The following is a 132126-nucleotide window of genomic DNA, read 5'->3' as shown; positions in this document are numbered from 1 at the left end:
TGTAAACAGACGAACAAATAAATAAAGGCTGGTGATTCTGTGAAACTATCACCTCCTTGGCGGAGGTAACTTTAAGTAAACACACAAGATTTAAGCACAATTTTTTTCATATTTATTGTAACTCAGTGGTGTCAAACTCATTTTAGTTCAGGGGCCAAATAAAGTGGCCCACAGATTATAGGTGGAATAAAAGCGAAATGTCATTGTTAATGTGCCCTAGTTTGCACTTCTACGTATGAATGACATTTAAATAATAAAGTATGTGGGGCACCAATATTATTCAAACAATAAGTGACAGAATTCAGTCCTTGCAGGATGTTCTCTTTTAAACCTCATTGATTTTTCAACCAATTTGTATTTAATTTGGGGAATTTTTTTCTTTTTTTAATGGAGAGATCTTTTAACAATTAAAAAATTACAAACAACTTCCATGATGTGATGTAAGCATTGGAAAACTGTGAGTTCCAATGATTTTTTAACTTTATTTATTTATTAATAAATATTTAACTTAATTAGTGGGACATTTACAAAATGATTCATGTTTTCTATGTCAATTTTAATTCCTCCTGAGGGCCGAATTTGATGCTATAAAGGGCTGGTTTTGGCCCCCGGGCCTCGAGTTTGACATGCTACTTCCTGTTAGCAGAGGAGTAAGCCTCATCTCTGTTCACTGTGTGCAGTGTGATAATCCTTGGCCACCGAAAGAGCACACACCACAGGGTCACAAACAATAATAATTATTGGTCAGTTGTGAGAAAAATGTATGTAGCTGATTCAAAATTTGTAGCAAATTTATTAGGGACCAGTTTAAATTTAAACCAAAAATACACCACAACAAGAACATTTTAGGTCAGGGCAGCAAACACGATGGATACCAAGGGGATAGTGAGCACTGATTAAAGCAAATGGAGGATAAAAAGTTCTGATGAACTACGATTGAGATCGCAGAACGTCTCCACGCCGAATAGCACGTACCACATTACAGAGAATTCAGTCAAGTGACCCGGTTCCACCGAGTAAAACAAATGAAATTGTGCAACGTAAAATCATAATCTACGTTGAATTGCCTTTGAAACGATATATCACACAATTCCGTTCCGATACATTTAGATATTACTGGAAAAGTGGGTAGTACCCCCACTTTTAAAACAGTCTCCGAGAGGCTCTTGACATCCGCTCATAGAATAACCATGTCAAATTACAGCCCGATTGCACGAGCATTAATGGAGCAACAGTTTTTTGAAAAATGGGGCCCCCGGGGGGCCCCCGTGGCACATTGGGAGTAATGGACCCCATTTGTATATTGGTATATGCCAATGATTCGGTACCACCAACCCTCGTAATATTTTGCACGCAAATGAATGAGAAATCGACTTTTGTTTTTTTTTTTTCTTCTTTTGGGGCCCCAAATTGAAAAATGAAATTTAACTAGTGTACACAACAAGAAGAATAAGAACGAGAAGAACAAAGTGAGTGGTGTTTCGAGTCCGGTAGCCTGGCCTAAAAATGGAAAACACCACCTTTCACCTCAATTAGAATTAGAGTTGTATTATCATAATTATTTTTTTACTAGCAAAGTCCTTGCTGCTAATGAACATCCACTAAGCGATATCAGTTATAACAAAATGACTTGAAAATGCTACATTAATAGTACATTATTTATCACCTGCCCCACAACTCTTCAGATTTCAAACCCATGTCTGTGAATTTAGAGAGTAAATAACTCTTTAATGTGCAATTTAGACTTTAGTACAAATTAGACTAATTGGAAAAGGCAGTTTGATGAATTGTGTCCCCTGCTGATTTTAACAGAGGGCCTTTCTTCCTGAATTTGTATGTATCAATACCATTGAAACCAATTAGAAGTTTTAAAGAAGGATGCTCAGTGAATTTGATATCTGCTTGCAAGCTTACAAATCTGGACACAAGTTGTCAAAGGTATCATCAAAACTCTCCTGCTTCTTATGTTTTCTTAATAAAACCACATGCATTAAATTCAGGACAGCACAGCATTGCTCCAGGCCAAAGTGAATTTATTGATACCAGTCAAGGGAAAGTACAAAGACGCACACATGGAGAAGTGTATACTGCAATCTGTCCAAACCCAAAGCCTCTGATCTAGTTTAAGACTAATTGATGCTCTGTTTTACCAAGCTTTACCTTCATTAGTAACCAAAACACCACGTGCCACGTGTAATGTGTGGAAGAGCATGAGTTTGGGTGGTGCAGGACTGAGGAGACTATATTCCGAGGTCATACGGTGGCATTAAACAAAGTGATAAAATGGAGAAGCAGGCCATGGAGAGGAAAAGAGAAACAGTACAGAGGAAGTCACAGGTTGCAGTGGCTCGAGAAGACTCAGAAAGGATTTAGGCTGGAGGAAACAGGGGGATTGGGAGAAGAAAAGAGACAAGCAAAAGGGGGATTGAGCTAAGCTTGAAGGGTTTCTGTGCAGAAGTCGAAGAATCAATGAGGTGAAATTAATGAAGAGCATGGGCTGAAGAAAACAACCACCCAAATGTTGTCTCTTTTCTTCTCGGCGTGTGCCTTTCACCATGTCCACCTCTGAGCTTCTATCACTCAGTTCTTAAACTCCTCACTCACTCCATTCTACTGCCTTCCGATCTCTCACCCTGTTCTCTCCTCATGCCTTCCTCTACCTCCTCCTCATCCTCACATTTTTCCTCTCATCTCTCTCCCTCCACACCTTCTGTCTCTCTCATCACCTTTCCTCTCCTCTGCCCTCCCCTTCCCTCCTGACTCCCCCTACTCACAGCTGGTACAGTACACATCTCTCAGGGCAACTGTACGACTGATCGGCAGAGTAGGGGGGCTCTACCATGACACTGAATGCAACACTTTACAGGACGCAGCGCATGCATGCAGCAGACTGCTGCAGTGTCCATGTGCGTAAATTTTACAGGGATTGTGGGAGGGGAAAAAATGATCAACAGAGCAGAACATGTAACCTGTGGCTGAAAGAGCTGATTGAAAAAGAGATCAGGAGAGAGAGACACCAAAGCCCCCACAGGAAAGGAGAAAAGCAAATATACACTGAAATTCTATCATGTCTTCAGCAGCCACTCTATGCAAATACATGAGATATTGCCATAGTCCAAACAATGCAGCAAATCTTCCTGCTTTACCATTTTACAGGTCACCAATGAGCTCTCATCTTCTGGTGCTTTTTGAGTTATATAGAGCTTTAACATTCATCTGTTCAACTACAGAAAGCTATATATATATATTAAAAAAAAACTTCTCCAGGCACCAAAAGATTAAACTAATTCAGACAGAGGGTGTTCCAGTGTTGTGAGAGTATTTTGAGGTGAATCAACTGCACTGAGGGAAGATTTCTGGGTTGCAACATGGGGATAAACAATAAATGTGCTTCCATCTGCCCAAATGTCCAATGTAATGGGATATAGATGGATTAAGAGAGGGAAAATGATCAACAATCTTTAGATGCCTACAGAAGTGACCAGGTTACCCAAGAAAATGAGCATCAACAGATATGAATTCCATTTTAAAGCATCCATAGCAAAGTGAGGGGAAAACTGTGCACCTGCTTAAACGCAACTCTGTATTTATTAATAATGCACAAAAAACCACTGCTACACAATATCACTGCCTAGATGTTTAGTGTGTGTGTGTGTGTGTGTGTGTGTGTGTGTGTGTGTGTGTGTCTGTGTGTGTGTGTGTGTGTGTGTGTGTGTGTGTGTGTGTGTCTGTCATTGGGCCATCTATCCCATATGTGTTAGTGCAGGCTGTGAGTTTTCAGGTGCAGCAATGACAGTGGAGTCACAGCATCCAGCCCCAGTCCCCGGACATCCATCTCTCCATCACCGGTGTCCCTACAGATGCCGACACCGAGAGCCCTTATAACACCTCATCTCAATGACGCGTAACAGCCGCTCAGAGCCCGAGCCGCAATTCATCTGAGCGCCGGAGTCCGTCCGTGTTGCGTGAGTGCGCAGAGGAGTGAAGCAGCAGAAAAAGAAGAAGAAAAAAAAATGGCAAAAAGAAAAACAGAAGGGGGAACAAATCCATCTGCAAGTAGCGTTAAAGCAAAAAAAAAAAAAAAAAAAAAAATGCACTTACTGTTTTTCACCAGCCTGTCCCCCCTCTTTCCCTGCGTCCCTCCATCCTTCTCACATCCTTCCTTTTTTTTGAGGTATCCGTTTTGCGGGTGTCCCCCCACCTCTCCACCGCCACCTCCACCACCTCACAGCCGCCACCGCCGCCGCCACACACAGACACACACACGCTGTGAAAATATATATCTAAACATAGATATGTTCTGCATGTAGTCTGTATCCCGGCCTACTCTCCCTTTGCCCCCTCTCTTTCTCTCTCTCTCCCTCTCTTTCTCTCACTGCTTTTGTTAAAATTCAGTATATGCGCCCCGTCACCTAGCAACCATCAACCTCTCTCTTTCCCCTCTCTCTCTCCCTCTCTCCTCCCTCCCTCTATCACTGGCGACACGTGTTGAATGCTAAACTTAGAGGTCCGGAATAAAATTAATAAAGGGATGGACGCACTACATCCCCGCTCTCTCTGCCTCCCCCTCTCCGTCCCTTTCACTCGTATCATAATGCAATATAAATATTTACTAGATCCACTCAGCTCTCTCATTGCAAACCCCACTCCAGTGCACCCCCCCCCCCCCCCCCCCCCATCCCTCCCTTCTTCCTCTTCCCCATCCATCCATCCATCCTCTCTCTCCATCGCAGCACTGCCTTTCTCCCTCCTGCCTCTCCTCTTTTCTGCTTCTCCAAGCAAAACCGAGCCACAGTGTCTGTGGATTCCACATGTGAGAGTCACCCTGCATGCTGCGTCTTTGCATGAAGGGCTGCTGCTGCAGCGCCTGTGGTGCATGTTCCTCTGACTGCATGAGAATGAGAAGTATGGATACACCGCTGCATCCTGGGGTTCAGTATCAGGAACTCACTGTGGGAGTTTCAGTGTAAAAACTGACATATGATAAAAGCAAGAAAGAGTTATAGGTGTGACGTGTTATCATCCGCATCCTCCTCCTCTCCCCTCCTAATCTGTGTATCATGAGGGATCATCACTGATCAATGACACAATAGTGAGCCTTTGATCATTTGCAACAAAATTTAACCTTTCCAGACCTCACGCTGTTGTTTTCGACAACAAAACATAAACACTCAGAGAGAGTGGGGCGATATATCATGCAACAGTGTATTGCGTTAATAAAACATCACAAGATACTGTATATTGTGGATGGTATATGAGTGATATCACGATATTGCTGACAGAAAATGTGGACATGCTAATATTGTTGAAAAAGGACATGTTTATATCTTAAATCTGGACTGTGAAGACTGTTCTACTTTGATGTTTTAAAGGAAAACATGTTATGCTATGGAAGCAGATCAGGGCCAATTTTGGTCTAAACCGTAATTTAGTGATTAGCATGTCCGCCTAACAGCAATGAGGTTTTGGATTCAAGCCCCGGGGTAAACACTTGGGTCCTTTCTGTGTGCAGTTTGCATGTTCTCCCTGTGTTGCTACTTCGGCTTCCTCCCACAATCCAAGAACATGACATGTGTGAGAGTGATTGTTTGTCTGTATTGTCCTGTGATGGACTGGTGCCGTGTCCACAGTGTGCCCCCGCCTAACGCCCATTGAGAGCTGGAGGCCCAGCAGAGCCCCATGACCCTGAAAACAGGAACAAGCAGGTCAAAAAATGGATGGATGGTTTGCTAATGAAGTCAAATCTATGAAGGCAGACTAGGGCCAATTCACCATATACGACCACAGTCCCTATCAAAACTGGCCCTAATCTGTTTCCGTACAGCTCCTCAATAGCCACTAGTAGCAGCTGTTGGTACCGGAGCCAAAACAACAGTCTTCAGAGTCTTAAAAAGATTACAACGCTGTGTTTATGAGCCAAAAGAGAAATATTGTCTTCGTTATTAAACACAACTTTGAAGTATAATTTAACGCATTCATCGATAGACAGCATTTTGTAGATGATCTGCTGCTATGACTGTTGTTTTGGCTCCAGTACCAACAGCTGCTCCTAGTGGCTATTAAGGAGCTGTACGGAAACAGATTAGGGCCAGTTTTGATGGGGACTGTGGTCGTATATGGTGAATTGGCCCTAGTCAGCTTCTGTAGATTTGACTTCATTTGCAATCTTTTGACTTTTATCACAATATTGTATTTTGAGTTTATTTTAAAAATTTCGACTTTATTCTTGATTTGCCCAAAATGATTCTCTCAATCAAAATTGTCCCTAATCTGCTTCCCTATTATGCAAAGTTCATGCACAGATATTTGTTGAAGAACGTCATGATGATGACATGATTTGGTTTTAATTTCAGACTGGCATGAATTGACAGTCTCTTCTATTTGCAGTGTGCACTTTTTGCACTTTAAATAGAAAAAAAGGTCTAGCTTATGTTATTATTTACATTTTTTAAATTCCTATTGAGTTGAAAGGGTCATACACAGTAAGTGGTTCAGAGTTAGTTGAATAAAGGTATGATTTGTTTTAAACTGCACTTTATTTGTGTCTTTTTCCCCTTCCAAAATATAATCTTGTATCATATATTGTCCCACCTCTAAAAAACAAACAGAGCGAAAGAGTTTCAAGGCTCCCATTGTATTAATGGATTTGTGTGTTGCTGCTCCTGGACGGTTCGTAAATGATGGACACACACCTCCGTTCCGTCTAATTGACCAATCATCAATATAAAATTGACTGAGAATAAGATTGCAGTTGTGAGGATGTGTGTGGACCGGAATGTGTTGTGTGCCCTGTATCAGCTTTGAGCAGTGCGTCCTTAATAACCGGCATCACTCAGCCATTATCACTGACGGCAAAGTGTGCAAGAGCACATGTGCATGCTAATTGGCCTGAATATAATGCCAGAAGGAAGTACCGGTAGTTCTTTTTTGTTTAAAAAAAAAATGTTTTATTTTGAAAGGTTGAGTTAATAAGAGTTGTCAAAGCTTTCTTCACAGCCACAGAGACAGTTTTTGGGGCTTAAGATAAAAAATAAAATACTGGCAGTGTTTACAATATTTTAAAAATGTGACAAATACCTGTCAAATGTGTACAGAGAGTTAATGCACAGGGTAAAAACACTAATGAACAATTGGACCTCAAATATTCAGCAGAAGTAGTTCTTTGTGTCCTCATTACTGTGGTTTATATAAAAGAACTGCCAACCACATTTACTTCGAGGCTAAAACCTTTAAAAAGTAAAATAAAAACATTACCCTGGAGAGGAAAACACATTTCAAAGTTTAATCAAATACTGATAAATCACAATTTCCATAATAAAACGATTTAAAGTGAAACATCAGATAAAGATTTTAAAGGAAGGCCTTTTTTGGAGAGGTTGTGTGAAGATAACTGAGGTCCAAGTTGTCACTCATAAATTCAGTGCCACCCTAATAAAGGTAGACAGGTGTAGGCATGGCAGGGCAACTAGTAGCAATCACTCACCAGGAATCATCAACAAAACTTCACAGCTCGGGTTGCTTGGAGATGTGTTGTTTAGGAAGATTGTTGGTTTTCATTAAAGCTTTTATGTTTGGGTTTCAAGTCCTGACTTGAAATTGACCATTGAATAGAATTTTTTGCATTTCTCTTATATCTGTTCCTGTAAATGAATGCTAAGGTGCACTTTAAACCAGTCTGGAATGTATCCTGTAGCGCCCTGAAAAAACTGAATCAACTGGATGGATTGATGGTCCAAAAAACATATTTAAATAGCTTATACTTTTATGTAACAAGATTTACTTTTTGTTAAACACGGGCTATTGTTGTTAAATTGAAAATATAGAAAATGAAAAAAATGAGTGCTAATGGGTTGGACTGAAGTCAGATTAAAGGTGTAACACAGAATTGCTAAAATTCATTTAGGTGAAATGCTTTAAATAGCAGGACATGGCTGGTGTATCTGGAGTACATGACGATGGTATCATTTTGACAATTAACAATTTTCTTTAGTCAAAAAACTACAAATTAATTAATAAATAATAGAATATGAATCCACAGCTGTAAAATCACAGTTTACAAATAAAAGTTATTTTGTCACCTGTTAACCTTTGGGTTCCTCATTCCTGCCTTTTTTCTTCCTGCTCCCTGGTCTGCACTGATAACCACTTATTTATTTCCATTAAGCAAATGCAAAAGAGAAACGATTAATACCAATAATGGCTGCTCTTTCCCTTTTCATGCTGATATATGGTCAGTTTATGACTTCTTCTGTGGGCCAATAAAGGTTAGGATATAAGGTGGAGACGTTGATCTGTGCGTCCCAGGACGGTGATTAGACTCTCTGTGCCCCTGGAACGATGAGCCACTTGATTCAGCGATAAGAGAAGCGTATCTGGTTTAGTGGTGCGTTCCCTGTTGTTGCCGTGGCATTAATGGGCCTGATACACATCAGCTATTCAGATTTTCAGCTGTGCAGAAAAGGTGAACCAGCTGCTGCACTCTTCATATTCCTCCTGTTAACAGTATTTGTCACATGCATTCATCTTCATTTGCATTCATCAATCACTTCATCATTACAGCTCACTCATTCACCCCCCCTTTCTTCTCCTTCCTGTCCCCATAGTGGGCTATTCTTTTGCCCGGGGCCTTCAAAGATATTGGGATGATAACATTAGGGTTTATGAGGCATGTGATAATATGCATCATCTCTGTGTTTACTCCGCAGTGAGTGTCAGCATGCTTCTGCACCGACTGAGGACATTTGCGTGATGGGTACAGGGCTGGAGCTTGTTCCCTCTCGTGGTTAATAAAGGTCGGGGGTACATTTGCGATACATAGCTTTTGTTCGTTCTGTTTGTGTTCCCTCCTACTGTCTCTGAGAACATTGGTGTGGGGCGTTGGAGTGTGAGACACTGATTTTTTTGTTGGTTTGTTTGTTCTAATCGGATGTGACTGGACTCTCCTATCTCTATTTACACATCTGTTTAGCTCCGAGCAAACAGTACAACCATTTCTCTTAGCCCGTCTCTCACAAAACTATGGCACTCCTGAACACAACAGAGGACTTACACTTGTGACTTTTAAATATTTGGTAACACTTTATTTGAAGTTATATACATAAAGGCTGACATTACACCGTCATTATTAAGTCATGACACCTGTCGTTAGCATGAATAAGGTGTCATTCGTTACCCTAATCCTACCTAACTCAAAAAATGCCAACATAGCTCTAAAGGTGTCATAATTTAGTGAAAAACACTTAATGACAGCCTTCATGACACCTTATTCATGCTAATGACAGCATAATGTCAGCCATATGTATAAAACTTCAAGTAAAGTGTTACAGAATATTTTTTTTAATATTTTTTCCTGGTTTACATCTTCAATTACTTTTGTTTTTTATTTGGGTGACCATGGCCCAGGTGGTTGACGGGTCATCTTCTGATCGTGAAGAGATTTGATCCTAGTCTATATGTCTATGCGTCGAAGTGTCCTTGGGCAAAACACTGAACCATAAGTTGCTCCCAGTTGTTGACCAACGCCTTGCATGGCAGTTCAGTCCCATTGGTGTGTGAATGGGTGAATGAGTTGATATTGTAAAGCGCTTTGGGACTACTTCAGTGTCGGCATAAAAGCGCTATATAAATCAACTCCATTTACCATTTAAATATATATATATTGACAAAACCATTCCAATGGGAAATGTGTTATTACTATTAAACAATATTGCAACATTTAAAAAGTGTTTGTTATATGGTTTTTATGTATATCAAGGTTACTTCAATTATATCAACATTATTTCCAGGACCACTACTCCATTATGTGAAAATTCTTGGTTGATAATTATTGAAATACAAATGAGGTAATAAGCTATGTTGGGTTTTTTGTAGGGATGTAACGATTCACTCAACTCCCGATACGATTCGATTCACGATACTGGGTTCACGATACGATTCTCTCACAATTTATTTTACAAAATGGGACTGTAGACAAGTTTTTTTTGGGGGGAAAAAACTAGAAAATACGGTACTATTTTCCTTTTGTTTTTCATTGTCAAAAGAATTCCTTGATAAACAATTCAAAACAATGCAATTTAACTAAAAATAAATCTTGAATTAAATAAATAAAGGAATAATACAAATGAAAATGAAGCCAATTAATTTAAATTCTGGTTCTATAATAAACAATGCAAAACTGCATAATAGTTATTTTTCTTTTTAAAAGTGCAACTGAAAATGTATTTTGTGCCTTAACAATTGGACTTTAAAAAAAAAAAAAAAAAAAACATGATTACAATGAGTTACGTCATATTTGTTTGGACCAGCAGAGGGCGCTGGTAACACAGTGGTCGGTTGGCATGCAGATATCTTGCATTGAAGAAGAGAAGCTATGCTAGCAGACAGAGCTAATAGAAAAACGTGACTTTTACAGATATTCAAGTAATCTTACAGATATTCTTTCGGTGCTAAAGGGGCAATGAATCATTTATTAACATATTTAAGAGTAGAAGGCGGCCAGAAAGAAACTATTAGCAGACTCCGCCCGACGCCTACACTAATGGATAACCTCTGCTGGGTTAAAAAAGTACTGCGATTCAATTTTCAGAAAATCGATATCAACCGTGATACCTATGAATCGATTTTTAACTGCCTTACGATTAATCGTTACATCCCTAGTTTTTTGTTGTCGTTGTTTTTTGCTTAAGTAGTTGGTTTCACTCTGTTGTTGCGGGGCACTGAAAATCAAGTGGTGCACACAGAAAACAGTTACTTCTGGTAAATACTTTTACAACAAGAGCTAAGATACATTTAATCAACAGATAACTACTGTAATTCACTTTACTGTTATGATATTATGCTTTTTAACAAGCCAAGCCAACACTTCTATTTGCCATGTACCTTATGTAGAATGAAGGTCCTACTATTTCATCAAACAAACATTCAAACCTTAGAAACACCTAAGTCATTAATCTTGCAATCTGCCTATAAATTCCTTTTTTCCACACTCAATGACATAGTAGGGAAAACGTGGACAAACAAAGTCAGAACAAGAAATCAGATTATAGAGAGAACATGTAGACTTTTAAACCATCATGTAGGCTATTATAAACGTTAAAACCCTGGGATTAAACTTAAAAAATGAGATCACAGAGGGCAGGGGTGGCAAACTCATACAGGTGTAATTCTTTTTAAAATGAATCTATGTCATAAATGCTTTTGTAGCACATTAAAACCACAGCAAGTAGATCCACAAAGAGGCCTATATTGTTATAATGTAATCATCATCACGCTTCTATTTAAAGCTACACAAGAAATTCAGGCATTAAAAACTAACAGCCTAATGGCACAGCACCATGACTAAACGCAGTATGACTCAGCGTAACGAAACATAATGTGCATAACATGCAGTGACGTGAAAAAAACATTCCTCTATGTTAACAAACCCTTTACACCGTTATTGATTTTAAATGTGTTATAATAGCTCCTTAAGACATAACACAGCGTGACAGAACGCAGAAAATCTATGATTTGTGGTGTATAAGACAGCACCTAAATAATTTTTTTATCACCAAATAACATCACCCAAACGAGACAAACTCTAAACAAACATGTCTGGCCTAAAGCTTTCAAAAGCCAACCGTTTCACATAAGACTTTTCAACGTGTACGCACTGACAACGGTGCATGTTCATACAAGAGTTGTCCTTTATTTTGAGTGACATGAAATGTGATAATTCCAGCTCTGTTAGGCACTTAATTGTTGTTTTAGTGTTTCAGGGAGCATATTTTCCCAGGTACAGAATTTGTTTTCCCAGAGACATAACAACTGGGTGAGACAAAAAAAAAAAAAAAAAAAAAAAAGCAGGAAGCCACGCTTCTCAATATGCAAGTATTTTCTACAACGGAAAAGGTTTTGCAAACTAAAATTGATAGAAAACGTGCCAGCGTTTTCATTTTTATTAGTTTTTCTTTAATGTGTGTTGTTTTTTTAAATTATTGGCCAAGTTAAAAAAACAGTATTAAGTGCCATATTTACTTTTTTTTTGTTGGAGCTGGCTTTGAGGGTTTGTCCAATGTTCAAATATATATATTGACTTGTTTACCCAATGCATGGTATGTGTCTGATTTCTTTTTATTTTCATTTCTGCTGTTTGTTGTCTCCATGATGGAAAAATCCTCCATTTGTCATAAAGTAAACAAAGCTAGAGTGGCAGAGAGCATAGTGACATTTCCTCACAGAGTAACATTGAAAAGCTGCTCGAGAGCCCACCAAATTGTGTTCCTTGTGCAGCACTGGGAAGGCCTTAAAGCCAGCAGGACGGCTTTCTGTGCCTAGTTGGATTGTGGGGTATTAACATTAAAGGCATCGAGGATAGACTCATAGAAGTGCAGCCAATGGAGCAGAGCTGATTAGATAAGATGGAGAGAAGAGGGAAAAGTTATAGCAAAAGGAGTGTGAAGGGGTCACAGAGGAATGCCAAAAAAAATGTAAAAGCTCAGAAGACATCTGTTCAACTTCCCTCTTCTTCCCCAAGCCTTGCATATTATACTATATAATTGTCCTCTGACTTTGCATTCAGTCACTTAGTCTATCTCTTTCCTCCTGCTTTCACACAGCAGGCAGAAAGTGGGGAAAGTGGCAATTGAATTTGCTTTCAGTGACACTGTGCGCAAGAGGAAAAAAAAAGTTTAGGGCCACAGTTACAGCTTCTATCTCATGCAGACAGAGTGCAGCCTTAATATACTCTACTGCACTCCACCCCCTCCATTCCATCCCTACACACACTTGTCTCCAAATCCCTTCTATGACATTCCTGGAATAAAATATTTAATTTCTTTTCAGTCCGCAGCATTTTTATTCGTCTCTGTGGTGCTGCTCAAGTTCTGTCCCTGTGGAGAGCCCTGATGAATGTGTTGGACTCACACCCTCTGATCATCCCTGCTCCGCTCTGAACGCCTTTAGATACACACTAGCTTCTGGCTGCCTCCAAAGCACACAAGAACTCACCCACCTCCTTTCACCCTCACTCTCTCTCTAAGATACACATACACACAAAGGACTAATGCAACCCATAAAACAGATCTGGATCTTTTATCTGTTTTCTTCACAAACACACACATCTGCAGAGACAAAAACACACTTTCACTCTCTTCTGTGAATATGAGCCGCTGCTTCTTGCTCCTTGCTCAGATTAATGATAACATTTAGGAACACTGAACAACTTCAAATAACATCTATAATTCATATAGGAACATACGTTCAACATTGTAAGAGATCCAATCTGTATTGCTGAGCTCATGAATATCTAAAAAAGCTGCAAATGAATTATTCTTTTTCATCGTTAGAGACTTAGGACCATGAGGGGTGTGTGTACAGTAGAATCCTCACTAATTAGTTGTTACTTCATTAACACTTAATTAATATAGTGTAAGTCAGAGGAGCCAATGTCCGATCCTGGAAAGCCCCCATCCAGCATGTTGTAGATGCTACCCTGGTCCACCAAAGCTGATTGGAAAGGCAATTTCATTATTAGGGTTTCAAACTTGCTACAGATGCTATAGATTGATTGATTTGATATGATGTGATGTATTTAATCATTTAGATCATGTAAATGACAAATTAAAAACTGTTTAAAATCAATTAACATAAAACAACAACATGACAGTGTCTTGCATTTTCAAATTTTTACGCATCTCATTTTACATGAACAAAAAGGAGTAGGAATTAAGATAAACGCCTCTAATCCTACCCCTGAGAGAGACTGACACGGCTACATGGAAGAAGTCAAGAGCCAGAAAACAGACAGAACAGAAGAAGCAAGACAAAGCTCACATAGTCCTATTTAAGATTTATTTATACATGTTCTGTAAGTCTGTTTAAAGTCTTTGCCATGCTCAGAAATACACCCAGTTCGTAGTATAAACAGCATACGTGCCTGGGGTAACATTAGTGGCCTTGAGTATAAAATAATAGCATAACCTTTTGTTCTTTGCAGACACATTTCTGTGTAGCGATGTTACATTTGTGGGTTATGTGCCAAAAAACACCCATAAGGAAGATTTGAGATGTAAATAGTTGTTGTATAAGAAAAATATTCCATATTATAATACCTAAAGTCCCCTGTGTGTCAGTAGTAGTCCATCCATCCATCCATCTTCAAACCCGCTAATTCCCATTTATCAGGGTCGCGGGGGTCTGTTGGTGCCAATTTCCGGCTCTCATTGGGCGCTGGGCGGAGGTACATCCTGGACAGGGCACCAGTCCATCGCAGGGCGACATAGACAGACAACCACTCACTCTCTCATTCACTCCTATGGGCAATTTAGAGACTTCAATCAACCTTACAGTCATGTTTTTGGATTGTGGGAGGAAGCCGGAGTACCCGGAGGAAACTACGGTGGCTGGGAAGTGTCAGGTGAATGCATTTACAGAAACGAACACAAATGCAAAAAGGTCACAACACGAATGCAAAATGGCCACAACGAAAGTGTTTCCGCAACGGTGTTTCCGACGGACCGGTATTATGATATGATAGCCTGATATGAAAAATATAAGAGTATCCTAATCAACTTTCACTTACTTTCATACATGTTTAGATGTCTTCTTCTTGTTCTTCTCTGTTCTGACGGGTTAAAAACATCCGCCAGAAACAGGTCCGTCTGTAATACCGGTCTGTCGGAAACACTTCCGTTGCGGAAACCCGGTGGCCGTGAAGTGTCAGGTGAATACATTTAAAGAAATGAACACGAAAGCAAAATGGCCACAACGGAAGCATTTCCGATGGATCGGTATTACAGACGGACACGTTTCTGGCGGATGTTTTTAACCCGTCAGAACAGAGAAGAACAAGAAGAATACATCGGAACATGTAAGTGAAAGTTGATTAGGCTACTCTAATATTCTTAGATATTAGGCTATCATATCATAATACCGGTCCGTCGGAAACACTTCAGTTGTGGCCATTTTGCATTTGTGTTCGTTTCTGTAAATGCATTCACCAGACACTTCCCAGCCACCGTAGAAAACCCACGCAGCACGGGGAGAACATGCAAACTCCACACAGAAAGGACCCAGGTGTCCACCCCAGGGCTTGAACCCAGGACCTTCTTGCTGTGAGGCGGACGTGCTAACCATGACTTCAAAAACGCACTAAATGACAGAAAAATACACACAAAAAAGCCAACACTATACAAAAACGACAACAAAAAATAGAGATAATTACTCCAAAGACACGCGAGACGATGACAAATAAAGAACTGAAATATATACAAAACAAAAACGTAAACACGCAAAAACACAAAAAACTCAATCGGAAGCACACAAAACAACAACAGAAACCACAAAACCTGTTGTTCTTTCCTGTATGAAAGCTATTCTAAATACCGACATGAATATTAATAATATGGCCCTCAAATCACACAATCACAGTTATGTGGCCCCTACTATGATAAAAAAAAGTTGCCCATCTAATCTCTAAACAATATTTCAGTTTGAAAGTAACAGCAGTGATAGTTGAGGAGCAGGTGCCCCACAACAAAAACAACTTTAACTTATAATTTGTCAATTAAATCAAACTTTCTTCACAAAAGCAGTTACTGTATATTGTCACTAACAAAATATAGTACCTGAGATGACTGAGACTCTTCACTTAAATTGTATCATGTTTAAAGGCTGTCTTTGTGCTTTCAAGAAACATTGATCTTTAGAATTAAAATTTGTGATAATGTTTTTGCTTTCTCTCTCTGTGTCAGTCTTTAGTTAAAAAAATCCAGAATAATCTGTATTACTGAGTAACATCCAAACAACGTGCATTGTCAAAGTTAAATATTTGTTTTACCTTTACTTTCTATAAAAATACATTTTAGCACGTGTGTGCCTAAACAATGAAATAAAGAATCAAGTGCAACACAGGTGGACAACGTTCCAGGTACCCCACTCTGCCCATGACCCCCCACCACCTCACCTGGACCTCCTAGAGATGTGTGGTGGAGAGTACCATGACTGTGCGTCATGGAAGCTGCTCTGTGGGAGAGAAGAAGTCTCGCAGAAGACCACCACCATGGACATCTACCCGTCCAGATGCAGTAAGAGAGCCTCCTGCATCCTGCAGGACCCCACCCACCCTGCATACTAACTCTTTACCCCCCCTCCCCTCCAGAAGATGGCTGCAGAATATCAAAAGCAGGACCACCAGGATGAGGAACAGCTTCTTTCCTTAAGCTGTTAGACCAGTGAACTCTGGTGGAGCTCTATAACCCCCCTCAACAACCCCTGCCCATTTGCAACTACTACAAGACTTGTTTTCTACATACTGTATAGTATACATTTTTCTCTATCCTATTTATTTTATTCCTTTAAGGGCATATCAGGGGACTCGAGTATGACATTTCATTCTTTCCCTATACTCATGAACATGAATGACAACAAAAGATCCTTGAATCCCTAAATCCTTAAACGTTTCATCTAAATCTCTCTGGATTTCTAATCTCTCGTATCTCCCACACTAGAAAGCCTTTGCACATGCACCCAAATACCCCTTAGTAGGCAGTCGTCCAATGGTATCAATTAACAAACCAGTCCAATCAATGTCTTAGCAACAGCTTAATACTCAACTACAGAGAGCTTAAGACAACCACATGTCCTCACACAAAAAGAACAGCCACACACACAGTTTCTACAGAAAACAAAACCCCTGCATCCAGTGCATGAAATCCCCATTAGCCCACACACAAAACAAAACAACACACACACTGTGTAATATAGTGAAGTAACTGGCCTGCCTTTTGTCAGTTGATGCAGCTGCATCTGGCGGCATTTTTGCTTTGAGAAACTCTAGACAGAGAACAATAATGGATTGTGTACTTTTTTTTTCCCCACAGTTGTTTTCTTCTCCGGTTGCTCGCTTTGCAATGCTAAAGTCTGACCTAAATACTTAGGGTGTTTTGATGATTGAACCAAAGCAGAGATCAGAGGCCTCTAGCGAGCTTGTCGTGATAGTGAAGAGAAAGAAAAAGAGAGAGAGGGAGAAAGAAGGAAGTAGAGGACACTTCCTCAGACAGATGCTAGTACTTTGCACACTTCTTTAGCATACAACACGGAGCTTTTAAAACCGTCAAACCTTATCTTTACAGACTGCTGAACTCATCATCTTAAATCTTCTTCAAAGCTTTACCTTTCACCCTGCCATAAGATGAAAAAGCTGCAACACATCAGCTTTATGCCCTCATCCCAGCTACCACTAATCCAGGGTCTGGTGAGAGGGGTCCATCATTCACACACTCAGAGGGGACACCAGAGAACCTTTGACCTTGGTTTGTGACCACACCTTAAGATTGAAGAGCCGGTAATGCAGAGATGGCAGCTAGCCCACCGCTTAATGATCCACCTCTTCCCTTTTTCTGCTAAATACAAATTCCAAATGCACAGCGGGGCTGTCGCACTACAGCAAAACACACACACACGCACACACACATACGCACACATGCACACACCGTTTCCACCACATGGACAGAATAAGAACAGGAAGCATAGAGGTCAAAGAATGCCTCACCAGTTTTTAAGTGCTCAAATTCATTTTTCATGTCATGACGTTTGGAGATTTGATAGGTGTAAGCACAGCGATGAAGTCCCCTCCAATTTCATCAGCACCTGCTCCTCCATCCTGCATGACAGGAAATAAAGGTGGGCAGCTCTGACCAGAGGAAGCACTTAGAAACGCTTCCCTCAGGAGGAAATACAGAAGCGCTTCCTCAGTTGACTTTGACAGTGTCTAAAAGTTCAACTCATCATCCATCTAATTACTTTACATGCAGTAATTATTCAACATAATGCCCCAAAAAGGTTGATCTTAAGTTATACCGACTTTTTATCTTTCAAGTCAATGGTTATTGCGCTTTAATAATTTATGAGGAACAAGTGACGAAGATGAATGCAAGGTCACAATTATAAAAAGTGCAAAAGTGTTACCAAATGACCAGGATTATTCCTAAATACACTCAACCTAAAGATATAATGCAGTGTTTTTCAATCTTGGGGTCACGTAAAATATCTAGTAATTGATCAAATGAATTACTGACCAAAAATATATTTATTTCATTTTTTTTAATAATTATTTTTTTAAACTAAAACACAACACACAATTTCAAACAACTGTAATATACTTTCACTTTATCAAATATAAATTCCAAATAAAATGCAGTATAACGTAAAGATGAAAAGAAGAAATCATTACCACGTTATATAACAAAATAATATCTGCGCTGGCACATCTTGTCACTTTGTGCAATAATCCTGGCTACTCTGCATTTGTGGAACAGTATAACAAAAATAATCAAAAACTAGTTTAAGGAAAAGAAAAATATAGTTCTTGGGGTCGCTGGACAATTGTGATCTAAAAATGGGGTCATGAGCCAAAAATAAAGGTTGGTAACCACTGATGTAACGTGTATCTTCCACTGCATATTCTTCTCTATCAAAATCTAAAGGCAAATTATATCTCTATATATATATATAGCCTACATGTTGATGCACTTTGCAGGCATTTATTTTAGATGTTCCAGACATATCCTTAAGTTCTTTTATGTGGAACGTAGTTAAGGACAACAAGACATTTCATGTTTCATCTGAATTATTTTAAATCTATTCAACTTTTTTTAAAGTCCAAGGTAAATGTACTTATTTGTTTTGATAAAATGTGGATAGCGGCGTATAGAACAGACACAGTGAAACATTCGATCCCAACACTCGTTGAATAAGCACTAATTCAATTAAACATAGCTGAAGATCATTAAGTAATACATCGTAAACCAGTCTGGCGCAGACTTGATGGATTATCTCATAGCTCTAGTAATATTTAATCCAATGGTCCTCTATGACTGTCTCCATGAGAGCTGTCATACCCTAAAAGCAACCTGTGGGAGCCTTGGGAGTCTGTTCCAAACTCTGAATAAACACAGTGTTACTTAACTGTGTCCGATAGTGTTTGTAACTGTTGACTGCAGCCATAGTAGCTGAAGGGAATAACAGATACTGATTGCAGAGAGAGAGAGAGAAGGGTGGGGGGGCATGGGGCGTGGTATGACACAGGTGAAAAGGTACCAAAGTACAGTGGGAGGGCCATGGGAGAGAAGAAGAGAAGGTGGGTGGGAAAAATAAGATAAGGAGGTAACTAACAGAGGAATTTGTGAGGAACTGAAAGCAGTGAGCGGTAGCTGAAGGGAATGGGAGGAGCATAAAGTACACAGTAAGGTTACACATGAGGAGGACTTAAACAAAAGCACAGAAAAGGACTGGAGGGAAGGAACGGGTAAAGTTGGTTGACAGTGAATTTTTAATTGTAGCGCACACCTAATTACTGGTTTAAAAACTGTGGTATAGGAAAGTAATCAGAAACCAGAGGGGGAAAAAACCTGAAAGTGCAGCTTCGAGCAGCTGGTAGAACAAAGAAATGAGAAGTGAGGGAAAGACGGTGGCTAAAAAGTTAAGTCCAGTAGATTAAGCAAGAGAAACGAAAAGAAAAGAAAGAAGAACTCTGAGGAAGACAGAGGGAAAGAAAACACCAGAGACTCGCTGAATCAGAGGAGTTAACTTTACTCCCTGAACTACTGACTTCATCAAAACAAAACAAAGAGGAGCATCAGAAAAGGAGGTCACCCTGGTCACTGTGGTGCAACGCTTGCCTGAGCGCGTCTGCTATGCAACAGAAGTAGACCAACACAGTCATACTGCTGAAAACGAAAACACACATCTGCACCATGCTGATGAAAGAGTATAGGATATGTATGCCTCTGACTGTTGATGAGGTAAGTCATGCTCACGCACAGGCACAGCAGGCGAACACATGTCACCTTTCCACAAGCTGGTTAGAGCTCAAATGTGATTGTTGTCAGTTGATTTCAAAGTTACTGTTTTTATTGATGTATACATTGGTTTCCAGTGGCTGTGCTGTTGGCCCACTGGGTATGGTGGTATGCATAGGAACAGTCAGCCTGGGATATAAAACAGACTCTGCACAGCATCCGCACAGAAGTAACACAGCAATGCGTATCTTCCGTTTGTTTGCTTCTTTGCTCCAACTCCAGCTCTACGTTCTGCACACACAAACTAGTCCAACTGGTTACAGCTCTGAACCTGAACTCACAAACCGCCTTCAGGTCAATAAACAAACCAGATCCCGCCACAGCGTAAAGGTGTGCACACGAGGGTGTTCTGTAACAGAACGTCCTTCAAAAGCCGTGTCCTCATTGCCTCCAGCACTATCTCCCCCCAGCCCTTTTACGCCTACCTGATACCACAACAATGACAATGACAAATAGCAGTCCAGTATAGGATTTACAGTATGAGTATGTGGCACACAGAAACTTGAGCTTGCAGCAAATCCTATTTCACCAGAATGTGAGATAAGTGTAAATGCAGACTAATGCAAGAGGTAGAAACCAAATGATTCTTCACCAAATCAACCAGACCAAACCAAACCATCAGGTCCTCTCCACCCTAAAGTGAGTTGTGTTGATTTTCAGGTCAAATTGATCCACTACTACCTCTGCAACACAACACTGTGCCACTCTGTTGTGGGATGTTGAGTGTTGTGAGAATTATTGTCAGGTAAAAGAAGCACTGCTGGTGGAGAAGGATGTCAGTAGGGTTGAAAGTTCACAGTTTTCTTCATGTCCTTGAGCAGCACAGAGGACAGAGTATACAGGATTCCACTACAAAAATGCATCCAGGTCCGAAAATAATACCATCTTTTTCCCTGTCAAGTATCCACCTTTTGTTTGTCTCCATGATTAAACACAATGAAAGTGTCAAAATAATTCAGGATCGTCAGAAAATCAAACACCACTACCTTTGAGTAGCCACCTTTCGTAAATATTTACATATGCCAGGTTTCGCACGAAGTTTTGATCTGAAGAAAAATTTACCAAATTTTCCAAAAAAAACAAACAGTCTTTGTGTTATATTTGAAATGTGATTTAAACAACACAAAGTGTTCTTCCCTTTAGAGGATTTATGTCTGAAAACAACTCATAACCTTTGACTTATTAGTAATGAGATTAAACCAAACTGTCACGTGATTCATGTTCCCAGAATATAGTGGCGGGCCATTCAAATCCATTGATTCCTAGTGACATAACTGAGATTTTTGGTAATTTGTCATCAATAACTGCATTGATTGACAGTATTTATACAGTACACCGTCATATGTATGTGTATATATAATATATGTTTATGTAGTTCCAAAAATAGTTTTTTTTCCTAACGTAAATTCGTATTAAACAGCTTAACTGCTTTTTTGACATAGTTAGGGCCAACATTTATTTTGTTAAAAAAAATGTTTTAATCTGTATTGTATACAGGATGTATTGCTTTGAATTTTCTTTAAAAAAGGGTCTTTAAAAAACACCACATCCAGGCAGGACACATTGAAAACATATTTATTATGTTCATACATATATAAAAATAGACATCAGAGTTTTTACTATGCACTTATGTACCAAAATAAATTCACTAAATAAATGTGTAACCAAGTCAGAAACAATAATAACCTGTCATGCAGTTTGTTGTGCTGTATGGAGATGCTCCACTCGTTCCGAAAAAGGAGTGAAAATGTATGGCTTCCCAACCGAACCAGAAATGAGAAAGAAATGATTATCCAGACAGCAGGAGGAATCTAAAAAAATTATAACATTATTATAACAATAACAATAAAAAAATCTGTGAGGCGATCATATTCAAACACTTCATTTGCACTTTTTCCACAAATTGAAACATGATTGAAAAGCTTTTTGTTTGATTAAAAAGAAGAGTTTAATCTATGTGGGTAGATTAAACTGTGTGAAGTAAACGCTATGTATCTGCTAATGATCCCTGAATTTTCTAAGAACAATTTAGAATTTTTTTCTTTTTCTTTTGAACATGAAAACCACAGCAGTGTATCTCACAATGAAAAAAAAATTATAAAAATAATAGTAATTAAAAATTAAAATACAAAAAATGAAAATGAAAATAAAAATGTACTAATTTAGCAGGGGACAATCCGCTAACATGCCTTAATGCACACATTAATGGGTTGAGTAATAATAATAATGTCTTAGCGTTCAAAAGTGCATGACAAACCGTCTAACCCCCTCCAGCTCCATTGGCAACAAAAGTAAACTGATCACTTCCGGGAACAATTGTGAGGCTCCATGGAGTGAACGGAGTTGTCGTAACTCTCTCTATATACGGCTCTGGATAAAACCAAGAATTACAGTAGCACTGTGTTTCCTAGCTGAAGTGTTTAGACAGTGAACCTGAAGTTGTTTGACTTCAGCCCCTTGTGTTTTTAAAAGCATGTTACTGATAACAATTTATAATTTCGACCAAACAAACCTCGAGACGAGTGATTAGGAATTAGAATTATTCCCAGGATCTGTTAGAGGAGGATTCTTCCCTCACAGCCAGAGATCCCAACTCCTTTCCTGTACTTCTGTGTTCATGTTCTACCTCAACGTGCATGAAAGAAACAAACAAAAGCAAAATGCATTTGAAAAACCGAGCCAGCGGTGAAGGTGATTGATTAAGGACGTCTTTACACATTCTGGCCACTTTGTGAAAGACATTGATAATCTGGGAGAAGTTTAATCATCTGTTGCTCGTTGGACTCTTAAAATGCTGTGAAAGCACTCATCAGGAGTGATTAAGTCTCATGAATGCCCGATAAGCAAATATTGAAAGTTGCAGTAAGTGGAACAAAGAAGGAGTGTCACATGAGTACAATGACAACAGTGGTGTTCGTCCTCTCTGCCTCATCATTTTCCTTTCGATTTCTTCACACAAATGCTTTTCTGTACTGAAAGACTACTGGTATTTCAAACATTTTACAGAGGAGATTTTTCTAAATTTGTGATAAGTGCATTGGGTCACCACAGTAGGAATATTCCTAACCTTCAAGGATTGTTCCTGTGCAGCAAAGTTTTTCACCTTTTTAAATCTCTGTAGACCTTTTGCAGCGAATAAAAGCCCCTGCAACACATCGTCACACAATACTTAACTCTTTACATACTTAATTACCTCTAAACTTCCTCTTTGTGGCTTATATTTACAATCACATACTCATACTGTGCATTACTCTAACTGTATTGTAATGTACAGTACCCATTCATTTATCGAATTATTATAAGCCTGCTTTATTCAACAAGTTAAATAAAAGCAGTCCAAGTAGAACAATGATTTTTGGTTGCTGAAATGACACGCTGAAAAACAGATTACACACTCACACCTACAGCCAGGTTAGATCTCCAGTTAGGAGCTATAACGTGACATAAGTTGTCTTTGGACGGTGAGTGTGTGGCCTTTTATTCTTTTTGCAAAATATTAGACTTAAATTAAGGACAATCATTGCATTCATTGCGGCGACCACAGAAGGGAAATCCCTAAATTAAATCTCTATGCTGTAAAAACAATAAGATTATTCTAACTTTCTCATCAACTTAATTCCCTAGAAATATTTCTAAAACAGTGCACAATGAACAATAAACAAACGTTTATTTGATCCTGGAGGTTGCAATCAGTAAAGGTTAGAAATACTTCCTTATCCAGGTCACACTTTTCAGAAGCAGTTTGCTGTATCTTCCTTGACAGAATCTCAGGTGATCTCAGGACTCAAAAGTTTATACGTGTTTTAAATTTGTGGCTAGAGTCATTAAGCCTTATGTTTACTGAATTTGCTGGAATAATCAACATTCTATTACTCTGATAAGAATAATCACCCATAAATTTTGCTCTTGACAGAATCTGAATGTGTTTGGAGAAAATACCATGTCAGCTCCATGCATAAATGCTCCATTGTTCGTCATCATTTACAACACTGCCACTCCTTTAATATTTAGTGGCATTCATAAGATGAACAACGGGGGTTGGGACGACACACTTAGACGATATTTTTGGAAGGAAACACAAAAAAGTAGGAAAAGTAAGAAAAAAAACACGGTTTTATTTAACTTTAACTCTGGACATTCTTACTGGGTATATGACATTTTCAACTCAATATGAATATGAAAGATAAAAACATACCATAAATATCTGGGGTTTATTAGATTGTGTGGATTGGGACGTTTTAACAATGCAATATCTTGTTGCACAATATATCATCCCACATAAAGATTAAAAACAATCCACCGACCCTTTAATTATTATATTTACATATGATCTCTAGAGGTTCTTCAAAAAAATTAATCAAAATGTCTTTATTTTTTCTGTTTTTCCAAATACGATCGCAAATGCATCACGACCATCCTCATCCTAAACTTCTTCATGGACTCCAGTACAAGATCGGGCAGCTGTACATGATCAGTAAGCACAGCTGTGAACAGAGCGGTGGAGGAGAGGGAGTGGAGGTGGTTAAAAACGAGGCCAGCGTCCACCCTCAGCATGGACCTGGACAGCTGACAGAGAAGCGAATTTACCTCAGCAGGTAGAGATCTTTCAGATTTATAATACTGTTACTGTTTACAGCCCTCGTGTTGTCAGGTCTGTCATTATGATAAGTGATGTTGTTCGATATTTGGTTGCTTGCTGCACTGTGTAGCTTTGTCTTGTATATTCAACTCCCATGTATCAATACTGGCAGACTATAAAACATCATTTCAGCACAGTGACACACACAGTGCAAAGTAACTTCAATGCATCCAAAGTCCACTCTGTAGGAAACGTGTTGGGGCCAAAACTGGGAGGTACAAAAGACATGCTATTGTACTATGAGCCTATTATGCTGGAAATAGTTCTAGTCGTGTAATTACAGACCTACAGTTGTATGGAATCAGCTTTGTGTCAAAAAGACACAAACAAAAACATAATACTTGTAATGTTATGACATCCTGCCTTTTTGCTTGTGCTTCCTTACTTTTTGCTTGCAATTCTGACACAAGCGTCTCGCATTGGCGGAGTTTAGTAAGAGTACGTCATCATTGGCTAGTTCGTTTTTGATGGACAGCTCAGTGACCCGGACGTTGATCTGTGTCTATGGTTCTTTACGGCGGGCGGCGTGAGTATTAACCCAAACACTGCTCTCACGTGATTGCACTATGAGCCTATCATGCCGTAAATAGTTTCGGTTATGTAATTACAAAACCTACAGTTACACTGATAACATCATCATGATTCTGACACCTATAAAGACGTTGATGAGGAATGTCTCGTTGTTGTTGTTCTATTGTGATGTACAATCTGGAGCTGTCATTCAAAAGCAAGATATATCTCAATGTTCTGTCTACGAACATTTCTTTGTAATCTACTCCTATGCTCATGTCACCATGAAGTCCACAATCGCACAATAAATGTTTTCTTAGATTTAACAATTTTGCTGATGTGATACAACCTGATAATGCTCAAGCAGCCGTGTGATTACATTTGCACAATAGCCAGGTTAGAGTGATTTTGTCAACTAATTAGTTTGAACTGGACACAAAGAGCATGCAGGTTATATAACTATTTCTTATTAATAATAATAATAATAATAATAATAATAAATCAATATAGTTTCATATAGTGCTTTTTTGGAATTACGGCATTATTCTTTCACTCCACACTTTGTGGTGGTAAGCTACTATGCTGCCCTGGGGCAGACTGACGGAAGCAAGGCTGCCATAGTGCGCCATCGACCCCTCTGATCACCACCAACACTCACTCACACACTACTGTACATACATACTAGGCAATGTGGATGAAGTGCCTTGCCCAAGGACACAATGACAGATGCCACTGGAGCGACTGTCCCCAACTGTGGCACCTGGAATTCTCAGTGGTCTCCCATCCAACTACTAACCAGGCCCAGACCTGCTTAGCTTCCGAGATCCAACGAGATTGGGCAATGACAGGCTGGTATGGTAATAACATTTCCGAGCTGAGAGCGACTGCCCTAATGTGCTTAAATGAGAAAGTGCTTGTCTGGCTATTCCCAGGATAAAGAAAATAATAATTTAATTCAACATAATCTTTATGACCGCAACCCGATTTTCTCCTAATTATGAATCTAAGTGTTTGTGTCAATGTTCTCACACTTTTTTCTGTCCCGCCCACAGCTGTGGGTCGCTACACAGCACCTCGACCCCGGAGATGGGTGCGAGAAAAAAAGGGTTGTTTTGACAAGATTCCAGAATGATAATTAAATTAAAGCTGCGGTATGTAGAATTGTGAGACGCTCCATGCTCTCCCCGCCCCTTCTGAACAAAACTTTGCCCGTCTTCTTGTGAACGCTTGCACAAACGCACACACTGTGGAACTATTTGCAACTGTTTTCTCCATAGAGACTAGTAAAAAATGTAGGGACTGTATCTTGTGTTATTGGAGAGTTTTCTGTGACATGAAAGCACGTATCACTCTCTGCTGTGAGGACAGTAAGAGGCTCACAGTCACTCTTCACAGAGGCAGCCGTGCTGTAACGAGTCCAGCTGATCAGAACAGGCAGCCCACATCCACACTGCAGATGAATTGCATCTGTTCTATCCACCTGAGATGATGTTTCTCTTAGGTTTACAAGCCATCTATCCCGTTTGTTATCACTCTTTCTCTCTGACTCCGATTTGGGGCAGACTGCGCACGGACTGAAAGCGGTTTACACACCAGTTCGCCGCGCATACCGAGTCAGAAGGACCTCTATGGAGTCTGTTCCTCCCGAACAAGTTTGTGCCTTTAGACTGTTGCTTCTCCACCTCAGTCTTCCTTTTTCCTCTTGCTTTGCCGTGTAACCGCTGTGCCTAATGCCACGATGGAGACTTCTGCTGGAACGTCTGCCATTACATTTCCTACTCCCAGATCGTGAACGCGGATAGACTTTCGACGGGCAGCTCGAGCAGCCAGTAGTAACGCCCAAAACAGCTCATGGATGGCTTTGTTGGTAGAAAGTTCTCTGACTGGCGGAAGTCCGACGTCACGCTCCTGGATCTCTAAAGTTAATTTACAGGGCCAGGAGAAGGAGAAGAGATTCACTGTTCACTCAGAACACTTTGGATTACAATATGGTCAAAGATAATAATTATTTTTTTACCAAATGACACTTAAAAATAAACTTACATACTACAGCTTTAACTTCATGACGATTAAATTCTATACACCTTAACATACAAAGCAGATTTAATAAGGCCCCAATCTAACAACTATAACTATAACTTTAAAGATTTGTTGCGTTCTGGTTCTGAATACCACAACACATTTTCAGAAAACCAGTGGAGGGAATGTTGGAACATGTCAGGGCAGGTTTAGGAAGAAAAATATCACAAAATCTGACGGGTGGTGATAATGATATGACTAATCTAGTCATAAAACGTTTTGAAGTCTAAAAATGAAACCTCAGGGTTTAATATTGAAAGAAGACGTGCTTGGAAAGTTTAGGACAGTTCTTTTATTTTCACTTTCCTTTACATTGCAAAGTAGCTGGATTCTAACTAATAAAGAAGAGCACATCAAGTAATTTCCCCCCCATAGGCTTCCCCCAAAACTATTATGATTTTGTATTCATCCAATTCCCTTCAACTGCTGCTCCCCATAATTTATGACCCATTTACAAACCATGCTTAGACTAACACGCACGTGCTGCACAGCATGTTAGAAATCCTTTGGCTTTTTCATACAGCGTTAATACCTTTAACGCTTTTCTAAAAAAGTTAGTGAAAAATATGTTCATTTCCTAATCCCGAAATAACCTCACTTATTACCCTAATGTAACTCTTATTTAACCAGCCTCTGCATATTCGTAAAGCTAACTTTTGTAAAGAATAAAGCAACGTTCTCACTGTGGACAATTATCCTAATCTTTGTGTGCTAGTGAGATGTTTAGTCCTTATTAGTGAAGTAACAGAGAAACACACACACACACACACACACACACACACAGGTTTATTGAATGTAATGTGTATTCAACCACAGTCATGTGTTGACGTGATCTAGACGCTACAGTAACGATTGCTCACCACAGGTGTATTTAGGAATGAGTCACAGCCTTGGTGTAAGTAGCCTACAGGTAATGTTACTATAAATGGAACAAAAACCTCTGTAGAATCTTTCAGTCTCCCGTGTAATCTCCCTCCTGCTCCTTTGCACCACCTAACAGCGATTCTTTCTTCTTCTTTTACTTTCAGTAAACTGCCATCCTGGGCAAAAGCATTTGTCCCGCGGTTTTTTTATGTGACGGAGAAGGCCTGGAACTTCTACCCATACACCATCACAGGTGTGTTTTTAGTGTGATGTTACTTTCACCCCTATATATTATACATAGATTATTTACTTGTAACAGCTGGTTTCTCAAGTGCCATCAAATATTTATGACAATGCATGCACAGATTTCCCGATGGTAAACTGTATGTGTGCGTGTGTGGCTGCAATTTCAAGCTAATGTACGTGAGTAACTAATGCGGTTTCTCTCTTTCCATACTGAATTACCCTGATGTTGCAGAGTACGAAGTAAGTATTCAAACGCATATTTTACCGTCCATAAATGCAACTGAGCTCATCTCTTTACAATATCAGAGTATTTAATCAATACCGAAACTTTTCATTTTAATTAATTTTTTAAGTAATTATTTTTTTCCTCTTGTTACGCCACAGGTGTCTTTCCTTCCCAAGTTCAACATCCGCATTGAGACAAAATTCGAGAACAACAATGGTGATAATGACAATGTGAGTATGACTGAGAGGAAGTGAGAGGTGAGAAAGATGGAGTGATTGGAGGAGAGGAAGAGGAGAAGAACGAGGGAGAAAAAGGAATTGGAATTTTCTCTGCAGCGCTGCGAAAATGTTCATCAAATTGATGTGCCCATTACAGGGAAAACAAGCAAAGCACAAAATGCACTATTGGCAGATCTATTAACCAGACATGCAGCATGCTGATCATGGCTGCCAGGTTGAATTTTGTTGAAGGCCTTAACGCACTAACAGAACTTCACTCAAAAATTGATTCTCGGTCTGGCCCGCGTACTTACGCTTTGTAATCAGGGAAAGTCGTCAAACAACACCTCACATGCCAGAATGTGGAGGTTTCTGCCAGTGGAGACAAATAGGCTAAGGCCTGGTTTCCTATCACACAGGTTACATAAATTGATTCCAAGTGATGTCACATTCACAGAGTCACAGCATCGTGTGCCAAGATTCAGGCGCGTGAACAAACCCATAATTGGCCGAGACGTGTTCAGGGAAAGCAGAAAGCAAGAGGAACAACATGTTGACACAACATTATCATTTGTGGATGGACAGGTGGGATCCCTTTCTTTCATGAGAAGTGTCCTGAGAACCGCATTGCTCTTTGTTGCCACTAGCGTCTATGTCAAACTTGCACAAGGTCAGGAAACGTAAACTGATCACAGCTCATTGTTTGGTCCCCACCCACATGGGTAATATCTGATTTTGCTTGTTTGTGCCACTGGGATAGCACTAAAAAGCTCATTCCAAAGGCTTTACATTCAGCTCTGTTTTTTAAAGAATAGCTTTTGCATAGATGCACCCAAAGGAAAAATCTTGACTGAAACCAAAAACCGAAAATAAGGAAACTAAGCCCGAAAACGGAAACAAATGATTATGCCAATTATTAGTACCATTGCATCTATGGCTGTGACTGTTTACTTAGCTCACAAAAATCAAAACATTGCAATTGCATTAATCAATATTAATGCTTCAAATAATAAATCAATTCAAATTAAATAATGCACAATATCAAATGAAATTCAAAACAAAATTAAATGGTTAACTTGACTCCACTCAATATCAGCTCATGAGAGTAGAAATTAAGAAATTAGCATTTAGCTAAATCTGGTGTATTTACAACTTCGGCTCTACATTAATACACACTGTCACACTCAAATAAACAAAAATAAATAAATCAATGTGAGGGTGTCGGGCTGTGGCTATAGAAGAAGGCTGTTTGCCAGGATTTTCCTTTTGTGAGTTAGTCAGTGAGATCGAATAACTCGAATGAAATTTAGGACAAAAGGTAAACAAGGTCACATTCATGTACAGTTGCTTCCTGATTTCCTCTTCTCTGTTCCTCTTTCTTTGTCTTCTCTGTCATTATCCTTGTTTTTCCCTCTGGTCCTCTCCTTCTTTCTCCCTCTCTCTCTCTGCTTGGGAGTGATTTGCTCCAAGGGCCTCAAGGTGGGATCTACCACGGGGTGTTATGGTGTGTGACCTCTGTTTTCTCCACAGTTACTTATTAATCTACTCTTACTCAGCTCAATGCTGAGGGAGTGAATGTGTCTGCGTTTCTCTTCTACTGTCATTACACTGGTTGACCTCAGTCTTGTGTTTGGCTGTAGGTGTTTGGGGACATGCCCACCCCAGCAGACAGTGTGAGTTTCCTGGATATCCTGAGTGACCCCATCCCTGTAAAGCACTACAAAGAATCAGAGGTAGAACCTGCACTCATTCTATCATTTATACTGGCTCAGGACAATAGTTCAAGGACAGGTGGCGGCAAAAAAGTTAGATGGAAAAAATAACTTTTAGTTTACTTTTATTTTGAAGGGGATTTATTTAACGATCACTAGGTTGTATGTTCTTATCTCTAAGTTTTATTTTAGAGGATATTCAGTGCTGGCTGTCAGATTTAATTATGTCAGTAAAACCTAGAGCTGGGCAATATATTGAAATGAAAGATTTTACATTTTGGGGATATGCAAAATTACAATAATGCCTATAAGGATATATTATATTTTTTTATAAAATACTTGTTTCAGGAGTCGCTGTTGTCACTGCTACTCAGAACAGCCTGTGTGGCATTTTGGATCATCAAATTTAACCCAGAATTGTCTTTCTGGCCAGACTTCATTTGAAAAAAAATTATCAAGATTTATATATATATATAAAATAGAGATATGAGTTTTGGTCCATATCGCCCAGCGCTTGTAAAACCTACGTAAGAAACTACTTTTAATTATTGTAGATTGGCTAATCATCTTTCTAAAACATAGAAGAAGTAACACAATGTTTTATTTGTGTTGCTTTTTACAGTTTTTATCATTCAGGTCATCTTGGAAGACCATGTCAGCGCTAAAGTTTTAGAGTTTTAGAAAGATAATCATCCACTATACACACCCATGGGCATTCCCACAATTCTACAGTCATTTCTCAAAGTTTCCCACATGTTTATTGCTCTTGGTGACAAGGGTCAATTTACAGGTTTGTGAACACAGACACATGCAAAACAAACAGTCGCTGCCACGCCAATCTCTCAAGTGACCCAGTGAGATGATGTTACACAGTTTCCACCATTCTTGTTTTCACATTCACGCAGAGATGCACATCACTTTTTTCAGTCTGGTCCTCAGGGTAACACATAGGTTTGTTGCCTGGTGCTCACTTTTCTAAATACATGTTTTTTTTCATAACCCACATCCCAGGAAAAAAATAATTAAGTATTGTGAGGATAACGTGACATTTTACATTAAACTAAACTGAAAACACAAGCAGCAGTTTTGACTGGTTTTGTACATCTAGCCTGGAAATTGAAAAGTGCCTTGATTATGGGCGTGGCTCCTATAGTAGCTAGGATACACCCAGTCTATACTATGAAATCTCCAAAAAACAATCTATACTATGCCAACTAGCAACTTAATACTCACTATACCCTCAATTCTCTCAATCCAACCTACACACGACAGATTACAGAGTCAGCAGGTGCTAGTTTTTATAGGAGGGGAGGAGCCAACAGTGGTGGTTTGTGATGTAGGAAACCACCAAAATGTCACAAACAACCATTCTAAGCCAATAGCAAAATTTGATTATAAAAGCTGGGGATAAAACCCATAAAGGGAAGTCACTCTTACATTTTTACAACAAATACGCCAAACTAAAATACTTTGAATAAAATGAGTTGGACAAGAATCAATCAACAAAACTACTTCATATCCAAATATATTTGTTTTCTTGTATGTTTGTTGATTTGAAAAAATACATATTATTTGAAAAAAGTTAACAGATTTTATCAAGTATTTATAAATTATATGGTTTCATTTGAATAAATAACTTAAAAAAAGTGCTAAAATAAAGTTATAAAATATCAAAGGTCCAATTAATGTCACAGATAGATGGACTGCTCTCATGTGTCCGTGCAGGTGGACGGGCTGAAAAATTCAAACTAATGTATTAAAATATTTTGTTTATTTATTTCGTACGGAAGCGTAAAGCTGCCACAGGGGAAAATATATTTTGGATCACTATATTGTACAATCAATAAAATGATATTGTACAAACATATTATATTGTTCATACAATACAATATCTTGTTTTTACAATATACAAACATGATTTTATATCGTTTGTACAATTCTTTGTACAATAGAACTATATTGTTCATACAATATATCACATTTGTACAACATAATTATATTGTACAAACGTGATATTAAATCGTCTGTGCAATAAAATTATTGTACAAATAATATAACTATATTGTACAAACATGATAATATATTGTACGAACAATATAGTATATTTTACAAACAATGATATTATATTGTTCTTCTATTCATCCCCCAAATATTTGTTACGCAAATGCACATTTCAATATTTGATCTGGTTGGTGCACATTGGTCATTTCTGTCGCGCATGTGCACATACACGCCACACATGGAGCACGTTTTCACATTTTCCTCCTGTGAGCATGCGAGCACCGATCAGCTGGCACATTAAACAGGTCGTGACATGTATCCCCTCACCTCACAGCTCAAACACACTCACCTCTTACATTCTAAGCCCCTCTGGAAAAAGAAATGTCTCTCAGAGCCCCTATTTCTGCAAACTCAGCCTATAAATCCTATTGTACTCTGTAGGACCTGAGCATCTGGCAGTCAAATAAAACCGGACGGGGGCCCCTGGAGAAAGGCTGGAGGAATGAGCAGCAGCCTGTCATGTGCTCCTACAAGAGGGTACACTGCAGCTTCGAGGTCTACGGCTTCCAGACTAAAACAGAGGAGTTCATACATCGAGTGAGACCCAGATTTACCCTTTTGTAGTTAGTTTTCATTCATGCTGATGTAGAGAAGATGTTTGCTTTTATGTTTGGATGTGCTATGTGGTCACTTCTGAATAACGTCCTCAATTTACCATATTTTCAATTTGAAATTAAATTTACTGTAAACTTGGTAACATTACACTTTATTAAATCATTTTCTCATCTAAATTGTGCAACTGATGTTGTGAAGACAGTTAATGAGAAAAGCGATGAACCATGGACAGAAACCAAGGGCACTAAGAGCTAAACCAGCAAACTTTATTTAATCGCTCTGTGACTTCAACCGTGTTTGAATTGTAGCTTTTATTTTAAATGCAGCCTGGCAGTAATGGCAAAGTCAAAACCTTCATTTTTTTGATTCATTTCTTCATGCCATTGCCAAGTTAGTAACGCAAATGCATGATTGAACGTTGTTAAATGGTTTCTCTTAGTAGTGTGTTGTCTTGAAGCAGATATCTTATCTCTGCAGTGTCCGACAGCGAACCAGTTTTATCTCCTTAACTGCACTGGGATTGTTGGCTCTGAATCATATCTAAACTTGTATTGGGTGCATGTGCAACATAAGACACACCAAAGACAAATCACCTGTCCATCCCTGAGCAAACACACTTCTATAGATAACCAAACATTTTCACATTTACATGTAATTAAGAACAGGAGTCTCCACCCCCTTCCTTGAGAGTAACTGTCCTGTACGTTTTGATTTGGTAAAACTCCACTAGAAGTTTGACAGAACTGGTTGTAGGGGTTGTCTTCTTATGGAGACACTGAATCCTGCGTACCATTATGGTGAGAATTGCGCTCATAACGTAACTACATGGGCGCCATTTTTATGAAATCCAAATACCATTCAACTTTACCATTTTTTTCAATTTGATGTGTTGCCACTTGGTTTTCGTAGTAATATTGTGGTCGTGTTTTGACTCAGTTTTGTTCAGCGTCCAGAGGACAGTTGCTCTGCTGTCTGGATAGGGATGCACGATATTGGATATTTGGATGATATCTGATATGCTAGTAATTTACAACTCATTTGGCTGATAACCGATATCGATACCACTTATTTTTATCCACCGACACCTAATTGCTGAGATCATACTGGGATTAACATTCAGAATTATTTAAAAAATACCTCAACTTACATTATGTAAAACATGATGTATTTATGAAAATGTTTTTTAAACCAACCAATGAAGATACTTGCAGCCTATCCGACATAAAACATTTACTACCAACTTGCATTTCGTATTGGAGTGGAAAAAACTGCATTTTTACAAGATACTGTGTCATAGCTATTTATGAAGAGAAAATCAAACTGTTTAGGAATCTATACATTTAGTGAATTATTTTATTTTGTACGTCCGTTGATTTACAAGCATTCCTGCCGTCTGTTCCCCAAACACAAGATGGCGGAGCAAAGTCACGCCTCTCCACGGGTGATGAGGCGTCTACATATGATGTTTATGGGATGATCAAAGAAGCAAAGCCTGGTATTATATCGATTGATTATATCAGCATAATGGCCAACATCAATGCTTAATTTTAAAGTCAACATCGGCTGATAACGGGACGATAATATCATGTATCAGTATGTTTAAGTGTTCATCAGATTTGTATGCCTTTCAACACACTAAAATACACTAAAAGACATGTATCTGTTTCCTGCTTTATGACAGAACATTCGAGACATCCTGTTGGTCGGCCACCGCCAGGCAGTGGCATGGATAGATGAATGGCACGGTAGGTCAAATCTTAAATATGCATCTCACAGATATTATATTGGACTTCACAAGGAGAGATTTTCCAGTCCTTACAATTCTTTTTTTTTTTTTTTTTCGGTTTTTAATCAGTGTAACTTTAAATAACAACATAGTGTATCTGTTTTCTTTTCCAGGGCTTAGCTTGGACGATGTGAGAGAGTACGAACGAGCAATGCAAGAAAGGACCAACAGCAAAGTCAAATCCAATCAGAGCAGCACAGGTGAGGACGCAGCGCCTGACCCACACAGAGGATGGGAAAGGAGAGAGCGAGAAGGATGATACTGCTAAATGAAGCAGTCGGAGCAGAGAGAGAGGGAGAGAGGGAGAGAGAGAGAGAGAGAGGAAGGTGAAAACAGCAAATGGAATGAGCATGAGATGAAAAGAGCAGTATATTTAAAATGCATATTTCTGCAGAGAAGTAAACATTCTCTCACTCGAAGCAATTCATGAAGCAAAAATAGTGAAAGCACAATAAGACAAAACTTGTCAATTTTCAGTTAGAATACATATTAGTTGGACCACTATACAAAAAAAAAACATAACCCAGAACAGGATGAGAACAGTTTGATTTGGAAAGCACACACTCAAAAAACCCCAAAGCGCATTAGTAGCAGTGCTTTGCTGACATTCTTGAATTGATACTGGTTGCAACATCTTTGCTTTGCTGTGCCCTACATGTGCCCAGATGGCTCAAGTGCTTGAGTGGGAGACAGAGAGCAATAGGGAGACATTTCCCATCACAAGCAGTGTATGCCCACAGAAGGGCAAAGGAAAGGCAGATGTAGTGTGTGATGTAGTGTGTGTGTGTGTGTGTGTGCGCTACTGCGTTGCTCTGATAAACAATGTAATGCAGCCACCTGCTGAACTCTGAGCATCTCGAGACTCAGCAACATAAATAACCAGCCATTGCATCACTTAAGCTGGAAATGTCAGGCGTGCGTGTGCGTGAGAGAGAGAGAGAGAGAGAGAGAGAGAGAGAGAGAGAGAGAGAGAGAAAGAGAGAAAAAGAGAGAGAGAGAGAGAGAGAGAGAGGGTGTGTGGTCACTGTGCCCCCTGCTGGTAAACCCTGTGAACCTCAGCTGGATATGAGAAATATCAATAGGTAGAATTTCCAGTATACCCCCCATCCCCCCCTCAATCTCTCTCGCCCCCCCCCCCCCCCCCCTCCCTTCACTCTGCCTCCCTCGGTGTGTGATGATGAGAGGCATCAAGCTGCAACAAATCTGCAGTCATTGCTCAACCTACTGCAGCTCTCTACACCATCCTGTCATGACCTCCTGCAGGATAAAAACTGCTACTACACACAGCTCTGCATAACATGATGTGACAGAGTGGATTTATTTTTTTTTTTTTTTTTTTACTTGAATGATTTCTTTAAAAATGCTAATAAAGAATATAAGCCAGAGGTGAGAAAAGGTTGTAAACACACTATATAATCATATGAAGCCCCACACATGGCATGGTGAAGATATGTTCTTTTATTTGTGGCCACAAAATGTCACGTCTGGGGCTGCGTATGGTCACACTCCACCTCAAGCTTTCATATTTGGACTTGATTTTGATGCAGTGGTTGCTGTTGAATGTGTTGAATCTTGGTCATTCCGTATCTGCATAAAACCTGAAGTGTGAATCTATTTCTTATTACGGTTGATGGTTAATTTACTTTATTAATGAATTACTTTCAGATTTAGCTGATTGGACATTTTTTTTTTTTAACTTGAATGATTTCTTTAAAAAATGTTAATAAAGAACATAAGCCAGTGGCAACAGAATGGTTGTAAACACACTATATGATCATATGGAGCCCCAGACATGAAATGGTGATGAAAAAAATTAATTTGTGGCCACAAATGTCATGTCTGGGGCTCCTTATGATCATACTCCACCTCAAGCTTTCATATTTGGACTTGATTTTGATGCAGTGGTTGCTGTTAAAATGTGTTGAATCCTGGTCATGCTTTATCTGTTATAATTTCAAACCTATCTATCCCTCTCAGGCCCACAGGTCGCCTCTCGTCCGGTGTTCACTCGGTCCGTTTCTGTGACGGACGAGCTTTCCCTTAAGAAGATGGGAGTGACTCCTGTGGCGACGTCCGACACTCCAGCCTGCTCTGTGCCTCAGATTCCAATTCGCCTCAACTCAACCCCTGAATGATCATTCTCTCTCTTTCTCGCTCACACACACACACGCTCACACACACACACACACTGCAAACACAAAACCCAAACGCAGTGTCAACACTCAACAGTCATGTGATGTTATTCCTCAAACACCAACACAGTCCTACAGCTCTAAAAGACTTTGCTTGACATTTGGGGAGGAAAACACTCCCTTTTCTTGGAATGAGAGAGCTGAGAATATTAATGCTCCTCTGTTATTCTGGGTTGCAACGAGCAGCTGGTTTGGCTTAAAGAAAGGAAGAGAGATATCAGGTAAACCCAGTTGGCTGTAGCAAAGCAGTAAAACAATCCCTCTACAAAATGCTGCAAAGAGCACAATTTAAAAAATGACATCTCTACCTACCGTATCTGCATAAAACCTGAAGCGTGGATCTATTTCTTATTACAGTTGATGGTTATTTTACATTATTAATAAATAATTTTCAGATTCAACTGACTGGACACCTTTTTTTTTTCTAATCAACACCTTTACCCATTTCTGCTGTCTCTAAAGTTGCTTGGTCTTGGCTACAGATTTTGTTTACAGTACTGATTCAAGAGTGATATCGATCTCTTTGTCTGCCTCTCAGTCAGAGAGTGAACAAGCACCTCTCACAAAACTTGGAACACTTTTGTTTTCTTGAGTTTGTTTCCATTTACACTCAATGCTTTGTGCTGCTGACAGCAGTGCTTGTTAAAAACTTTAGGTTTTTTTTTACATAACCCTGGTTCTATGAGTGAGATGACTCACTACGGGAAGAACTTTTCTCAATCTGCCAATCCTGATTGGCTGGTGAAACATGTCTGTCGACCGAAGACACTCTCACCTCCTATAAGAGGAGGAGCCGGACGGGCACACGTCATTCAAAGTAAGCACCTCTTCTCACAGGCCAAGCAAGAAGGGTTGGCTGGTGAGACATCTCACTCATATTACTCAAAAAATCGAAGTTATGAAAATAAACTAAAGCTCTATTTCATAATATATCGTGAGATATCTCAGTATGGGATGCGGTAGCTCCTGTACTGCAGACATGCTTATCGAGCGAAGACAAGCGCGCAGGGCAGAGATCTGTACACATCAGGAGAGTAAAACCGCCCGTGCCACGCACAGAGCGGAGGCATCCAGCATGTAAAAGCAAACAAACATGAGAGGCGAGGTCCAACTCGCTACCGCACAAATGTCCTGGACAGACACTCCCCTGAACAAAGCGCAGTATATGGCAAGTGTGCGCGCAGACTATCAGGCGGTCGCAGACCCTGACTCGTATAAGCCAAAGCAATTGCCTACACAGCTCAGTGTGACAGGCGTTGCTTGGTAACAGGCTCGCCCTTGCGGGGATTAGCCCAGGAGACAAACTGCTGATCATTCCTCCTGAAAGTCCCTGTCGTGTCCATGTAAGTGCGTACCGCATGAACTGGACACAGCACATGAGGCCGCTGCTCACCTTGTAAGGCAGAAAAGGCCAACAGGTCAATGGGAGAACATGAGCCCACCACCTTTGGCACAAAGGCCAGGTTGGGCTTCAGAATCATCCTCACATTGTCCGGGAAGAGCTGAGCGCATGACTGGTGCACCGAGAGCACATGGATGTCACTGACCCACTTAGCTGACGCCAGAGCCAGTAACAAAACAGCCTTCAGAGAAGAAAACTTCAGGCCCGTTTTCCCCAGTGGTTAGAAGAGAGGACGTTTAAGTTCCTCCAGAACCACAACCAGATCCCACGGTGGCACCAGTAGTCTGGACAGAGGGAGGAGCCTGCGCGCTCCCTTCATTAGGTGTTGACTCGCCGGTTTCTCCACAAAGCCTACATGACAAGCGGCGATTGTAGCCAAATACACTTTCACAGTTGAAAAGGCTTTGCGCTTGTCAATCAGGTCCTGCAGGAATGACAAAATCACTCCCACCGGGCACTGAAAGGGGATATGTCTCCTCTGGAGACACCATCCCTCAAATACCCTCCATTTGCAATCATAAAGAGATCTAGTAGAGGGGGCTCGAGCACTCTGTATAGTGGAAATCACACTTTGTGAGAGTCCCATAGCTGACAGATTGAGCCACTCAAGGGCCAGGCCCTCAAAACCACGTGCTCCGGGTGCGGGAGGAATATCGAGCCCCTCGCCTGTGACAGCAGGACCCTGCGCAGCAGGAACAAGCTCACAGCAACTGATTAATCTCCAATGCATGACAGGCCAATGCGGAGCCACCAGGATCAGTGCATGGCCATGTTCCCTCACCCTGGACAGAGTGGGGGGTATCAGGGCCAACGGGGGATATGCGTAAAGAAGCATGTGCGGCCAATTGTGTGCTAGTGTGTCTATGCCAAGAAGAGCATCCATGCTGTGCAGGGAGTAAAACATTGCACACTGTGCGTTTTCCCCCGCGGTGAACAGGTCCACCCATTCGTAATGGGCCCACAACTGTTCCAGCACCTCTGGGTGTAACATCTATTTCCCTGCACACCGGCGCATCCCTGGACAACAGGTCTGCACCCGTGTTCAGGACCCCTGGGTTGTGCATTGCCCTCAGTGAGAGGAGACAACCACAGCTCCACAGGATCAGTTTGCATGCCAGCATATGCAACAAATGGGAGTGCAACCCGCCCTGGAGGTTGAAGTACACCACAGTTGTGGTATTGTCCGTCCTCACCAGGACCGATGTTTAATGAGAGATGGAAGGAAGCACCTCAGCGAGAGGAACACCGCTGAGAGCTCCAAATAATTTATGTGAGAGTACTGGAGGTCCACATTCCAGCAGCCCCTCACAGATCAGCCCTTGTGAACCCCACCCCAGCCCGTCAGGCTGGCATCTGTGGAGACCACCTTCCTGGGCGTGACGGTGCCCATGGGTACACCGCGCGTCAGGAAACTAGAGGCCCGCGCAGAGCCGTGCCGCACTCTGGAGTATCCAACACTCTCCATGTGCCATGACGCACAGGACTCAGCCCTTGTGAGTGAACCCACAGCTGGAATTCCTTCATGTGGAGGCGTCCAAGGTGGATCACAAGGATGACAGATGCTATCAACCCGAGTAATCGAAGATATAATCTGAACTAAACAGATTTGCCCGGTTGAAACAGCGCGAGACACGTCCTGAATGTCTTCACCCGCTTCGCCGAGACGCGCCCAGTGAAAGGCACCAAGTGCAGGGACAATCCCAGGAAAAAGATTTCCTGTGCAGGGGACAACATGCTCTTGCGTTTATCACGAAACCGGATCGGATAGGTGACATAATAGGAGCAGGTGTGCTATGACAAGTGGCTTTACTGGAGGCATCCGGAGTAGTCCGAGGCTCTCCATCGTCTCACAGTTTAGGGATGTGGCACCGGCCATCGGGCTCCTGCTACTGAAAGGGCGGTCCTGCCAGGAACGTGCTACCTCAACCAGCAGCTCAGGGAAGACGGGGAGAACTTGTCTTGGCACGCCCCTGGATGTAAGAAGTCTCTTCGCCAGCCAGGTCGAGCTGCGAGCCCCAGATGGAACTGGTCCTGCTCAGAGAGGCTAGCTTGACGCGCTAGCCTCCTGTGGAGGCTCTTGGTAGTTTAGCTACCAAAATTAGTTTAGCTTCTAAACATGACACATGCCAGCACTTTCCTCCAGTGGAACAGTCCGACCACCAGCAGAGATTAGCAATTGTTTCTGGGATCCCAACCTGCAGTCAGACTGATGCATAAGGAATTTACTGTGATAGAGTGATTCTAATAAGAGAGCACAGGAGAAGGAACTGTGCTGCTGGTGGTGAAGGGCTGTCAATGCAATGGATCGCTCCTCTCTACATCCTAGCCAATAGGTCAGATGAGGTGTATTGACAGGAGGAGGTAAGGTGTTGTATTGATTTCTTGATAGCTTAGCTGAGAACTGCAAATGGGTTATGCCGAGACTAAACTTTAAATATAAATGTCAATAGTGTAAGTATTTTGATCAATTTTCACCTAAATATAAGGGCGCCGCAAATGGCTGCTCCGGTGTATTGATGTGGTTTCTTTCGCTGCAACTACCAAGTCAAATTCCTTGTATTGTTCTAAAATGTACCTGGCCAATAAAACTGATTCTGATTCTGATTTGCCGAGTGATTTTTCAAATGTGGACTATTTTAGGCAATGCAACAGAAATAAACGTACCATGTTATTTGATTACTACTTTTACTGTAATGGAAAAGAAAATAAATATCGATAAGACTTTACTTTAAGTTTCATACATAAGGCTGTCATTACACTGTCATTATTTGTCATTAGCATGAAAAAGATGTCATGAAGGCTGCCATTAAGTGTTGTTCGCTAAATTGACACTTTTGGAGCTATGTTGGCATTTTTTGGGTTAGGTGGAGGGATCTAGTGGGGTACTGTGTTACGAAAATATCTATATAAAAACTTTAGTGTACAATCATTAAAAACTAGAAAGCAATCCAAAGCTCACCTAAATGTTAAGACAGTAGGTCGAAATGTATGGGCAGCCCCATTTTTAGATAAAATCGTGATTAAATCAGCAATTTAAATCTGATTGGATGAAACCGTCTGAATTTAATATTATCAACCTAAGTCAATGACAAAAAAAGACATGAATTGAAAGAAATATTTAAAACTAATCCAGATATGGTCCAGAACATTCCCAAAAGTTGTGTTCCTATTTTGGATATTTCCTGAAAATGTCATCAAAATTCATCCTTTAATATTTGAGTAAAACTGTTCACAAAATAAATAAATAAAATTAATAAATAAAGTGTCCCGGTGAAAATTATTTGTCTCCAGCCTGAAGAATTGTTGTCATATCAGATCAGATAAGCAGATGAAATGAATGGCTCATCAGCCATGTTTGATCAGAAGTGACCCATAAGGACAAAAGCGTCACTCAGCTCCAATGTAATCTATTTGCAAATTTCACACTGGTGGACCATGTGGAACCAGCAGCAGCTTCAGTGGAATTGACGTGAGGAAGCACTTGATCCGACAGCGTTTGAATCTTTTTTATTTCCTTCTCCGCAAGACAGCAGAAGATTATGAATGCTCAACAGATGTTGGGTTGAGAGTTAGGCGTGAATGCATGTCTGTCATCGCTGTGTCACGTCATTGTCGAAGATTTCAGGACAAAAGCCAACCTTGTCATGGAGAGATGGGGAAACTTCCCTGTGATTGACAGACGTGGCAGCTCGCTTTGAATGGCACACTAAATGGCTCACATCATGGGGCTCATTATGGTTTCTTTTATCCAGACAAATCAAAAGCCAGCATGAGGGTTTATTATTAGCTTTCCAACAAAGAGCTGCAGAAGTGCACACATACACAGACAAACACATAAACCATCCACGTAGCAGTCTTTGTCTCAATGTCTCTTTTTACAGGAGCAGCAGGAGGCTGATGTGAAAGAACGTGCTCCCCACGTTTAAATGTTCAGGTGCATCACTGACATTTCCTCTATTTTAATGAAATATTTGCCTCACCTTTTAAAGTCTGCTTCTCATTAGCATCTCTGGATTCCCTGAATCTTTCCCCATTCATTCTCTTCCTCATTCGTAGAATGTCCCTTTATGTGGAGGATGCTATTTATTTATCGGTCATCCTCTTCGCTTCACAAGTCACTGAAGAAGATGTTGTAGTGTGTTCGTTATATGCAAACGTTCCCCATGGTCCTTTAATCAAAGACCTTGACCCAGTAGTGATGAATAATCATGCTGATACACTATAGTTAGAGTTGCCAAATAGCAGCAAAGAGGAAGGACCAGACATATGCTAACAACCAGCTGCACTGGGTGGGCCGATGCCTCCGTGTGGAACCGTTAGTTGGACAATTGCGAGCTGAACGGCAGAGTGAAGGATACAGGGGGTTAAAGGAGAGTTGGCAAAAATATTTCTGTTTAGATTAGACCATAGTTTGGAGTGTGTGTGTGTGTGTGTGTGTGTGTGCCCACATCACATCTCCTACTCTAATGGTATTTTGCTCAACCACTCTGATGAATGAGCTTCTGTTCCAGATCAATACATGCTCTCCATTCATGACAGAGACAGTAATGCAACTGTCTCATTTGTTTGATGACGTGTGTGTGAGTGCACATTGCTCAGATATTATTAATAATGCTGTGGGAACCAAACACACAATGTTAGGACACGTCATTCCCGTGGGGACAAGGAGTCTATTCAATGTACATTTCCTATTAAGTTAAGAGGTCAAACTGGATTAACCAGCAGCAGTTTGGTTTTACTGTTTAGATTAGTCAACAGGAAATTCAGACAAGTTAATCTATTTTAAACATCCCAAGGGAGAACATTTGCCTGCATGGGTGTTTGCACAGACATCTTTTTATTATTTCCTGAATGGCCGTGCAGTTTTACCTCTACCATTAAAGTCAATTATTTAACATGTCTCAAACCTAATTCCTCTGACTACATAACTATAGTAATTTAATAAGGGTTTTGTGTGGCTTTCATTGAGAAGGAGAGGCGATGAACACAAACAACAAGAAGACAGTTATCAACATCCCTCGCCAGATTGGTTGTCATTATAACTAACTTTTCTAAGTTTCTATGTGATTTTTATAGTTTTTAGGTTTTTCTTTTAGGATTACTATCCCAGTGTTTCCTCGGAGGGAGACCTCTGCGCTAGGGGCTGTGAGGGGCCGTGGCTGCAGTGGTGCTGTATCGTGGCCCTCGGTGTTGTTGAATAGCTTTTGCTGTTTTGCTGGAATAGGGCCTCTGTGCCCCCCGTCTGTGTCCTGCTCCTGGTGCAGACGGCTCCTTGTGATGTCTCCTTACCTAGATCCTTTGTACCCAGCCATGGGCCATTGTCCTTATCTTAACTTGTGTGTGGTAAACAGGGTTTGTATGGGGTGGGTGTATTTTTAACTATGTAAAAGCACTTCGAGCTGCATTCTCCATGTATGAAAAGCGCTTTTTATTAATAAAGACTAGGGATGTAACGATTCACTCAAGTCCCGATACGATTCGATTCACGATACTGGGTTCACAATATGATTCTCTCACGATTTATTTTACAAAATGGGACTGTACATAAATTACTGAAAAATATTCCTTTATTTTTTTTGGGAAAATACTGTACTATTTTCCTTTTATTTTTCATTGTCAAAAGAATCCTCTTGATAAACTATTCAAAACAATGCAATTTAACTAAAAAAATAAATCCTGAATGAAATAAATAAAGGAATAATAAAAATGAAGAAGAAGCCTATTAATTTAAATTCTGGTTCTATAGTAAACAATACAAAACTGCATAATAGTTATTTTTCTTTTTAAAAGTGCAACTGAAAATGTATTTTGTGCCTTAACAATTGGACTTAAAACATTGCATTGTATTTGCATCAGATATGTGTTTGGACCAGCAGAGGGCGCTGGTAACCCAGTGGTCGGTTGGCATGCAGATATTATAGCAGTGAAGAAGAGATGCTATGCTGGCAGACAGAGCTATTAGAAAAACGTAGCTTTTACAGATATTCACGTAATATTACAGATATTCTTTCGGTGCCAAAGGGGTAAGGAATAATTTATGAACATGTTTAAGAGTAGAAGGCAGCCAGAAAGAAAGTATTGGCAGATTCCACCCGCCGCCAACACTTCTGCTCTGCTGGTTAAAAAAAGTACTGTGATTCAATTTTCACAGCATCGATGTAAACCGTGATACCAATTATTCGATTTTTAACTGCCTTACGATTAATCGTTACATCCCCAATAAAGACTGATTGATTGATTGATTGAAGTGCAGTAGATCGTGTTAAAAAAAATTACAAATCTGGTCGTGATACCACTTTTGACGAGACTTCTTGTGACGTTTTAATATTGTGATATATTATCGCACAATATATCATCCCACCTTCGAATGACTATAGCAGTGAATTAAAAAACAACTTAGCGTCTATGAGATCAGCAATATAAACCGGAAAGCGACTTATCTATCAAAACATTCTGAAAATTTTAGTGAGGGAGTATGTCGATTTTAGCGCATCCTCATTTTTCTTCCATTTTCAGCCTCCAATATCTCAGGAACTTCACCACATAGAAAAATGAAATTTGGTATAGTAATACAGCCCCACCAACTCTCTCAAATATACAAAATGATCCTATCTGAGTTTGTTGCGGTTTTGGGCTAGAACATGTTTGGACCTTCAGTAAACAACTTTGCATGTGTCTCAGCTCCGTGTGATTTTATCAGCTTTGAGTTATGTACATAGGCTGTTCAAATCACTAATGATTAGTCAGATATATGCATTGGTTCTTGGGTGACAATCTCTTGAAATCTGAAAAAAAAATGCTCTTTTTTTAACTGTTTTCATTGGCCCATAACTGCATGTGTGAATGTAAGAAACAATTCTGGTCTCCGTTTTAATTCATAGTATAAAGGTTATTCTTTCTTGTGATATAAAACAAAATTTCTTCATTTTTTTCTTAGACCCCCAACTTTGGGATATTTCACCACTCACGAATATTGAAAATATTACATTTGGCCAGTGTAGCTTGTCTCTGTGTTTTATAATCATTTATTTTTTTTATAAGACTTTCACTAGCAACATAAATATGAAAACCATTGCCTCAGAAAAACATTTATTTTTGAAAACATAATATTTATTATGAACTTCATAAAGTGCACCAAAGAGCGTGGGACAGTTGTTGAAATGACATGGAATGACCCATCTATCTATCCATCCATCCATACTCTTCAATCAAGTTTGTTCCGGCTATGTGGTTGTCTGTACCTATGATTTACGTGTGTGTGTGTGTGTGATTTGATGTGTGAGTGCCAGTTCCGTCTAAGCCTTGACATTGAGGCTTGTTCACTCATTACGGCGTCAGCAATTTAGCCCGCTCGATCACATAAAAGACTTTGAATCCTCCGTGTGTTAAGCCTCACCACTGGGAACCCAATTTGTAACCTCTGCCCAGTAATACATTAACTAGACTTTATCTAGGAATAGGCAGAGTGTAAAATTTATACAATATGTTAGAAATAATTGAACAAATTAAGAAAGTGAATATGGATTACTGTGGTACTGTGATCATACACGTTCCCCCTGGAGTAGACTTGCGGACCACTGCTCTTATGTGATAATGATTCGCCGCATGCATGCCCTGAACTACTTCTTGCTTCAGACAACAATTTTAAGTCCAGAATGTATTTTTATTTCTACAGCAGCTGATCCAAGGTCTACTAAACTGGGCAGTAATTCATTGTGGGAGGGTAAAGGAAAAGTCAAGGGTAGCTGCTAAGAATATGCTTTGCAGCATTCCGCACTAGGGCGGCCCTCATTTTTCACTCAAACACTTTTTTGTTTGAGGAAACAACAGAGAAGTGAGTATAAACACAAAAATAAGCATAAAACCCACTCAGAACTGAGAGCCTGGGGTAGTTTGTGGTTTAAATATCTGAATCAGCCAACTCATAATGCCCCCAAATTTTAATTGCAACACCATGACTATTAATTACATAACAGTCACCGCAGTCAGCGAGCCCATATGTTAGCTAATGAGAACGGATGGATTAGCATAGTACGTGGAATATTTTCTACTAATAATTTGTGTTCATTGGTCTCCAAAGGTGGAATTATATTCTTCCTTTCATCATGTACGGTCATATAACACAGTTCTTTCATAGGGGCTCTAAAGAATGAAACAAAACTAATGAGAATCTTCAATAGGGTGAGTGAACAATGCATCGTATTACTGTAACAAAGCCTCCCAGGGGAAAATGGTGGTAAAAGCCAGAAATACTTCAGAGATAGGACAGCAAACCACATTACTGTGGGAGAAAAAAAAGAAGCTTCAGAGTCAGGAAGAACAACATGTGTGACACACATGCACAGTGTGGGTAATGTGTAAATTTGTTATTTTCTTTGGTTGAACACAATTATCTTTAAAAAAAGACCTCAAATGTATTCAAAAGTACCGGTACTCTTGTTTTACAAAATATCCTCAACCAGTTTATGGAATGCTAAATAATAATAATAATAATAATAATAATAATAATAATAATAATAATAATAATAAAGGATGGATATTAGGGATGCACCAAATATTCGGTGGCCGAAAAAATTTGGCCGAATATTGCTAAAAAAGCCACATTCGGCCTTCGGTTTAGTGAGTTAAAAGCAAGGCCCAAAAGTAGTGTGTGACGTAATGATGCAATCAAACATTGTGCAGTGATTTTCAGTCGAAAAGGTGTGTGCGCGTTGCTGCAGAACCAGAGCAGCAGCAGAAGCTCCTCCTTTCCCGCACAAAAACACAGCCAGATTCTCTCCTTTCTTACTGCTCTCCGTCGTCCGTCACTGCGTAAAAGTTGGAAACCGTCCAATTCCACAACCAAGTCCGTTGTTCGTGCTGTGAGCCACAAACCCGTAAACATCCCCATCGTTTCCTCCTTACACTACACTGGGTCTCGCTGCATAGACTGGTGTAGCATTAGTACGAAGTGATAACAGCTGATGTGTGTAAACAATGGGTTCATGGCTCCAAGCAGTGACTCCCAACATGATCGGCGGCAGAAAAAGTAGTTCAGTTTGGGCTTCCAGTAGGGTAGTTTGTATTTATATTTATTTATTTATATGGCAATAAAGTACAATATATATTCTATATTAAACCGCAGTGTTGTTTTAGCTGTTAAATAGTTGGAGAGGGAGGAGCTAACATTCTAGAAGGCGTGTTAGGTGACGTCACCTGCCAACGTGGGCAAAATCCAACTCGCCCATATAAAGCTGACTTTGCTTTTACAAAATGTGGAATAACAAGGGATGAAGGAAACAGAACTTTTTTAACTTTGTCCCTCTGAATGAGGCTAAAGGGACGTATATCACTGCAGCAAAACCATTATAAAGTGATTTTTTTCATCATACCTCCCCTTTAATGCCCTTTATTTTTTATTTTTTGGAATGCATGTTTTGTTTTATGTGAAAGGATAATATAAATGAAAAACTTTGTTGTGCCTTTTTTGAAAAGCAAAGGCTACTGGAATATCTAAAAAATGTCCGAATATTCAATAAACATGTCTAAAAATGTAATCTAGGCTATTTATGCACTATTAAAAAAATTGTGAAAAACCTAACAACCGCATTCGATATTCGGTATTCGGCCAAGCGTTCATATTTTATTCGGCTTAAGCCACAAATTTTCATTTCGGTGCATCCCTAATGGTTATATATATATATATATATATATATATATGTAATGTAGAAGTGCTCACAGAGACAAATAGGGCAGCTGTGGCTGTAGTAGTAGCTTACCATCACTGTGTGTGAAGTGAATGAATAACGCAAAAATGAAAAACATGTTGAATGTCATTAAAGGCGCTATAAAAATCCACTGCATTATTATTATTATTAGACAGGCTGGTAATTAGTAAAATATACACAAAAAATGTAAAGTGAATAAAAAAGTTAGAGGGCTGAGATGCCGGAATAGCAAATTGTGGGGTCTGCTGTCATGCATGTTGCAGTTCTGCAGAATGTTTGATAACAATCTCTATTCATTCCAAGGAGGTTTGTTGAAGCAAATAGACGACAAACAGAACTGGAATTAATTTTGCCACCACTGCATTTTGCACACAAACACTTACATACAGAATGGACAGGAAAATACACAGCATTGGATGTGAAAAATAAAAGCAGCTCTGAAACATGAGCTCAAAAAAATAAATCCCAGATGCCATTCTTAATTATACGCTCCTGAAAAAGCTCACACATGTTGGTGAGCCTGTGTCAATATTAACTGGTGCACTGTGCTGTCCTGTCCACCTGCCTCTCCTGCCTATTATAGAGACATCAGGGGAGTAACAGAGGCCGACAGAGACAAACAGGTCACCCTCACCTGAGCTGCAGGATAAACGATTTCCCCTCTACCCCTCCTCTACCTCCATCATTTTCCATTCATTCTACCTTCTTTCTTTCTTTCATCCCCCCATCAGCTCTCCTGTCCTTTTTTTTCTGCTTGTCTGCCATCCAACTGATTTTTTTCCAACCTTGGCCAATTCACCTATAACCATGCATCACCCTTCTTCTTCCTGTCATCTTACTGTAACAGCATTACCGTCCCAAGCTCAACATAACGGAATAATATAAAAATAGGGTATGTATTGTGTGTCTTTGTACATGTCTGCATGTGTGTGTGCGTGTGTGTGCACAAGAAAAAGCGTGTAACAAATTGGTGCCGTGTACAGAAAACCATGTCCTTGTTACAACAGCTCCAAGCTCTACACCACAACACACACACACACACGCACACGCACTCGCACACGCACAGACTTCTTCTGCAGCATTTTCCCACAGTCCTTATCAGCTCCTAGAAATACACTGAGTTTGCAAAGTTGCTATTTATTTGACCTGCTGTGTTGCATTTAGCATAACACAGCTAGGATTGAGATTCAGTCAGTGGAAATAAGGAGGAAGGACATGATTGTCTTTAATTGTCATAAAAAAGGACAAATAATGTGAGTGTGTGTGTTGTCACGTCTTCAGAGAAGCTTGTGTTCTTTCAGTAAGCCCTGGAGCTGCAGAGTTGTCACCACGGGACAGGTGTCACCATGTATTCTGTGTCACCAGCAAGTCTTTGCTTTATTACTGTAATGTGTGCAGCAATCTCATCTGCTGATGTGTGATCACATCCATACCCTACGTGTGTATGAATGCATGGATTTGTGTGTGTGTGTGTGTGTGTGTTGCAGTGGTGGGGTGGTGTTCTGTGTTACAGTGGTATAAATCACTAGAGCTGAGCAGGGGGCTGATGCAGCTCTCTCCATCTGTCTCTGTCTGCAGGGGTAAAGTATTTTACACTAATGATAGGAGGGATGAAGGGAGGTGAAAAAAGTAAGCCATGGTAAGTCAGTGAAAATGACTAGGAAAAAAAAAAATGATGTGGTATTGAAGGGCAGCAAGCAGCGTTTGTATGTATCCCATGAATGGGAGTCATGGACAAACTAATGAGTTTACAAAATATGAATCTTTGTAGAATGTTTTAAGTGACAATCTAAGATCAGTTTTTGTAAAACAGGCTCTTGATAGTATGACTTCTGCAGCAGAAAGCTAAATCCTGCAGAATGACTTTTCATTACCAGTACACTGGGTGGGTTCATACTGTATATGGACCCGTCTGCCTCATTCTCTGTGTAAAATACTATATGGAGTAGCTACACTTCTTATTCATACAAAAAGCTCCCGGGACATTGGTTATCCTAATCATACCTTTACAACTCTTCCAAACAGGATAAATCAAAGCACATTGGCTCTTAATGATACTTCTCTCCACACCAGTGTTTCTCAAATGGGGGTACGTGATGGCACGACAGGGGGTACTTAAAAGAGAGAGAGAGAGTCGAAAATGGACAAATAAAAGCATGAAAAATATGGGTATTTTAAATTGTGTATTTTTGGTTTAAAATGATCATCATAATAATGATGATCTTGATTAGAACATGAAGTGCATAAGTTGTGTTACATTCCTCATTCCACTATTAACCTAGTTGATAGTCCTTTGATGAACTGCTGGGTTATGAGAATCATCCATTGAATGAGAAAGTGTCATGCTTGGTTAGCTTGATCGAGGGAGCAAAAAAGTATCCTGAAAGATGCCTAAAAGATCACCACAGTGTCAGATCTGCTACTGTGCTCATAGAATGTCATCACATTCATTTACACATGGGCACATTCAGCATCAGTAGACTTTTGTTTGTATGTGGCTGCAGCACATAGAGAATGAGAACAAAAACATAGTTCACACTTTTATAAATGTTGGGGGTTTGGGATGAATTTTAATAATACTCGTCACTCAAAAAATAGTGTGAGGTTTATTATGGAGGATGTTTACACTGTGTGAGATTGTAATTCTTATATAAAGTTAAACATAGTGGTAAATTACAAACTCCATCTGCACATCACAGCATTTGCTCGGGGCTGCAGGAGACATGGTTGGATGTACTGTAATTGATTAAATTAAATTAAATTAAATTCACAATTCTAATGTGCGTAGCAAAACTTTTTTTTTACAATACCAACCATTTATTCATCAATTATGATATTGTACCAGCTGTGATGAATGAATAAAGTTTTTGGTAGCAAAAGTATAAACGAAACACTGACAAAGACATTAGTTTCTGCATGTAGATTATATGTTATATGTCAGGGCAGCAGCTGTTCTCAGTGTTTGGTATCACTGTATCTTAATATAATAAATAGGATGGGTATTCAACTTTCTGACATGCTGTGCTGTAGAATATGATTATATTTGTCCTGACATGAAACAAAAAATGCATAAATGTGCTGCTAAGCATATGGGTGAGATGGGCTGATGCACCTTGAGCTCACATTTGGGTCAAAGTAGACATGTTTGCCATATAAAAAAAATAAAACACAAAAAAAAGCAGTGTGTCAAAGCCAGTCTAATCTGTGAGTACCTAAGATTGTGTTCACAGCATATGGAATAAAGATGCATGGAGTGGCTAATCCCCACAGTGTATATGACCTTGAGGACTGTTCGCTTTTTATCCTCATTTACATGGATGAGGCGTGGCCACAGGGTGAATGCACCTATCAACTCACCTTCTCTGTAAACAAACACAGAGTATCATACATGCGTGCATTCAAGCCCATACAAAAGAGTGAGCACATGGGCTCCAAACCCCCCCCATATTTCATATTATTAAAATGCTATCAGCTGAAGGCAAGGTTGAAGCATGTTGTGCTGCAGCTGTGTAGAGGCTGAGCGTGTAAGGTGGGCTGTCATTGACACTCTGCCTCAAACACAAGTCGCTACTCAAACATACAGGAAAGGCCCAGCGGGGAGTCAAAGTAGAGCAGTGCGCAGTAGTCTGCTTCTCATTCTGTGGTGGAATTCAGCGTTTGTTCATTGCTAGTACAGGCACACGCATTTAAATTAGCTTCTGGCACAAGTTTTGTTTGATCTGATTCAGCCCTAATACTGCTCCAACAAGACAGTAGCCCACAGGGGATTGATGCACGATCAGGTGCAGGTACTGAAAGTGCCCAGTGGAGGTTGCATTGTATCGTGTTGGTTCTTTAACATTTTACATCATGTTCAATTAAGTGGTGAACTTTGATAATCGGACCATGCTAGATGCTGCGTTGAATATGTCCGGCCTGTGCCATTGAGGACTTATATAGTAGATGACCTTTAGTAGCACAACGTCCTGCACCTAAACCTCCATCTCGTACAGTCAACAGCGCACATTCATCCATGCTATCCTATGTCGAACTTAAACTTCTTGTTCAGAAGGATAAAGTCATTATTTTGTTGTCAAATTTTTACATTTTTTTAAGTGACAATAACGAGACAATGACAAATTAAAAATGTGAACAAAAACTACATTAAAATATATTGATATTTTCATTAACTAATAAAAAAACTAATTTCGTCACATGGGGCAAAATCCAATCAGAACTCATTTGATCATACATCATCACATGAAATCTGCCTGTATTTACAAGCATTAATACCATCCCATATCAGGGGAATCAGTGGTAACTATTTAAAAAAAAAAATGCATAACATCTTATCCTGTATTTTTTGGTCGACTATCTGTAACAGATTTAGTCGACTAAAATTTTAACGTTATTTAGTTGACTAAAACTACACTATAACTGAAATAGTTCTGATGACTAATTTTGGACTAAAATTAAGTTGCATTTTAGTCAAAAGACGATGACTAAAACTAAAACTGAATCCAGTTTTGCTGCCAAAGTGAACACTGGTGTACAGAGCATTTATTTCTCATCTAGTGGAGCATTTGACCATCGAACTGTAAAATGGAAACTGGGACTCACTTACAATTTACCCAATGGAAACGCAGAGTTGAAAGTCTAACAGGAAAAATGTAAATGATATCAATCTAGAGTATGTTCAGTATTCCGCGCTGCATTCATAGTCCTCCTAATGTCTAAATTAAACAGAGCTATTGTGGTTTGCTGCAACAACCAAAATGGAGTGGACCAAAAAATATGTTTAATCTATTCAGGTAAAAACATTTTTTGTTGAATTTTTACAAAACTGACGCTTCTTAAATTCAATCTTTCTTGTTAGAGAGCAACTTGACAAAAGGAGCTTTATGCAGAATGAAAGGTGGTCATTGAAGGATTTCTCCCTTTTTTCAGCTGTGCTAAAAAATAAAAAAAAAAGACTCAAATCTACTTTTTTTATACAGGTATAGTGCAAATTAAAACAAAGTCAGCTCAGTGCACTTAAAGGGGACATATCATGCTAAATCCACTTTTTTTAGTCCTTAAATGCATTTTGTTGTTTATTTAGAGTGCTTAGAAGTACAGAAAAAAATCAAATTAGTCTCTTCAGGTGCTCCGTAGATATCTTTATATTCTGTTTTGCTCATATTTTTCAATCTGTTTCGATTTTTCTATTCTCTATTACGTTTTTTGAACTATTACATCACAGTATTTGCAGCGGAACTGCCAAATTAGTACATCAACTCCAGGTCCAACACTTCGAGCAATCCGCCATTTTTATTTCTCGCTTTTATTTTGTAGTCCAAGCTCAAGGATGCCGAAGGATAAGTCAAAATGTTCGGTTGTTGGATGTAGTAACCCACACGCTTCATTACACCGTCTCCCAGCATCAGAACCTTTTCGAAGTGCCTGGTTGAGTTTTATTTTTCACGGAAATGTACCCACATCTGTGGGTAAGGTCATTTTTGTGTGTGCGAAGCACTTCAAGGATGACTGCTTCTGCAACCTCCGCCAGTATAAAGAAGGATTTGCCGAAAGACTTTGTCTGATTAAGGGTTCAATTCCTTCTATCTTTGGAGACGACGAACAGAGCACTTCGGTAAGCTGTAAATAACGCTAAAAAGTGTGATAAGACGTCCCTGTCATTGTTTTGTTAGCATTAGCAGTTGCACCGTCTTCAGACTTCATATGTTAGCGCTGTGTGCTCGTTTTAGATCCTTGATGATATGGCCTACGTGATTTAATTTAAGTCTAAAGTTTTCATTAGTCTTTTCATTTTGCCATTTTGTCTTTGAAAAGACTGTATTAAAATGTATTTTGTGACGTTAGCTTGGTGCTATCGTTAGCTCGGTGCTTGTGTTAGCTCACTTGTTAGGGTTCTGCAGGTTCATCATCTTCATTTTCATCTCGCTCCACTGGGTCAGACTCTGGCTGTAACATGTAAAGCTGGATGGATAAGTCTTCTGTTGTTGACATTTTGTAAATAACCTCTGAATAAAAAGTTTATGTGCCGCTACATAGCCGTATCTCTTCTATCAAACTACAAAAATGGCCGAGCAGGGTGGAGTTGAACCGAGTGTCATCTGAAGAGGGGGCGGGGTATGGAGTGTCTCATTTGCATTTAAAGAGAATGCACCAAAACGAGTTGCTCTCAGAAGCACATCAGAAAAGGGGTAGAAAAGGGGCCTGTGGAGCTATAATAATGAGGAATTCAGACCCAACCATTGCAGTTCCGCTTTATATAGACCACAACTGTATGATTTATATGTAAAAAGGAAGGATTTAAAACCATGATATGTCCCCTTTAACAAACAAAGTCCATAGTAAGAAAAAGAACCCAACAAGATCCACATGAACAAGCGATTAGCAACAGTTAGAAGACAAAAAACGTTTTTTTATAGGAAGAAATCTCCACCGGGACCAGGTTCAGAGGTGGCAGCCATCTGCTTTGACTGGTTGGGGTTAGTGAACAGAAGGGCAAACAGAATAGGATAGAAGGATAGTCCATCCACGTGTCCCAGACTAGTTAAGCCATGAACCAATGATCAGTCCATCCGTGTGTCCTGGACTAGTTGAGTCATGAACCAATGATCAGTCCATCCGAGTGCTCCAGACTAGTGGAGCCGCGAACCAATGATCAGTCCATCTGAGTGTTCCAGACTAGTGGAGCCGCAAATCAATGATCAGTCCATCCGAGTGTCACAGACAAGTTGAGCCGCAAACCATTGATCAGTCCATCCGAATGTCCCAGACTTGTTGAGCCGCGGACCAACAATCAGTCCATCCAAGTGTCCCAGACTAGTTGAGCTGCAAACCGTCGACCAGGAACCGACAGCTCAAACATCAAGACTCGTGAAACAGAAAAAAGTGTGGAGGGTGAGGAGAAGGCAAAGGCCACAGAAAAAACATGACACACTATGATACACTCGTTCCTGGTTTCCTGGTTATTATTAACATTAAACGTCATGCAGCCTCCACCATGCTCTGAAATGCTACCATTACAGACAAGATTTTGTCTTGTAATGGGCGCACGTAGTGATCTCAGCGATCACCACAGAGAAGATGCTTTCTGCTTTAATTATTGCAATTATACAGTGTATGCTTAAGTAAATAAGTAGGTTTTGAATGTAACGGTCTTTGGCAATGGTCTGAGGTGTTGACCATTGCGTGTAATGGTCTGTGATTGTGACCAAAACAATGAGACCAAGTCCGTTTTAGGTTATTGCTATTATACAGTACGATATATGCTTTTAGCAAATAAGTAGTTTTTGAGTTTATTTTTTAAAGGTGGAGAGAGTAGCCACACAACCATGCATGTGAAAAGGTTCATTTCCTTTAAACTAAACACAATTCACAAAGAGTACGAAGCTTGCTTTGTATCTGTCAATTACTGTTCATATTCACCTTTACAAAATGTGCAATCCCTTTGTAAATATGGTGCTTCAAACTGTTTAACAATTCATAAAAGTAACAGTACTTCATATCCTTCAGCCAGTCTGTCTATTGACCTTCCTCTGTAACCAAATGAAAAGATTGGATTCAAAGGTTCCACTTCACAGACATTGAAATACAGAGACAATCTTGAGAGACTTCCACATTTACAGCCAGAGGATTTCATCCCGCAGACTTTTCCCTAAATTATACAAGGGAGCGAAGAAGGAAGCCATACCTCAAAGGGAGAATCAGCAGAAGACTGACTTGTTTTGCAAGTCAAGGTGTCATGTGATTAGATTTATAGTGACAAAAGAAAAACAGAGCTTTGCGACTCTGTGAATGCAGATTCACTAATTCTGTTTTAAACTAGCGCATATATTTATTTTTGCACTAATGTAGGTTGTGTTTTAATCTACTTAAATTAAAGCTAATCATACCAGCAAAAGGAATGGCTTTAATCAACACATCTCTACTTATGGATGTTGGATTCCCTACCACAAAGAAGTAGAAAGAATGAGAATAATAGCATGTTTATATTTTCTGCCAGTCCTTTTAACATTCATGAAAGTACCCAGAGCTCAGAGCTAGGTGGGGGGAGGGAGTTCAGTGATCTGAAGAGGCTGAAGACAGCATCACATGTGCATGCCTGAACAGCCTGTTGGCCAGGGGAGGTGTCACATGTTTGACAGAAAGACAGCAAAAGAAACGTTTTGAAATACGTTTCATGAAAAGATGGTAAGAAAAGCATTGCTGCATAATTAGGCAATTAATTAATCCTGGATTTTTTACTATATGCTCTTTATATCAATGCATGCTTGACGATCAGATAACACCTACGTATAAGATTATTATAATTATTAATTGATTGCTAAATGTTAAATCAAAATGCACACTACCTATAAACATGTGTTAATGTTCCTACAATGATTAGGGATTATTTTGGTAATATCCATATCAGTTTTACATGCATATGGGGCGGTGGCACCGATTGTAAAGTTGTGCATGCCAAAATAAACAGCAACTTTTTGCAAAATTTAGCAACAAACCACATTTAAAATATGTATGTGAATTTTTTACGTTAGTTTTGACCAGATTTACAGCAGTATTTGTGAATTTAGGGATTTTTTTCTCATAAAAAAATCATGTCAATGTTGAATCTAAATGTTACATTTAAATATAAATCTAAATGCTAAATGTTGAGTCTAAATGCTAAATGTTGATTCGAAATGCTAAATGTTAAATTTAAATGTTAAAAGTAAATCTTAACTCTAAATCTAGATGTCAAATGTTAAATCTCAATGTCACGGGTGAAACTAAATATTTAGCTAATAAACAAATTCACCGTAAGTACCAACATAAACACTTTTCACATTTATATTTAACATTTAGATTGAGATTTAGCATTTATATTTAAATGTGACATTTAAATTTTGATTTCATATTTAATATTTAGATTTAGATTTGACTTAAGATTTAACATTGACATATTTTATGAGAAAAGTAAATATTACAAATTTCACAAATATGCTGTAATTCTGGTCAAAAGTAATGAAAAAAAAATTCACATACATTTTTTAAATGTAGTTTGTTGTAAAAAGTTGCTGTTAATTTTAGCATGCGCAACTTTACAATTGGCGCTCCATACATATATTCAAAAAGTACACTGTTATTCTTTTATCATAGAAAAAGAACAAGCTAAACGCTATTATAAACAGAGAAAGTGCAACTTTGACATCAGTTTTGGGTATTGATATTCTTTGGTGTTCTTTGGCTGGTGATGGGTGCTTGTAGCCTCCACACAGCACATTAATGCATGCAGTAAAAAATGAAAACTGTGTGAATGTGTTTCTAAGCTCCCCTCTTTACATTGACCTGCCATCAGATTGGCATGAGTCATAACCCATGAAAACACAACACTTAGCAGCAACTGTCCAGTTGTAACTTAGCAACAGTTACTGCAAAGAGAAGGCCAACAAAGCTTTGGCTCAGCTTGCTTGAAAGTGCGAGACACTTAGAAACAAGAGAAACAGGCATGTTTTTGCCTTGCAGACCTTCCATTGAACTGAACTAAAAGACTGGATCTTAGATGATCAAAATTGTGAGCATTAGTATTCATGTTCTTTCTAAGATTTCCAATGTGTGTGTAGCTGTGTTTTATGTAAGTGTTATGTATGCATAATTATACAATAATTCCACATGTTTAGATATATATGGTTTTTGGTGTTTTATACTGTTAATAGTTTTAATGTTCTCTGTTGGGGACTACGAATAAAATTTAGCATTTCTACTAACTTTGCCGTACTTATGTGCATACTGTAGCATATAAATGTAATTAATACACTTTGTCCCATCTAAATGAATTAAATAAAATTACATAAATAAATAAACAAATTAGCATTATTTCCAAGGCATAGACTTCATTGAAAGGTGAGCTCTGATTGTTTCAGTGGCCAGTTTTTCCTGATGTTGGTTGAAATAATGTATTGATGAGTGAACCGCATAGAAAATTAGTGAATGACCTTCAAAATGCTCCAAATAAATTCAGAGGCAGGGCATGTTCGAGCACCTGCCTGTTTCCATTGATCATCTGTCCATCTTCTACACCTGCATTATCATCATAGTTGTGCCCCTAAGGCAGAGTAAACCTTGGACAGGATGCGTAGTTAACTGACAGTTACACAATTTGTACACCTTCCTCTCCAACAAAGAGGTGATAAACTTCAATATACCTAAAATATGTGTCTTTTTTGTGAGCAGCGGGAGCTCAGAGTACCAACGCTGATCCTTGGCATCCTGGCCAAAACTGCAGGTGGCACCTACTTGCATCACCACGTATTTTAAACAGCTGTCATTACGCCCAGTGTCGGCCCTACCACTAGGTGGATAAAGCGGCTGCTTAGGGCCCCATGGCCACCAGGGGGTCCCCCACACAATGGCTGTCCATCAGAGAAGCCCCCCGACTGCAGCCTGCAGATCAGGGTGGCGCTCAACTTTCGGGGCGGCACTGAACGCTCAATAAACCAATCGCGTTCAGACTTACTCTAACCGTAACCCTAAACCATATCTATTTTGTATGCCTATAGAATTATGTAACATATAACATTATTTATATGGCACAATTTATTTATTTTGAGGTTGATTATAAGTGTATAAGAATCACACCGCATTGAGCTCCGCCCCGCGAACTGAAAGCCAATAGCATACCAACTTTTAGCAGCGTTGAGCTCCACCCCGAAGTGCGGACTGCAGTCAGGGGTACTTTGTCCATCACACTTCTTTAACCTGTTATTTACAACAAACTGCTCCCACCTTAACACCCCCCATCCTTCAAAAAACACTGTCAACGTCACTATCAGTATCAACCAAAAGGTTGGAAGGCAGATTTCCTATGATGACATAAAATACTTTGCTTCCCAAAAGTGGTTGGAGATAATAAGCTGCAATATTTCTTTTTTTTAAGTTCTAAACAATATTTTAATTTATTTTTTATTTGTATGTTTAGACTTTTTCAACATTTAATTTGATGCTCCTTTTTATAAACAAATACATTTATCACTATATAAATACTATTCATATTTATTTTGTTGCAATGACTGTTTTTATTTTTTCTATTTCATTTCATGTTTAACTTTACTTGTTTTTTTTGTTTTAACGAAAAATGTCTTTGTGCTGTTATTACCTTGTTCTTTGTGTTTCTGCTAAGTGAAATAGTTCAGAGTTGTAAGTGTATTTGACGGAATCCCATATGCAAATACATTGATATTGGCTTATTGAACATGATCATTTCTGAATAGATGTAAAATGAGGCCATAACCTTTTGTTATATATATATATATATTTTTTTTTTTTTAATTATTATTATTATTTATTATCTTCCATTAGAGTGGCTTTACATACATTTTAGTTTACCCTTAAGGTTAAAGTGGTTCATCAGAGTTAATGTCATTTAAAATGTTCAACAATGACGATCATTCAGCCTGTATCGGAGCAGTTAGTAAACTATGGCCATCATGTTCATAGAGGGGAAAAAGTAATGAATTTGGTCTATAATAGAAAACGGTGTCTGCTTTTGTGTTCCTTACTGTCCATAATTGGCAGTGTGAGGCCCCCATAAGATATCCTGCTAAGATGTCAAGGGCCGACCCTGATTACTGTTCACACTGTGTGTGTGTGTGTGTGTGTGTGTGTGTGTGTGTGTGTGTGTGTGTGTGTGTGTGTGTGTGTGTGTGTGTGTGTGTGTGTGTGTGTGTGTGTGTGTGTGTGTGTGTGTGTGTGTGTGTGTGTGTGTGTGTGTGTATGTGTGTGTGTGTATTATTGACATGGTTATCGATATCGACCCTTTGGTTAGGGCTTTGAATCAAATCTGAGTTACGACAGTGTTTATTATAATAAGTAACTTGATTTATTTGCATTGAAATTATACTAAATAGATGATGAGAGGGGCAGTGCTCTGGAACATATTATTTTTCATTATTGTTGTCTTAAATGTTTGATTATTTTTTATGTTAGGACTCTCTTGGAATGCACTATTTATAACAAACAGCAAAAGGGACAATTTTTTTTATTTCACCACATGCATAAAGACAAGGGAGAACATCCAACATAGGTTGTGTAGATCCCCTATACGTCTTTTTTTGTGAATGTAGCATTTTAGCTTCTTAAAGCCTTCAATCCTGGTGTGAATCAACAATGCAAAGACAACTGACTAACAACCAAGTATGCATGTCTGTTTATAAATCATTAATTCGGTAAATATGACTTAAAAGAAGAGGATCTTGTTTCTTGTCTAACATAATGTTACCTAATGAGAATATTTTTGGGCTGTGGTCTTATTATAATTTTATTTTTTGTGTGTAAAAAACCACTCACGGGTCAGATCAAGTTTTATGAAGTCAAGACAGCTAAGTCAGTAATTGACATGCATTGCCTTCTGTGTAGCTGCTGACCAGTGTCCAAGCCTTGGGCATCGCCTCAAGGTGATGCAGACAGCAATGGCTCTAATTGGACTGCTTGGTACATACCGTAATTTCCACTGCATGAAGGTTGCACTGGAACAGCTGGGAGACCCCTTTGCAAATCATGTATTTCGGTTAAATTAATGGGTTTATTTCATAATATTTTGTGAGATGTCTCGCTATGGGATGCACTACCATCTGCAGCCCTCAGAAGCATTTTTCTTAATCTGCCAATCCTGATTGGCTGGTGAAACATGTCTGTTCCGTCAACAAATCTTCCGTCAACAGATGCTGATAGAACGGTGGACTTGCTTTTGTAAACCTCACCAGGTCAAAAGAAGCCACTGCTTACATTGCCTCCACTTGGTCGGTGCTGTCCCCGTTCGACGCCACACCACGGTGTCGAACCTCCGGGCATTGGCACACCAGCTGACGGTCTGGCGCACGTTGGTCCACCTCGCAGGCACTCGCACTCCAGTGGACGACCATGGCCTCCATGCAGCGGCATTGTAAGGCTAAAAAGAGGGATGATGAGGCTCTCCGCCTCCGTCTTCCCCGGAAACCCCTGGTCCTGTCCCCAATCGTGCAACAGAGGGCGTTCCCACAAACCGCTCCCCAGGGCCCGCATTTTAAGATGCCCCAACAAGGCTCATCCGGCTGGCCCGGAAAGCCTTTGGACTCGGCTGCAGCTGCGCCGGCACAGCCTGTTCAGCGCACACAGGCAAGGAAGAAGACGAGGATGGCCAGACCGCTCTCTTCCTTTCTGGTGAAGCAGCTGGATGCTCTGTCCCCTGAGGAAAGCAGTAAAACATGCTCGCCCCAGGGGGTATGACACTGTCCCACCAGCAGAGGGCTCCACCACACTGCAGATGGGTCCTCTACTGGTGGGCGGGCTGCCACCAAGAGAAGGCATCATCACTCCGCAGATGGGTCTTCTCGTCGTGTGCGGGCTGCCACCAAGAGAGCGTGCCACGGTTCCACGGATAGGACCTCTTGCAGTGGACGGGTTGCTTCCGGGAAAGGGTGCCACCGCATCGTGGATGGAGCCCCTCATGGTGAGCATACCAGAGCGCTTATCCACTCACCGTAACACCCGTCGATGATATCAAGAAGGTACAGGCTGCAGTTTGAGGCTGTCCCTCCTCGGTTTATTGGTGTAATACACTCTCAGGCCCAGGGAGAATTGGCTCTGTTGTTCCTCCCGCACTGTCTTTTACTCTAGGTATTTTCTGTTCCCCAAACGGGGGGGGAGATCGGCATTCACCCAGTCCTGGATTTACGTGCTATAAACAGATATCTCAGGATATACAGGTTCAGGATGCTCATGCATGCCTCCCTACTGCGTCTGGTGCGACAGGGCGATTGGTTCACATCTGTCAACCGCACAGATGACCACATTCCAATATATTTACCCCACAGAAAGTATTTGAGGTTGGCTTTCCGGGGTATATGTTATGAATACCGTTTGCTCCCTTTCGGCCTCTCGCTGAGCCCGATGGTGTTTGTGAAAAGCACAGAGGCAGCGATAGCCCCAATGAGACAGCGGGGCATCTGCCCAATCACGTATCTAGATGATTGGCTGCTTTTGGCAGCCAATCATACGCACGTGCGTATCCTGTTACATCACCTATCCGATCTAGGTTTTCCGATAAACGCGGTAAAGATCAAGTCTCCAGCACAGGAAATTGTTTTCCTGGGACTGTCCCTACAATCGGTGCCTTTCACCGTGCGCCACTCAGAGGAGCGGGTGAAGATGTTCAGGGCATGTCTCGTGCTGTTTCAACTGGGCAAATCTGTTCAGTTGAGATTATGTCATTGATTACTCGGGTGGATGGCTTCGGCCATCCTTGTAATCCGCCTCGGACGCCTCCACATGACGGAATTCCAGATGTGGGTGGCTCCACGTGGGCTGAGTCCTGTGCGTCATGGCGCACGGAGAGTGTGGGTTATTCCAGAGTGCGGCGCGGCTCTGCACCACTGGCAGGTCTCGGGTTTCCTTGCTGAAGCACTTCCTTCCATCTCTCACGGGATATCATGTTCTGGTGAGGATGGACAATACCACGACCGTGGCGTACATCAACTGCCAGGGCGGGTTGCGCTCACGTGGGTTATATATGCTGGCATGCAAACTGATCCTGAGGAGCTGCGGTTGTCTCTTCTCACTGAGGGCGACATCCCGGGGGTCATGAACACGGGCGTGGACCAATCCAGGGGTGCGCCGGTATACAGGGAGTGTATGTTACACCCAGAGGTGATGCAACAGTTGTGGGCCCGTTTCAGACGGGCCGAGGTGGACCTGTTTGCCACGGGGGAAAACGTGCAGTGCGCAATGTTTTTCTTCCTGCGCAGCACGGATGCTCCCCTCAGTGTAGACACACTAGCGCACGGTTGGCCAAGCGTACTTCTTTACGCATTTCCCTCGTTGGCTCTGATACCCCCCACTCTGTCCAGGGTGAGGGAGCATGGCCATGCTCTGATCCTGGTGGCTCCACATTGGCCTGCCATGCACTCGCTGGCAGAGATTTACCAGCTACTGTGTGCTCGTCCCTGGCAGCTCCCGCTGCGTGGGGACCTGCTGTGTCGCAGGCGGGGGGGGTTCAATTTTGCACCCGCAACCAGAACGCCTGGTGGTGTGGGCATGCCCCCTGAGTGGCTCAATCTGTCAGCCGTGGGACTCTCACAGAGTGTGATTTCCACTATACAGAGTGCTCGAGCACCCACAAGTGGAGGGTGTTTGAGGGATGGTACCTCCGGAGGTGACACGTCCCCTTTCAGTGCCAGGTGGGAGTAATTTTGTCATTCCTGCAGGACTTGACTAACAAGCGCAAAGCCTTTTCCACTGTGAAAGTGTATCTGTCATGTAGGCTTTGGGGAAAAACCGAGCCAGCATCCACTGATCTGCCAGTTTATGAAGGAAGCGTGCAGGCTCCTCCCCATGTCCAGACCTCTGGTACCACCATGGGATCTGGCTTTGGTTCTGGAGGGACTTAAAAGCTCTCCTTTCGAGCATTGTAGCATTACTAGATATTTATTCGGCATTTATTGACCACTGCAAAATGTGTTACTCTACAAATGGCCATTTGTATTCTTATGTCTATTGTGGTTGATGTTTAATGTTGGTTGTTTTCACTATTATAATATATGGTATCACTAAAATCTAAACCGTGTTCAGTGTCTCATTCTCCACACCAAGTCTTCTGAGTCTAGCCCAAATCATAACTATATCACTATAGTATAGTATAGTATCTGTTGGTACCTAAACCAGTTTTACACCTGTCATCATCTGCATTGGCAATTTTAGTAAAACATGGACAACAAACGAACACACAGCGTGTGCAATCTATTAGTGTGTGGTTCCAATTTACCTATCTTTATTTGGGATTTGCAGGCTCTAGGTGTCCATCACTCCTCATCTGTGCACTCACTGCTTGGCATATATGCACTTCTGAAGTCAACTGGCAAAAACCAATTATAATAGGGTAATAATGGGGCATTCGTGGTCTAAAGGAGGCAAACCTTTAACCGGAGGGTCACTGGTTTGAATTCACAGTGATTAATAAAGTATACATTAGACTCACTAACCTTACCAGCATAAATCCTTTGAACATCAACTGTTCCCATTTAATTGAAAGAGCCTCAGGTGAGAGATGAAATATCTTTAGAAAAGCTTCAAGCAAACCTAATCACTTTTTTTAAGTTTACCAGAAACCCTGTAAATGCAAGACTCCACCTATTTTACAAAAACTAAGTATTCAAGTATCTCACTGTAAAATCCAGAAGTGAAAGGAAGTGATGGGCAGAGAGTTGATTTAGTAATAATAGGTCATGTCTTTGCAACAAGAAACAACAGTGAGGCTTAAATGTCTCTGTTCCTCATTAAAGTTCAACAAATAACACTGTAAAAATAAATAATGCTGAGTTCATGGAACGCAACAACCCTGAAACTTATTGTGTTTGGTCTGAAGTAGAGCAGAGCCCTGCATTTGTCATGAACTCTTCATGAAGTTTCAAAGTGTGTTGGGAATACAGTTAGAGGCTTCAAACATTTTTAAGGTAACACTGAGCCCAGTGCACAACGCACACGTCTGAGAAGGTTACAGTTGGGGAAGCTTTCATCTCGCGAAAATAGTGTGGCTTAACTCGGCTCCGTCAAAAAAAAAAAAAAAAAAAAAAAAAAAAAATTCCTGACGTTGTGGCAAGGGTCGCTTTAAACAGCCGCACATCAGAAATAGGACTCTAGCTGACTTGTGTCTCCACGTAGCCTAATAACGTGAGACTGGGTTAGCCTTAAATGGGGCTCTTTCGGTGTTTTTAAATCCCACTGAGAATGAATAGGAACATCTGTGGTGTTGAAAGACTGCTCAGTCGAGCCTTGTTTTGCTGCTAATTAGCCCAATTAGCCTCACCCATCTCTCACAGTTTTAAACAAAGACAAGCTGCAGCTCTGCTTAGTTTAACAAGCTTTACAGTTTGATGTGTGGCACAGTGATGGAAAACTGCTGAGGCCTCTGGTTACAGAGAAAAGCACCAGTTACTTTAAACATTTTCAGAGCACCCTCCCTACAAAAGATCAAGCTGCACTCTGACATGTCTTTTAAAAATCTCAGAAACTAATCTCAAAAACAGGAGTAACACAGTGTATCAGGACTACTCAGAGCCATAATTTAATGACTAGCAATCCTGAAGGGAGCGTTCCATCTGGCTTGGTCTGTACGGAGTGTACAGATTAGGAGGAGCAAATTAACTGAAAATGTAGGAGGTTTTCTGACAGTGAGTAGAATGGAAAATCATACCAGCCTGTCATTGCCCGATCTCGTTAGATTTCGGAAGCTAAGCAGGTCTGGGCCTGGTTCGTAGTTGGATGGGAGACCACTGAGAATTCCAGGTACCACAGTGGAGGACAGTCGCTCCAGTGGTATCTGTCATTGTGTCCTTGGGCAAGACACTTCACCCACATTGCCTAGTATGAAAATAGCATGTGATTGAGTGTTAGTGGTGATCAGAGGGGCCGATGGCGCACAATGGCTGCCTCGCTTCCGTCAGTCTGACCCAGGACAGCTGTGGCTACAATAGTAGCTTACCACCACTAAGTGCGGAGTGAAAGAATAATGCCTTAATTCTGTAAAGCACTTTGAGGGTCTTTGATAAAGCCAATGCATTATTATTATTAATGCTTCTGATTGCCTCTCTTCGGTACGAATACTGATTAATTCATACATAATTACAACTTAGTCACATGCAAGTATAATAAAATTAAGCTTTTGTTATACAATTAAATAAGATGACTTTTGTAGGAAAAAGCAATAATTTCTACGATATGATGACAAGGGAATAAAGAAAAAATGGAAAATATCTTACATTCAATTATTTTTTTACAGCAGGTAATAGGGGCGTGGCATAATCACTGACTGATTGGAAGCACCTGTTTCATCCCATCATGGACAACCACATTTAACCCAGTTCTTTGACAATGATGCAGAAATTGACCACAGCATTGGTGTAGAACAGATACATTTATTTATAAGCACAACCCACACAGCACAAACACAACAGACATGGTCGCTGTTTGGGTTTCTATAAATATGTAGCAGCCCCTTTCCAGGGTTAGTATCTCACTGGGCATGATGCCTGGACGGGTTGCCAGTCCATTGTAGAGCAAACAAAATTGTTTGGAATTTCTACTCTGTAACAAGAATTGCAGGAATTGATAAAAAAGTTATTCCGTGACATTTCACCAATTCTTGGAACAGCCAAAAGGACTTCTGTAGTGGTGTTTCAACAGCTGGGTTTCCATTACCCTTGATAATGCACTAAATCTAAATAGTGTAATAAAAACTGGTAATGGAAACAATGGAATTTCGAGAAAAAAAACACTCAAATATCGCTCAAAAGTTTTTACGCTTTTATGAGGAGGAATTTCAGACGTTTCAATATTGAAATGTATCGCAAAAGCGCTATGGAAACACTTTTTCCACATATACACATCACAGAACGTACATGGTCACATGACCAATTCTCTCTGAGAAAACATGGCGCAGTACACGTAAACAGAAGAGGAGACCGAGACATTTCTTAGCGTTATACTTTAAAATCTTTACTCACACATTAGACAGCAACGACAAAGGAATACCGAGTTTTATTAGGAGGTTTGGAACATCCATCTTCCTGCAGCAAAGTCTCATGGTATGAGATTTCACAGGAGTTATGAGACTCCTGTTCAAAACATGCTTCAATGAAAATGCGATCAATGTGCGATTATACTTTGTCGACATGTAGAAATATCGCTTTTATTTCACAAAAATCTGTAGTGGAAACACAGCTACTAACACAATGCTTGGTGCAGAGAATTGCATAGCTATTTATTTGCCAAATAATACATTCTGAAACTAACTGGAATATGTACTCAGTAGTATTTACATATCCCAACATCAGCAGCCTGAATAAATGTGCAACAACAAAAACACTAAAAACCATCTAATATTTTTCTTCAGCTTTATTTTTACATTTATATTGTCCCTTTGAAGATAGAAAATGTAACTTTATCTCTAAAAGGTCAGTTTACATCAGTGGTGCTCAAGTCCAATCCTCAAGAGCCCCTGTCCTGCATGTCTCTCTGCTCTGGACCTAAATCTAATGGTGTTATTATGCAGCTTTAAAGAAAGCCAGATACTGAGATACCCTTTACAATCAGATGTAGTGGACCAAGGGAGTATCTACGACATTGTGGATGGGTTTGGACACGCCTGGTACCTGATAACAGTCGAGCCTTTCAGTAAAATGTAAAGGTTTTCTCTTAGCATTCAATGGTTTTCTCTAGTTATTCTGGATGCTCTAAAGTAGAAAATTATCCCAAACATTCATTAAAACTTGGTTGGTCTTTAGACTACTCAGATGAAAGTAAAATAATGTTCAGGATCTTAATGTTTTTGTTTATATTAAACAAACATGGATGATAGTTTTGTTGGGGTGTTAAAGCAGTGAGCGTCTTAGGCAAAAATTGGCTAGATTAACCCTGGTTTGGATGCTGGTGCACTAGAGAGCTTATAATGTGTCCAGTTTAATGGAAACCAGGTAGTGTTTAACTGGGAAAAGTATTTAGAATAATTAGTTTGTCATTTCTGAAAAATTAACAATAAACCTTTCAATGACCCATCAAGCTCGGTGTACATTGTCCTTAATAACAATCCCTTCATGGCCTCTTGACAAGTAACTACTTTAAAACCAGCTTCAAACAGGCTCAGTGGGAACATTTAGGAACTTTATCTGAAACATTTTGTGATCGCAGGCGCTGACATTAAGCTTCTCATTTCGAATTTAATGGTTGTACTAAAAATATTATTTCGTTCAGACATAACTACTGTATAACCTCTCATTTACTTTGGCCATTATTTCAAAGCGTTGGTGACTTATCCTACTGAAAGCTCATTGTGACAAAGCTGAGGCATCACACAGTGACAGCTGCTCCTTTCACAGCTTGTAACTCATGGTTGATCGAGGCCCTGGAGTGAAATCACTTGCAGACAGATTCTGGGTCAAGGCTTTAGTCAAGCAGCTACTTTACTCCAATCTACTCAAAGTCACCTCCTCTCTGAGCTTTATTCAGCGGTAGACACATCCTTACCGACATTAGCTTTAACTTCCAACGGATTATCATGGGGAAAGGACTACTCCAGCAGCAGTTCTCCCAGTTATACACGCCCATGAAGAGTGTTACTGGTGCTAGTCACTGATACATTGTTTAAACTCCCACAAAGATAATAATCTAACGTTGGACTGCGAGAGTCCTAAAGTACTGTACCGGTAAGAACCTAAGGTCTGTATTGACAAAAAACATTTAGCATCTGTAGTCAGAGGTGTAAAGAGTACTGATATAGCCTACTCATTATAATAAAAATTACAAGTGCAAAGTGATTCATACATAAAATACTCAAGTACAAGTTAAAAGTAGCTGAATTAAATAATACTCAAAGTAAAAGTTACTAGTTACTTTCACCCATACATTTATTTTTAGTAACAAATCATACAGTAAACATCTCATATATAAACTTAAAAAGGAAGAGATAAAATCTCGCACAAATGGAACTTAGGTTTGTCAAAATGTGCAAATATTTTTTTTTAAATAAAATAACACCTATGAATTCAATTTTAAAATTAAAAACAAATCTCAGGCTCTAAGTATAGCTAAATGTATGAACTCTAAAACTGAGAAAATAAACAGCATTTAATGCTGTTTTGGAGCCGTGCATTAAATTTAATCTGGTTGTCTGGCCATTTCATTTTTTTGTAGTTTCATGATGTCCGTTGATCATTTTAAAGGTGCTATATTAAGACCTTCCAAAATCAACTACAGCCACATATGGGTAATATTTTACATTTTGCAAAATAAGATACTAATTTATTAAGAAATATGACTTGTTTTCTTTCAACCCGGAAGTAGAGACGCACGGTTTCTCGGAGCGCCGCCTCTCCCCGTGTGAGTGCCTCCCATTTCATGACGGAGCCCTAGAGTCCCAGCAGCATGAGCAACAGGCACGCCCACAAAACTTTGTAAACAGTTCCAGAGATGAGTATGGCTAACATTTCGCTAGAGGGTTATTTTACTTCTCCTCTCACGCCGTCTTCCCATTTTGACTGGATTACACTTTTGCAGTCGAACACACATTTTCGGTTACCAGACATTATTGTTTCGTACAAAAACCATGTCATTTATTTTCCCTGTGCAGACTGAATAAAAAAGGACAATGACCATCCAAACAGATGTTCATCGGCCGCTCGCATGCCTCGTGCACCAGACAGAATGGGCATGTATGTTCACTGAGGAGGGGCGGTACCAGCAGCAGGCACTTCCTGGAGGGGGCGGATCAGAATGCTAGTGACTTCACTGGTATTTGAACCAACCGTTTTTAGATGCAGGAAGGAATCCCAATAATATTTTGGGGGTGTTTTGATAAGGAATTAACATTGTAACAAGGTTAACAACTCAAAAAAGTTGATTTGCATGATATAGGACCTTTAGAACAAAAAAATAATTATTTATTCAGTAACGTTTGGGTGTAGAAATGTAACAAATTACTTTACTTATTTTAAAACGTTCTTACAGTAAGTACAAGTAAAATGACTGATTTAGAAAGACACTCAAAATAGTATAAGTACCCATAATAGCAACTTCATTACAGTAACATGAGTAATCAATTACTTTCACATTTGTCGATACCTATCAGGTATTTTGTTTTGACAGAGATTCTGGTTGTGGCTGACTATATATATATATATTTTTTTTTTTTAATCCAATATATGATACGTGCATAGTAAGGTTTAGGCCTACTAAGGATGGGGAATCGAAAACTGGTTCTTTCTGAGAACCGGTTCCCAGTAATCCAATTCCTAGGAATCGTTTGTTTGCTTGCCTGTCATTTCCGCTTATCGGTTCTTCTTACGTCACAAACACATGATGACGTCACATGTTTTCATGGAGCGCCGCTCTGAGATATGGACGGAGATTCACAGACACCGTAAAGTTATACGGGCTCTGGTGGCTCCATATTTAGGAGTCAGTGATGATTTGCATAGTTTTTTGGCAGTTTAGATGGTGTTTCGAGTGGTTTAGGCGGTGTTTGAAACGACCAGGACAGGAGGGGGGCGGGCAGTGCATCTAATCAGCAGCCGGAAACATTTTCCCAATAAGAAATGTTCTGGTGACAGCGTTCCATGCCAATTCTGTCCATTTCCGCGTTCAACAGTGAATTTGGTTTTTATTGGTCGATTCTGTCCGCAATTCTGTTAACGTGGATTTTATAGTGCCCTATATAGTCCAAAGAGTGGATCAAGAAGTCCAACTATATAAAAGCCTTCCTTCTGTAACAAATAAATAACACACTAGGGCTCAGGAACTGACTGCGAAAAAGGTCAACAGAAATAGGTTCGGCTGTAGAGCCAAGGTGTGTGAATAATTGGACACAGACAAGGATTTCGTTTTAGTATATGTATATTAAAGATATTATATATAGTAAAGATATTTGGAGTCAATTTATATTGATATATATTATTTAGTTGTTATTAATAACCAGGTATAGGCAATAAACAAAAACAAAATACAATTACAAAACAAAGACAATATTTTCTTCTTTCAAAACTTGTAGTCAAAGTTCAGTTCAAGGTTCATTTCCTTTGGTGCGTTCAGTTCAGTTCGTTTGATTTCGCCAAGTTGGAAAGCGAAGGGTTTCGCAAAGTTCTTTCGCATTGAGGGAAAAAAAATACAAAACAGAAAAGGTCCCCAGGGTATAATCCACGTATCAGGTCTGAGTGTCCGAGGAAACAAAAAGATCAAATATTCCTACCGCGATGCAGCGGTGGTTGGGTGGTGGCTCGCCATCTAGTGGTCGAGAGTGGTAGGTGATCCAGGACTAACATAAAAACCTGACCTATAAAACAAGGCCAAAAACAATTAGTCAAAAAGGAATTAACTTAAGTACATTTTAAAACAGAAGATACATTCACCATAGCACATTTAAACAATTTGTCATTGTTAAATAAATAAACAGTTATAAATAAATGCTATAAATCATAGCAGAAAAAGCCATATCAAGGTAAATCAAATTGAAGCTTCGTTCTATATATTCAGAGATCAAAGGGAATAAAGTGCACTTTTAAATCAACATCATTAGCTGTAAAGCTAAGTCATATCATATAAATTAAACATGCATGTTTTAAATAGATTCTTCAAATAAATCATTGTTGTAGCACAACAGATCATTTCATTTAGTAGGTCAAAGCCTATTCAAGACCGCATTGCCGAATGGGCATTTCTTTCAAAAAGTAACAGAAATGGTCAAAATCAATCAAAACTACAAAAAGCGAAGTATTATTTTACTATAATACCATTCATTTAACAATTCGGCTTTGATTATAAATTAGAAAATAAAAGGATTACTTAAATAAAAGTGCAAATGGTCAGACTGACCATGTGTGTTCCGCAGCTAATGTTGGCTTAATTTTGCAGGAATTTCAATGGAGTCTGGTACACCACAAATCCGCAAAATACTTAGTGAAACACATTGAAGTACAATGTTTAACGACTCACCGGTGAGTGGAGAGATGTCTAGGTTATAGGAGAAGATGTTCATCCAGGTATTTCTTATGAAGGTTTTGTTTCAGTGGTGATTTTCAATCAGTAAGCCGACCATGGTGACGCCACAGTGAGAGCAGCCATTCAGCAGCCATTCAGTGGAGCAAACAAGCGCGAAGGGGGAGGAGCCAGGGACTTTAAAGGTGTAGCGCGGGCTCGTCACAATAAAACCATGGCAGGAAGTTGGCCTCTAGGTCACATGGGTTACACTTCCAACCCAACCACACACAGCGCCACCCTTTGGTGTTGGAGGAAGAGAGACACGTTGTCAATGGTGTCAGCTTTAGTTGAGAAATACCTCTGTGTCCAAGCATCCTCAACGCCATCTCAAAGGGTGTTCTCCACAGCTGGAGACGCCTTAAGCCCAGAACGATCCCGTATCCTTCCTGACAAGGCACACATGCTCACTTTTCTGCACAAAAATAGGTAATCTACCACAGTTGATAAGTGCAGCTGTACTTTTGGTTAATATGTTATTTTTTTTACAGAATAAATATTTGTTTTATGTCTGAATTAGTTTTGATCAAGTTGTTCAAGTTCAAAAGGAGCACTGTAAACATTCTCAAATGTTTGTAGACAAAGTGTCATATATTGTGTATATATTATTATTATTCAGTGAAAATAAAATTAAAAAAAAACAAAGATAAGATAATAAAGAGTTAAAGCAAACAAACCAATTTCTAGTATTTCATTCCCTCACCCAATAAGAATCGATGAGAGAATCGATAAGGAATCGAATCGATAAGCAGTATCGATAATGGAATCGGAATCGCTACATTCTTATCAATTCCCATCCTAAGGCCTCCTGTGTAATAGTGGCAATAAAAGCCTTTTTTTTGTCACACCCATGCATTCACATAATGGCTGGACATTTAAAAATCCAGTTACTGTTGGATTAAACCAGTTGATCGATTTTCTGAAGCTCAATGTAAACACACTGACTGGCAGTTTTTATGCTCTTAAATCGGACAGAGACAGACGTGATGTGTTCGGTAGAAGGTGACAAAGTGCAGGGTTGAGCAGAAGAGTAAACGCTTCACCTTGTGGTTTTTGATTTTGGGAAATGGTGTTGACATAAGCAGATGACAGGTAGCAGGACGGGAGTGGACAAATTAATGGGAGGAGAAACTTCTCATAACAGGTCAGTAGGTTAGACTGGACCAGCCTGGACTGTAATAGACTGACTGACTGGTGATGCTTAATGAATGTGTAGCAGACACAACCACTGGCTAAGCACTCTTTCTTCCGTAAATCCCAGAGGAATTAAGATGAGCTCCAACTGGGCTATAGCTACATGAAACACACACATTCGTCCTGCCTGTTTGAACTGAGAGTGAAAGACAACCACACTTTGTCACATTATTTTTGTCATTTCATTTAGTAGAACATTTATTTCTTAATCTGTTAATCCACTGTGGGGTAGTAGCCACAGTTCAGTTGTTGTGTGCTAACATCTCGTGTGTGCTGACATTTTTCTGATTTGTTAATATTTTACGCTGTGAACAAGTATTTCTAAATCCTGGATTTATGTTGTCAAGTGATGTGCAGTCTCAGGATTTAGGGATCTTGTTGATTTAAAGTTTGTTCCACCCACATGCCAGTGATGCCACAGGCTATTTTATGTCTGAGCAAATAAAAATGTGCATTTTGTATATTTATTTGTGGTACCCTTTGACTTTTTGCTTCTTGGTACCTATGTTATATAGCTTTACAACTACTTACTGCTGGCCAGCTGGCACACATTAGTAAGCAGCTGCTGAGATATTAGCTGCCTTCTGCATTCTCTTACTTGGTTCATCACTGCAGAGCAGACATCTTTAGGAACTCTGCAGAAAGCAAACCATTGCGACCTTCTGCCAATGATCAAAGCCTACCCAGCCACACCTGACCAAGGAGACCAAGACAAAAAAAAGTGAGTAAGGGAGGATTGTGGTTGAACCGGAGAGAGATTTCACACAAACCACTGCACATCTCAGCAGGAGCAGCCTGTTTTGCATATGAAACACACCTTTCTCTCTTTAATTCCCATGAAATCAGGCAGGAAGAGGTTATTGCAAAGGAGAGATGCAGAGGAAGTGATGTGGAACGGCTGGATGGGCCATTACAGCGGAGTCCTCATTACAATCTGGTTACAGTTTTAGAGTATTACCCATGTGAGAACACACTCTCACCCCTGGGTAATAAGTCAAAGAGAGCAAATTGTCTGATCTTTTTCTCTCTTTCTCTGTGTGTGTGTGTGTGTGTGCCTTGTCCCTTGACAGATACAGCAGGGTTAAACTTATCAGCATATGTAGCTTTTGATTGCTGTACAACCAATAGACAGATTAGTCTTGTAGTGCCAAAGATGAGTTAAAGAAATTATACAAAGTTGTTTATTTTCCTCTTTGATGAAGCGTGAAACGAGATCCTCACATCCCATCCTGGGCAATGATCAGTCACTCAATAAATCCACTCAGCTGCTTTTTGACAGAGAAAGTTCATTTGTAATTACATTGCCTAAACCACTGTTCTAAGAATCACAAGAAAAAGGAAATATCTAAAAAGTGGTCCTGAGGTGTGTTCAGTGGAGAGCAGGTTTGGCAAAACATCAGAGGGAGAAAATCCTGACTCATCTATCAGATCTAGAAGCATCTATCACTTTCTCCCATTAGGAGATGTAGCTTGAAGGGACGTTTCCTTTCAACAACACATATAAGCAAAATCAATTAAACTTTGTGCTTTCTAACAAGCACAATACAAAAAAAAAAAACAAGCAGCAATTACATATTCAAATAGCTTGTAAACGTGTGGTGTACGGCTGGGTAGCCAGTTTAGCCTCTCAGAAATGTGATGACTGTTTTGGATTTACATATATTGCATCTCTCTTCACAGTGTTTCTGGTGTTAATTGGGAGGTGGATGAAATTTCTTGTGGTTTTTGGAATAATGTCAGTTGGAATACACGCTGGACCAGACACCAGTTACGGCCTTAACTAAGTAACCCTTGTGTCTACGGTGACTTTTACGGTAAAACAAGTGGATTTTCAAAAGGATTAAATACAAGCTCCATATAGTCTGAACTCCACATGCAAGGGTTGAAGACATTAGCAGTAAAACAAAATAACCCATTCCACTACAGCCCTTTTGCAGTTTCTATTGTACCTTTGGGCTGACCATCCAACACTGATTGAAGAGCGCAATAGTCAAGATGACTGAGAGCTCTCACTCTGTGCTCACATAAAAATCAGTTTAGTGAGTTTTGACGATCACGTTTTATGTAATTTGTGTAGCATCAACATTGTAGCCTACATTGTGTAATTAATGTTATCAAAAGTATGGATGACATGTTGAGCACATAATGAAGGCTATTCAGTTCTTTTTCTCAATTATTGTTCTTTCAGGTTTCAATATTAATAGCATCCTGTTTTTTTAATGTCATTAAATTATTCTTTACGTAAACATTTCTTAATCACATCGTGGTGTGGAACAACAAACTCATGCTTGCTCGTTTCATGTTGATAAAAGAGGATCCACATGGAAAATCTATTAAGACTTTAATTTTCTTGATGCTCATAAATACATTTCAAGACAGCAATTGATGCTTTTTTCAATAATAAATTACATGATAAATAAAATAAAACACATCATTGGTATTTGCAAGTTGTTTTTTTTTTTCTTTTAAATAACGCAGGTATAGCAGCAAGTCATGGCCAACTGAATCAGAGTTCTTGGAAACTCACTGGCAGTTTCATCCAATATTTATAAATCCTGTTTGAAACCAAAGTGCTTAAATCAAACCAGTAAAACTGCCCCAATGGTGCTTCAAGAAACTCTGCTCCGGTGTTTGGAAATGGTTTAAGAAACACGGAAAACACTGATGTTGGCCCTAAAGCAGTGGAAGTCACAGGAGGTAGCATCTTACTCTCCTGCCAATCAATTCTCTCTCTTTTTTTTCCTGCAGCAGATGCTTATTGATCGCTATGATTATCATTGCCATCCATAAACATTTAGCTGCACTTTTATTGTCTTTTATGAAAGCTGTAGAAAAATATCTTCAACATAAAGCTGTCTTTTTATACTGAAGGCTTGCAGATGACCAGTATCTATCATCTTAGCAATTAACCAAGGCAGTTGTTGGCAAACTTTACGAAGAGGCAGACAAGTGTGCCGCAAATGCACATGGAAACAGACTGGTCAGGAACATACACCAAAACACAGACAAAGCTCGTAATTGACCATGTCTTTCTTAATGGAGAAACATTATATATGAACCATGGTTGATTGTGAGTTATTAGACTATAGGTAGAATAACTCATGGGTTGGCAAAGAACAATGGCTTCTATCTTCAACAGCATTGAGAGTGTGTGGACATGGACATAGCTACTGAACGTGCATGTATCCAAGCAATGTTTCTATCTCTGCATCATCAATAAATAACGTAAAAAACAAACAATTTTCAGAGCCGACAGAGATCAGAGACATAAATTATGGAGTGAGGGTCTAAGTGGCACTAAGGGGCTCTGATTGTACCCAGTTGGTGGTAAGAGGTCATTTGCAATAACTTCACAAAATTATTTCCTGATTGAATTTTGCATTGAAGTTTGGAAATACTAAATACAATTAGTGAAATATATCCACATACATCTTCCATCAATGACTGGATCAAAACTGATGACCAATAACTGTTTGGATCCTGTGACATGCCTCATTTATTAACCACAGAAATCCATTCATCAATCCATTTTCACACCTGCTTGTTCCTGTTTTTCAGGGCCGCGGGGTAATCAAAGAAATAATAATAGTACAAGATAAAGTAATACAATTTAGCTTCTTCTTGGTTATATTGGCCCCGGGAAAGTTTTATGATATTTTGGGTTTACAAGCCTTTTTTTTTTTTTAAATACATTGTTATTTTTGTATAATTTTTATACAATGCTGTCATTGGAATATTCTATGGATAAAACATTGAGTTCAGCTGAAACTGAACATAACGTTTGATAAAAGATGTCATGTCCAAAAAAAAAAAAATTGGTGTGGCCTCAGCTTGGATTTACAAACTGTCGTGTATCCAATTCATGGAGCGGTGGGCGAGAGTAAAGCAGCCGTTCAGACACAGTGGGGAGCTAATCAGGAAACACAATGACCACCTGTTTTTGCACACAGATGAGGAAACGCTCCCTCTCCTGATTGGTGCATTTGTACCTAGACTAGTTTTCAGAGTGGTTGCCTGATTGCTCACCTATAGAACAGGACTTGAACAACAAGGTAATGTGGTTATTCTGATGATTAGGCTGAATGACTACAGAAGAGTTACTGCCATGCAATGAAATCTAAAGCAGTCTTGTTTAATTACAAGCAACAGAAAAAGCTGGAAATCTGGCATTACTGTAAAATTTACATGGAAGCCTTTGTCGGTTGGCAAATAAAAACACATGCAGCTTTGTGTAAACACTCACACGTCAGACATACTGATTTAAACAAACTTAACTGACATACACAAACGCATACTGATACGCTCTGATGCACACACTCGTTTGTGGCTTCTGTAATTTCTCTCTTTCTGAATGCCGACTGTGTGTCTGGCACCAAGGCTGAGGTTTGAAGCCATGCACAAGCTGTGTGCAATGGTCTGTCTGGATTTTTACACGATCTGAACAGGCTTTATGAATGGCCAGGACTCAATGACTGAGTCAACACCAGGGGCCACAGTCCACCTAACCCGACAACAGGTTTTTGGAGATAAGTCAGAAACAACATCCACACATTGCAGCCAAGATCCATGTTTAAATTAATACACCACCAGGTTTTCTTTTGTTTAGTACCGCAAACATTGTGCTGTGGAGTGTGACAGCCCACATATGCTTGTTTGCCGTTTCTGGCTGATTCCAAGTGTGTTTAAACAACAATTTGCATTATCTAACAGTGCAAAGGGGGCATATGAGTACACATAGTGCACTTGTTGAGCCCTTAACGTTATGTCACATTTGATTGCTGCGACACACTGACTCTCGACATTGCGTAGAGTCAGTGTCTGACAGCCTATCAATAGGAGATGGATGAAGGCCTCGATTCACAGTCATGTGCCATTAAAGTGATGCTTGCAGTTTTGCACCATTCATAATCATCAAATACACAAATGCTCACAAACAACCATGGAAACGGATACATTCCTCACAATATCTCACCACTGCTCTATCATTAAGTCGAGCACTCTATTGACATTCAGATCAGAATCCAGACTGAAGTCGGACTCAACAAAAGGAGCTGTTGGCGGGGTGAGAGGGCGGAGGCCAGATGTCAGAGTTTCCAGCCACTCGGCAGCGTCAAACGAAGATGGAGCACGTCGTTTCCGTGACTTTCGTGAAGACGACAGAGGTGACGTGCAGATGGTTGGTGGAGGAGGAGCGGGCATGACCTGATTTGGATGTATGATGGCAGGGGATGGAGGGAGCTCTAGCAAGAGAGAGGAGCAAAGAGGTGAAGACAAGAATTGGTCTTCCTTGTTGTGAGGCAGTTCAGATTGGAGAGGAGGAGGTGGAGAGGGGTCAGAGGTTACGTGGGCAAGAGACTTATGATCAGAGACGTTGTCCGAGGCTGGAAGAGAAATTAAGAAAATAATTAGATTAGTAAAAATACAGGCATTGATCTTTTACATCGTTATTAAGACTAACCAGGAGACGTTATAGAATCATCAAGAATGTCGTCAATAGATTGTCTTGGGTCCATCTGTTTGCACAAAAGAGAAAAGTACTGTAGCACCACAAAAAAAAAAAACCTGATGACGCCTAGTCTACCTGTGCCTTCTGAATAGCCTCTTGTAACTCCTCCTCCAAGCTGCGAATTCCAGGCAATGACTCAACAGGACTTGCTGTAATCTGCACTGGCAGCTCAAAGTCATTGCTGATGATATCACATGGCTGGCAGCAAAATACCTGATTAGAGTTAGAGTTGGATTCAGAAATCTGACTGAACATTTTAATCCATTTAAATGAGTTTTCCAGACCAAATGTGTTGCCTAATTTGCATGATTACCTGTGTAAACACCACTTCTGTGTGTGCATCTGTCTCCAGTTTCCCTCTTAAGCATCCTGGATCCTGTTGCAGGAAAGGATGCAGAGATCCTCCCAAAGGCTGCTTTGATTAAAAAAAAATAAATAAATAAAAAAATACACAGACGGGGGGCATTGTTAAAGTGAAGATTGTTATAAATTATCAGCTTGATAAAATATCTCAGACCATACACCAGAGAGTCTTTACCTCATTGCTAGTGTGTGTTGCTCGGTCTTTGGGCCGGCTTCTCTTCCTCATCTCCACCTCCATACTCACATCCTGCTGTTCACTCTCGGTTCTCCAGTGAGTCCCACACTGCAGGGGTGAGGAGGACGACATGGGCAGGCTGGGGCTTGGAGTTCCTGAAGCTGTGCTGGCAGGAGCCAGGAAGAAAGCTTTGGTGAGATCGCACTGTTCCCCATCAACACAAAGTGACGCAGCACCAGCAAAACCATTGGGAGCAATGGTCAGAGCTCCATTAGGAATTCCACCATCCTGGATGTACAGCTGCTGGATCGGGCTGTGGTTGGGTGAGTCTAGTGCAGAGGTGGAGCTTGATGCAGGGCTATGGCTGGGTTGCAGCTGGGGGCAGAGGGTAAGAGTCTCTGGGCTGGCCCCAAGGTGACAGAGGGGGGCCGACGTAAGGCAAGCATGGGGAAGCTGGAACGGGCGTAGACGCTGCAGCAAGGCAGGCTTGGTACCCGACACGGGAAGGCCCCGTTTACGAAGCTGCTGACGTAACTCTGACACCTGAGATAAGATAACAGTAGAGTAACAGTCAATGAGAAGTAAATTAATACTTAAGGCCAATAATTGCTCATTAGACAGATGTGTTCATCTCACTGTTAAATCAGCCAAATTAGCAGGGAGAACTTCAGGCTTGGCTGCAGTGCTGGGATCCATTAGGCTGACATTAGTTGTTGAAGAAACAGCTTGGAGATTTACTGGTATTTCACCAGCACTTTTCACAAGATCACCATTATCTCCACTATCAAAGTAACAGAAACACTGACTAAGTTCATTGTTTGACATTAGGATCCATGTTTCCATCGGTTTGGATACCTTGAAACCACAGTCAGCTGCTGTTGTGGTTGTTGCTGCTGCTGATTTTGGACGATTTGAAGTTGAAGGAAGACCTGCTGCTGTTTCAGAGGTTGGGAAATGACTGGGTCTGGCACCTGGGTAGAGGTTGAGCTCTTCTGTTTGGCTCCTCCCCCTAAATAGTAAAAAACAAAATAATGGCTGAAGTGTATCACATTACCATTAAATAAACAAAAGTCCTTTATCAAGTAGGTCTGCTTTTAGGACACCTTTGTTTCATGCCCATATATTTTTTTTATCAATTACTATAACTATTAATATCACATTTAATGTTGTGAGAGAGTGAATAATGACTGACAAAAGTTACAAACAAATATGTAATATTCATGGACTTTGACTAACCGTATTTTGATCTTATCCAATTGTACATAATGAATAAATAAAAGACCTGAAAAAAAAAAATCATGCAATAAATAAACGTGTCCTAAATTTATTTACAGGGGGGAAAAAAAAAAGACATGACTGTAAGTGAGACAAGTATTAAAACAGAGCAGTGGAGACAAGAAAGTGAACTCCTGCAGAAGCTGTGTTGCCAGGTTGGGTTTAGAGTTTCCAAAGGAGGGGGGTGCAAGATACATTTTTGGTGGAGTTTTGACAGTTTAGGGGTGGAATTGCCAGTTCTATCTGTTCTGTCTGACACACTGTTGAATGAAAAAAGGTAACTAATATAGAGACAGACTGAGAAAGACAGAAGATGTTCATTCATGGACTTATTAAATAATTTATTAAGCACTCCGTAAGTTTGAAGTTTTGAAAATGCTAAAAAAAAGTGCTTTGTTTTGATAGCTTTAGTAGCACAGACTACATACCTGAGCTAACGTCTCTATAAATAAAAACTATTAATGTCTGGTAGTGTATGAAGGTGTTACTTATGAGGGATATCTAGCATGAAACCAGCTGTTTTAAATATGAAAACTATTAAATACTGAAACAATGAAATTATATTTTGGGGATCAATATTTTCAACAAAGCAGATTACTATATCATCGTACCTGAAACACTGACTGTAACTGAGCTTTATGAAACCCTGCACAAAAACTTGAATATTTAACAACATTGTTGCATTTGTATTTTATGTGTTTCTCAACTCTCCTGTATTATATGGGTTTGCTATTATTCTTCTGTATATATCCTGGCATGCTCCTCTTTGGTTAAATGGAGCCACCCCTACCCACATGGGATAAATAAAGTGTTATCTTATCTCTGTACTTTCTCTCCTGCGATTATACCACTGATAATATGATATTAAAGATTAACTAAGAAAAATCCTGTTTTTCAAATTAAACCAATGTAAAAACTACTGTTTTTTCCAGGCACCTCCAGTCACTGATCCCGTCTTCTGGTCGGGAGGAATGTACTGGTGATACTTGAGTTTCCTCATCTTGGGTTTGGTGTCCCGTGGTTTCCTTGGACGAGGAAGGTGGTTGAAAGTGAGGGTCTGGCCTAGAGATGAGTTACAGGTCGGGCTGGCAGCCTGAGCTGTCTGTAAAGAGCACACTCTTTTAAAAAAAAAAAAAAAAAAGGCTGAAGTTTTCTGGATGAGCTTGCTGAAGTTATATTCAACAAATTTTTCCCATATTTATCAGCATTTGTCCATGTAAGGTTACATTCATTTATTCTAAACCTAGTAACGCAGCACGATTAATCGATATAAAATCGAAATTGGATAATTTATTGAGGGGCATTTTTAAAAGGTCAAAATCATAAAAATTGATTTTCCTGTTTAATCATGTGTAATCACGTCAAGAGTCTCTCTCCCTTTACGAACTGTTGAAAAACAAGTTTCAAACACAAGTTTAACGTGATAAACCCCCGCAATGTGAATTTTGAGTGAGGTTTTTTTTTTTTTTTTACTCTTTTTTAAAATGCTGAAGGATTCATTTTTGGTTGGGCACGTTGTTATTTTATCAAACCCACAGAGGATTTGTTGTTACAGCTTTGCAGTTGTACTTTATTCCCAATACAGAAATTAGTTTTCACTTTTTCAATTAAAATAAAATACTTGCAATAAATAAAACCAAATCTTTTTTTTTTAAAGGGGAAAAATTGAATTTGGAATCAAATCTCATCTGCGTACCCTTTGTTCTTTGGTTATTCCGTTTTAAAACCAAATCAAAATAACAAATAAACGGTGTGGTTATTTCATTTTATTGACTTAAAGACAAATAAGATAAGCAGTGTTTTTCTGTTTTATCAATACATATTTTTCTGTGTGTGAGATTTTTGGATATTTACGGGGAAATTAGAGTGAGAACTGAAGTCTGCTGCACCTGGTTTCCCTCCACAAGTCCTGGACCAGGTCTCCACACACAATCGGACTGTTTAGGATTTATTTCAGCAGTTTTCTGTTCCTGCTCCTGTTTTCAAGCAGTCTGTGGATGTTTCAGCTCAAGAAGCACCAGTAGATTCATTTCACCACCTCTGGTTCCTTTAATCACATATCTTGTGTGCTTTTCGTAACATACATTTTTTTGTTGTGATATATTTATTCATTATTAATGTTTCTATTCACCAGTTCATCAGTAATGTGTCTTATGCGTTGCTCCTTTTTTGTCCAAAAGTAAACATTTCCAACCTGTCTGTCGGTCCTCTTTGTGTGGTGAGAATAAAACATGAAGCTCTCGTCCATAGTTTTCCCTTGAATATCCAAATATCACAAAATGGAATCAAATGTAATTTTAAAACAGAAAAACCTTGCTTGTCTGGTTTTTGATTTTTCTGTTTCGGTTTTAAGTCAGTAAAACTAAATAATCACACAGTTTTTTTTTTTTGTTTTTTTGATTTGGCTTTAAAACAAAATAACCAAAGAACAAAGGGTAAACAGATTAAAAATGAAGTTTTAAAGATAAAAAAAACTCGGGATTTTATGTTGAGCTAAAATTGTGCAGCAATAAAACCAAGTAAAACACTAAAAACTCAAACACATTATTCAAATAAAAAAACAAAACAAGTAAGCAGCTTTATTTAACTTGGTATTACATTACCTTTGGCAGCTGAGGGTGGCTTTGAGAGCTCACATACAGCTCCTGTTGTGTTCTCATGCTGTTTGCATCATCTACGGTGTGGCTCACTGGTTGTCTGATGCCCTCGGTTACCGGGAGCATTGCTAGACCAGCCTGAAGTCAGGGTTTATATATCGGTTACTATATAACATGCAGAAGATGATGCTTTAGTAAGAAAATTCTGTTTTTTTTGCATCATAGTACATTTAAAATAGCGGTTTAAAAAAAAAGTTTTCTCACCTGAGCATGATGAGGACTGTTGATTGAGAGACCTCCGCTTGCACAGTCTCTCAGTAATTGGTCACCTGAGAGCCCAGGCAATGAGGGGAAGGCCAATGAATGGTAAGCACCACACTTCTTGGTGGGTGAAGAGACAGAGGAAGAAGGGATGTCATCTTCGAGGACATCAGCAGACAAAGCAATGGAGGTTGGACCTGCAGTCATTAAAATGGAAAAGAAACTCAATTCAGTAGAAGTAGATCTACATGTGTCTGCAATGGAATGACCATTAGCATTGTGTGCAAGTGTGTGTGTGTGTGTGTGTGTGGTGACTCACAGGTGGGTTCGTACTGTAGCTCTGAAGCTCCAGACGGATGTTGGATCCTCTCATTGAGGTTCTGCTTCAGATGAGACTTCTTGTGCCTCTGTGTGCCACACACAGTCATTTCTATTGGGCAGGAGACAAAAGAAGAATTAGAAAACATTTTTTAGATGATAAAACCTGCACTGCAGATTTCAGAAATGGCACAAACAGGTACTGTAGACAGGAAGTTCAATCCCACCCTTTCACATATCAAGCAAAGTTTAAAGGTGTTGAGAGGAAGAGGAGCGATAAGAGCAGACGCAGATGATTTAGTTTAGATATCACTAATGGCAAGAAATTATAGATCTGATCCCTAGATTGCAGAGGGTTTTTTTTTTTATATCAAGAGTTGTCAATCACTGATATTTAAAAACTTTCAAAAAGGTCACATTCCTGGTTACCTGACTGCTGATGAATCACTAAATCTTTCAGCAAAATGTACACACTTCTCTTCCATGCATTACGCATTAAAGAGATCTACTGAGAATAGATGTGCAGCATAGATAGAGGCAGGGAAGGGAGGGGGAACTGTTACAATGCAGCATGCAGGGAGCAGCTGAGGTGAGGAGGAGGAGGCAGCATCAATTGACAGCCTACTATCACCTTGTGTAGTTTCAGCACTTTGACCACCAGGGGGCAACTTCTGAGTGGCGCTGTCATCCAGAAGACGCTGGATGGGAACACAGAAGGTCAATCCAACAGTCAGCGCTCAAAAATTACTATGCGGCACATTCACAGCAGAGCAAGCTGTACTTCTGTGCCAGCTTAACCCAATGACATACATCATTGCTGAGTTCACCAGAGCAGCAAAGATGTTCAAATGCCTTCGTTCCATTCCCTTGTTTAGACGTTATGTACTAGTAGTTCCTTTAAGGTCTACTCTGAATTGTTCTTAAATATATGAAAGTTCAGAATATATTGGCATATTTAAATAACTAATAAAATTGATTTGCTTCGACATGTGGAATCAGATCTGTGAATGCTGAAGATAATCTTTATCGGTTGAATAGAAAACAATCACAAAAAGGTGTAAACACATAGCCATGGCCTTTGTTACACTGCACCATCAACATATTAAAGATGACATTCCATTGACTATAGTATATTAATGAAACTGACATGTACATTTTTAGGAAGGTGAATTATAAAGTTGTATTAATGTTTTTATGCTGTTTTAGAATGTGACGCTTTTTTATTGTACTAATGTTGATTTTGTTTTAACAGCTGTCCAGGGATAGCAGATGAAAAATAGCCATTAGGCTAACTCTGGTACACGTAATGTAATATTGATGAATGTACATTGTCCCTGTCAAATAAACAAAATAATAACGTGTTACCATAGAAGTAGTCTTTAAGTCTTGTTGTTATATCATGTGTTAGTTTAGTAGTCACAGACTGGATTTTTATAATACTTGTGAATTGGGGGGGGAAATGCTGACAAGAGAACAAAAATAGCAGAGTTGAGCTGTAAGGGGTTAAGCAGCCCTGGCTGAGGTTGTACTAAATACCTCTTTATCCATGTGTCATTGCACAAAACACCTTTGTTTTAAATAATGCAAACCAATTAGAAATGCTCAGAGGGACTATTGCTGTAAATTAGCAGCCATGTTTTCATCAGCTCAAGGACAGAGGTTAGTTTTGCCTGTATCCATTGTTATTTACGTTGCCAGGCTAATTCAGATCATGTGGAAAATGCAAGTTTTTCACCCCCGGCAAATGTATAATTACAATACTAGAATCCAATCCAATAATTGATCCAAATAATTGTATGTTTAATCTTAGCCCTTTGATATAGATAAAAGATTTCAAAAATGTAGTTTAGAGGGGATGAACCTATAGGAAGGTGACTCACCTGAGCTTCACTCTGGTCTTTCTCACCTTTTGAAGGCGGGCAGGTCGATTTTAATCCTGTGGATGAAATTAATTGATGTATTATTCAAAATGAAGTTCTCTGTAGTCTCCTCAGTTTCCTGTTGGACGCTTTCAGGAATAATGTATCAAGAGAAGGAGAACATCAAAGTATTCACAGAGTTCAACTCGTGCTTCCACGTGGCGGGGAGAATCCAAGATATATTTTGTTTTGGTCTCGCACTGTGCAAAGCTTCTTCTTCTTGTATGACCTCTTCTTTACTCAGATAGACAGACATTAACTAAAGCAAGGAATGTCGGACTGGAACCCACAAAAACACAGACTCAAAACAAAAGGAGCTGACTTTTGATCCTTGTACAGCATTTAATGACGTTAAGTCAACATTTGCCATTTTGCTAAACATGCTACCCATCACATCAAAGTATAAGTATTGCAGGTTTCTGCGTTCTATGTAATAACTTCATGGTTGGACCCTCTTTTTTTACTTACCTATTGTATCACATGGTATGTTTTTAGGCATTTTTAGGTACAAAGCGTTTGTTCATGCAGTAACTGTTCCACGAAACTCAGAGAATATTAAAAAAAAAACATGACTTTCTGCTGACATTTCAAACATTTAAATACAATCCTCTACCAACTGTTGTGTAAATTCCAGAAACTTAGACAATAATTCTTGTGGACTGTGGGTGAAATTGCAAAAACAATGTGTAATCAATAGGCGAGCATCTTTCAGTAAAACGAGATGACTTTTGAACCATTAATATTAAATGCAACCTGCAGTCACAGTTTAGAAAACAGTGATAAGGACATACATGGACTAACCTGAGTCTGCATTGATTTCACTCAGCCTTCGGTTCTGAATCCTTAACTGCAGAACTGAAAGACACAAGCAGCTGTTATGGAGGACAAACGTTTAAATGCACTCAAATCCACACATTTTTCTCTGTTTTTTGTGTTGAAACAATATATATTTATTATTTTATTTATTTAATCTCGTGACTTTAACATAGCTGTTGAATATACACAGCCCATGTGTGCACATACACACTAGAATCAAGTGCAGACCCCAACACTTGAAGCAGGGTCTGGGAAGGCCCAGTACTCACAGTTCCTTTCCCATGATACCGTTCAAGTAGGAGACCTGATAGACTCATTGAGATTGGGGGGGCGTGAGGGCAGTAACTATTTATCCCTCAGTAAATCTATTTCTGTGGGTCCCATCCCCCCCTTCAGCTGTCCCACTCTCTCCACAAGCCTCTCACATCTCCTCCTCCTCACGTCATACTCGTTTTGTGCTACTAACTTTACTCTTCCTACTTTACTGCCGCTCCCAGGGCTCAAAACAAAAGTTTAACACCTCAGAAATCAGAAATGGAGGCACTTGATTAAATTATTGTATCAAATAAAAAGCCTCAAACTTCAAACTCTGTTGTGACGTTTAACTGTAAATTAAAAAAAGACAGTCTTTTAGCACTAATGCTACTTAAAACCAACATGAGAATTAGTCTTGATGCAATTTTAAGACAAGTTACATAATGTAATAATTGAATAATAATTTCAGCGATTAAACACTTATGACAAAAAATGCTCCCACTATCATTTCAGGCCAAATGTTTGTCTAGAATTAGTTTGACATGCTTGGAGACTAAAATGTTTCATTACCCTGCAAAGGGCACACATGGTTTTAAAGAGAGCAGCTGCTTCCACAACCACGTTTTCTACACCTGAGGGACTGTGTGTCATTTTCTCCTCATTCTATTTTGCCAGCCGTTTCTGACAGCTGCATGCAGTCCACACTTGTAGGGAACGCAGTGCAGCCAAAATAAGGCTTTTTAAACGCAGCATCTCTCGCACTGCAGAGAGGGTTAAATGTTTTAGGTTTCATTAATAGTTTAAAATCAATTCACAATTTTGTTAGGTTAGCAGACATTGTTACTGTATGAGTCAGATGGATGGATGGATCTTTTGAAGTACTTTTAACATAATCCTAACAAACAAATAATCGTCTGTGAATATAAGATCTCCTTAGCAGATGTAATACTGTTAGTAATCCTGCCCTGATGAAGGTCCTCTGACCTAAACCTTGGAAATTAAATATTTTTACTTGCATTAATCTAAGTGTGCAGATCTCTTTCACACAAACATGTTTGAAGTTAGTAATACATGCTCATTGTTGTTGTCCTCAGTGTTGTTTGTGGGCACATTTCTTGACAGTCAAAGTCTTTCACAGACACCCACATTTATTCAGGAGCGATCAAGGCTCAGTGGTTGAGTGGGTTGTTTAATAACCAAAGGGTTAGGGGTTTGAATCCTGCTCTATCCAAGCCATTGTCGTTGTGTCCTTGGGCAAGGCACTTTCCCCTCATTGCCTCGTATTCATGGGTATGAATTGTGCATGAATGTTGGTGGTGGTCAGAGGGGCTGTAAGTGTGAAATGGCAGCCACTCTTCTGTCAGTATCCCAGCTGTCGCTACAATGTAGCTTACCACCACCGGTATGACTGATGTGAGTGACTGGTGTGAATTTAAAACACTCCTCGAAACCCACCTGTTCAAACTTGCTTTTCCTTTACCTCTCTAATTTTTATTGTTATTTTATTATTTGCGTTTGTCTTATGCATGTCCTTTGAGTTCCTAAAAATGCGCTACATACCTTTGATGCATTATTATTATGAATTAATAATAGTTTTTGTAACATGCTTTGAGTCTCCTTGAAAAAAGTGTCTAATAAATCCATAACATTATTGTTATTATTATTTAGGACCAAGGACTGAACAATTGTTATTGATATAGATTGGCTTTGGACCCGCCTTCTTTCCAGTCATTGGACAAACGCATCCAACTGTCAAACCGCTGCCATCACCATTAAACAATGTGGGTCATGTTGCCAAATCTGTTGTAGAAGTAAAGCCAACAGCATAGGAAACACAGTCCTCTCCATTCTAATTGGGAATAGATGAAGACTGCACGAGGACCTCACCTGATCGGAACTTTTTCCGAATGAAAAGTGACCTCTCGGAGGCCAGGAGTGTCATGGTGGAGGTGAGGGCGTGGGGGGGGAGAGGAAGTGAAGCAGAGAGAAAGAGGAAACTCCTGGTGTCACGCCACCAGAGGGAATGGAGCTCTTTCTGTCCGTCTATCACAGCTGGGAATTCAGAGGAACAGAGGTAGAGAGAAAAGGTGAGCGAGAGAGAGACAGATGCTTGTTAATCCAATGATGGACACAAACCGATATAGGGAGAGGCACCGAAAGCACAGCAGAGACGCACAGAGGGGAAATAAGCACACAAAGCCAGTCAGTCCTGCAGCCACAATGAACTGTACAGTGAGAAGCTCTCGTATAACAGAAGGCCTCCCAAGACAGCATCCCATAATCACACAGTAAGACAGGGAGGCCCACCCACAGAGATGGAGCTATTGACACAGATTGGCCGAGAGGCTTCTAGAAATTTCAGATCAAGGTGAAGAAACGAGAGGCACTCGTGTGAATGATGGATGTGAAATAAGCCACATTAAAATTGAAGGACTTTAACAGTGAGAGACACTGAGGTAAACATTAGCTGGCAACACAACGCTTTTATTGTGACGTGACGGATGAAGAAAAAATGTGTGTCAGGCACTAAAAGAAGAAAGCTGAGTCACACAAAGAGAAAGTCCAAAAAAATCGACATAAGCTGCATTAGTGCATACACACAACCTATGAACAGTATTGATCGGAACCGACTGGTCACAGAGCTTGTCTTAGGAAAGTACACACACACACACACACACACACACACACTGAAGTCACTCAGGTTATTCATATAAATCATGAAGGTGTTCGTCCTATTCCCCGTCCAATAAATGCATGCACACTTCACAGCTTTAAGGATTTCACTCATGAAAGCAATCAAACAACAAGAAACCCAGAGATTTAAAGTCTGGTGGAGGCAGAGATTCACAGGAGGACACAGAGGCAGAGGAAAGGCACTGGAAACACAAAGAGAATAAAGGCAAGAGAATGAATGAGAATACTTACAGGAAGAGAGAGAAGCGAGTCCCTCAGGGGAAACTGGAGTGGATTTACGATTAAACAGAGAGGTGCGAGATGTTGGAGAGGAAGGAGTGCAATTAATGACGATTTCTTTCATTCATGTTCTTTCACATATAATTCTTCATCTCCTTTCCAAACTTTTTACTTCCTCCGCTATTTCCTGAAGGCGAGAAGCTGGAAGGGAAACAATCTGTGGTTCCTTCGTCCCCTTTACGACAGAATCCCACCCCCTCTACCACTGCCTCACTCCCCGTCCGCCCTAAAGCATCCTGGATCCTTGGTGCCAACTGTGAGCGGCTGTCAAAAAAAAAAAAAAAAAAAAAATGACCTCCCCCACCCCAGTTCACCCCACCCAGTCTGCCAACCTCCTCTACGGTCCCTTTCCAAACTAAACCAACGACAGTACTTTGGAGTTTGTTTGTAATTTGGATCAAAGTAGAGCTTGTGTGAAAGTGAGAGTAGCTCCCTCCAGTTTAGAAACACAACCGTCGCATCCAGTGGTTTATTGAGTAGACAGCAGGTAACTAAAAGCTTTTTTATAACAAGGCAGTGTATAAAGCCTGGGACTGTTTGAGACTCACTTCAAATCATGTACTGCTGCAGGGCTTAGGGCTCATATGCTTCTGACAAGACACCTTAGGGTCAGACACACACACAACCCAAAAAAGATTTAGTGCGTGTGCGTACGTGCACTGCATGTGTGTGTGAGAGAGTGCAGAACGTCACAGGTCAGCGAGTCAGTACCTGTCAGTATCTTATATGTTTCAGCTCTGATTCTCAGCAAAAAAAAAAAAAAAAATCACCTCAATTTCACCTCCCTGTGCAAGCTTTTCACAGTATGTTATCCAATACACACATGACGCCAACACCCCCACCCCCAGCCTAAAAAACACGTGTACATGTATGTGTGTATGTGTAGCTTTGGGCCACAAAGAGGGGAGAAGTAAGTGAGGTTGTTGGTAAAGCACCTGTTCTTAGTCTTTGACGGACAGGTTGGTGTGTGCCTGTTCAGCAGGTCACACTGTGCGTGTGCGTGTGTGTGTGTGTGTGTGTGGGGGGGGAGGCAGAAAAGTAGCACAGCAAAGTCAAGGGAGGAGGAGCTGGTGGGTGGGTGGATTCGGGGGGGGGGGGGGGGGGGAGAAACAGGAAAAGGGAAGTCACACTGTTTTATCAGATGTAGAGGCAAAGATTCGGACAGGGAAATCTACTAATCAGCAGGGCCGAGATAGCACTGCATGGGCCAATTACTGCTGCCGAGGAACAAAATGGAGCAGCTAATGGAACACAAAGTGAATGGAAAGTCTAATTCAATAGATGGATATGGACAAGAAGCTCTTTCAGGTGCCATTTGCACAACAAGTCTGTGTTTGCCGCTATTATGAAATCTCACCTTTGACTGCTTTTATCCATGTGTCTGTAAATGCACCTCACACGCGCAAACACACGCACGCACGCACAGCATGGCCATTTACTGTTGGAAAGGTGATGTAATTTGCTCCCCTCCTGTACCCCGGGATAGTTATACCCTCTGCTCTGCAACCTAGGTCTCCCTGTCTGATTAACACCTGTTACCCTCCTTCTTTCACTCCCCCCCCACACACACAAACACACACACACACACGAGTGCACACACTCATACACACACACACACACACTCCATAGTGATAATCCTGCAATGGTCTTGTGAGCAAAAAGGGTTGCACACTGTTAACCTTTCCCTTCTGCATATCCTATTTCTTAGTGTAAGTCTGCTCATGTGTTCATATACCATAGTATAAGTGTCTCTACGTACGTAGCTCTGTGAAGACAAAATGGCACTAAATTATGCATAGATAATACAATCACTATGGTATATCTGCTGTGTGTGTTGGCAGATCATTTTTTTGCCCAAATCCTAATTGAATAAATGCACCCAAAACTGCACATTTAAGGATTTCATTTTAGAATACAACATTTTTAACTCACCTTAATGTCACAAAAAGTTTTTAAATCAGTGTTTCTCAGGCTTTGTGAACTATAGCACTCATTCTGTATAATGACATCAGTCTGTCGCACGTGTCAATTTACCAAATAGCACAGCGCAGCCGTTATGCACACCTGAGCGCTGCAAACAATTGATACTGATAAAAATCAGCTAAATTATTGCTGAATTGATTTTGATAACACCAACGTTTTAACCTGAATAGTTTAAAATGATCACACCAGAGGATTGACAATGGGTTAGTACAGTGGTTCCGAAACTTTATTGCCCCATGTACCCCTTTGCTCATGTTATACATTATTTATTTGTGTCTGCAGGCTAAAATCTTTCTTGTGTCTCGTCCAATATTAACCTTAAATTTAGGCCTTTTTATCAATATATTTCTGATGTTTTGCTCATTTTAAAATGTCACCTTTTATTATTATTTATATTGATGGAGGAGAAAAAAAAAAAAAAGTATGTGCATGTTAAAAAAAAAAAAATCTATGATGTTAAAAAATAGGGCGTGGCTGCAGGTACGTTAAACGTATCCGTAGACTGCCACTCTATGGATACGCAGCACCCTCATTGGCCAGTTTAGGTCACGTGATAGGTGCACCACGTGACTTAAAGTTCAGTGTAGCTCATATTTATCTTTAGCTGCCCCACTAACTAGGAGTGTGACGATATCTCGATACGGCGATATATCGCAATATTTTTTCCGCACGATCGATTATCGATTAGCTCGTGCTAAGTATCGATTTTTTTTTTTTTCAAAAACTTTTTCTGCTTTTTCACTAAAATGTGCAGGTACGTCTTCACAGAAATGTTGTCACTGTTTGTTGAAGGAACCAATATATTGTTTACTGGAATATTGCACTATAATGGTGTCACTGGTAAGAAAGACCCTATTTTTTGTTTACAGAAAGCACTATTGGAGACACTTATTTATTGTCTTTTAAAGATATAAAATAATTTTATTTTTTCACTTAATCTTTTTTTTTCTTGTTATGTCAGATTATCATAGATTGATTTCTGACCAATACAGTATATCGATAATCGCAGTATTGTTATATCGTGAAATAATTGTTATCGTGAGCTTTGTATCGCGTATCGTATCGTGAGGTACCCAGAGGTTCCCACCCCTACCGCTAACCCTAACTGTAACTCTACCCCTACCACTAACTAACTCTAACCTTAACTGTTACTCTATCCCTAACCCAAACCTAACTCTATCCCTAAAATGTTTATTTTTGTCGGATATGTATTTTTAAAGGTGTTGTTTGCCATGTTAAATATGTTAAAATGAAAAGAAATAAATATTCGTCAAATGAGATTCAAACCCATGTTAGCGAAACCCACGTTAGCGATGAGTGCGTAGCTATAGTCCCGGGTGCTACGGCTACGTTAAACATACCTCCAGACACTTTCTAAAAAATAAACTGACAAATGTTTGTATACAATATCTCTTGAGATGTGTTCAAGTACCCCTAGGAGTACATGTACCCCAGTTTGGTAACCACTGGGTTAGCATATAAGAGCAGAACACTGCTCTCCCCCCCCCCCCCCCCGAACATATATAAATTTACTAAATAAATAAATAAAGTATGTAGAGACATTATTTTTCATTTATTATAATATATTTATACTCCCATGACCTTGTAAAAGAAGCAAGCAGGTCAGAACATGGATGGATGGATATATTTATACAGTTAAATATTATATGTTCTTTATGAATTACTAAAAAAAAAGAAAAAAGTAGTAGTTACGAATATATATATATATATACATATATATATATAGGGGGTCTGCTGACATAAACAACACTTAACAATAATGAACAAATATTCGTTGACAAAAGACTATGCGGGCAAACTGACTAAAGCTTTGGGGAAACAACTATTTAAACCACAAAGTTTAGAAAACCGACAAAGCTGTCAAAGCTAATGAGAAATGTTATTATAAGAGACAAACACGTGCAGCACAAAGTGTTAGCGCGCCCTCACGTGGCCAAGCAGTTCAATACAGCCACATGAAAACCATCGTGTTTGGTTTTTTTGGGCTCGGATAAAATGGCTTACGTGTATTTAAGAGGCAAATATATCAAAGAAAATAAAAAGAATAAAATAAACCAACTTACTTTTAATAAACCTGTTGGTTCTCTCTGCTCGTCTTCTTCTGAATATATTTGGACTGGGTTTTTTTTTTTTCTTCTTCTTCGCTTTCATTACTTCAAACATTTGGCAATGCGCCTCGTGACAGCGAAAAAGTACACACGCACGCACGCAGACACACAGCTGGACGACTAATAATAATCACACACACACACACACACTGACAGATGATTATTCATCACCATCATGCACGAGGACCTTGTAATATCGCCAATGCTTCAGCCTAGTGTCAATTAAGGACCACGAGCACGAGTCCTGATAGTTTTTTCCTTCCGGTTCCTGTCAGAAGAATCACGAGCTGGTTTGGGTTTGGCCCTCGAAGTGTTCTTGAAAACATCTGCCACAATTTAATTAGATTCAGGGATGAGTCAGGAAAATTGTTACTCAATTAATTAAAGAATGTTATTGATGGAAAAATATTCAAGTATTATTAATGCATAAAAATAAAAATGTTTTCAAGAATAAAGTTGAAATTTCGAGAGTACAGTTTAAATATAATGTCAAGATTAAAGTCAAAAAGACAAGATTAAAGTCGAAATTTCAAAACTGAACTTAAAATACAATATATAGCCATAAATGTCAAAGTTTTGCTACGGAAGATGACTAGGGCCAACTTTTTTTTTATTATTATTATTTTAAGTTTATTCTCAAAATTTCGACTTTAATCTTGTCTTTTTGACTTAAATTTCAACAATGTTTTTCAACTTTATTCCTGATATTTTGACTTTATTCTTGATTTGCCCAAAATTATTTTCTCCATTAAAATTGGCCCTAATCAGCTTCTGTACAGACCCATTTCTAGTGGGTTTTGGTCAAAAAAAAAGTTTTGCAAAAGATTGAAAATAATGAATGTATTTATATCTTTTAATATTCCAAAAACAGTAGAGTTAGCTACATGTTATGGAAATGTATTAGAATTTCAGGTGTGTTCTTGCTGATGAAGTATCTGAACTGTTTTTATATTGCTTTATTTTTGAAAGGAACGTTTTGTAAATATTGATTGATCCCAGTGCAGTGTTGGTTGTCATTGATTAATTTATCCCAGCTCAAGCCATTTCTTGAGTCTTTTGTAAATGCTTTGAACACTGTCCCAGTTATTTATCTAATGTTGTGGGCTCATTTAGCCAAAGCACAGCGTGGCTAAGTACTTTGTGTTCTAAAATGGGGGTAATTGTTTGCTTTTGGTTAAAAGGCAGCGATTTAAATGCAAAAGGCAAAAGGAATTATTTCTTCCACGAGCACCGTCTCCTCACATCATTAAGCTGTTTATGAATAATGTTGCCATAACTGATACCATTTGTATTTTCCAGGTTAATGTTCTTCGCTTAAACGCTTAAAATTCATGTTTGTCTTCATTTTGTTCACAGATTACCTTAAAACACAGATGGGCAACTTTTATCACAGCGGGTTCCACAAAAATGTGATTATGGGATACGAGGGCCACATTATCAACATTCATTTCAGTATTAAGAATGACCAATCAGATTTATCACAGTGTCAATACAAGAAAGAAAACTATTTGTTTGTTGGTTTTGTATATTTTCTTGCCATCTTTGAATATTTGCGGTTGATTTGTGTTGATTTTTTTGTGAATTCGTGTTGTTATTTGTATATATTTTTTGTAATTCAGTGTATTTTGATTGTTTTGGATTGTACTGAGTTCTTTGTGTATCATTTTTGTTGGATTTTGTGTTTTTGGAGTAAGTTCTTGTATTTTTGCTGTCATTTTTCATATTTTTCGATAACTTAGTGTATGTTTTTTTGTTTATTTTTGCCAATGCTTTGTACATTTTCTATTATTATGTGTGTTTTGTTGTCATTTTGTATATTTTTCTGTAATTTAGTGTGTGTTTTGGAGTCGTTCCGTGTATTCTTGCCGATGCTTTGCACATTTTTCTACTATTGTGTTTGTTTTGTTGTCATATTGTGTATTTTTCTGTAATTTAGTATGTGTTTTGGAGTCGTTTTGTTTATTTTTGCCAATGCTTTGTATATTTTTCTCCTATTGTGTGTATTTTGTTGTCATTTTGTGCATTTTTCTGTAATTTAGTGTATGTTTTGGAGTCGTTCTGTGTATTCTTGCAGATGCTTTGCACATTTTTCTACTATTGCATGTGTGTTTTGTTGTCATTTTGTGTATTTGTCCATAATTGAGTGTGTTTGGAGGCGCTACTTTTTGGCGCCACACAAGATCTATATGCTGGCATTTGTCTGAATAACGTTCAGTTTAGGCCTGATTCGGACATTCACATTATTTAACCACACAAATTGTTGAAGGGATATATTAAGTGCTACTTAAAACATTGTACATTGCAGTTCTGTGTAGAGCTTTGAGTCCTTAGCAAGTTGTGCTTTTGAATTTTTTATTCATTATTTATGAAATTGCATGCTTGCACACAAAAATAATTCATCTTTCATGTACTGCTACATTGTTTCTGCAGTGGTTCCCTGTTTCTAAAACTTAACCTAACCCCCATTTTCTGCTTGGTTGAACTTTATCCTCTGTGCAGCTTCATCCTCTCACTCTCTCAATGAAAATCAGTTTCCTAGAATAAAGACAGATAGCAGAGGACTTCTCATTCTGCACAGGAAAAAGGAATGGAAAGGCAAAAAGGTCCTCAACTGAGTAATTTGAGCAATACTGTATTTAATAACTTATCTCCAGCTTAGTTCTGTTTGGCTCCATGGCCTAAATGGAGCAGAAAATTGAGAGTGCAAGAAAAAACAACAACAGTAGTGCCTTAAAAAACTCAATTACCCCCTGGAGGCTGTCCAAGCGGTCAGTCTATACACTCCAGCTGCAGATGAGCGTATTCCTCTTTCCCCATTTAATAACAAAGCCTCACATAAAGTCCCTGGAATAAAATAGAAATTCAAATATTACGATCAGCTTAAAGGTTTGAAAAGCATTGTGTGAGGGGGGGGAGCCTCCATTTTTCATTAAAACTATGGAAAAATTGTATAAAGAAAGACAACAGAAGCAGAACAAAATTATAGCAGTGAAATGTTTTAATATTAAGTTCCATTGTGACTTAATTCACAGAAAAATGAATAAATTATTTGTGTTAGAAGAACTCCAAAAACATTTGGTCAAACTTTCACAGATTTAATAGATAATATTCACACTCACTCATTCATATCCTGTACCCATTAAGCCTTCAGTCTGTTGCAGCACACACATATCACTCACTCACTCACTCATTGATTAACATCTGTAACAAAAAATGAAATAAATTTTCCTTCTCTTATAAAAAATGAAGTTCAAGTTCTACTAAAACAAGTGCAAATGACTCACAGTGTCTTTAACTGTAAGAAAGATTTCATCTTTCTTATGCAGTAGTGCAGAAAAGCAGCTCTTACAAATAGTTCTCTTTATATACACAATTTGTTTTTTTGTTTGTTTTTTTTAGCAAAAAACAAACATTTACAATAAATAAGTTCAATATTTTTCTAAGCACTTCAAGGTTATTTTTATAGATTGCATGTGAACGCAATTGAAAAGACAGTTGAAAAGAATAATTCTAAAGGAATTTCATCAGACATTGATTAGGCATAACATTATGACCACCTGTCAGATAATATTATTGTCATATTGCACTGGAAGTCCACTCTTTTTTTTCCTCTTTCTCAAAAATCATTCAGCCAGCTTTGAATTCCTTAGTTTTAAGCTGTAATAGCTCACGTGTTGGATCACATCACCACTCTCTGTCATTGTAATGATTACTATTAGCTGTTTGATACACTGTTTTGATCTGATACTGACCGATACAGACTGGGAACAGCGATTAGGGCTGCTGTTATTGATTATCGATTAGAGGTGGGAAAATATAGAGCGCAACAATTTAAAATAGCGCAAGAGAAAGCGTGGGTTCAGATGAGAAAAATGTGTATGGTTTGTTTTCATTTATATCCAGTATGTAAGTATGTCCAGTAATTATGTTAAAGTGAAATAAAAGCATGGGTTGTTTTTCCAAACACAATTTTTTTTTTTTGTTTTTTTTTGGATCTTTTTTCCTTCTCTAAAAATATCTCGTTATCACAAACCTTTTTTTTTTGTCTCATATCGTCCCACTCCGATTGATTGTTCCAATGATTAATCAAGTAATCGGATGAAATATACTTTTGCTGAACTAAAGCTCAATTTTAAATATACTGTACAACAGAACACAAAACCAATCACTTAACAATACCAACCAATATGTATCCTTTTTAAGAAAAAAAATACATTAATTCATTACATAAAAAATTATGCAAAGTAGAAGAAGAAGAAGAAAAAAAACCATGCAGATTCCACTACATGTGGTGTCAACTTAAGATGGCAAACGCAAGCATAGAAAAAAAATTAATTAGATGTTTGTTTTTAAAGAAATGAGATTTCAAGTCAGAGAAAATTCACTGATCATTTTTTTAAAGCATGATATTAAATGACCTGAAGGAATCATTGCAGCCCTAAACATGAAGTTCTGACCCAAAACTGCCAGGCATCACAATTTGGAGTTTTAGTCTTTCTCTAATCACTTGTACTGTAACATAAACCACCTACCGACACACTAGTGCTACAATGGAAAGCTTTTGTATTTCCATTCATCTGTTAGTGATCATGAAGTTATGAGTAATCAGTTTGTATTTATCTCATTTTCCCTTTGGAACATTAAAATCTAACTTTGAACCTTCTTCTTTTTGGCCCGTTTAATGATACTGAGCTACGTTATATTCACTTAAATATACTGTATCTATACTCTTAAAACATTTTGAATAAATATCGAAAGTGCACATGTCTTTGAAAGTGAATTAAAAAAAAAAAGAAACATTGAACCAGATTTGGATAAGATCAGCCTGTGAAGCACCTTCCATCATATTCACTTTAGAGCATATGTGTCAAACTCAAGGCCCGAGGGCCAAATCTGGTCCTTCAAAGCAAAATGACAGAGAGAAAACATGAATCATTGTGTAACTTACCAACTAAATCAGTTGTAAATTGTTGTTGAAAGAACTCAAAATGTTTCCAAAATCCTGCATTTTTTCTCAAATTATTCCACAAATTAAATAAAATTTGGTAAAAAAAAAAATTAAATAAATAAATAAATAAATAAAAGGATATTCAAGTATCCGTCACTTATTGTTTTGATATTGTTGACGGCTTCCAGGATTACATTTTTATTACAGTGACCAGCATTTTTTTTACAATTCAAATGTAATTACAATTATTTTTTATCCTCAGAAAGTCAATTACAATTATGTTCTGAATTACTAAATTTCAATCACAAATCACAAGTACTGAGCCTGAAAAAAATAACCTAATAATAGTGAACATAGTTAATATCGGTTTTAATATTTTTGGTGTGGGCATCTGAGCCTTTTTATGTCAGTATACCCCTTGATTTATTTATTTTTTAAATGGCAAAATGTGGGAAAGCTTGATATGGAACATATTTTAATAATTGTTAACTCCATATGTGTAGAACTGTAAATAGAAGTGTAACATGGTTCCCCAGTTTTGCGTTAAATTATTATGACAATCTTTATAGAATTTTCATGCCAATTACAATTATGAAGTCAATTATCTAAACTCAATTACAATTTAATTACGATCGTAACTGATTTTTTAAATTACAGCATAATTTTATTTGATTATCAATTTATATATCTAATTTATATCTGGAAAATTGTAAATTTGGGCATATTAATGTTGAAATGGTTTGTTTTCCCACCTAAAACCTGAGGCCCACCTGTTATCAAACTAGTCTGTATTTGGCCCTTGAACTAAAATGAGTTTGACACCCCTGCTTTAGAAGTTTAAGTTTCCACTTCCGACTCCGAGTGCTCCAAGTTGGAGACAGTGGAGCTGTACCACTCGGCGCTCTCCTCCTCCTCCTGCACCGCGGACCCACCCACCTCTCCATCGTCTCTGCGACCTCCTCCTCCTCTGTCTTTTCTCTCGCTCAACATCTCCATGGCGGCTTGGTGGTACGGGTGCTTGCGTTTGGTGTGTCGCCGCAGGGTGTTGCGCTCAGCAAAGCGAGTGTGGCAAAGTTGGCACTGGTACGGTTTCTCCCCCGTGTGAACCCGCTGATGGCGCTGGAGCTCGCCCGCCTCCCTAAAGCGCTTTGCACAGATTGGACACACAAAGTTCCTCTGGCCTGTGTGAATGTGCTTGTGTCTCTGTGGGAAATACACAACAAAGACCTTCATTAAAAACGACCCAAAGCTCGTGTTGTACTGGACTACTTATGCATTTATTAAAGAACTTGTAAAGAATGATGAGCCAACAAAAATAGCCACTCAATTATGGAGTTCTGTGGCCTCATTTTTAAAACTTGAAGGCGATGATCACGCATTGCATCATTTTCATATCTCGGCAAGAGCCTTTATGGGGGTCTGTCTTTAAAAAAGCTGACAGATTTACACTTTTCATCCCCGAAAGTGATAATTAAACTTCTTTTTTAGGACATTGCTGACATTTCATTATTGCGCATCTCCCTTTAACACATATTAGCTTTTTAAGGCACGGAGTGCAAATTCATTGAAGTGGCCAACAAACTGCACATATAATAAACCCTTGGGAGTTGTGGGTGTCAAAAATGAGTACTGGAGGGCTGCAGTCATGTAGGTTTTACATGTCTCTGTCACAGATTGAAAAGTTGGTGGGCTCCCAATGGGACCCAAAGCCTAATGCTGCGTTCACACCGGATGCGTCACAAAATGTCCGTACGTCCAGATTACATACAAAGTCAATGGATAGATGCGTTCCAGATTCAAAATATTTCCAGTGCTGCAGTGCAGTGCGATCCGCACGTCAAGTGCGTTGGCCGTGCGAGCGTGCTCCCAAATATACGCATATCCACACACCTGGACATTTGCAAGAGTTGAGAATATTGAACTCCTGCGGCTGTTTCGCATGACGAACGCCAATCAGAGTCTTTGTTGACGATGACGTCAGGCTGTCAACACAGACACTGGTCTGTTCACCCATTCAACCATGGAGTAGAAGCTGTGTGTGACCACCTGGAGCTGTATGACACAGCCTTTATAACCGGAACAGGACTAGGAGGAGAATCAGCGAGGAGGTGGTAGTAGCAGGTAAAAGTTCTCTCTCTAGTTTTTATCTTTGAAAGTCGGCACTGAGCTAGGATAGCATTAGCCGCTAATCACACCAGCTTTTTTCACTGGTGGTTTATGTTTGTGAGAGGAGAAAAAGGAGCGCAGCTCCTTGCTTCAGCAGGCAGTGAAACTCACCAAGTTGGATGTGTCGCTGGTGGGCGGGGCTTCGCTTCAGACATGCGTCCGGTGCCGCAGAAGACGCATTCGGTGTGAACGTAGCATAATTCTGTTCCCCAAAGCAACCATGCAGGTGTAATATTGGGACAGCTCAGTGAAGCAGAAGTGAACTGTGCAGCATTTTAGGGAGTAGACTGAGGTTGTTATTTTTTGTTTTAAAAGAATCAACATTGGGAAACCAGACAACAGTCAAATGCATCACGTCATAGCCGAACCAATCAGATTAAACGTAATGCACGACGCCAGAACCGCATTGAATCAAGGTTATTTTCTCCGTTTTAGAGTTCATAAATGTAGCTATACCTCGAGCCAGACAATTTTCTCATTTTGAATTGAATTCATCGGTGTTATTTTATTTTAAAAAGAATTGTACATTTTGACAAACCTTTTATTTTACACAAATAAATGAATGAAGTTCCAACAGTGCAAGATTTCATCTCTTGCTTTTTAAATGTATACATTAGTTGTTTACTGTATGCAAGGGAACCGTAGAAAGATTTATTACCAAAAATAAATGTGGGGGATGAAAGTAACAAGTAACTTTTACTTTGAGTACTATTTAATTGAGCTACTTTTTTATTGTACTTGAGTACAATTTCAATTAAGTAACAGTACTTCTACTTAAGTAGAATATATCAGTGTACTTTACACCTCTGAGAAGTTTCTGAAGCAACATTTTTGGGGGAACTCTGTTAGACAAAATGACCATGAAAAAACTTCGTATTGACTACTTACCGCGACTTTGATCATTTATAATTTCAGTGTGGTTAAAAGTTGCTTTTTATTTGAACTATTTTCCTTTCTGTATAGAGGTTTTTCTTTTTCTTTTTGGGGGTACAATAAAAATTAAAATATCTAGAGGACTAGCGGTGGTGATGGGTTATCACAGTAACCATCATTCAGTCCTTGACATGGCGAAAAACCTTTTCATACCTGCAATGTAGAGAAACCATGCTTTATAAGACCATGAGAGGAAAAATGTTAACCAATTCACCAAGGTAAGGTAACAAATAATGAGTTTGATTTGGGAAATAATTACAATTTTTACTTGGTACACATTATTTTTGATTAACAGGTCTATAAATATTAGGAGAGTGACTTGTTATTGAGCCTTTCAGTGTTGAAGAATCACAATGAGTTTGAAATGCAGACTTTAAGCAGTAGTTTTGATTCATGCCTAAGTAGTCAATAGATGTTGCCTACAGGGTAGTTGTCAAAAATAATAATAACTAACATAACAATTTATTCCAAGTACGAGTAGTATAAAGCATGACATTAAACATTAATACCTCCAAATAAACATAAAGTCTGCCCTTGAGGTAATCCCGATTGCTTGATTTCAAACCAAATGTGTTGGCGTGGTAAATCCACATTATTCCTGGACTTGACTATGCATGTCATTGTGATATCTACTGTACATGCTTTCTTGAGTAGTCAAGATAACATATTGAACTTTGTAAATTGGCACTGACCTGTAAATGGCTGGAACGTTTGAAGGCTTTCCCACATTGCTGGCAAACATGAGGCTTCTTCTGCGAATGAGTTATGGCGTGGCGCTCCAAGTCGGAGAGGTAAAAGAAGACCCGGGGACACAGTGGACAGTACAGCACCCTGCGAGAGTTCATTGAGTCTGGGGATCCAGATGGAGAGATGGGATCCAAGGGATCAAGAGGATCAAGATTAGCGGGGGGAAACATTGGGCCGATGGGAGGGGAGGGTGGAGCAGCTGTGTTAGTGAAGTAACGGTGGTCATCTAGGGGCAAATGATCCGAGGGGGTCACATTAGACTCTGAGGCTGGAGTGTGAGCTGAAGCTTCTGAGCTGGGCTGAGTTGAGGGGTCATAGGTCACACTGGAAGGCTGAGCTTGTGGTGAGGATTCTGGAACCGTGGATTGTTTATTCATTTCACTGGAAACGTCTTTGACAGGTATGGCTTCACTTCCTGGGTTAGAGTCTGAGTGGCTGATGTGAGTTTGGCTGAGTGGAGCTGAGCCCTGAGTGTGGACGGGTGAGGGAACACTGACAGATGTGAGGACAGAGCTGGACTTTACGTTACTGGTGCCCGACACCAATGCAGGAGCATTGTTGGCGCTCAGTGTGATCACTGGGTTAGACACGTGGGATCCCAGTGCGCCAACTTGCCCAGAGGACAAAGGGAGAGAAATTGGTGCTGAGGCTGCAGTAATCTGGGACAACTGACCTGTGGAAGGATCGAGGACAGCGATAGGAGTGGAGGTAGATGTGGACTCGCCAGAGGACGACGGTACTGAGGAGAGAAGAAGAAACATTGGGGTGGAAGCACCAGGGGAAGACTGTGGAACAGAAAGCGAGAGAGGGAGGCTAACTGGAGCTGAAGAGGAGGAGGGTGACAGTAACAGGAAAGGAACATTTATTGATGGGTTTGTGAGCATCTGGACTGGCTGTGTGGAGGTCGATATCAGGGAAGAGGAGTTAAAAACAGCCTCCTGGACGCAGCTGTTTGGCTCTACAACTACTGAATGTTCTGGGTTTGTCATCCCCTCCATTACTTCTGGACCAGCTGTCTGATCGGTGCCTAGTAATGATCGATCACTGGCAGGGGTTGATGAAGGGTAGAGATCCAGAGAAGATTCTTTTAGTGCAGTATCTGAACTTTGGCTGAAGCTTGGACCTGATGAAGTCCCCTCAGGTGATTCCTCAGTTCTCTCTGTTCCTGGTGAACCAGCTCGATCCGACTGAGGATCCGTAGAAGATGGGGAGATGTCGACCTGTGGTATTTTGTGTCCATCATGACTGAGTGTATATGGAATTCCCTGGTCATCAATGAGAAGAAGGTCTTTACTGTTACAGTCTTCTACTGAAAGAGAGGCAAGGGCAGGGGTAGAAAGGAAAGAATCTTTTAGGACACATCGGTTACAGATGTCCATTGTGCCATCTTCATCCTCTTCTACTATATCTCTGTCTCCATCACCCTCATATTCATCTACTTCCATGATCAGAGAGCCCGCACCTCCAGAATCATCTTGAATGCGCCCACATCTCCTTTCTCGATCTTCTCTTTTGTTGGGCAAACTCAGGTCCAGAGGTTCCGTCTGCTCCTCCGTTCTTAGCTCATTAAACGTATTTCGGGAAATCAGGCCCATGTCTTGCAAAATCAAGGGCAGGTTTTTCCTCATTTCTCTCTCTATTTTAACTGTATTGGTTCTTGGGATTGTGTGAGATTCCAACCCATCGATGTGGACTATTTTAACATCTAAAACGCCTTTTCCTGTTAAGATTTCTGCTCTCTTTTCTCCTTCTGTCACATGATATAATTCTACTTCAGTGTCTCCCTCAGTTGTAACAACTGATGTATGTGTTTTAGCCCAGTTTTTCTCTGAGAGCATAACAGGCTCTCTAGGATGTGGGAACGTAAAGTCTTTGGTCAGGCTGATGGCAGAGTTTGTGATTGGCCCCTTGTGTCGAGGGGGAACGACAATTTTAATTCTCATTGGTTGGTTGTCCACAACAGGCACCACGGTCTTCACTGTGATTGGCTGTCTGAAGCCACCAATCTGACTATGTTCCTGGGAGGATGGCTGGGAAGTCCCGCCCACCTCTGGCTGCTGCCCATTGACTGATGGAGCTGGTGTCCTGATGGTCTGTGCTGCTGTGACAGGAGGCTGGAGGTTACCTGGTGCAGCAGGGAGATGGACTCTGTCCTCTGGGTTCACACACATCTTGGTCACTGGCCCTGAGCCCTCTGCACACTGGCTGCCATTTTGGACATCCAGGCTGCCTCTGGTCAGGACTGAAGCCAACTGAGAGTCCATTTTGGGGCATGCCTAATATATTTCTTTTAAATAGAGATAATAAAAAGAAATAAGTGTTAGAATAATGGAGAATTAGAACAGTATTTAAACTTTAATCACCTTCCTGTCCATGGAGTGGAGGAGGAAACAATTGCATGAATTATTTAGGTTTTAAAAAGTCCAAGTGTGATTGAAAGGGTCAAAAAACAGGATTTTTAATCGACTTTGTGACATTAATAAGAGAAAAGATAATAGCATGCAGAGAGTCTCTTCTATTCTGAGTCATCAGACTGTGCAGGTTTTCTATTATGATCCGAAATATAAAGTCAAACAGGTTTAACGGTGAGGGCGCAGAGGTGGAAGATGCATGCACGACCCTATAAACACGTTTCTGTTCCGATCTGCCTCTGCATGCTTCCTACATCCCGTCATGTTAGCAATGATCTGCCTGCTTTTAATATTTCATGAGCATAAACCGAAAGCTGTGTGTGGAGGACGCCATTACGCACAGTCCTAGGTCCGAAGCGCCTGCCTGCGTTTATTCCGAGGCGCACTGACAGCTGTCGGACCTGCAGCCCACCGACCCACCGCGTCTCGAGCCAAACACGCGCAGATCCACGCGGTGTCGCGATACCGATCGGAACCGTCCCCGTCCTCCGCAGAGCCGCCTCGGACCCACGGCCATGCAGCCATTTTAAGAACCGAGGGTCCGAGACACCGAGAGCGCAGCTTGATGCCAAACTTTTCCTGCGTGCACTGGGTTTTTTTTCCCCAAAGCCAGATAACCAGGATCACGCTTCCCGTACATTTAAAACTGTTATTTCAAACTATACCCCACCCATAGAGCCGCTGCATAGGGACTGGCTTACCCGAGCTGTGGATATTTCCGGAGGACCAAATATGACTGTGCGGTGTAAAGGGTGATGCTGTGATGGCTGAGGGAGGGAGGGAGGGAGGGGTCAGGGGGAGTTGCTATGGAGGAGCAGCCTACCGGGTCCGACCAGGAGCCATGTTCAGCCTATGAGTACTGTTGTTGAACCTGCAGCCTGCAGAGGAAGCATCAGCTGCAGAGCCACACACACACACACACGCACACACGCACGCACGCACGCACGCACACACACACACACACACACACACACACATTTGGAGATATTTTTTTATTGCAATAAATCAAACTTACAAGTCTAGTCAGACTCGCTGTGTCCGGGTGAGGAGAGCAAATGTCAGATCACACAGTGAAGAATCACAGGCTCGTCATGAATTCAATGAAAAAATCAGTACATGAGAGTACATGACATGCAGCATGAGCTAATGTACAACGCAGAAACCATTAAGGTCTAAAGCAGGGATGTCAAACTCATTTTAATTCAGGGGCCAAATACTGAGCAGTTTGATCTTAAGTGGGCCACAGATTTTTTTGTGGGTAAAAAGAGCAAATTCAACATCAATTTCCACATATAAATGATAAAGTGTATCAGCACCTGGAGGATTTTCACGTCAATTTCCCTGATTTTGCGAAATTTCGTGCAATAATTTAAGGAAAATTTGCCATGTTTTGGAATAATTGAGAATTCTTTCAACAACTTGGGATTAAAAATGACTGCCATCATGTGATATATGAAGTGAACAATATTGTTGCCTGGAAATCCAGACGGAATCTGTATTACAGGTAGTTCTCAGTCGCTGGTACAGGGGCTGAATCTGGAATTGTTCAAGGCTACAAATATTGTGGATTTTATTTGAATTTTGTTTTTGGAGAGACTGAGATCTCTACAACTGAATTATTTGGTAATTTACAACATTTTTAATGTTTTTTCTATCATTTTTACTTTCTTGGGCAGACCGCAATTGAATCTTGATTTTGCCCTTGGGCCTTGAGTTTGACACATGCGCTCTAAGGACTGCATAGATGGCGGCATTTACTCAAGCTGGAGGAAGATCAAAGTCATACACTTGGTTTACATGTTATAATCATGTCTGCAGTCTGATAGTGTGCAGACAAAAGTTAGTGCAGCATAAAGAGGCCACAAGTCAGGTTGATGCCTTTGATCCTCAAGGGCAGTAAAAAAAAAAAAATGCATGTAAGGAGGCCAAAAAGCATAGCGCATGAAGCTCCAGAGTAGTCGGGGTCAGCGTCTGCGTCAAACTGTCTTCACTCGACATCCCCTGGATCACACTTCTCAATTTCTGAGACCAGTCGATGAGGGAAAAGTTTAAACTGCAGCCATGTAGGCTCTGAAAATAAAATAAATATAGTATTAATGGTGATAACACAACTGTTTAATAAAATAGTGAAAGGATTAGGTTATCAAAGTGTTACCAAGGTAACAGGCCGGTGTCTGCAGCTTCCCATCAAAGCAGACCTGGAGGGTGGTGAAGCTGCACTGCTTACGAGGATGTTTGCAGAAGAATGTGACATTTTCCCCGTGAGGAACCATGGCATCGGTAACATCAAAAGGCCAACGCTTGACTCCACCAATCACCACACGGCTTCGCTCAGCAGGGATGAGACAGCGAGCTGAGGGAAGACCAACCATCAGAAACCATCACAACATTGAGCGTGTTTCCTGTTCGCTCTGTGAGTCCATATACTCGCCTCTACAGTGTGGAGGAGATGCGCTCCAGCTCCCGTTGGACAGACAGGTGATCTTCTGCGGTCCATCCAGCAAGAAACTCTTCTTGCATAGGTAGTGGATGTCAAAGCCAACTTCATATTCTGTCTTCTGGACAGCCACCACATAGCCCTTCTCTACCTCTTTAGGAGGCTGGCAGAACACCTCTGGAATAGAGATAAAGCACACTGACTTTATCTGAGACAGATCTGATCATGTTTAACCTGGATTATAAAACTATAATTATAGGAACAGTCAATTCTGTACAGTTTCAAAAGAAAACTCAAACCCTGAGAGAATATTATTATAATCACCCATGCAAAAATATGACCTGTGGTTAGGAAATAAGGTTGATTGCTTAACAGTCTTATTGATGGGATTTTGTTCTGGCAGGATAATCCTTAAGTGGTTCTAAACCTTTTAAGACTCCCAAAGTAAAGGTACCAGAGACTGGGGATCCCCTCTGTACCTGAAGGTGGTTGCAGACGGGTAAGTTACTTTTAAAAAGTAAGAACAATTTGTTTAAACTGGCAAATAATGGGCATGACAAATCGTGAATGTTGTTAGGTTGGCAAAAATAAGCATGAAATATGGTTAAAAGTGACAATAATGGGTCAACATATGTGACATTAGGTGGGAAAAGTGGTGGAAAGGGTTTATAAGTGCGGAAATTGTCTTGAAAGTAGAAAAATGTTCAGAAAAGGCATTAAAATTTGATGGAGAAGTGGCAGAAATGAAAGTAATGTAGCAAAAAATGCATTAAAAGGAATAATAATGAAGAATTCTTGGTTTCTTGAAGGGATCTAGGGACCCCTTCTCGGTGTCTCGTGACCCTAAGGTTGTGAACCCCCGCCTTAAGGGATGAATATTAATGTAAACCATCATTGATGATACAGGCTGATACTTCTTCTCTCTTGATCTGGTTGGATGTTTAAATGTTTGGATGGATGGATGTTTAAAGGGATGGATTTAGAGAAACTTGATAAGTTTCCAGAGAAACATGTGAAACAGCAGAACAATGTGAAAGGTATTTGTTCTATATCTAAATCTCAAGAAAGCATGGTCGTTTTTTTTTTTTTTTAACATTGATACTGCTTCCATAACAAACCCTGTCTTAGCTATAATCTATTGTGTAAATGTAGAAGACAACTACAGGAAGTTCCAGTATTTGCCACTAGATGGCAGAAAAACACTGCGAAACAGCTTAAGAAAAACTGAAGAAAAAAAAAACTGCAGGCCTCAAGCAAATAATGGTTCTTCTTTAATTCAGTTTTTTGTTATTAAATGTCTGAATGCACACAATAGAGATACTTGATATGTGTAATTTTTAGAAATGTTAGTATTTTTTTTTTTTATCTCCATTTTGTTTTCCTTTGCCAAAACAAAATGTTACACTAATATAAAATAAGATGAGGGTGAGCAGAAGCCTGGTGCTAACTTACTTACTTTCACATATGGGGTGAGGGTACTGCCAGGTCTGATTGTCCTGACAGAAGTTTTCCCTGATCCCCACAATGGGAGCCCTGCAGGAGAGAAAAGGCTGCAGTGATGGAGGCAGATGGAGGAAGGACATGTTCTTGTGCTGCTGCCACTTATGGAGCTTCATCTCTTTACAAGTGGTGTAAAAGCACTTCCTCTTAACTTTGTGTGTGTGTGTGTGTGTGTGTGTGATGTCTCTTTCAGAGTGACTACATTTTGTGGCCGACACATGCACTCAGACTCATCCTCTCTGAGATGAGTCAGTGTGTAAAATGAAAGTCAACACAAGATTAGACTGTAATGACCTAGTTAGCGCAAAGGAGAGATCGTCAGCTGGGAGATTAAAATGAATTCCCTGCCATTCACACCTCCACGGTATTCAAGCCTTCCCCTCACTCACTCACTCACTCACTCACCCCCTCCCTGTACTCTTCACACTCCATCTTCTCACTTCCTCCAGTTCTGCCTCTCTGTACCATTTCAGTTTTAGAGTCCCACCATCACAGCATCCCCCCCCACCCCCATCCCCATACTCACCCAGACAGGCAGCTGTAGAGGATGGAGGTTCCTACGGCTGCTGAGCCCTGGATGCTGAAGGTGGCCGTCACTTGGTCAGGCAGAGGGCAGGTTGAGTCAGACTCAGCTGACGAGGAGAAAAAATAAGCAGCATCACTCAAAACTGATTGAGGTTCACAGATCCAATAACGCACAGATATCAGCACAAACTATTTTACTTGTCTTTTGCTTGATTGCATTTAAATCAAATTGTCAGATGAAAACTAGCCTCTTTTGGCTAACTCTGGCTCATTTACAGCATGTCTATCTATTTATTTACATTGTCCCTTTTAAAGAATCAATACATTCAATGAAATGAAGTAGACTATTTGTTTAGTAGAAACTTACTGCCTAACTTATGTGACAGTTATAGAGTGCAGAAACCAACCTTCTGTTTACAGAATCATTTGCTGCAAAGTTCAAACTGCAGTGATTTTCATTTTTAAACAATCATTGTAGAAATAGGACGGCATCAAACAGAGAAAGTTCTGAAGCAGTTGCCATTAAGATGAACAGATAATGACTCTTTACTGCAATACACAACCTCCACTTCACAGCCCTTCCACTCACTGCTCATGGGTCATGATTCACGGATAATTAAATTTCCCCTTTTCAGATATAACACCATAAAATGGCTCACGATTTGAAAAATGTAAAACATGTTGATCATGTTATCATCATTTTTTGGGATAAACTATCATGGTGAGCCAAATCTGCAGTAGCACCCCCAGGATTAAGGTTAGTAGTGGTCGTTTTGTTGACTAATAATCGTTAACCATGAGCTAAAATAATAGTTTATTAGTCTCACAAATAAAGAAATTAGCACATCACAGCAGCAGTAATGGCTATCGTAAACAGAAGAAGCTAGGGGGAAAAAAATATCCTAAAAAAAAAGGACCAAATGTAAACAAAGACAGGATTCAGTCAATTCATCATTGACTGATGCTAAAAAAAAGAAAGAAACCGAAGTAAGTTTAGAACTGAAACAGAATTGTAAATAAAAACTAAATTCCATCATGCTGTGAAAATGAGCAATATTATCAATATATTTGTTGGTGAGTATGAAGAATATCATAGTGTATCACATTTTTTAAAAAAAAAAAACTTCATAGATAACACTTGTGGCCGTACCTGCTGTGCATTAACAGGCCTCTCTTTTTAGCTTGTGTTTCACCTCAAACCTTGTTCTATTTAGGTTGAAATAACCCTCGTTGGGTAACATATCAGTGGGGCAAGCAGGTGAAAATCTACCTGACACCTCTCTGAGCTCCCAGCTATAACAAACCTTGTATAATAACTGGCACTTTCATGCTGCTAGAAGTATAAATATCAAGAGTGGTGCTTGGAGAGAGGTCGGAATGACCCGAGCAGCACCCTGTGCGGAGTTTTCATGCTGAAAAAGGCTTGAAATTTCAAAGACAGCTCCTGCCTGAGGGCTCGCTCAGGTATCTGAAGCCGAGGAACATTATTATAAGAATGTAAAGGGGCCTATGGGAGAGTGAGAGTTATAAGCCTGTTTGGCTGTGGATGAGAGCGTGAGCCAAGTTCTGTTCTCACAAGCCGCCCCTCTCATGCCTCAAAATGCTGCCACCCACACTGGCTGCAGCACCACACTGCTTTTAAACAGGTACATTAAACTCCTATTTCAAATAAACCATGAAGCTGAGATTGCCAGGAAGACGAAGGAGAAAAGCAATCATAAATGTTATTAAGGCGCTAACGGGATCCATGTGCAGGGAGCTTCATTTCCTGTTTCTACCATGTTTTTTTTTCTTTTCTTTTTTTTTTTTTTTACACAAAAACAAGGACAGAGAAGCATCTGCACACCACAAACCAAACAGCCCCAAGCAGCACGCCTGTCCTTGGCTCCCATTGTTGAAAGAGACTTTATCAGAGGCCTCGGATGGAAGAGGGTGAGAGGAGAAGAGAGAGCAACAGGGAACAGAAGGCCTGGAGCAGTATGAGCAAGAGCGCTTTGACTCTACTGACTGTGATGTGTCACCCACACAAAAACACACTCACACACACGTGCACGCACACACACACACACACACACATACACGCACACATTCATGCATGCAAACAAACTCTGTAACACGTGCAGTATCCCAAAAACCCTTCACTCACAAAAGCATGTACTACGTGTGCACAGAAAATGTGATATGACACACACACACACACACACACACACACACACACACACACACACACACACACGAACACTTGCACAGTGTGTGCAGCTTTGTGCCACTTTGTGTGATCGGCCGCCCACTGCCTCTCAACAAGCATGAAGGAGCTTGATCACACTCTGACACACATGCAAAGGACACACAATACAAACGCTCTCACACATTTAAAAACCCACCTACCTTCTGCTCGTCTCTCAGATGGAAGGAACTGCATCCGGGCTGAGATTAGTATCCTTAGTTATTGCACATCTTTGGAAAGCTATCTAGGAGAAATCTAGGAGGTGAGACTATAGACCCAGCTGGGCATATGTTAGTGTAGCTGCAGGTGTCTAATAAGGGCATTATTATCATGAGAAATGACAGGCTGACCTGAGGGTGTTTATGTGCTGCATGTAGATAAGGTTTGTTTGAAAAATGAAAATCAGTAATGGGTTTTATCTCAATGCTGGCATTGATGGATGAATGGATGAATAGATGATTGGGTGGATGGATGGATGAATGGATGGATGGAGGATTGAATGCATGAATGGATCATTAAGCATGTCTCTACTGAATGGTTATATATGTTTATATTAATTAGCAGACAGTGACTATTAACCCTAACACTGCTGCAGAAACATTGCTTGATCCTATTTGTAGAGGTGTCCCGATCCGATATTGATAATGGATATTGTTCCAATATCAGCCAGAAAAAGAATATATTTTATATTTTATCGTACTGCATCTAAAATCACCGATATAAGCTCTCCTATAAAATGTTCCGCTCCAGCACTTCTATCCATAGGTGACTGTGGTTCACACTCCAACACAATAACCTACTGTTGACTATTGTTCTCTGTTTGAGTGACATCACTTGATCAAGCCTTTTCTAACGTTCCACACAACAAAATAAGTAATAAATGTAGGTATGATTCGTGCTGATATCGTATCGGATCAATATCGGTATCAGCCGTTACGCAAGGCTGCAATATCGGTATCATATTGGAAGTGAAAAAGTTGTATCGGGACATCCCTACCTATTAGTCATGCATTCTTGTCGTCTGCTCATTTTATTTTATAGTTTTTCACAGTATATTTAACACATTAACTGCCAGATTTGAAGCTTAATATTCCCGTCTTAATGATGGAAAGCTGCTTCCCTACAGCTGAACATGCCTTCCTGATCCTGATCCTGATCCTGATGCTGATCCTGATGCTGATGCTGATGCTGATGCTGATGCTGATGCTGATGCTGATGCTGATTCTGATCCTGATCCTGATGCTGATGCTGATCCTGATGCTGATGCTGATGCTGATGCTGATGCTGATCCTGATCCTGATCCTGATGCTGATGCTGATGCTGATGCTGATGCTGATGCTGATCCTGATGCTGATCCTGATGCTGATGCTGATGCTGATGCTGATGCTGATGCTGATGCTGATGCTGATGCTGATGCTGATCCTGATCCATTAGACTCTGCAAAGGCCTCATAGCAACCCGTTCATTTCATCAGGAGGTAGACAGGACCACCTATTCATTCATAAGTTGCCACATGGAATCAACTTTTCACATTAGGGTTTTTGCTGCAGATGCTCTTTACAGCATCGCATGTCATGCTTTCTGGTATCCAGCTAATAAATGCCATTATTTGTTGTTTGTACTAATAGTTTTCTTGAACTCTAAAAGCCCTGATGCACACACATGGCGGTGCATATGCCTGCATCCAAATACAAACTCCTGCTCCTTCAGCTTTATCTATAATTTAAACTTGTCACCAGTTCAGCACTAAACTCCTCAGACTGCCTCACTGCACAGCTGAAGCTCTGGTTGCTATGGTAACGGCAAGACTAAGTCCCAGTTGTGCAATGTGGAAATCGACACAGTCACAGAGGGCTTTACTCTCTCTCTCTCTCTCTCTCTCTCTCTCTCTCTCTCTCTCTCTCTCTCTCTCTCTCTCTCTCTCTCTCTCTCATAGTAACACACAAAGCTGGCCTTTCTCCTCTGTCTTCTCTAACCTACGCTCCTGTTATTCAATAAAATGCAGCTGAACTCACTTCAGGAAACAAACTGCAGCAGAGCCTGGCTCAGAGGGTGAGAATCCTGCACAGCAGTGCACATCTGCAGACATTCATGTTTGTGCAAAACCCACCTGTGCAGATGGGCTCATCCCCGCTCCACTGCCGGTCACCCTGACAACGACGAATAGTGGCATCCAATCCAGTGGACAGCTTGAAGCCTGGCTTACAACGCACTTCAAGCAGGGCTGAAAAAGAGTGAGTGGGAGAGAGAAGGCGATCCTCTGTGGAGTCACTGGGAGGAAGAGGCCAGGGACAAGTGCGACCTGAGGAAGAGATTGTATTAGACTAAAGATTAGTTTGTACTAATGAGATTGTTTAAGCTAAGGAATCCATACAAACAGCCTTTGTTTAATACCAGTGGTGGACAGTAACAAAGTAAATGTACTTAAGTATTATACTTTTTTGAACTTTGTATTTTACTTGGGTATTCTAATAAATAATGTGATTTTTACTCTATTACCTTTCCATGGATGTACTTTTTTTAAACTCAGACTTACTTTTATTTGTGCAATGTTGAGCCTATTTAACAGTTCTTTGTTCTTTCTGTGATTAATGGTGATTTTGTTGGTTTGTTTTATTTAACACAACCTTGAATGTTACTGTGGTTCATTAAACTCCACACAGTGTTCTTGAGTACTATAAACATGTAACACATTGTGCATCAGTGTTTTCTTATTTGCAATTATGATGATGAAAATTAGGTTTGAGATTTTGAATTACTTTCAAAGTAAGTTTTATGCAAATGCATCCGTATGTAAGTCTGGAATCCATCCCAATCTCTTTGTATCATTCAATGTTTAATACAGGCGTTTAGTCTGGGAGTGCTCACCAGGGCAGCTGTGGCTACAGTAGTAGCTTACCACCACTAAGTGTGGAGTGAAAGAATAATGCCTTAATTCTGTAAAGTGCTTTGAGTGTCTATGATAAAGTTCTATATAAAATCCAATGCATTATTATTATTATTATTATTATCTCTGGGGGGCTGAACAGGGCGGGGCAAACATGCGCAGAGTAACCGATCAAATGATGAGGAGACGTGAAAACAATAGTGTTACAAGCGTAGAAATTCTTCTCTGTGACGGATGCCATGTTTTTTTTTACACTGCTTGGCGTAGGAGATATGACTTTCTTTCTGTATGACTGTGATTAGTTCAGTTTCTTTCGAACTAAGGAAGTGAGCAGAAACCAACTTTCTTACAAAAAGTAAGGAAATGGGTGTGGCTTATCGCCAGCCTAGCTTTTCTCTACCCTCTTCCAGGATCTTTTAATTTAACAGCTCTGAGGACGGATGACAAAGCAGTACCAATTCTCAGTGTAATTTAGTCTAATTAGTCACAAGGAAAGTTCTTGAAGACTTGCTGCTCCTGCAAACAGCTCACACGCTGGTGAGTACAGAGAATTGAGTACAGACATTTTATCTTCTTGGGCCGGGTGTGCCCAGTACAATGGGGGCTGGTGCAAACATGTTTTGGCTGATTTATCACTATGATCTCGTCCAGCCGACTGCATCATGACCTTGAGGTTATGGGAAAACAGTGTGCAATGTGTGTGTGTGTGTTGGAAACCAAACATGTAGCTAAAGCAGACATGGGCAACTGGCAACTCGGTCTACTTTTATGCGGCCCCCAAAGTAATGACAGAGAAAGACACAAAACAAAAGCAAGAATACATTAAAACTTACAAAGAGTTACAGCATTGCAGGAAAATACAGTAAAAGACAAGAAAAACACAGAAAATACTTCAAAAACACACAAAACCTCTTCAGAAATGAACAAAACGACAACAGTAACAAACAAAATGACAGAAAATGACAACAAAAGTACACAAAAAGACAAGAAAAACTAATATTTACTCTGCAAACCCACAGTACTTACAAACAAGCAAAACAATCACAGAAATACACAAAAATCACAAAACACAAAATGACAATATAAATACACAATATGACTCCAAAAAACATACATTTTGCGGGAAAAATACACAAGAGGACAACAGAAATGCACAAAATGCAATCACAACAAGCAAAGCAACAACAAACATACACAGAGTGACAGAAAAACACATACGATTACTGTAAACACTCTCTGTTGATTCCTGTGTTAACGCTCAGATTGGTCAATATTCTAAATGCTGTCATGAATGTTGATAATGTGGCCCTTTGATCAGACAAATTCATTTTTGTGGCTCCCGTTGTGATAGAAGTTGTTCAACTCTGAACCAAAGCAACAGAGTGTCAGAGCCTACAAGAGATAACATTTTAAAAATACAGAAATAAAGGAAATATCTCACAAGTACTTTTACTTAAGTCGTATTAAGTCGTACTTTCACTTGTGTTGGAGTATCTATTTCACTCAAGTAACGAAGTTAAGTAGTTTGTCTACTTGTGTTTACTACCATCATAAAAAAGCGATGCACTCAGCACTGTTTGAAACTTTGAGGCCAGATTGGCAGCAGACAGAACTGTGACTTTTAGTTTAGTTTCCTGGGAGGAACCCATGCATCACAGATGTATGTTGGCTCAGCTGAATATACACACATGCAAACACTTTGACTGGCTGAGCCCACAGTGGTGGTGTCCACAGAGACCATGTGTGCAAAGAGGCTTACCTGGAACCACACAGCTGAGCCCACACTGGCCGTCGCACAGACACTGACGTTTGCTGCCGCAGTCACTGTCAGTTTTGCAGGGCCGAGGGCACGTCCTCCTCCTCTCCTCCCCCAGGAGTCTCTCCGGACATGACCCTGCCATGACACCCACACACCATCACACCCTCACTAGAATTGTCCTTTGTTTGCACCTCCGGCCCCCTTGTAAATAAAAACAAAACAAACAAAAAACCCACACACAACAAAGGTCCAAGGCCACCATTTCTGGTTATTGGTAGTTTTCTGCTTGGATGGCAGACTTTGTAACTACTTTCTACGTGGAAAAAAAAACTCTTCTGTGTATTTTCAATCATCATAAAAACTAAATCTTCTACATCCAGTATAGGCTTTACACACCATTAATATGCCGCAGACATGAGAGGCAGAGGGGGGAGACACAGTAGACTCCCCATTCTTGAAACTTTCTGAATAAAAACATGTGTGCTATACTGTAATCACTCTGCACGTGAAACGCAAATATGCATGTGCTCCACCCATGGAAGCGCAGCTTAGATACATGGTGTACTGTACATACTGTACATGCAGCAGAATAACAGACAATCACAACCAACTCAGTGATGATCTGACATTATATTAATAAGGAGCATATTTATCCATGCACAGAGGTATAAACACACATTTAGAGGTGAAGCTAGGATTAAGACATTCTTAATACATTATTTTCAACCTATAAGGTAATTACCAATATATACTATTTATACTATTCACTGTTTTGTAATGATATAAGTAGAAAAATATCTCACATAAATAGTATTAATGTTTATTATGCATATTTAGTTACATGATGAATAACTATCTCCATCTCAGTCATTCTGCATGCAGATGTTTGACAACGAGCAGTTTTAAGAAATTATTCATTCCTGTGGTGGTATGTTTGTCTGTTAGAGCAGAGATTTTAATATTGTTGGTTTTCACACATTCAGAAGTCCTGTATGGATATTTGATTCATGTTTGCAGTACTGGTCTGTTATGTTTTTGGCCATATGTGCCTGTTTTATATGTGCCTCGAGCTCCATTCCCTTCACCTGGACCTCTGATGCTCAGAGTGCGTTTGACCTGCTCAAACGGAGGTTCACCACTGCACCTGTACTCATCCATCCAGACCCCAGTCGACAGTTTGTTGTGAAGGTGGATGCATCCGATCTAGGTGTGGGTGCCATTCTGTCCCAATGCTCTGCTGAGACCAACAAGCTACACCCATGTGCTTTTTTTTCGAAGAGGCTTTCTGAGGCGGAGAGAAACTATGACATAGGTAACCGTGAGCTATTGGCTGTAGTTTCAGCCCTCCAAGAATGGAGACACTGGTTGGAGGGGGCGCAGCAATCCTTTATCATTTGGACTGACCACAAGAACCTTTCTTACCTCCGGTCAGCACAAAGGCTCAACCCCCGCCAAGCACGTTGGGCCCTTTTTTTAAGCAGGTTCAACTTCACTTTGACCTACCGACCAGGCTCAAAGAACGGCAAGCCTGATGCCTTGTCCCGGCTTTACACTTCTGACCCTGTTGAATCTGTTCCAGGCACCATACTGCCCCCTTCCTGTGTGGTTGTTGCTGCCCACTGGGAGATTGAAGACACAGTCATGGAGGCCCAACGCTCGGAGGGCCCGCCTAATCGCCTTTTTGTCCCAGCCTCAATTCGTTCCCAAGTTCTCCAGTGGGGCCACTCCTCCAAGCTCTGCTGCCACCCAGGTATCCAACGCACTATGACCTTCATTAAACAGAGATTTTGGTGGCCCTCAATGGGTTCTGACGTCCGTGAGTTTGTGTCTGCTTGTGATATCTGTGCCCGTAGCAAGTCATCTCACTTGCCTCCTGCCGGTTTGCTGCATCCTCTTCCGGTGCCCTCACGACCCTGGTCTAATATTGCGGTGGACTTTGTTACCGGCCTGCCCCAATCCGAAGGTAATTCAGTTATCCTAACCATTATCGATCGTTTCTCCAAGGGAGTCCATTTTGTCCCCCTTCCCAAACTCCCATCTGCCTTGGAGACGGCTAACTTGTTAGTCCAACATGTTTTTCGTTTACACGGGATCCCTGTGGACATCGTATCGGATCGTGGACCTCAATTCTCTTCGCAAGTATGGAGAGCATTCTGTCAGGCCATTGGAGCAACAGCCAGCCTTTCCTCAGGTTTTCATCCACAGTCAAACGGTCAGGCAGAGAGGGCAAACCAATGTCTCGAAACTGCCCTTCGTTGTGTGACAGCCCGCCATCCTACTGCTTGGTCCACTTTTCTTCCTTGGGTTGAATATGCACACAATTCCATGTCAAGTTCTGCTACTGGACTCTCTCCTTTCATGGCTTCTCTTGGTTTCCAGCCGCTTCTGTTTCCTGCACAAGAACGGGAGGTGGCTGTCCCATCTGTTCAGGCCCATCTTCGTCGGTTCCGAGCCGTTTGGAATACCGTCCGTTCTGCCCTCACACGTTCTGCAGCTCGTAGCCAGCAAACTGCCAACCGCCGTCGCACGGCAGCACCGGTCTACCAAACGGGACAGAGGGTGTGGCTCTCTTCCTGTGATCTGCCCCTCCAAGTGGACTGCAAGAAACTGGCTCCGAGGTATGTGGGACCATACGAGATTGAGAAGATTGTGAACCCCGTCTCTGTCAAACTTAAATTGTCCGCTGCTCTACGAGTTCATCCCGTGTTCCACGTTTCCTTGATCAAGCCCGTCATGTCCAGTCCTTTGTGCCCTCCGGCCATCCCCCCGCCTCCCTCCCGGCTCGTTGAGGGTCACCCTGCCTTCACGGTTAGTCGGATCCTGGATGTGCGCCGCCGGGGGCGTGGATTCCAATTTCTTGTTGATTGGGAGGGTTATGGCCCTGAGGAGCGGTCGTGGGTTTCTCGTCGCCTTATCCTGGACCCTGGTCTACTGAGGGACTTCTATCGCCGGTTCCCTGACAGGCCTGGTAGGACGCCAGGAGGTGTCCGTTGAGGGAGGGGTCCTGTTATGTTTTTGGCCATATGTGCCTGTTTTTGTCTCCCTCTTGTGGCTCTTTGTTTTTCTTTTAGGCTTGGTTCTGGTGGGGCGTGGACTCCGAGCAGGCACACCTGGTTCCAATGACTCATCACTGCAATACAAAAGCCTCAGACTCACCTCCACTCATCGTTGGATTGTTCCGTCTATGCTGCGGTACTTCTACTCTAGAGATATCCTGAAGTCTATGCCTTTTGCCAAGTTTTATTTTTGATTCTGGACTTTTATTCCTCTAGTACCCGAGCCTGCTCTGGAGCCACTCCCAGGATCAAGCCAAGCCAAGAGGACACTTTTTGTTAAATAAATTCACGTCGACCCACACTTTGGGTGTTGTGTTTGTTTATGGGTCCAACTTAACAACCCTAACACTGGTCATTGTTAAAAAGAATTGAACTACCTCATTTGATTTAGTGTTAAAGGAAAGACAAATAAACATATGAAGAAAATGCAATGAGGAACTTTTTTAAAATTATTCAAATGCAATTATTTATTCATTGTTTTATCCATTGAATGTAGCTTATAACTATCGTTGGGTTGACTAGGTTTTGCTACTTCGGTGAATCACGCTATTTAGCAATTAAACAAATTCTTACTGGCCAATTTTAGAATTAATAGTAGTGACTCTTCACAAAACAATGTAAATGTGACTGGTACAACAATAAAATAAGACTTAGGCTAATGATATAACAACTTATTGCAAATGTTGCAGCACAGGGTTTCCTTGATTTCTCAAGTTTTCTTAATTATTCCGTTTTAACAGTGGATGAATAATTCTAATAAGGGAAGTTCAGCTCATCGCAGCCGCTTACATCAGTAGCTACATGTGTTTCTCTTCAGGTGTGAGCGATGGAGGGCCTACCTGTATCCTGTAGGTACACAGTTGTCACCAGAGCCCACAGAGACAGCAGCAGCAACACACAGTCCATCCTGGAAGGCAGGCCTCACACGTTCTGAGTAAAGGACAGGCACATAGCAGCATTTTTAAAGAGGTGGTGGAGTGGGAGTGGGGGGGAGGGGGCAATGGGTGGGAGGAGATGGGTGAAGGAGTGGGAGAGCTCCAGAAAGGGGTGGGTGACTTAAAAAAAAAAAGAAAGGGGGTACGGTATAGCCCTGAAGTGCACATCTGGTTCGTGTTGAATAAAAGGGAGGACAAGAAGTGAGGAAAATTCCAGACTAAAAGACCTTTCACCTATTTTTGTTGATACAGCGTATAAACCGGATGACATTGAGATGATTACTGCACGCACATGTAATGAACTCAGTACATGCTCTCAATCTGTCAATTCCCACCAAATTCGCCTGTTGCGAAATTCGTGGAAGCTGCACTTTGTGTTTTCGTTGCTTCAACAAAGTTTACAGGAAAGAGTGCTTTCTTTTTTATCACGTCTTTAACCTTTATTGCTTTTTGTTTTTCATCAGATGCTTGTAAAAACGCTGAAATGTAAAAGCCAGGCTCTAATTGCCTTTGTTTTGCCAAAAACACAATTTTGAAAGAGGAGTGCACACATTGAGTGCAAACAGAGGGGAAAACAAAACAACAACATTGCTTCATCAGGACTGATGAAGATGTAACCATGACTCCCTATCAGAGTAGTAAAGAGTACTGATATCTACTCAAGTACAAGTACTGTTACTGGATTTAAAATGAACTCAAGTACAAGTAAGTCATACTTAAAATACTCAAGTGCAAGTAAAAAGTAGCTCAATTAAAGAGTAATTAAAGTAAACGTTACTAGTTACTTTTACCCCCCCATGTTTATTTTTGGTAATAAATCTTGCCACGTTTCCCTTGCGTACAGTAAACATCTCGTGTATAAACTTAAAAAGGAAGAGACAAATCTTGCATAATTGGACCTTAATGTATTTTCCACACAGGGATCTGTATAAAATAAAAGGTTTGTCAAAATATACAGTTATTTTTTTTTACATAAAGTAACACTAATCAATTCATTTAAGAATAAAGACACATTCTAAGTCTAGCTAAATTTATGAACTCTAAATCAGTGCCATGCCAAATATGCCATGTGGGTAACAACATAATGGGTAGAAACCCCCAACCTGAACCCAAGAAAGTGGCTGGTGTTGGTCAGAAATGGCATGACTAAGAACAGATGGATTATGTTAATAATTCTATACACATATTTGTTGATTTTGTATATGTGATTGGTGAGTGTTTTTTTTTAATTTTGTGCACTTTCCAAATGACAACAGATGCAAATTAGCATTTTTGCTAACTCTGGCACATTTACAATATGTCAAAAAAAAACTATTTACTTTTAAAACATACTTAAGCACAAGTAAAATGACTGATTTAGAAATATACTCAAAAAAGCACAAGTACCCATAAAAGCAACTCAATTACAATAACAGAGTACTTGTAATTGCAACTTTTTCACTTCCGATACGATACCGATATTGCAGCCTTGATTATTGGTCGATGCCGATATCAATCCGATACGATATCAGCACAAATCGTACACACTTTTATTACTTATTTTGTAGTGTGGAATGTTAGAAAAGTCTTCATCAAGTGACGTTACTCAAACAGAGAACAATAGTCAACAACAGTAGGTATGAGAAAAACTCACCCATTTATTATTAACCAATTGGTCACATAAGTTTTAACCTTCAACATAATATCTACAGTATTCTACAACTGAATAAATATAATATAATATGTATCAAAGATTTCAGTCCGATAAAATACAATATTCATTTTCTGGCTGATATCGGACCAATATCGGATCGGGACACCCTGACTTGTAATCCAGGGCGACCGTGGCTCAGGTGGTAGTGGGTCGTCTTCTCTTCGAGAGGTTGGGGGTTCGATCCCAGTACCTGACTATGTGTCGAAGTGTCCATGGGCAAGACACTGAACCCTAAGTTGCTCCCAGTGGTCGACTAGCGCCTTGCATGGCAGTCCTGTCCCACTGGTGTGTGAATGTGAGAGTGATTGGGTGAATGAGCTGATATATGAAAGGTTTAATGGCTCAGAAAGATCAGGAGAAACTGGTCCATGCTTTTATATCCAGCAGACTGGACTATTGTAATGGTCTTCTAACAGGAATCCCCCAAAAGAGCATCAAACAGCTACAGCTGGTTCAGAACGCTGCAGCTCGGGTCTTAACCAGAGCAAAGAGGTCAGAACACATTACTCCAGTTTTAAAGTCTTTACACTGGCTCCCAGTCAGCCTCAGAATAGACTTTAAAGTTCTGCTGCTGGTGTATAAATGTGTCGATGGGTTTGGTCCAGAATACATCAGTGAGATGTTAATGAGGTATGAACCCAGCAGGTCTCTCAGATCTATGGACACAGGTCAGATAGTGGAGCCCAGAGCTCACAGGTGATGCTGCTTTTAGTTGTTATGCTGCAAAGAAGTGGAACAAACTGCCAGCAGAGCTGTAGTCAGCATCTAATGTGAACATTTTTAAATCAGAGTTAAAGGCACTTTTTTTCTCTACTGCATATGATTGAGAGAGAGATTTTTTGTCATGTTGTTGATGTAATGATGATTTTACTGATGATTTTAATTGATTTTACTGATGATTTTAAATGTTCTTATTGATTTTAAACAATTGAATGTTTTATCATGTAAAGCACATTGAGTTGCCTTGAGTATGAAATGCGCTATACAAATAAATTTGCCTTGCCTTGCCTATGTAAAGCGCTTTGAGACTGCTTCAGTGTGGTAATAAAGCACTATATAAATCAAGTCCAATTAGTCCATTTAATCCATTACTTTCACCTCTGCTTCCTATTCCTTCATTAAACTGGGTTGTAGTTCACATAAAAGATTGAACCTAGGCAACACTGCCTTGAAACGCCAGAGACAGAGTGCATATTCTGAGTGTTCCTAATTGATTGTTCTTGTACATTTTTTTTACCATTGAAATGTATTGCTTGTTATTGCATGTTTTATACAGGTAACCAGGGACTACAGATGGAAACTAGCTGTTTAGCTATACTCTGGTGTAAAACATCTTTGCCTTTTATGATCTTAATGTCTCTATGCATTTGTCCCTTCAAATAAAGACTAAACTATAAAAAAATAAATAAATAAATAAAAAAAAAAAAAACAGTGCATGAGAACAATCTTTTATTGGTGTTTATTGGGAAATTTCAACTACATCCAATATAACCAGCACTGAAAGGTGGGCTGGGCACCATGGACACTACTGACGCAGCAGGGCGGTTGACCATTAACGAGTCACTAGAAGATTCATCCACCACATATGTGTAGATACCAGATGCTAAATCCTGTTTGGAGAGCGAAAAACCGTCACTGAACGAGGCGATGAAGGCTGAAATGAACCCAACGAGGAGCCAAACGGATAGTGTGCATAGTCCATACATCATGGCTGAGGAACAGAAGAGGGTCATCAGGAAAGTTAAAACATAAGTCTGCATGACCGTCAACGTTCAAGCCGCTGAGCCACACAACTGTTAAATCCATGGTCCAAGGTCAAAAAGTCACAGAATTGCTGTAGTATGATAAACGTCTGGAGGAGAAACAGGATGTGGCAGATGGAGGAGGAGGGGCTTCTCCAATCGGAAAGTCTTTTTTTTTTTCCAGAAGAACAACCGAAGATGCTTCGAGGTTCAACAAAATCATGTTCATTCAACGAAAGAGAAACATTCAATAATATAGAACAAGATTAAAAAGGGATAATCATCATAATCATAACAATAAAAACAGCTGTAATGATAACTATTCATCATGGTCATCGATGGGGTTTAAAGTCACACTCTATCACAAGTCATCCCTTCCCCCAGGAACATAACATAGTGTACCATACCCATGTACGGGCGCTGTGGCTGCACACAAAGAGCTATCAATACAGTATAACAATGAGCCAAAAGTACAGAAGGAGCAGTTTGGAGAAAAAAGAAGAAGAAAAAAAAGCAGGAGGATCAACATAGGAGATTTTGGCTTTCGGTTTCTCCAGAAATCGGAGAAATAAACACGTTTCCACTCTATGATGAAGCTCAGACCAGCTCCTGGATTACAACAGATACAGAAAAACAGCGAAAAAGAGCGACTCCACAGACACGTCTCCTGATAATTAATTAGTGTGCTTGTCAAAAAATAAAATCAAAATTGTGCGTTTAATTGGACAGCCTCTTAAATGATTTAAGAATATGTTACAACACTGAGATTTTCAGCACGGGTGAGGTACAGAGGAAATCATGTTATGTGGAGAGTTTGCATGTGACTGTGATGAGTCGCTGTGAGTGGGTGCCGACAGCTACAGCAGAGGAGGAGGAGGAGCAGAGAGACAGAAGCCCTTCACCCGCTCAGGTAAAGCAAACCACAGCTGAGTTAGACTGAAAGTACGACACAAATAGAAAAGAAGAAACAGTAAAAAAAAAAAAAAAAAAAAAGAAAAGATGTACAAAGCTCAGAGTATCAGATGAAGGTGTTCTCCTTAATAAGAACGTATGAACTGATTGAGAGAAAAGTGAAGGAAAAAAGTGCTGGACTGTATACACGACTGTATCTCCTCATATCGCGAACTGAATTACAACAAAAGGGAAAATTAAGTGCTTTAATAAAATCCACAAAATGTTGAACTATATACGACTTTAGGATAATTTTTGCCCTCTATGTTACACTGGTTACATGCATCCTCATCCCTGCTGCTGCTGCCGCCTCCTGACTAAAATAGGTCCAAAAAAATTAACCCATCAATGGCTGAGAACCCGTTAAAAGACCTCCTGACTCGTCTAGAATTAAACGATATTCACCGTAGCTTTGTCCCGTCTCTATTTCCCCCAGTCATGTAGAAAATATACAAAAATTATTCTCCAAATTTGCTCTCCTCTAATTAATCTGAAGTATTATAAAAATATACAATTCTCCGATAACAAAACTCTTAAAAGTCACATCTTCATCTGTTAAATTATTCTCTCCGTCAAAGAACTTTTAAGAGCTGACACCTCAAAAAACAAGACACCTGAGCTTCAATCCACTATCCTTCTCCTTGTTTAATACATTCATCATCATCATCATCATCATCTGGCTTATTATCATCATCATTCTGATCAGAATCTGTCCATCTTTCCCCAAACCCAAAATTCAGTCTTAAAATGTAATCGATCTTGGCTTCGTTTTCCAGATTTCCTGCGTCTTGTTATCACTGGTCGGCGAGCCGGTTCTCGTATTTACTAAGTATGTTGCGGCATCGGCCAAGTTCTTTCCGCATCTCGGCCACTTCCTGTCGGAGCGCGGCGTTCTCCCTCTCCAGGTACGCGGCGCGCACAGATATTTGGTTTTCCTTCAGCCGGCGAGCGTCTCGGGAACGCTTTGCTGCTTCGTTGTTTTTGTACCGCCTGGTCCAGTATTTGTCATCCTGGAAATTAAATAACAAACAAAAACAATTGATTAGTTCTGCATTCAGGTGTATTCGATTGGCAAAAATAGTGCGAACTATAGAAAATACTAAATTGTGTTTCCTCCCTTGCTACAGTTAATGTGGGTGTTGAGCTTTGAATGAGCGTGGGATGTTATTTGTCCTCACTTTGGTCAGCAGTGAGTAAACGTCTGAGAGCAAATACAATATGCAAACAAAACTCCACATCCCACAGCTGATAAAAAAACTACTGGAAAGTGTTCCACAAGCTTACACCTATCACTATTTTACACTTTCTGTATTAAATATACGTTATGAACAAAGTGTGATATCTAATATTTACTTGCTTTATTAAATTAATATGAACTTATAAATGATACTAATTTAGAAATATTATTTATACATATATATATTTGAATAATAATTTATAAATGTATTTACTAAAGAATTTTAATTAATTATACATTTTTATTTTTTTATTACGAGCAGCGATAATTTGACAGCAAATGACTGACTTACAGTCTTCTGACTGAATTTACTTACTTTATTAAATGAATATGAATGTATAAATAATACTAATTTTAAAATATTATTTAAATATATACATTTTAATAATAATTTATGAATGTGTTTAAATTTTAGGTAATTTAATAAATTCTTATTTTTTATTACTAGCAGTGATCATCTTGACAGCAAATTACTGACTTATAATCGTTTGACTAAATTTACTTAGTTTATTAAATTAATAATAAGCTAAAATTATACTAATTTAGAAATTATATATATATATATAAAATAATATTTCTAAATTATCTATATAATTTAGAAATATCATACATATATATAAATAATATTTTTAAATTATACATATATATAATTTAGAAATAATATTTATATAAGTATATACATTTTAATAATAATTTTAATTTATTTATTTTAGTTTTTAGTTTTAGTCAAAATTTGGTCATCAGGACTATTTCAGTTATAATCTAGTTTTATTCATCTAAATGACATTAAGATTTTTGTCGGCTAAAGAGTTTATGCTTTTTATTATTATTATAATTGCTATTATTATTATTATTATTAACCATTGATCAATCTGATACAGGATGTTATTAATGTTTGTAAATACAGACAGATTTGACAAGATCAATGCATCAGACCACATTGTCCTATGAATTGGGAAATTATAATCAGGTTATTATTAGTTGATGAAAATTTGAAATAGTTTACATTGACATGTTTTGTTTTTTTTATTATTCAGTGTTGTTTTTAGTTAAAAACATGAACACTGATTATTAGCGCAGGTTTTTTCCATTGTAGCCAAACATCTATGCCTGGGTTATCTTAGATTGGAGGTGTAGATTCACCTTCATGTTATCAGGGACCAGAATCTTGCGTGCCTTTTTGATCATTGGCTGAGGTTTCAGCTCCTCCTCACTGAAGGAATGCCTGCGCGGATCAAAGTTGGGCTGGTTTGGCCCTTCCGTGTCTGAAGTATCCATGTCAAACATCCCCATCCCGTCGGAGCCGCTCCCTGTGGGCGTCAGAAGAGGTGGGCAGGAAGACGAGGAGGATGAAGACGGCGATTCGCACGAGTCGTTGATGCTCATTTGACTCCCTGGGAAGAATGGGAGAAAAAAAAAAGAGAAATCCATCATTAAAACAAAGATCAACTCAGACATTTTTTTCAGTAGTCCCAGTGTTAGGGGATAATGTAGTTTTTCAGTTTCACCAGCAGGTGGAGCCCATGAGCTTGTCTTGCTGAGCAGGAAATACATTTGTTAGGCCTCGACTGAATTGTGTAGATAATCCTTCTTTTTCCATAAATGTACAACTTTATTCTATATGATTTTAGCTGATATTGTTTCACCTGCATGGATTATAAGGTCAAAGTAAATTAAGATTATATCATCCAGTGTCATGGATTTTTAGACAAAATCAATTTATCGTATACAGATTACTATTTGACTTTACACTAAATAAAGGAAAATCCATCATTATAGCTGTTTGAATCGACTTCCTCACAAAGAACAATAGTGTTTAAGAAAGACACCATTGGCCTTTACACACGTACAGGTCTCCTGAAATAATCTACAGTATAAATCAACCCTCACACCAACCTCAATCCAAAACAGTCTAATCACTGCATGCTTTTTATCAAACACTCCCATATTTGTGTATCCCAAAGCCAACGTCCAGACTTAACGCTAACAGCAAAAATCTAAAAGTGGAAATGTTATATAACTTTCTTCCCCTCCCCTTATAAGCGGTTTCTTTAAGTGGGGCCACTATAGGGCTGGACATCACCCCCGGCCCCTTCTTTAGGGCCCGATGCACCTTTATAGTAAACGAACACTACAACAGCACAGCACAGAGTACACAGTACAGTATATAATTATCATTCCAGCTGTGTATCTGATCAGATTAAGGGAACCACGATGACACAAAGATGAGTCACCTGTTAGGTATCACCTAACAGGTCAACCTCCTCCACAGTGACAGATGGCCACAAAACAAACCTGTTACTTACAAAGCACTAAAGCAATCCTGTAGATGACAACAGGAGAATATTAGGGGCAGAATAAAATATTCCTAAATTTAAAAACCTTTTTTTTTTTTTTTTATTGTTGTAAAATTATAATGTAATTATAATATATATCACATTTAATTTCACCAGCACATGGCCTTATCAATTAATAATAAATTGTATCAGTCGCATTTTGGCTTCTTATGTGTTAATAAACACGAGCAGAATGTGGAGGGAAAATGAAACCAGCATCAGTGGAGGTGGAATGTATGGAAATGTATACAGTCACAGTGTGCTGTATATTGGTTATGTAAGAGCAGGTAACATGAGGGCATGTTTTTACAGAGTGCACAATGTACAGTCATGATGTTCCCATGTCACACACCATTAGGCTACGCCTTTACAGTGCTGCAACACTCACGTCTTCACTGACCAAACCAAGATGTTCTATCATCACACAAACAACACAGGTTCTCATCAGGAAAATAGACTCAAAAGAGAAAAGACCAAGACCACTTATTTATATTAATAAAATCTATAACTTCATATTTTAATGTAAATACATTTAAATTATTCTTTCTGACTAATGACAGCTTCATTGGCTCCTATTTCACCTCTTTTCATTGTAAAAAGATGAACAAAAGCGTGTTCATTGTGAATTAAAATAGAAATTTAAGCCAATTTATGATTTTAAATATTAAAATAGTGTAAAAAATAAATAAATAAATAAAAATATTATATACATATATGTATATATAATAAAAATGACAGACATCGTTTGATTTTTAGCTCTTCCCTGTTTTGATACACTTTGATTCACAGTAACAAAGATTAGGTTCTTAGGCCAACATGCTAGACATCACATGGTCCAATGAGTGTGTGATACTGCTTGGTTTAAAGGTCTCTGATCAACCCTGAATGATGATTAAAAACTTTGGAGCCATCAGCTTTTACTAAATGTCATTCATTAGCGATCAGACGTTCCCGTTTGAAGTCCAGCAGGACGGAAAAACTTCCTGTCGCTGATCATCATCATCCCCTTCCAGCCCGAGGACTCCTCCCAGTTTGTTTAGTCCTGCCTCTAGTTCTCTCCCTCCAAGTACTCCCAGCCACAGCACGTGTACCGACGCGTGCACATGGCTATGGCGTGTGAAGTGAGGAGAGATTTAAAGACACGCAACCACAAACACTCCTCTCTCTCTCTCTCTCTCTCTGTCGCTCAGTACCATGATGATGACCCAGCTTCTTACACCAGCTGCACCTTAACTTTTGGGGCTGAGACTGAATGCTGATTGTGTAGCTCACTGCAGTACATAGCTCACATGCCAAACTGTGCCAAAGCTCATTGTCATTCTCGTGTTGACTTATCAGAACTTCCTTATCTACTGTACCTTATGCTGACACTGTAGATGTGCCTTTCATCTACATATTCCACACCGACATTAAAAGCACTTATTATGACCAAACAGCTGATCCAAACCCATTTCTTCCCAGTACAAACCCATGAGACTGGAAAAATGCTTAGTCACAAACCAGTGAGTCCCACATATGCCTGATTATATTGCAACCAGTGTAAACTGTGACAGGGGACACTGTCCTCTCCCTCCAAACCCTGTGGAATGCTCTCTGTCGCTGTTGGAACAAATCTGTACTAATGATCTGTCTTTTTTTTCATCTCCACTCACTGTTCCCTCGGCAACATCACAGTCCACATTAGTTAACTCACCATGCAGACAGTCGACTCCCGCTGTGAGGTTCTGAGGCTGGGCCACCTCTAAACCAATAAGAGATGGAGAAGAGGAGGAGGAGGAGGGCGACGAGGATAAAGATCCAGGTGGGGAAGCGGGTGGTAGGCACTGGGAACTCTGGTTGGGCACAGCTGACTGGGAGCTCTGTGAGGGGATCTGGGCTGAGCTGGAGCTGTTGTTGTTATGCATGCTGCCCATTCCATTTTCGGTCAAAAACTCTTCCAAGTCCATGTACTGAAGCTGAAAGAGGCCTCCGTCGGCAGGCAGGGAGCGATCCCACAAGAGGGGGCCCAGGAACTGGTTGAAACTTCCTCCTCCATTGCCATTACCACCACCACCTCCTCCACAAGTATTGTTGCTATTGGTGCCAGCTATTCCACTGCCATTCCTCATTGGACAAACGCCCAACGAGTCCTCATCAAGGTCCAGCCTGTCTTTCTCTGCCAGAGAGAGAAAAAACAAATATTAGAGCAGATTATTAAACAACAACTACGATGCAGCTTTAGGGAATAATCCATGCTAACATTAAGCTATGCAGACACAAATGGAATGACAAGTGTTAGTCCATTTGTGCCAAAAACCCTCATATGGTCCCCCACATTATCACACTGAATTTTACCATCCCAGATGGACCAGATGGCAGCTGAACCTCAGCATCAAGGAAGAGCTGAAACCAATTTGTTATCATAGCATATTTCTAAGCCCCTGAACAAATCTCTACAATCGTTGAAGAAGAGTTTACCAAAGACAACACAGGCCAGATGGATGCTGCTTGCTAACCAAAACATGTTCTCCCTCTGTGTAAAATCTGGACCCTGATTTGAAATCGTAGCTAGGTTTGAAATCCATGTGATTAGGCAGAGTCTATAAGAGGTTAATGGATAATGCATTAGGATATTAACAATGAAATATTGTCATTTATGCATACAATTGACAGCACCATAACAATAACAGTGAGTGGAACAGACGGGTATGACATATACACTGATGACAGACTCATATTCAACATACAAACTGAACCATGGAACAAAACCCATCGGTTCAGGAGACTCACCACTTTTCCCATCACAGGGACTCTTTAAACGATGGTCCCCTTTCATTGGGTGCTGCAGGAGGGACTTCAATCCAACCATGGAGTTGACGTGCCCCCCTGTGAGGGAGCCTGCGGGCTGGGTGCAACTTCCAAAATGTGGGCTCGCCCCTGCTGGGAGGTCAGGGGTCGGCGGGAGTTGGGAGAGCTGCCGAGACATGATGAACAAGAGACACCTGGAGATCTTCTTCTTTCTTTTTTTTTTGGTGCAACACAAACTAACAGGAGTACCAAGAGATGTGGCCTATACTGGATGACTGCAAATGGAGGGGGGAGAAAGGGGAGGGGGGGAGTAAGAGAGAGTTAGGATACTCAAGTGGAAAAAAAACACACATTCATTTGTATGCACATGAAAACAGAATTAAATAGCATATTTGAGTTTTAAAGTAGAGCAACAACTCATTAAACTTTTTTTTTTTTTTTTTCCTGACCTTTCAGTTGTAGTGCGGGGCTGCTTATTTCCTCTCATCAAAGTATTCCATTGCAAAGAGATGCTGGTGAAACAGTCAGACCATCTGAGCTTGGATACTGTCCATCATTTAAAAAAATTAAAAAATAATAAAATAAAACTCACCGCGCAATTACTGAGTAATTAAAACCAAAACCGTAAAAAGTAGTGATTACAGTCTCTAGAGTCAAATCCAGAAGTTAGTGTCAAGCTGTAATAACGACTTTTCTTCGTAAAAAAAAAAAATACAATAAAATGTGTATAAAAACACACACGCAGCTACAGGCGTGTAGTCTGTCTGCTGATCTGTCGCTGTCTGTAGTCCGTTAGGGAGGTGGAGGGCTGTCGCTGTCTGTTGTTCTCTCTCTCTCTCTCTCTCTGTGCATCCGTTGGATGTAGTCACGAGCGCACGGACCGTGGGTATGTGTCCTGGCAGAGGACCCTCGCGCTTTTCCACCTCGCGCTCTCAGCTGGAACGGACACGGGCAGTTCACGTGACGTCACACCTCTCAGAACAAGCGAGTTGAGGCGCGAGGGTTTGGTGTGTGTTGGTGGTGGGGGCGGGGCCAAGCTAAAGGAGCAGGCTCAGGCGTTTGTTGCCAGATTGGGAGAATTATCGTCGAAATTAATGATTATTTTTGTCTTTTTTGACATCAGCAAAGCAATTTGTTTTTTTTTTTTTGTTTTTTTGAAGAGTTGCATCAAACACAAGTCCTTTACCCAGCCTGTAAACAACCACCATTCTGTATTAACAAATGTCTTCAGTCTTTTGAGCTTCATTCTAATATTATTCCAGATACAGTTTAAATTGAAAGTGTCTCGAGATAAGTCTAAGGCGTCACACTCAAGGATTCTTCCTTCCGCTAACGTGGGTTCAAATCCCACTTTTGACATATACATTTCATTTTAACATATTTAACACGGCAAATTCCACCTTTAAAAATACATATCAGACAAAAATAAATATTTTAGGGTATTTTCAGGGCTACAATACAACTGACGGAACTTTTAAGTCACGTGGTGCACCTATCACGTGATCTAAACTGGCCAATGAGGGGTGC

At 39.9% G+C, this 132126-nt stretch overlaps 6 protein-coding genes across 16 annotated transcripts in view; 1 reads left to right on the top strand and 5 right to left on the bottom strand.

The window, feature by feature from the left end:
• The window catches only part of grin2db (glutamate receptor, ionotropic, N-methyl D-aspartate 2D, b), a 78783-nt gene extending 74420 nt beyond the window's left edge, over positions 1 to 4363 (bottom strand). For 3 of the 4 annotated variants that reach the window (XR_003675807.1, XR_003675805.1, XM_028470767.1), the window contains exon 1: positions 4102 to 4357. The gene's annotated coding sequence lies outside the window, so the exon portion shown is untranslated. Of the gene's footprint in view, positions 1 to 4101 lie in introns of all 4 variants that reach the window. The other variant, XM_028470768.1, reaches the window with a different exon arrangement.
• Positions 4364 to 19147: 14784 nt separating this feature from the next.
• On the top strand, positions 19148 to 49103 carry pitpnc1b (phosphatidylinositol transfer protein cytoplasmic 1b). 3 transcript variants are annotated; one of them, XR_003675763.1, is made up of 11 exons: positions 19148 to 19781; positions 24285 to 24433; positions 28095 to 28183; positions 28409 to 28416; positions 28561 to 28632; positions 30261 to 30353; positions 32775 to 32930; positions 34630 to 34693; positions 34848 to 34934; positions 36712 to 36923; positions 49062 to 49103. XR_003675763.1 is itself a non-coding variant. In XM_028470285.1 (10 exons), the coding sequence occupies exons 1-10, from the start codon at positions 19734 to 19736 to the stop codon at positions 36867 to 36869; spliced, it is 924 nt and encodes a 307-aa protein (XP_028326086.1). In that variant the 5' UTR covers positions 19149 to 19733; the 3' UTR covers positions 36870 to 37327. The 3 variants fall into 3 exon arrangements, 2 of the variants coding, with proteins under 2 accessions (XP_028326086.1, XP_028326087.1); XM_028470285.1 differs by lacking the exon at positions 49062 to 49103 and having other exon boundaries at positions 19149 to 19781; positions 36712 to 37327; XM_028470286.1 differs by lacking the exons at positions 19148 to 19781; positions 49062 to 49103 and adding an exon at positions 24888 to 25003 and having other exon boundaries at positions 24309 to 24433; positions 36712 to 37327.
• A 25973-nt stretch (positions 49104 to 75076) lies between these two features.
• LOC114478544 (myocardin) lies at positions 75077 to 89442 on the bottom strand. Of its 3 annotated transcripts, none has more exons than XM_028471663.1 (16): positions 89163 to 89442; positions 88125 to 88289; positions 85968 to 86021; positions 85128 to 85183; positions 83879 to 83945; positions 83249 to 83359; positions 82933 to 83126; positions 82675 to 82806; positions 81008 to 81173; positions 79652 to 79805; positions 79433 to 79577; positions 78797 to 79339; positions 78572 to 78673; positions 78334 to 78471; positions 78211 to 78265; positions 75077 to 78133 (listed from the first exon to the last, which is right to left on the bottom strand). In XM_028471663.1, the coding sequence occupies exons 1-16, from the start codon at positions 89272 to 89274 to the stop codon at positions 77721 to 77723; spliced, it is 2607 nt and encodes an 868-aa protein (XP_028327464.1). In that variant the 5' UTR covers positions 89275 to 89442; the 3' UTR covers positions 75077 to 77720. The 3 variants fall into 3 exon arrangements, with proteins under 3 accessions (XP_028327464.1, XP_028327465.1, XP_028327466.1); XM_028471664.1 differs by having other exon boundaries at positions 78572 to 78670; XM_028471665.1 differs by lacking the exons at positions 88125 to 88289; positions 89163 to 89442 and adding an exon at positions 86252 to 86286.
• Positions 89443 to 98839: 9397 nt separating this feature from the next.
• Positions 98840 to 105280, bottom strand: LOC114477450 (flocculation protein FLO11). 3 transcript variants are annotated; one of them, XM_028469758.1, is made up of 4 exons: positions 105229 to 105280; positions 104242 to 104403; positions 102062 to 103425; positions 98840 to 99473 (listed from the first exon to the last, which is right to left on the bottom strand). In XM_028469758.1, the coding sequence occupies exons 2-4, from the start codon at positions 104378 to 104380 to the stop codon at positions 99108 to 99110; spliced, it is 1869 nt and encodes a 622-aa protein (XP_028325559.1). In that variant the 5' UTR covers positions 104381 to 104403; positions 105229 to 105280; the 3' UTR covers positions 98840 to 99107. The 3 variants fall into 3 exon arrangements, with proteins under 3 accessions (XP_028325559.1, XP_028325557.1, XP_028325558.1); XM_028469756.1 differs by having other exon boundaries at positions 102062 to 104403; XM_028469757.1 differs by lacking the exon at positions 105229 to 105280 and adding an exon at positions 104869 to 105217 and having other exon boundaries at positions 102062 to 104403.
• A 224-nt stretch (positions 105281 to 105504) lies between these two features.
• Positions 105505 to 119888, bottom strand: ntd5 (ntl-dependent gene 5). The gene is made up of 8 exons (XM_028469808.1): positions 119758 to 119888; positions 115863 to 115997; positions 113327 to 113518; positions 108991 to 109096; positions 108421 to 108497; positions 106959 to 107141; positions 106683 to 106880; positions 105505 to 106597 (listed from the first exon to the last, which is right to left on the bottom strand). Exons 1-8 carry the CDS (start codon positions 119822 to 119824, stop codon positions 106515 to 106517), a joined length of 1041 nt encoding a protein of 346 aa, XP_028325609.1. The 5' UTR covers positions 119825 to 119888; the 3' UTR covers positions 105505 to 106514.
• Positions 119889 to 122978: 3090 nt separating this feature from the next.
• Positions 122979 to 131749, bottom strand: dbpb (D site albumin promoter binding protein b). Of its 2 annotated transcripts, none has more exons than XM_028469804.1 (5): positions 131049 to 131749; positions 130582 to 130874; positions 129506 to 129967; positions 126653 to 126870; positions 122979 to 125249 (listed from the first exon to the last, which is right to left on the bottom strand). In XM_028469804.1, exons 2-5 carry the CDS (start codon positions 130775 to 130777, stop codon positions 125034 to 125036), a joined length of 1092 nt encoding a protein of 363 aa, XP_028325605.1. In that variant the 5' UTR covers positions 130778 to 130874; positions 131049 to 131749; the 3' UTR covers positions 122979 to 125033. The 2 variants fall into 2 exon arrangements, with proteins under 2 accessions (XP_028325605.1, XP_028325604.1); XM_028469803.1 differs by having other exon boundaries at positions 122981 to 125249; positions 126620 to 126870; positions 131049 to 131728.
• Positions 131750 to 132126: the final 377 nt, after the last annotated feature.

This window comes from Gouania willdenowi, chromosome 16 (genome assembly GCF_900634775.1).
Source record: "Gouania willdenowi chromosome 16, fGouWil2.1, whole genome shotgun sequence".
NCBI classification, from domain to species: Eukaryota; Metazoa; Chordata; class Actinopteri; order Blenniiformes; family Gobiesocidae; genus Gouania; species Gouania willdenowi.
This window is presented reverse-complemented; position numbering and strand designations above follow the sequence as displayed.

Excerpts from the sequence above, each read along its gene's own strand:
- LOC114478544 (XM_028471663.1), bottom strand. The coding sequence starts at position 89,274 with ATGAAAGAAATCGTCATTAATTGCACTCCTTCCTCTCCAACATCTCGC. Across the intron at positions 82,807-82,932 it reads ACAGTCCTCATCATGCTCAG|GCTGGTCTAGCAATGCTCCC; the intron begins GTGAGAAAACTT and ends CCCTGACTTCAG. Across the intron at positions 79,340-79,432 it reads CTAATTTGGCTGATTTAACA|GTGTCAGAGTTACGTCAGCA; the intron begins GTGAGATGAACA and ends ATCTTATCTCAG.
- LOC114477450 (XM_028469756.1), bottom strand. The coding sequence starts at position 104,380 with ATGGACTCTCAGTTGGCTTCAGTCCTGACCAGAGGCAGCCTGGATGTC. Across the intron at positions 99,474-102,061 it reads AACGTTCCAGCCATTTACAG|AGACACAAGCACATTCACAC; the intron begins GTCAGTGCCAAT and ends TATTTCCCACAG.
- pitpnc1b (XM_028470285.1), top strand. The coding sequence starts at position 19,734 with ATGCTGATGAAAGAGTATAGGATATGTATGCCTCTGACTGTTGATGAG. Across the intron at positions 32,931-34,629 it reads CAGAGGAGTTCATACATCGA|AACATTCGAGACATCCTGTT; the intron begins GTGAGACCCAGA and ends GCTTTATGACAG. Across the intron at positions 34,935-36,711 it reads ATCCAATCAGAGCAGCACAG|GCCCACAGGTCGCCTCTCGT; the intron begins GTGAGGACGCAG and ends TATCCCTCTCAG.
- dbpb (XM_028469803.1), bottom strand. The coding sequence starts at position 130,777 with ATGTCTCGGCAGCTCTCCCAACTCCCGCCGACCCCTGACCTCCCAGCA. Across the intron at positions 129,968-130,581 it reads TCCCTGTGATGGGAAAAGTG|AGAAAGACAGGCTGGACCTT; the intron begins GTGAGTCTCCTG and ends TCTCTCTGGCAG. Across the intron at positions 126,871-129,505 it reads GGGAGTCGACTGTCTGCATG|GGAGTCAAATGAGCATCAAC; the intron begins GTGAGTTAACTA and ends CATTCTTCCCAG.
- ntd5 (XM_028469808.1), bottom strand. The coding sequence starts at position 119,824 with ATGGACTGTGTGTTGCTGCTGCTGTCTCTGTGGGCTCTGGTGACAACT. Across the intron at positions 106,881-106,958 it reads ATCTCCTCCACACTGTAGAG|CTCGCTGTCTCATCCCTGCT; the intron begins GCGAGTATATGG and ends GTCTTCCCTCAG. Across the intron at positions 106,598-106,682 it reads GACACCGGCCTGTTACCTTG|AGCCTACATGGCTGCAGTTT; the intron begins GTAACACTTTGA and ends TTTTATTTTCAG.